Consider the following 144,179-nt stretch of genomic DNA (forward strand, 5'->3'; position numbering starts at 1 on the left):
ATCGTGTCCTAGCTGAGGTGGTGAAATTTAGCAGGTCGGTCTCTGGCACAGTAATTCTGCTTATACACGCTGGGGGGAATGACCTTGGCAAGGTTAAGCTTGCCGAGCTCATCTCGGTTATTAAACAGGACTTTGCTCGTTTTCCTGAATTTTTTCAAAGGGTAGTCATGGTGTGGTCTGAGGTTGTTCCCCGGGTGTGTTGGAGGGGTGCCCGTGTGCCGGCCGCCATTGAGCGGGCTCGGCGTGTTTTGAATGTCCGAGTGTCTAGATTTGTTAGGTCTCTGGGTGGTGTGACTGTTCGTCACACCGAATTGGAGGGAGACAATAGGGACCTTCTGCTTGCTGACGGGGTGCACTTGAATCCCATTGGTCTCGATGTTTTTCTGTCCGGCCTTCATGATGGCCTGGAGAGGGCGTTAGTGTTGGCTGGTGGGGTTGGTCGGGGTCAGGTGTAGGGGTACACTGCCCCCTTCTTGGCGGGGAATGGTCCATGTCCCAGGAAGTCACACAAGGTTATTACATGGCAACGGAAGGTCACCGGTTGTCATAACAACGAAGATATCGGTGGTTCGGGACATGGAGTATTGTTTTTTCCTTAATTTTGTTTACCCCAATAAAGCTGTGGCCAATCCCCACTAACCCAATATGACGGTGTCCGTCCATTTCTTTAAGGTGGGGGGCGGGCTTTTTCCACTGTTTAAATTCATGGTTACGTATCATACAGGTCCCAGCAGTCTGTAGTTACATTATATGGCCACTATGAGATGAATTATACTATGTAAACAGAAAAGCGGTCACGGCACTTACACAAGTACCACAGTTCATCCAAACTGCTGATCCTGGGGGTCCCGGGAATTGGAACTCCACACATTTTTTTTTACCTTTTATTTACCTTTTAACTAGGTAATACCTGGGGCATTATTAATAAGGGGCACTATCAACAAGGTGGACACCAGGAAGTTATTAATTTAAAGATGCACTTGGGGGTATTATTCATTATGGGGGTTATATTACATATTTTATCATTAGGGGTAGCATTAGGATGGCTGTGCAGGTAAGGACAATGCGGGTCAAGTGGCTGGAAAAGTGAGGAGCCTCAAATGTTTGAGCTGCAAACTTTACAGAGACTGGAAGAAGCCATGGCGGTCCAGATGAAAGAGACGGGGAATGTGAATGATTAGTCAGAGACGTCACCTGTAAGTCACTAAATGTAACTGCATGGGAGATGGGTGGTTTGATAGTCCATGCGTCTCATCTTCCTCTTGTTTGGTGACAGCTGGACACGTATTGGGCAGCGATCTCGACATTGTCCTCCTCTTCTCCCAGTAGGATGTAGAGTTTCCTCTTCTCGTCTGCAGATGTGAAGTCTGGGATGTGGGCAGAGAGTCTTTGGTAGTAGACGGCCCTCACAACTGAGTATTTGGTGCAGTGTAGCAGGAAGTGAGTCTCGTCTTCTAGGGCCCCTTGGTCGCAGTGCTGGCACAGTCTGTTCTCCCGTGGCTTGTACGTCTGCCTGTGTCGCCCTGTTTTGATCTCTAGGTTGTGGGCACTCAGTCTGTACCGGCTCAGGGCTTGTCTGTGTTTGGAGTGAGGTATTCTCTCCAGGTAGGTGGTCGTGGTGTAGTCCCTTTGTAGGGATTGGTACACGGTGAGTTTCTTGGAGTTATTTATTTCGTTTCTCCATTCTTCAATGTATTGCTCTCTGTTTGCCTCTGTGGTCGCCTTTATTTGGGCCTTGGTCATCGTCTGTTGGTGTTTTTGGTTGGCAGTCGTTTAGTTGGGGGGTGTCTGTTTTTTTTCTAGTTATGTGACTTAGCCATGCTTGGTGGTGTTAGGAGTCCGGGTTGCTCCCCTGAATGTGCGCCTGGAAAGCTATTGCATTCTTCTTTATGGTGAGCAATAGGGGGAGTCTGCCTAGCTCCTCCCTGCAAGTTATGTTGGAGGTGCTGCGGTGGACATGGAGCAGGTATTTGCAGAACTCCAGTTGGAAGGTCTCTGTTGGGCTGGAGTCCTATTTTGGCTGGTCTGGGTAGGTAGCTGGGCCCAAAACCTCGCTGCCGTAGAGAAGGATTGGAGCGATGACTGCGTCAAATATCTTCAGCCAGACCCTCAGCGGTGGTTTGAGGTGGTATTATTGTCTTCTGATGATTCCGCTCCTCCACCCCCCCCCCCTCCCCCTCCCCCTCCGGAGTAGCAGCATCGGTCCTGCCGCTGCTGACTTCATGCAGGGCAGGAGCGTAGCGATGTTGCAGGCACCTGTGCTGGCGTCTACACTCCCCGGCATCCGCCTCTCTATTACAGCGGATGCCGGGTTTGTATTGGCGGCGCCTTTCCCCCCCAAAGTGTAAACTACCCCCTTCCCTCCAGGCTCCCTCCCGTGCACTTAGCCCCTCCTCCCTCCCCCCTCAGAGCAGCAGATACATCACTTGACTTATGACCAGATAAGTCAAGCGATGTGTCAACAGAGAAATGAATAAAGTAATATAATGGACAAACAAAGCAGTTTTGCTGAAGCAATGTATTTAGGAAAAGTCTTACATTCACATTAACAAGCAGTATAGATAGGATCCTTGTGATGGGACAACCCCTTTAAGGCTATTCCTACATGTTAGGGACAAAAAATGTCATTTTATTGATAGAATCCCTTTAACATTACTTGGTAACTGGTTCCCAAAGCGGTCATACTACACAGCAGCCACTAGATGGAGCCGCTGCCTAATTTAAGGGCCCTTTCACTCCGACACAGAGGAGGCGGATTATGGCACGGACTCCACATCATAATCCACCTCCTGACAATGGTGGTCTATGGAGCCGCTAGCAGAAAAAAGAAGTGAGCTGCCCTGTCTTCAGGGGGATTCAGCGAGCCGCGGCCTCCACCTCGCGGCAGCCACCTCCAGAGTCGGCCCATTCATTTGAGCCTACTCCGGAGGGAAAAGCCACGACTGTCGGAAGCCGCGACAGTTGTGGCAGGCAGATTTTGGCCCGAGAGTGACGCAGCTCACTGCGTCACTCTCGGTTCCAAAATCCTCCCTTCTGCCCCCAGTATGAACAGGGCTTTACTCTCTCCATACCTGGAATAGCAGCTCCGCATCCTTCTGCCTGGATTCTCCTATCAGCGGCCGGGCGCTCGCCTCAGGAGTGTAGGTTCTTCTCCCTGTAGGCGCTCTCCTCCTGAATGTGGCTCCTCCTTGTGTTGGGCGCTCTCCTCCTGAATGTGGCTCCTCCTTGTGTTGGGCGCTCTCCTCCTGAATGTGGCTCCTCCTTCTGTTGGGCGCTCTCCTCCTGAATGTGGCTCCTCCTTCTGTTGGGCGCTCTCCTCCTGAATGTGGCTCCTCCTTCTGTTGGGCGTTCTCCTTTTGGCAGGTACAACTTCTTTAGGGTCTAGACCAGGGGTCGGCAACCCCTGGCACGCGTGCCAAGACTGGCACGCGAGGCATATTTTGCTGGCACGGCAGCCAGCCTGCAACTTTCATACAAATTGAGAGACAGAGAGCGTCCCTTCAGTGCTCTGCTATAGAGCTGAGGACACGCCCCCTTCTCTCACTGCCCACCAATCAGAGGTGAGCCTCTCACTGCACGGGCTAAGGGATCCCTGGACCTGCTGCTACGGTTGCGTCTAGAATGGAGTTGCTCCTGGTAGGTCCTCCCTCCAGCAACTCCAATCTAGTCACCTCACTAGTGAACGGGCTAGAATGGAGTTGCTGTAGGTAGGACCTACCAGGAGCAACTCCAATCTAGACAATTCACTAGTGAGGTGACTAGATTGGAGTTGCTGGAGGCAGGGACCTGCTAGAATCAACTCCAATGTAGACTGTTCAGTACTGAAGTGACTAGAATGGAGTTGCTTAGAGGAGCTGCCGCCAGAAACTCCAATCTAGTCACTTCACTACAGAATTGGCTAGAATGGAGTGTCTATAGGAAGGAGCCATAACTGGCTAAGACAGACATTGTATATGTATATAATATCAATAAGAATATAGGAAATCACATTCCTGGACATATATACATATGACACTCATATGTATATATATATTTATATGTATATATATATATATTTATTTATATGTATATATATATTTATATATATGTATATATATATTTATATATATGTATATATATATATATATATAATTACATATATATAGATAGATATACCTATATATATTACATATATAGTTTACAAATATATATTTGCCATATGGTCTGAACAGGGCGTTGACGCCGCAGCCTTATGAGGTTTTATTATAACTTGCGTCACTTTGTTGTTGTAAGTGATGATGGAAATATATGGCAATTAATAACTGATATAGAGCTAAATTCTGACGTATCGCTGTGCGCCTGATTTATCAGTATATAGTTACTGCAGGTAGGTTCATGATGGTCTCAGTATATTCTCTAGTTGCTATAGGTAGGTCCTCCTTACAGCAACTCCATTCTAGCTGTCTCACTACAGAGCTGACTAGAATGGAGTTGCTGCTGGTAGGTTCATGGTCTCAGTATATTCTGTAGTTGCTATAGGTAGGTCCTCCCTACAGCAACTCCCTTCTAGCTGTCTCACTACAGAACTGACCAGAATGGAGTTGCTGCAGGGAGGTTCATGGTCTCAGTATATTCTGTAGTTGCTATAGGTAGGTCCTCCTTACAGCAACTCCATTCTAGCTGTCTCACTACAGAACTGGCTAGAATGGAGTTGCTGCAGGTAAGTTCATGGTCTCAGGGTATTCTGTAGTTATTATAGGTAGGTCCTCCCTACAGCAACTCCCTTCTAGTTGTCTCACTACAGAACTGACCAGAATGGAGTTGCTGCAGGTAGGTTCATGGTCTGGGTATATTCTGTAGTTGCTTTAGGTAGGTCCTCCTTACAGCAACTCCATTCTAGCTGTCTCCCTACAGAACTGGCTAGAATGGAGTTGCTGCAGGTAGGTTCATGGTCTCAGTATATTCTGTAGTTACTATAGGTAGGTTCATGGTCTCAGGGTATTCTGTAGTCGCTATAGGTAGGTCCATGGTCTGGGTATATTCTGTAGTTGCTATAGGTAGGTCCTCCTTACAGCAACTCCCTTCTAGCTGTCTCACTACAGAACTGACTAGAATGGAGTTGCTGCAGGTAGGTACATGGTCTGGGTATATTCTGTAGTTGCTGCAGGTAGGTTCATGGTCTCAGTATATTCTGTAGTTGCTATAGGTAGGTCCTCCCTACAGCAACTCCCTTCTAGCTGTCTCACTACAGAACTGACCAGAATGGAGTTGCTGCAGGGAGGTTCATGGTCTCAGTATATTCTGTAGTTGCTATAGGTAGGTCCTCCTTACAGCAACTCCATTCTAGCTGTCTCACTACAGAACTGGCTAGAATGGAGTTGCTGCAGGTAAGTTCATGGTCTCAGGGTATTCTGTAGTTATTATAGGTAGGTCCTCCCTACAGCAACTCCCTTCTAGTTGTCTCACTACAGAACTGACCAGAATGGAGTTGCTGCAGGTAGGTTCATGGTCTGGGTATATTCTGTAGTTGCTTTAGGTAGGTCCTCCTTACAGCAACTCCATTCTAGCTGTCTCCCTACAGAACTGGCTAGAATGGAGTTGCTGCAGGTAGGTTCATGGTCTCAGTATATTCTGTAGTTACTATAGGTAGGTTCATGGTCTCAGGGTATTCTGTAGTCGCTATAGGTAGGTCCATGGTCTGGGTATATTCTGTAGTTGCTATAGGTAGGTCCTCCTTACAGCAACTCCCTTCTAGCTGTCTCACTACAGAACTGACTAGAATGGAGTTGCTGCAGGTAGGTACATGGTCTGGGTATATTCTGTAGTTGCTGCAGGTAGGTTCATGGTCTCGGTATATTCTGTAGTTGCTATAGGTAGGTCCTCCTTACAGCAACTCCATTCTAGCGGTCTCACTACAGAATTGGCTAGAATGGAGTTGCTGCCGGTAGGTTCATGGTCTGGGTATATTCTCTATAGGTTAGTCAGTATAGGACCTATATCTTATAAGCTCCACCTACAGTAATATTAATAAAACAAACATACATTTTAAAAAAATATATATTTTATTGAAATAAAACCATCCGCACAATCCTCATCCATTTAAAAAAAACAAACAAACAAACAAAAAGCCACCTCCACTAGTTACCAACGTAGTCTATCAACCTCCCCCCCCTTCCACCCACTTACCTGTCCTGGTCTAGTATTACCTGCTGTCATGGAATAAACTAGCCACTGTCGTCTCATGTGATGGGGTTACTAGAGTATAGACAGGATCACATGTGCGCCAGGCTGTACGTTGTTTAAAGAGGAGCTCTCACCTCCTGGGGCACATGCGGTGTAATACACCACTAGAAAGCCGACAGTGTGCTGAATTTAGCGCTCTATCGGCTTTCCCGTTCTGTGTCACAGGTGAAGAGCTATCAGTGCCGGTACCGTAGCTCTTCACTGTCAGAAGGGAGTTTATGACAGTCAGGAACGCCCTTCCTCCCATCAGCGCCTATAGCACTGGACTGCGAAAGCGAGCAGGAACGCCCCCCCCACTACTAGTCTATGGACGAGTATTATCCCCAGGAACCTTCTCCACCATCACATAGATGACAACCCATCAGGGATCTGACCCCATGCAGACAGGTGGCAGCCTGCCCAGGGACGCCCACAGCCTCCCCTCACATCAGTGCCTATAGTGCTGTACTGTGAGAGCGGGGAGGAACGCCCCCCCCAGTACTAGTCTATGGACGAGTACTATTAGGAGAGGGAGGAGGCGTTCCTTCCCGCTCGCACAGTACAGCGCTATAGACGCTGCTGTGAGGAAGGGCGTTCCTGACAGAGTATCAGAAACGCCCTTCTGACTATGAAGAGCTACGGTACCGGCACTGATAGCTCTTCACCGGGGGCACAGATCGTGAAAGCCGACGGTGCGCTGAATTCAGCACACTGTATAAAACCGCATGTGCCCCAAGTGATGAAAGGTCATCTTTATACCCCGTGGAGAGTGAGCAGTGCAGAATGTTTATGCATACAGCTCACACCCTGGATATAAAGGCTGGGACAGTAGGATGTGGGGGCCATTCTATGTATAATGCAGGAGGAGTGAGAATATATGTAACACAGGGGCACTACTGTATGTGATAACTTCAGCGTCCCTGCGCTATGTAACCAGAGATACGTGATTTACTCTGCTTACACCCAAGCAGCCCCCTTCCCCAACCACCTACTTCACACATGCAGAAACACCCCAGGGACTCCACACACACTAGAAAAGCGGCAATCCCCAGGAACCCCCTCCACCAACACACAGATGACAACCCACCAGGGACCTGACCCCATGCACACAGGTGGCAGCCTGCCCAGGGACACCCACAGCCTCCCCTCACACACAGGCAGCACCCCACACTTACATGAAGATAGCACCCCACACCAGACAGCAACCTCTAAGGAATCCCCCTTCCCAAGGCACAGACGGCAGCCCCTAGGGACTGGAACCCGTATCATACAGGCAGCCCCCCAGGGTCCAGATCACAACAGCTCACAGACAGCAGTCTCCCAAGTACCGGAGATCCTAGCACACAGATGCAGGCCCCCAGCATACAGGTGGCAGCCCCCCAAGGACCGGACCACCTCCCTCCCCCAGCATACAGGTGGCAGCCCCCCAAGGACCGGACCACCACCCTCTCCTAGCATACAGGCAGCAGCCGCCCATGGACCGGACCCTCCCCCCAACACACAAGTGGTAGCCCCCCAGTGCCTGGATCACCCAGCACACAAGCAGCAGCCCCCCAGGGTCCAGATCACAACAGCACACAGGAGGCAGCCCCCAGGTCCTGGATCCCCCTAGCATACAGATGGCAGCCCCTGCGCCCCTCTCAGGATACAGATGGTAGCCCTCCCAGGGACTGAAGCCCCCATCCCCCTCAGCATACAGCAGAAGCACCCTAACACATAGGTGACAGCACCTCAGATGCCGGACCCCTCCAACACACAGGTAGCATCCCCACACGCACACCGGTGGTAGCATCTCAGAGCCCATCAACAACCCCCGCCCACATACAGGCAGCATTGCAGGAATCCCCCATTTACATGAAGGCATCACCCAAGTGACCTAAACACTACAAAGCAGTACCTCGGAACCTCCGCCACATGCCCACAGGTGGAAGTACCCAAGGGGCCACCACCAGCACCCCCTCACACACACAGGTAGCATCCCAGGGACCTCCAAACAAGGACACAGGTGGCAGCACCCTGGGACCACCTCCAGAACTCCCTCTCACACACAAGCAGTGCCCCAGGAACCCAACACACAAATTCAATACCCCTGGGATCCCATACAAACGCATGCAGCAAGTCCCCTGCCCACCATTACATGCAAGCAGCACCCCAGGGATGTTTACTCCCCCTTCAGATGCAAGCCGTACCCCAAAGACCCCCTGTCCCCCTTAGATGCCAGCAGTACCTCAAAGACCCCCTGCCAGGGGCGTAACTATAGTGACCAGCTAGAGATAGCCGGGGTCCAGTACCACTATGACAGCGGTCGAGGAAAGCCTGGTTCCCCGACCACTATATATATTGTAAATGAAAAGGGGCACCGGCATGTTGCCAGGCCCTTTTTCTTTTTTTCTATGTAGATTGTGAGCCCCACATAGAGATATACCCACATAGAGCTCACAATGTACATTTTTTTTGCCTATCAGTATGGCTTTGGAATATGGGAGGAAATCCATGCAAACACGGGGAGAACATACAAACTCCTTGCAGATGTTTTTTTTGCCCTTGGCAGGATTTGAACACCAGGACTCCAGCGCTGCAAGGCTGCAGTGCTAACCACTGAGCCACCGTGTGGCATGTAATACTGTGGGGGTGGGAACTTCGGGGCATATAATACTGTGTGTGTGTGTGGGGGGGGGCGGCACCGCTGGGCATGTAATACTGTTTGGGGGTGGGGGACACTGCTGGACAGTGGCGTAACTAGGAATGGCGGGGCCCCATGGCGAACTTTTGACATGCCCCCCCCTTTCCTGACCGACACCGAAGACCTCCCGCCGCATTCCTGCACGCGCTATTATGCCCCATAGTGGCCCCTGCACACAGTATTATGCCCCATAGCGGCCCCTGCACACAGTATTATGTCCCATAGTGGCCCCTGCACACAGTATTATGTCCCATAGCGGCCCCTGCACACAGTATTATGTCCCATAGCGGCCCCTGCACACAGTATTATGCCCCATAGCGGCCCCTGCACACAGTCTTATGTCCCATAGTGGCCCCTGCACACAGTATTATGTCCCATAGCGGCCCCTGCACACAGTATTATGTCCCATAGCGGCCCCTGCACACAGTATTATGCCCCATAGCGGCCCCTGCACACAGTATTATGCCCCATAGCGGCCCCTGCACACAGTATTATGCCCCATAGCGGCCCCTGCACACAGTATTATGCCCCATAGCGGCCCCTGCACACAGTATTATGTTCCATAGTGGCCCCTGCACACAGTATTATGTCCCATAATGACCACCCATGAACAATTATTATACTCTGGTGTCTTTTCAGACCCCAGAGTATAATAAACGGAGACCAAGGGTGATACAAACATAAAAAACACTGTAACTTACCTATCTCCCGCTCCGCTGCAGTCTTCAGTGGCGTCGGCCACCTTTAATGACGTACGGACGTCACATGACCCGGGCCTAGTTGTGTGATGTTTATTATGTTCTCTTACCTTTCCGGGGCCTCCGATCATTATACTTGGGGCTCTGAAAATAGTATAATAGTAGTATTAAAAAAAAACCTAGTATAATAATAGTGCTTGGGGGCCCCGCGGTGTCACTTACCGATCCCGGCCGCTGCCGGTAACAGCCTATTAAAAAAAGAAAAAAAAGGCAGGGGTAGCTACCCCGGTAGTGACGCCACTGCTGATGGGCATATAATCCTGTTTGGGGGAGAGGACACTGCTGGGCATGTAATACTATAATACTGTGGCGGGGGGGGGCACTGCTGAGCATAGATGCCAGCAGTACCCCCAAAGATCTCCTACGCCCCCTTAAATGCCAGGAACACCCAAAGGACCCTGTCTCCCTCCATGCCAACAGACTCCTATACCACCCTAAACATCAATCCAATCCCCCAGACCCTCCAGGATACAGTCCGATGTAAAACATCACTCTCTTTTCAGCCTCATTCAACGTGCAGTCCCATGTAACTACATCACGCCTTCCCTCAGCTTCACCCAACATGCAGTCCCATGTAACTACATCACTCTCTCCCCTCAGCCAACATACAGTCCCATGTAACTACATCACTCTCTCCCCTCAGCCTCATCCAACATACAGTCCCATGTAACTACATCACTCCTCCCTCAGCCTCATCCAACATACAGTCCCATGTAACTACATCACTCTCTCCCCTCAGCCTCATCCAACATGCAGCCCTATGTAACAACATCACTCGCTCCCCTCAGCCTCATCCAATGTGCAGTCCCATGTAACTACATTACTCCTTCCCTTATCCAACATGCAGTCCCATGTAACTACATTACTCTCTCCCCTCAGCCTCATCCAACATACAGTCCCATGTAACTGCATTACTCTCTCCCCTCAGCCTCATCCAACATGCAGCCCTATGTAACAACATCACTCGCTCCCCTCAGCCTCATCCAACATGCAGTCCCATGTAACTACATCACTCGCTCCCCTCAGCCTCATCCAACATGCAGTCCCATGTAACTACATCACTCGCTCCCCTCAGCCTCATCCAACATGCAGTCCCATGTAACTACATCACTCTCTCCCCTCAGCCTCATCCAACATGCAGCCCTATGTAACAACATCACTCGCTCCCCTCAGCCTCTTCCAATGTGCAGTCCCATGTAACTACATTACTCCTTCCCTCATCCAACATGCAGTCCCATGTAACTACATTACTCTCTCCCCTCAGCCTCATCCAACATACAGTCCCATGTAACTGCATTACTCTCTCCCCTCAGCCTCATCCAACATGCAGCCCTATGTAACAACATCACTCGCTCCCCTCAGCCTCATCCAACATGCAGTCCCATGTAACTACATCACTCGCTCCCCTCAGCCTCATCCAACATGCAGTCCCATGTAACTACATCACTCGCTCCCCTCAGCCTCATCCAACATGCAGTCCCATGTAACTACATCACTCTCTCCCCTCAGCCTCATCCAACATGCAGCCCTATGTAACAACATCACTCGCTCCCCTCAGCCTCATCCAATGTGTAGTCCCATGTAACTACATCACTCTCTCCCCTCAGCCTCATCCAACATGCAGTCCCATGTAACTGCATCACTCTCTCCCCTCAGCCTCACCCAACATGCAGTCCCATGTAACTACATCACTCTCTCCCCTCAGCCTCATTGAACATGCAGGCCTATGTAACTACATCACTCTCTCCCCTCAGCCTCATCCAACATGCAGTCCCATGTAACTGCATCACTCTCTCCCCTCAGCCTCACCCAACATGCAGTCCCATGTAACTACATCACTCTCTCCCCTCAGCCTCATTGAACATGCAGGCCTATGTAACTACATCACTCTCTCCCCTCAGCCTCATCAAACGTGCAGTCCCATGTAACTACATCACTCCTTCCCTCAGCCTCATCCAACATGCAGTCCCATGTAAAACAAACCTCTCTCTCCCCTTCCAGCCTCCATTACCACGCTACAATCCTCTCTGCTTTCTGTTTTCCAGCTCCACGTGCTCGGCTCCGGCTTCCTCTATACAGCACCGAGCAGTGATGGCCGAAACGCCGCCCTCCTCTGAGAGGCCACGCCCCTTCCGGTGACATCATACCTACCAGGAGCAACTCCATTCTAGTCACGACCCTGCTGCTACATGTGAGGAGGAGCTCCTGCCGTCTGAGGAGAGAGAGGAAGCTCCGGGAGCAAAGTGAAAGTAAAAACACCAGGTACGTGTGTTACTAACTATTCTCATTAATGTCAGGCATTTGGGGTTATTACTTTAGTGTTAGTAACCCCATGTGCCTCACATTAATAGCAGTTAACCCCATCATGTCCCTCACATTAACCCTGTGTGGCTCACATAAGGGTTACTGATGTGTGAGACATATGGGGGTACTAATAAAGGACCTATATAATGAAGATATTCACTTATTACCTCCATATGTCTCACATATCAGTGTCCCTTATGTAAAGCACACGGGGTTAATGTGAGGGACATGATGGGGTTAACTGCTATTAATATGAGGCACATTGAGTTAACCTGTAATGCACATGACCAGACTCTACAACTGTGGATAAAAGTACAGACCTATATATTTCAATTGACCCATATATACAGCCATTATTTTTGTGGCTGTGTATCTGGGCCAAATTGAAGAGCTGAAAACTATTGAGCAGGTCCTATATGTGTCCTATACATCCCCTATATGTGTCCTATACATCCCCTATATGTGTCCTATACGTCCCCTATATCTGTCCTATACGTCCCCTATATCTGTCCTATACGTCCCCTATATCTGTCCTATACGTCCCCTATATCTGCCCTATACGTCCCCTATATCTGCCCTATACGTCCCCTATATCTGCCCTATACATCCCCTATATCTGTCCTATACATCCCCTATATCTGTCCTATACGTACCCTATACATGAGTCCCCCTTTGACAACAATAACAAAGGATTAAGTCCCGCCCTTCCTATTTCCGGTCGAAGATCTCTTTCCGGTTTTGAGAGTTTGCCATGTCTAGCAGGGGTATAGGCATACTGTTTCGTGGTTACGACGAGCCTGCTGCAGAACCTCATTTGCTAAATGCTATACAGTATATATATTTATTTGCCGAATGCTATATATATGTATAGCATTCGGCAAATGAACACTGATTCTGCAGCAGGCACGTCCTTGCCACGGGCAGGCAAGAGTTTTTCTCATTGGAATGAATAGTCCGATGTTAGACTCCGCCTCCTCAGACGAGCCTCTGGCAGAACCAGCGTTGATTGGCCAAATCACTGGCAACTGGCCAATCAACGCTGGTCTATTCATTTCAATGAGAAAAAGTCAACTGGTAACAGCATACTTACCTGCTCGTAGCAAGGACGAGCCTGCTACACAATCAGCCTTCATTTGCCGAATGCTATACACTGTATAGCATTCAGAAAATGAGGTTCTGCAGCAGGCTCGTCGTAACCCGAGGACCATACCCTGAAGTACATACCCAGCCCTGGTTAATTCACTAAGGAACAGGAAGTCTTCTTGCCGCCCTTCCATTGCGCATGTGCCAACCGGAAGTTCGCAGGGGGACTCATGTATATCTGTCCTATACATCCCCTATATCTGTCTGCATTTGCAGCCCTGTCAATTCATTTTTAACATATAGGTCAGTGAAAACCACATCCATGCCATTTGTATGCAGGAGGCGTAAGGCTGAGGCCCCACATTGCAGAAATGCAGCATTTTTGTTGCAGATTTTCATGCGGTTTATTTCAACCAAAGCTAAAAATGGCTACAGAAGGAATGGGAAATATATAGGAAGCTTCTTATACGTTTCCCTTCTGCTTAATCTACTCCTGGCTCAGGCTCAGAAAAACGCAGCAAAATATGTAACAAAAAAAGCTGTGTTCCAACAACGCAGGGGCCTTAGGCTAAAGCCCCACGTTGCAGAAACAGCTTTTTTTCGTTGCAGATTTTGCAGGTTTTTTTTTTTTAGCCGAAGCCAGGAGTAGATTGAGCAGGAGGGAGACATATAAGAAGCTTCCTATATATTTCACATTCGTTTTCTAGCCATTCTTGGCTTTGACGTAAAAAAAAAACGCAGCTAAATCTGCAATAAAAAAGCTGCATTTTTGTAATGTGGGGCCTCAGCCTTAGTGGGATTCTATTAGGTGGTGACACTGTAACTAGATGCAATTATAGCCAAATCCAGTTCCTGGGCACCAGTGCGGCCACTTTGTTGAAAGTGTGACACCCATTAATTCCTGGCTGGGGTTTTGCTGTTACTGCACCGCCAGGAACTAAAAGTGACAAATTAATCTGCGTTTCACTTAGGGAGCGTTCACACTACCGTCTGTGTCCGTCAGACAATGTCCGCTGCTAATGTCTGTTCAAAATCTTGTGTGGACATTAGCAGCGGACACTAGCTGTGTCCGTGACATTTTGCATTGATTTAAATGGACATCGGGTGCGTTCGTTTACTGTTCGTGGGTGTCCTTAAGTGTCCGTTCCCAAAGATGTCCGACTTTTCAAGCGGACAGAAAAACCTACATGTAGGTTTTTGCTGTGCGCTTGAAAAGTCGGACATCTTTGAGAACGGACAGTTAAGGACACCCACAGACAGTAAAAGAACGCACCCGATGTCCATTTAAATCAATGCAAAATGTCACGGACACAGCTAGTGTCCGATGCTAATGTCCGTGCAAGATTTTGAACGGACATTAGCAGCGGACACTAGCTGTCGGACACCGACGGTAGTGTGAACGCTCCCTTACAGAAAACTGAAGTTACTAACGGCCAAGGACTGGATGGAGCATACAGGTACATTGTGTGTCAGAGCTTTACAGGTATGACTTACACTGCTCCCAGTCACATACATTACCACTAATTGTGGGTTACGCATGTACTTACATTGCTTCTAAAGGAAAAGCACATGTGTACCCAGGCAAATAGTGGTAAGCGCATGTGGCTGGGAGCGCAGTATGACAGCACCCCTATGTTGTGGTTTGTGCTATATGACTTTAGTGTAGGTGTCGTCAGCTTTACAATTATTGCTCGGCACTCCGAGGACCTCATCTTTGATTTTTTAATTTAAATCGGCACGCCGAACAAAAAAGGTTGCCTACCCCTGGTCTAGACTGTCACCACCTGCACTTTCCATTCTCCGTGTGACTGAATAAAAAGGGGGGAGCCTACAGCATCGGTTGTATATACTGTGCTGATACTGCCATGTGTATGTCCTGTATGCTCATCAGTCAGTGATGTTTACTGCATGGCACTATATGGCAGCATTCACATGGGTTCTGTATAACACTGTGTATATGGGCAGTGTAAGATGTGGCATCTGGACTCTGTATGACATGTCTGACACCAGCTATATGGACATGGTTGAGTCTAAATCCATGTGGGCTAAAGGACCAAGTCCCTCTGCCTACTAGGATTTAGCCTGTGTTATATAAGAAAGCTAAATCCTATTTGGCGAAAGGACATGTAATATGTACAGAAGTGTAATTTTTTTTTTAATTTAAATACAAAAATAGTTTGTTTTCATTTATTTATATTTTTGATTGCGCCAAAGTATTCCAACACGTTTTTCAGTTCTTGGTCCATCTTATTGATGCCTTATCTAATCAATTTAAATTTCATGGGGCTTTGATCAGCAGTTTGAAGCTGCAGTGAGGCTCGCAGAAACCGCTTCCATTTTACTGGTCCTATGACATAAGTCACATGACCTGATCGCAGCTCAGTCCCACTCAAATAAATGAGCTGAACTGTGAAATCAAGCACAGCTCATGTCAACGCGGATTCGCTGTGGACTCCTAGGAATCTGTAATTGCCCACTAGAGATAGCTAGTTTTGAGCAGAACAACCAGGTCTCTCAGCCCACTAGAATATATGCTCTATATAAGAATGCTAAACCTAGTGGGCTAAAGGACCAGGTCCCTCTGTCCTCTTGGATTTAGCCTGCCCTATATAGGTAAGTAGTTAAATCCTACTACTTCAATTTGTCTCATTCTTCCTGCACCGAATCTGCATTTCCTCTCATAATTTGATCCTATTGGCACATTTAGATGTCCATGTACGGTCTAGACAAAATGGCCGATGTCTTGGCCACATTTCCTTGATTGACCATGGGTCAGATGAGGAAAACTGACTTCAATGGGTGCCGGCTTACGCGCACTACACATTGAAATTAATGGGTTGCAAAGCCTCCAATTGATTTCAATGTGTAGTGCGTGTAAGCTGGCACCCATTGAAGTCAATGGGATCTGTTTTGAAGTGCCTTACTCTGACACGTGTTTACGTGTCTAAATGAGAGGAGCGTTACTCCATGAGAGCGGAGTCTAATATTGATCACTATGACACAGTAAGTTTGGTTCAGATGAGGTGCAGTCTGTCAGGCTAATGCGAATGTCACACAGACAGACATAAAATAAGTCTGTTTACGCTGGGTTCACACCAGAGCCTGAACAGAAGACGGAAACCTGTCATGCCGAGTTCGGCCGTGAGCATTTTATGCGCTCCGTGGCGAAACCACTTTTTTTTAAACCGGACACAGAATACTGCATGTCTGACTCTGTGACTCTGTGTCCGGTTTAAAAAAAACGGTTTCACTGCAGAGCGCATAAAACGCTCACCGCCGCCCACGGCTGGAGACTTTTCAAGCCCATTCAAATGAATGGGCTTAAAACATGCCTGCAGGTTTCTGTCTCCTGCCCCTGTTTTGTGCGGGAAACAGAAACCTGCAGAACGGAGTGCGGGCACAGATGTGAACGAGCCCTTAGTTGTGTCTCAAAGTAATACTTTTCATCTCTCCCAGAAATGTCTGGAGACTCCCAGAAGAGCTGGACAATCTTTTGGATGCCCCACATACACCCCAATCCCCTTATTTTGTTGCCATTTGGAATTCATCCTTGGGGGTAGTTGATTGAAACTTTTTGTGGCTAGTTGATAAACCCTGTTCTAGTGCTCAGAAGATGCAGGTCCTTTAACCCCTTCCCGACATCCACCGTATTATTACGGCAGATGCCGGGTGTTTAAACACCCAGCACTAATGCCCTCATTGGTGCCCGCACCAGTTGTGGGCATTAACCCCTCCGGTGCCTCGGTCAAAGCTGACCGAGATGCCATTTTCCCGGCGTCTCCCGTCACCCGTAACTACTCTATGTAGCCTGTAATAGAAGCCCTGGTATTTTGCAATGCATTAGCATTCTAATGCTTTGCATTAGTGATCAGACCCCATGGGGTTCAAGACCCCTAGGGGGTCTAATAAACGTATAAAAAAATATTTAAAAAAAAAGTAAAAAATAATAAAAATTCAAATCACCCCTCCTCCTTTTTCCTAGAACACATATGTACGAGGTATCCCTGTGTCCGAAAACGTCCATTCTACAAATCTATAAAAACATGTTTCCCATATGTTAAACTCAGTAGTGGGAAAAAAAGTCAAAACTGCCAAGCCGCCGTTTTTTCACTGTTTTGCCTCTGATAAAAACTTGAATACAAAGTGATCAAAGTAATAACAATTCCCCAAAATGGTATACCTGAAAAGTACACTCGGCCCCACAAAAAAAGACGCCCTACACATTCCCGTACACCGAAGTATAAAAAAGTTACGGATGTCAGAATATGGCGACTTTTAGAAAAAAAAATCGGCACAGTTTTGGATTTTTGTTAAGGGGTAAATGTAAATAAAACCATATACATTTGGTATCCTCGGAATCGTACCGAAACATAGAATACAGGTGACATGTCATTATGGTAGCACAGTGAATGCAGTAAAAACGAAACCCGGAAGAAAATCGCACAAATGCAGTTTTTCTGCAAATCCCCCCCATTCTGAATTTTTTTTCAGTTTCCTAGTGCATATGGCTCTGAAACCGGAGAGATGAAAAAGTTATGGGGTTTGGAAGGGGGGTAGTCAAAAACGAAAATATCAAAAAATGCCATCGGCGGGAAGGGGTTAACCAACTGGGATCCTTAGGCTGGTCTTACACGACTGTATTGAATGTACGGTCCGCAACATAGGCTCCGCAGATGTCCGCGTCCTGCCGCACTTGCCCATAGAGTTCTATGGGCGAGTCCGTGCAGTGCCGCAATTCACGGCCATTACAGACATGTCCTATAAATTGCGGACCACGGTTGCGGCCCGGCCACACCACGGATAAAATATCCGGTGGTGTAAGAGGCCACATTGAATATAATGTGTCTGCAAATGATCCGCAATTGAAAACCCTCAATTGCAGACCATTTGCAGACTTACATTACGGTCGTGTAAGACCAGCCTTAAGATTGAGGCCCCACGTTGCGGAAACATAACTTTTTTTTTGTTGCATTTTTTTTTAGCCAAGGCCGGGAGTGGATTGAGCAGAAGGAGAAGTATAAGAACTACCTGTATATTTCACATTCCTTCTGTAGCTACTCTTTGCTTTTGCTCAGAAAACCACAGCAAAATCTGCAACAAAAAAAGCTAAATTTCTTCAAGATGGGGCTTCAACCTGGTACTGTGTAGAGCAGGATATATCCTAGTGCACACAGCAGTTGAATCCTTATGTTCAAGATGCACTGTATTCTAGTGGCCAGGTGAACAAATCTTTTAGTCCACTAGATTGTAAATGTAATGTTATTTATACAGTAAGGGTCAGTGCACACAGAGTTTTTGGCGCTGATTTTGACACTGAATCCACCTCAAAATCAGCCTCCAAAAAAAAAGCCTACATTTGTACTACTGCTCCATTCATCTCTATGGGACTAATGAAAAGAAGTAGAGATCAAAATTACAGTCCTATGAAAAAGTTTGGGCACCCCTATTAATCTTAATCATTTTTTGTTCTAAATATTTTGGTGTTTGCAACAGCCATTTCAGTTTGATATATCTAATAACTGATGGACACAGTAATATTTCAGGATTGAAATGAGGTTTATTGTACTAACAGAAAATGTGCAATATGCATTAAACCAAAATTTGACCGGTGCAAAAGTATGGGCACCCTTATCATTTTGTTGATTTGAATTCCCCTAACTACTTTTTACTGACTTACTGAAGCACAAAATTGGTTTTGTAACCTCAGTGAGCTTTGAACTTCATAGCCAGATGTATCCAATCATAAGAAAAGGTATTTAAGGTGGCCAATTGCAAGTTGATCTCCTATTTGAATCTCCTCTGAAGAGTGGCATCATGGGCTACTCAAAACAACTCTCAAATGATCTGAAAACAAAGATTGTTCAACATAGTTGTTCAGGGGAAGGATACAAAAAGTTGTCTCAGAGATTTAACCTGTCAGTTTCCACTGTGAGGAACATAGTAAGGAAATGGAAGACCACAGGGACAGTTCTTGTTAAGCCCAGAAGTGGCAGGCCAAGAAAAACATCAGAAAGGCAGAGAAGAAGAATGGTGAGAACAGTCAAGGACAATCCACAGACCACCTCCAAAGAGCTGCAGCATCATCTTGCTGCAGATGGTGTCACTGTGCATCGGTCAACTATACAGCGCACTTTGCACAAATAGAAGCTGTATGGGAGAGTGATGAGAAAGAAGCCGTTTCTGCACGTACGCCACAAATAGAGTTGCCTGAGGTATGAAAAAGCACATTTGGACAAGGCAGCTTCATTTTGGAAACAAAAATTGAGTTGTTTGGTTATAAAAAAAAAAGGCGTTATGCATGGCGTCCAAAAAGAAACAGCATTCCAAGAAAAACACATGCTACCCACTGTAAAATTTGGTGGAGGTTCCATCATGCTTTGGGGCTGTGTGGCCAATGCCGGCATCGGGAATCTTGTTAAAGTTGAGAGTCGCATGGATTCCACTCAGTATCAGCAGATTCTTGAGAATAATGTTCAAGAATCAGTGACGAAGTTGAAGTTACGCCGGGGATGGATATTTCAGCAAGACAATGATCCAAAACACCGCTCCAAATCCTCAGGCATTCATGCAGAGGAACAATTACAATGTTCTGGAATGGCCATCCCAGTCCCCAGACCTGAATATCATTGAACATCTGTGGGATGATTTGAAGCGGGCTGTCCATGCTCGGCGACCATCTAACTTAACTGAACTTGAATTGTTTGTCCAAAATACCTTTATCCAGGATCCAGGAACTGATTAAAAGCTACAGGAAGCGACTAGAGGCTGTTATCTTTGCAAAAGGAGGATCTACTAAATATTAATGTCACTTTTCTGTTGAGGTGCCCATACTTTTGCACCGGTCAAATTTTGGTTTAATGCATATTGCACATTTTCTGTTAGTACAATAAACCTCATTTCAATCCTGAAATATTACTGTGTCCATCAGTTATTAGATATATCAAACTGAAATGGCTGTTATAAACACCAAAATATTTAGAACTAAAAATGATTAAGATTAATAGGGGTGCCCAAACTTTTTCATAGGACTGTATCTCTGGCAGTCTCAAAGAAATGAACGAATCAGCAGCGCACATTGTGGATCATTCATTGATTGTTTTATTCATATAGGGCAGTGCCTTCCAATAAAGTGTACGCAATTCTGTACGTGAGTCCGACTTCCTTGACCAGAGTCTACTCCACTGATTTCCTGGTATATATCCATTGCATTTCCCGTCCACGTGGTGGTCTCAGTGTCCTCAGTGGGTCTGCTGCCTCCTCCGCCTGTACCATTGCTATATGCTTCTGATGTGGTTGTGACGTATCACAACCCCTCCAGGTGAGAGGCCAACTGGTCTTTGTTTATTTTAATTAATCTTTGATCCTAAAGACACAACTGATCTACACTATTTTTGGTTGCTTGCTGTTTTCTCTTTGATAGGGCAGAAACAGGACATATCAGTGGGGGTCCCAATGGTCAGAACCTCAGTGATCTACTTTTTATTCCTAGAGAGAATAGCTTGTTGCTTCTCGTGCTGGAAGCTGACATCTGTGTACCTGGTATAGTGGCAGTGTCGGAGCACTACAGCTCTGTCCCTAATGACTAGGAACATAGCTGCAGTATTCACCACCGCCTATATACAGTGTACAGAGCTGCAGTATTTACCACCGCCTATATACAGTGAATGCACAAAAAAAACTGGAAACCAGCTTTTGAGATAAGCACACCACTCAAAATGTACAAAAATATAAAATACATTTTTATTACATTAATGTTAAAAAACAGACAAACAAATACAGGAAAAACACACTATCCCGATGGGCCAGGATTGTCATGAAAAGTATATTGAATGTATACAGAAACTATTTCACAAATGGAAAAGCCGAGCATACAAAATAAACCCACATGTAACTCACCAAAACACAATGTAATGGGAATGTACTACATACAGAGCACCACAAGGTGGCAATGTAGATCTATATGTGAACCAGGTGGTAATTTAAATCTCCATGAATTGCACCCAACGTGCAAAAACTGTGCTAGCAAGAGTATGGTGCGAATAGGGACATATAGGAATTGTTATAAAGGCAAAGAAAGTGCTACTGTTGTATACACTCACATCACTGAAATTTCAGAAGACAGCCATATAGTAATGTGGCTATATACACACCCATGCTGTATGAGAGTGTAGGAGAGACAAGTGGGGAAGGCGCCAACCCGGCCACCCGACGCGCATTTCGGCACTAGCCTTCGTCAGGGGTTGGTATCTAGCCATGGGGTATGAGGAATATATAAAGGGAGGTGCTAATAACAAAATAAAATACAGCTGCAGATGTGGGGCCGGACCGGAATGACCGCCCACTCCATACGTATGGCCAATTCCAATAAGTGCATGCAGCATATCACTGCAGGAAAGAGGAGTGACAAGTGACCTATTGAATAAAGCGTGAAGTGTGCGATACATAATAAATGCGCGTATGCGCAGTGTCACTGGATGTCATCAGGACTTACTAACCAGACCGTGCATTGAATGAAAGAAGTTACGCGCATGCAGAGTATATAATAAAAATAGACCAACATGTAATTCACCAGACACAATGTAATTGGAATGTACTACATACAAAACCCCACTAGGTGGCAGTGTAGATCTATATGTGAACTCGGTGGTAATTTGAATCTCCATGAATTGGTCTCAACATACAAAAACTGTGATAGCAAGAGTATCAGTGGCGGATCCAGGGTTTGCGGGCCCCTGGGCAATTGACTTTGGCGGGGCCCTACTTACTGGGGGGTCTCGCACTTCTAACCTTTACTTCCCAACTGTTGAAGACTAGAAAGAGGGAATAAAACGTGCGGCGCCCCGCCCACTTTTATGTTGACTCCACCCATTCTCATTCAATTTTCATGTGATTCCACACAGTATAATCCTCCTACAGTCACCCGTAAATTATATGTCCCCCCATCCATCCCTCCCCCATTTTCATATACACCCTTCATCTACCCCTAGTTTCATGTCCCCCCCTCTATCTCTGTCCCCAGTTTCATGCCATTCTCCCCCTTTATCTGCCCACAGTTTCATTTCCCCCCGTCTCTGCCCCAGTGTCATGCCGTTCTCCCCCCTTCATCTGCCCCAATGTCATGCCATTCTCTCCCCCCTTCATCTGCCCCAATGTCATTGTCACGGGATGGTTAGAGTCTATACTATAGGCCATGTGTAATATATATTTCATGTGGAATGTATTCTCTAACCTGTTGTAAACATCAGTGTGTAGTTGGCTGATTCGGGTCTAGTGTGTTAACACATTGTATGCAAATCCCTCTAACTAGTGAGGACCAGTGAGGACAATGGGTGGAGATAATCTGATCAGTGTCTCCAAGAAGATGTTGGATGGTGCATTGTCCATAGTAGACAGGGAGTCTGCTCTCCTTGGTATAGGTGAGGGGGGAAGGATCTGTGACTCAGCCCTTCCCACCCACAGATATAGGTGTAACAGTTTTAGTATATAGTTGTAGCTGGAGTTAGTATGTGTTAGCCGGCCTGTGCACAGCTCTGCAGAGAGCCAGGATATAGTTACAGGACCAAGGAACCAAAGTTATCATTGGATTGTGACTTCTGTGGACTTATTGTTATTACGGTTGATGTGACCGCCGCCGGCTACTAACTTTGTGGATTACAATAAATTGCTGTTGTCTCCCGACCTCTTGCGTCCGTGTTGATTCAAAAGACCATCCGGAGGAAGACGTATACCTTTGCTCCGTGACAACTGGTTGGCAGCGGTGGGATCAACAGCGGACAGCGAGATGGACTACAGCAGCTCAGCGATTAATGGAGCCACAACCTCAGAATACAGGAACTGGACTATGGCAAGTCTACAAGTAAGGGCCCAGGAACTAAACCTGAGTTACCAGGGAAGAACGAAAGAGCAACTGATCGAGGCACTGGAGGAGATGACCCTGCAAAGCGACCATGAGGAGGGCTGCCCCCAGGAGACTGGAGAGATACGGGAGTGGCAGGTACAGACCCAAAAGAGCAGATGGGTTGTTTTGTATGAGGAGGAATTGGCAGTGCTGGGGCTAGAAGCAACTGCAGAGCAAAGGAGTAGAGCGTTACAGAGGGCTCAGGAAACGGAGAAGGAGGAACAGAGAATGGCGCATGAAAAGGAAAGAATGGCGCATGAAAGGCGAATGGCTGAGATAACTAAGAGGAATTATAATCAAACGCCGACCCCCAGCCCAACAGTGAGAGAACCACCATATGTCTCCCATAAACACTTCAAGACCTTTGATGAAGCGGCTGGGGATGTTGATGGATATTTTCAGGACTTCGAACACCAGTGCCACCTGATGGAAGTCCCAGAGAAGGATTGGGTCCGGTATCTGGTGGGGCACCTACGAGATGGGGCTGCGGAAGCTCTCAGAGCCATGGACCCTAGTGATCAGCGGGACTATGAGGCCATTAAAAGAGCGGTGCAGAAGTATTATGCAGTCACTCCAGAGACCTACCGAGTTCAGTTCCGCTCTTTGTCTTACAATGGGGGAAGCTCCTTCCACATGTTTGCCCACAAGTTGAAGCAAGCATGCAAGCGCTGGCTAGAAGGAGAGGAGGCTGTCACAGTCGATAAGATCCTCCAAGTCATACTTAAGGAACAGTTCTTTTCCCAGTGCCCCGCTGAGATCCGTGAGTGGGTGCTGGAACGGAACCCAGCCACAGTGGAGCAAGCTGCTTCTCTTGCAGATGAGGGCCTGACCATCAAGCCGCAGTGGAAGAGGTTGTTTGCAGAGGAGCGGAAAACTACCACAGTCCGCCAGACACCCTTCAGCCAGCCACCCACCTTTCGTGTCCGGCCTCAGGATTACAATTCCCCCTCTACCCCTGCCCCAGCCCATCGGCCTCCAGCTATGAACAACCCTGTCCCTAGACAACGACCCACTGGAAGAATGCTAGAGCGCAGATGTTTTGGGTGCGGGCGGCCTGGACATTTGCAAGCTAGTTGCCCTGCTAACATGGGGGCACGGGCCACCGTGGCATCCCGGCCTATTCACTACCTGGGAACCACCCCTAGGACAGAAAGTTTGGCCCCATTTCCAGATGACTCCATGAATGACCCATCTGTTCCACCTCCAGGGGTCTATGGGATTCAGCCTTCCGCCACACATCCCGCAAACCTTCAGAGGAAGCACTTGCAGGAGGTCCTACTGGATGGCCGAACAGTTGTTGGATTCCGGGACTCGGGAGCTTTCCTAACGGTAGCGGACCCCCGAGTTGTGCGACCCGAGGCCCTAGAGGAGGGCCCTGGCATTTCTATCAAGTTGGCAGGGGGTACTCAAAGACGTATTCCTAAAGCTACCGTGGAACTCGACTATGGTTATGGACCAAAACGATGCACAATTGGTGTGATGAGCGGGCTGCCGGCCGATGTTCTGTTAGGCAACGATGTTGGAAATCTACAGTGCCACTTTGTGGGAGCAGTGACCCGAAGCCAAGCTCAGAGAGACGCCAACATGGATCGACCGGATTTTCTGCCAGATGCCAGCCCTTCAAACCTACAACTTTACCATTCAGTACCGCCGAGGGAGCCAACACCAGAACGCGGATGGGTTATCCCGGCAGGAGGACATATGAGCTATAGAGACTGATGTGCATTCCCCAATTTACCTGTGTAGGCCAATTGTGTCATGCACATGTTTTGAGAGGGGGAGGGGTTGTCACGGGATGGTTAGAGTCTATACTATAGGCCATGTGTAATATATATTTCATGTGGAATGTATTCTCTAACCTGTTGTAAACATCAGTGTGTAGTTGGCTGATTCGGGTCTAGTGTGTTAACACATTGTATGCAAATCCCTCTAACTAGTGAGGACCAGTGAGGACAATGGGTGGAGATAATCTGATCAGTGTCTCCAAGAAGATGTTGGATGGTGCATTGTCCATAGTAGACAGGGAGTCTGCTCTCCTTGGTATAGGTGAGGGGGGAAGGATCTGTGACTCAGCCCTTCCCACCCACAGATATAGGTGTAACAGTTTTAGTATATAGTTGTAGCTGGAGTTAGTATGTGTTAGCCGGCCTGTGCACAGCTCTGCAGAGAGCCAGGATATAGTTACAGGACCAAGGAACCAAAGTTATCATTGGATTGTGACTTCTGTGGACTTATTGTTATTACGGTTGATGTGACCGCCGCCGGCTACTAACTTTGTGGATTACAATAAATTGCTGTTGTCTCCCGACCTCTTGCGTCCGTGTTGATTCAAAAGACCATCCGGAGGAAGACGTATACCTTTGCTCCGTGACAGTCATGCCATTCTCTCCCCCCTTCATCTGCCCCAGTGTCATGCCATCCCCTCCTTCATCTGCTTCAGTGTCATGCCGTTCTCCCCCCCCTTCATTTTCCCAAGTGTCATACCGTTCTCCCCCCTTCATCTGCCCCAGTGTCATGCCATTCCCCCCCCTTCATCTGCCCCAGTGTCATGCTGTTCTCTCCCCCTTCATTTGCCCCAGTGTCATGCTGTTCTCCCCCCCTTCATCTGCCCCAGTGTCATGCCGTTCTCCCCCCTCCATCTGCCCCAGTGTCATGCTGTTCTCTCCCCCTCTATCTGCCCCAGTGCCATGCCGTTCTCCCCCCCTCCATCTGCCTCAGTGTCATGCTGTTCTCACCCCCTTCATCTGCCCCAGTGTCATGCTGTTCTCTCCCCCTCTATCTGTCCCAGTGCCATGCCGTTCTCCCCCCTCCATCTGCCCCAGTGTCATGCTGTTCTCACCCCCTTCATCTGCCCCAGTGTCATGCTGTTCTCTCCCCCTCTATCTGTCCCAGTGCCATGCCGTTCTCCCCCCCTCCATCTGCCCCAGTGCCATGCCGTTCTCCCCCTCTCCGTCTGCCCCAGTGCCATGCCGTTCTCCCCCTCCATCTGCCCCAGTGTCATGCTGTTCTCCCCCCCTTCATCTGCCCCAGTGCCATGCCGTTCTCCCCCCTCCATCTGCCCCAGTGTCATGCTGTTCTCACGTACACTCACACACACACACACTCGCCATTCCTCGTTCCCCCGCAGCTCTCTCCCTCAAACACATATTGTAGCTGCGATGTGATGACGTCATCACATTGCGGCTACAAATGCCGGAGCTCAGTGTTAAAGCAGGAGCTGAGCTGTGACAGCTCCTGCTTTAAACGCCTATGTATTCAGCGCATCGGCGTCCTACCACCGATGCGCTGAATACATAGGCGTTTAAAGCAGGAGCTGTCAGCTCCTGCTTTAACGCTGAGTTCAGTTGGAATCGGGACATGCCGACCGGGACCATTTTGTTAGGTCCCGGCCGCGCGACGGGGCCCCGGGCGGTTGCCCGGCTCGCCCGGCCCTGGATCCGCCCCTGAAGAGTATGGTGTGAATAGGGACATAGGAATTATTAAAAAGGCAAAGGGAGTGCTACCATTGTATACACTCACATTACTGAAATTTCAGAAACCAATCATGTAATAATATAGCTGTATTCAACTAAAAAATTATGTCCTATATATTATCACCACCCACATATAAACCCTGCACCACAAGTCTCAGCCTAACAACATATGGTATTATAAATCATTTACAGATCACATACATTGGTAGGTCTGTAAATCCCCAGACTGACATCCGTAAAGATATTGCGCGCAATAAACTTTAAAAACTGTGAATAAACTATTTGTGCACACAATAAATGCATACCTGCAAATATACGTATAAAAGTGAATACCGTAATCATAAAACATATAAAAGAGAAATGCAGATAGAAGGAAGTGAAGATAGAAAAAGAGAAAGTGACAGAAGTAAGATACATACATCATTTAGTCAAAAAAACAGGGGTATGTTCATGTGACTGAAAAAAAACGTCAAAGACGAATCTTTGAATGTGAACTGTGTCCATAAAGTGATGATTGTGTTCATTGTTTCTTTTTTTACTTTTTTACTTTTTTCTTTTTCAGGGTCGGCCAAGTACGGGGACAAGGACAATCACATATAGATCTACACTGCCACCTAGTGGGGTTTTGTATGTAGTAAATTCCAATTACATTGTGTATGGTGAATTACATGTTGGTCTATTTTTATTATATACTCTGCATGCGCGTAATTTCTTTCATTCAATGTACGGTCTGGTTAGTAAGTCCTGACGACATCCAGTGACACTGCGCATACATTATGTATCGCACACTTCACGCTTCATGCTTTATTCAATAGGTCTCTTGTCACTCCTCTTTCCTGCAGTGATATGCTGCATGCACTTATTGGGATTGGCCATATGTATGGAGTGGGCGGTCATTCCGGTCCGGCCCCACATCTGCAGCTGTATTTTATTTTGTTATTAGCACCTCCCTTTATATATTCCTCATACCCCATGGCTAGATACCACCCCCTGACGAAGGCTAGTTCCGAAACGCGTGTCGGGTGGCCGGGTTGGCGCCTTCCCCACTTGTCTCTCCTACACTCTCATACAGCATGGGTGTGTATATAGCCACATTACTATATGGCTGTCTTCTGAAATTTCAGTGATGTGAGTGTATACAACAGTAGCACTTTCTTTGCCTTTATAACAATTCCTATATGTCCCTATTCACACCATACTCTTGCTAGCACAGTTTTTGCACGTTGGGTCCAATCAGGGGTGAACCTGCTCCTTTCGCCGCCCGAGCGAAGTACAGAAAGCCGCCCCCCCCCCCCCCCCCCGGGGCCGGGAGGCGGGGGCGGAGCGGGGGTGTGGCTTAGCAGAGGGGCGTGGCACCTCGAAAGGGGGCGGGGCTTAGCACCGTTCACCAGCAGAGAGCAGGCCCGGAGACTGCCTGCGCTCTGCCTGAGCGTGAGGGGAGGCTGCTGGAGCAGCGCTGCTCCAGTGGCCTCCCCAAACCACCGCTCCGTGCTAAGCCAGTCCAGGACAGCTTGTCCTGGACTGGCTTAGGTTAGCAAAAATGCTGCCCTCCCTGAGGCCCTGGCATAGTGCCGCCTGAAGCGCTCGCTTCAGGTCGCCTCATGGGAGGTGCGGCACTGGGTCCAATTCATGGAGATTTAAATTACCACCTGGTTCACATATAGATCTACATTGCCACCTTGTGGTGCTCTGTATGTAGTACATTCCCATTACATTGTGTTTTGGTGAGTTACATGTGGGTTTAATTTGTATACTCGGCTTTTCCATTTGAGAAATAGTTTCTGTACATTCAATATACTCTTCATGCCAATCCTGGCCCATCGGGATAGTGTGTTTTTCCTGTATTTGTTTGTCTGTTTTTTAACATTAATGTAATAAAAATGTATTTTATATTTTTGTACATTTTGAGTGGTGTGCTTATCTCAAAAGCTGGTTTCCAGTTTTTTTTGTGCATTCATAGTTTTGGATATAGCAACATGTTCTTAAGGAGGGCATTATCATGGGTGTTTTCACTTGATTAGCATTTTCCTATAGTCTACCTTCCATAGTGCTATGCTGTTGTTTTTGTACATACGCCTATATACCGTGTACAGAGCTGCAGCATTCACCACCGCCTATATACAGTGTACAGAGTTGCAGTATTCACCACCACCTATATACAGTCAATAGAGCTGCAGTATTCACCACCGCCTATATACAGTGTACAATGCCTTCTGCTTCCTGATCTGTCCCCTGTATAGGTTCTAGCACTGGAGACTGGCGGAAAGCGCTGACTGCTGGCTCCACTGATCTGACACTGGGAGGGCCATCAGTATCAAAAATGCCCTCCAGCCCAGAAAACCTGTTTGATGAAAGTTTTTTATAGACCACAGAGAAAACAAAAATGAAAACAGGACAATAAATATTTTTAGTTAAAAATCTATTTTAATTTTATAATTAGTATCAAAAAGGTTTCAGTTAAAATACATAAAAAACCCTATATAGGTGCAAAATATAGAAAAACCCATGCAGGGGGCATACAAATAAAGGTCACATAAAAAAAAAAAACATAATGTACAGCATAATTTAAAGTAAAAAGAAAAATTAATAACCTATAAAAAGGAGACCGAGGAGGAATTGAAGGCCCAAATAAACAAGGAATTGGAATAGGAAGATAGAGGCGGGGGAAGGGAATCCTAGACCACATCAAGTTAGAAGATTTTATAGTAGATCAGGGGGTCGGCAACCCCCAGCGGCACGTGTAGCATATCTCACTGGCACGGCAGACAGGAGCTGCAGCAGCGGAGCGTCCCTTCAGTGCTCTCAGGACACTTCCCTTTCTCTGGCTGCTCTCTGCCCATCAATGAGAGGAGAAAAGTGAGCTGAGGGGGCGGAGCTCATCACTACGCAACTCCGGGACTCCGTGTATCCTGCACACAAGAAACCTAGAAGAGGAGAGGGAAAGAGAAGATCAAAGTGAAAGTAAAAAAAAAGAAAATGCCAGGTACATGCCTATTAATGTCAGGCATTTGGGGTTATTAATTTAGTTTTAGTAACTCCATGTGCCTCACATTAATAGCAGTTAACCCCATCATGTCCCTCACATTAACCCCTGTATACCTCACATAAGGATTACTAATATGTGAGATATTTGGAGGTAATAATAAAGGACTTCAATGATGAAGATACTTAATTATTACCTCCAGGTCTCTCACATATCAGTAACTCTTATATGAGGCACACAGAGGGTTAAAGTGAGGGACATGATGAGGTTAACTGCTATTAATATGAGGGACATGGAATTACTAAATTATAATACACATGATCATACTTTTTATCTACAATTGTGGATAATATTATGGATTATTATATTTTAATGGTCCTGTACACGTTGTTTTTGCGGCCATGTGTCTGGGCCAAAATTGAAGAGCTGCAAATGATGGTGCAGATCCTATATGTGTCCTATACCTGTCCTATAAGTGTCTGTATTTGCAGCCCTGTCAATTCATTTTTCATTCATAAGTCCGTGAAAGCTACATGCATGCCATTTTTTGTGCGGGAGGCTTAAGGGGTGCAACACATGAACTTCATACTGAGAGTGGGACTCCTGGCAGTATAGTCACCTATGATGCTAGGACTCCCAGCCTCCCAGCAACATACTGCCCCGTATCAATTACAATGCAGGACAGTATGTCACTGGTCGTGTTCTGCTCCCCTAAGGGAGCCTTCACACGGAGTAATGCCGGGCTCAATGTGTGCTTCTTTTTACTGCCGTAGAAATACGAGAGTAGCGTTTAAGTCACGTTTACGCGGGTTTTTTTACTATGAGCGTATACGCAGCGTTTGCGGCCGCGTTTTTGATCACGTAAATGTTTAAAAATCACAGCGCGGACACACTGCAATTTCCAAAACCGTCGCAGTTTTGAAAATCGCAGCATGTCAATTATATCTACGGAAACGCCAACAACTTTCCCATAGATATAATTGTAACAGAAAGTCCATGGAGGAAAACTCTGTGAACTTTCTAACTTTCTGTTCAAAGCGAAGAACTGCAATGCGTTCACGCCGCGGTTGTTCCCGCAACGCTTTAGCGCAGCATTTCCGTCCCGTGGGGCCTTAGCCTTAGGGTATGTTCACATGGTGGAATTTGTATTATGTTTGTGAACAGTTTCGCGTAGCTAGCCGCGAAGGGATGCTGGTGCAGTGCACCGGCATCCAGTCACGGCATTCCCACTCTGGATTAGGGGCCTAAACAGGAGGGAGCATTGCGCCACGTATGCTGCAGCTGAGTCAGCCGCGAAATCCGCGGCAAGATAGGGCAGCTTGCTTCTTTTTTTCCGCTACTAGCTAGCAGAAAAAAGAAGTGAGCAGCTCCCATTGAAGTCAATGGCAGCTGTTTTTGGAGGTGGATTCCACGTCAAAATCCGCTCCAAAAAACTCCGTGTGAACATACCCTAAGAGTAGTGGGGGATATAAAGATTTGATGGAACACAGATCCCCCTTGGTGCTCCATATTACTTATTTGCACATTGCATAAAATTCTTTTATTTCACAAAGTTTTGTGAGAAAAAGAGTTTACCATTAGGCGAATCTAACCTATCTGTGTTGCTGCTTTAATATGCTTCACCCTGAGGATAGACAGTCTTACAGTAAATGGATCAGTGGCCTTATGTGAAGCATCCAGGGGGACTTTTGTCACTTTGTTCTCCTGATCACTGGAAGTCTGTAGAAAAGTGATGACTAGATATGTGGCTAAAGGAGTTGTGCCACCAGTGAGTAATTAATAAATGAAACCTCTCCATTACTTATATCCTGGCTGTATGCACAGTCCTAACTGCTACAAGATACAGTTGTTTTTCGTTTTGTTTTTTTTTAAGAAAATCAAAATGGTTACAAAATAAAACATTTTTTAGTTGACATTCACATTATAAACATTCACTGCTGCCTCCAACTCCTCAGGGCTTGTTCACATCTGCGCCCGACACTCCGTTCTGCAGGTTTCCGTTTCCTGCACAAAACTGGACAGGAAACGGAAAACTGCCGGTGTCTTCCAAACCCATTAATTTGAATGGGTTTGGAAAGCGTCCGGCCGTGAGCGCCGGTGAGTGTTTTATGCTCTCTGCAGCTAAACCGTTTTTTTTAAACCGGACACAGAGTCGGACATGCAGTACTCTGTGTTCAGTTTAAAAGCACCGGCTCAAAACGCTCACCGGCGCTCACGGCCGGACTCGGCATGGCAGGTTTCCGTCTTCTGCATGCAACTCAAACAACTCAATCTTTGTTTCATCAGTCCACAGGACCTTCTTCCAAAATGAAGCTGGCTTGTCCAAAAGTGCTTTTGCATACCTCAGGCGACTCTGTTTGTAGCGTGCTTGCAGAAATGGCTTCTTTCTCATCACTCTCCCATACAGCTTCTCCTTGTGCAAAGTGCGCTGTATAGTTGACCGATGCACAGTGACACCATCTGCAGCAAGATGATGCTGCAGCTCTTTGGAGGTGGTCTGTGGATTGTCCTTGACTGTTCTCACCATTCTTCTTCTCTGCCTTTCTGATATTTTTCTTGGCCTGCCACTTCTGGGCTTAACAAGAACTGTCCCTGTGGTCTTCCATTTCCTTACTATGTTCCTCACAGTGGAAACTGACAGGTTAAATCTCTGAGACAATTTTTTGTATCTTTCACCTGAACAACTATGTTGAACAATCTTTGTTTTCAGATCATTTGAGAGCGGTCTGTCCATGCTCAGCGACCATCAAACTTAACTGAACTTGAATTGTTTTGTAAAGAGGAATGGTCCAAATTACCTTCATCCAGGAACTGATTAAAAGCTACAGGAAGCGACTAGAGGCTGTTATCTTTGCAAAAGGAGAATCTACTAAATATTAATGTCACTTTTCTGTTGAGGTGCCCATACTTTTGCATCGGTCAAATTTTGGTTTAATGCATATTGCGCATTTTCTGTTAGTACAATAAACCTCATTTCAATCCTGAAATATTACTGTGTCCATCAGTTATTAGATATATCAAACGGAAATGGCTGTTGCAAACACCAAAATATTTAGAACTAAAAATGATTAAGATTAATAGGGGTGCCCAAACTTTTTCATAGGTCTGTAATTGTAACAGAAAGTTTGTGGAGGAAAACTCCAAGAACTTTCTGTTTAGAGCGCTGCAGGAAGAACTGCGATGCGTTCCCGCCACGTTTTTTCCCGCAGCACTTTAGCGCTGCGTATCATCCCGTGGGGCCGTAGCCTTAAGGCAGGAGGGTTTTTAAAATTTGAGGCTTCACGTAGAGAGCCACAGCCAAAAATGGCTGTGGAAAAAACTGCAGCAGAAATGCGTCGCATTTTTTTTTGCCGGGCTATTCACAGAAGGTCCGCAGAGTTTTCTGTATTTATTATACCTATTCGGAAAACACTACCGTTTCTGGAGGTATATACAATGGTTTTTAAAACTGCAGCATGTCCACTGTGGATATTTCTCTGCAATGTGTGGATGAGATTAGCCAGAATCACATCCACTTTTCTGGTACTGTAAAACACCGCTTTTTTTCTTTAATCATAGTAGCTACATTGGACCCCGTCTGCTGCATCACAAAACATGTTAGCCGGCCGACTGTTTAAGCCGGCTGACTTCTGACTAAGCGCGATTTCGAGCAGCACCGTTTCCCCCCTCCCCTCACAGCGGCTGATGCTGCGGTGGGCAGTGGAAGGGGCGGAGCCTCAGACGAGGCTATTTGACCCTCGGCGCTGGATTTTCTTTCTTTCCACCCTCCCTTTGTGGGTTATTTATTGTTATTTATTCATTTGTTGGTCCTTTGGACCGTGTTTTTTTTTCCTGGATGTTGCTGTTATACAGCTTTTTGCATGGTTTTTATTTGTCTTTCTTTGTATCCTAGGTGTCACAGCTGGCATGTTGGCAGGACCTTGTCCCCTCCCCTTTGGCATATGGAGAGAAGAGGGAGGTGCGTCACCCGCTGAAACATCTCTTACATGCCCACCGCAAGCGGTGGTGGGGCATGCTGGTGATGCGCCTTACATTTCGTTATGGGATAGCAGGGTTCTGCTAATATGTTTATTTTGTTAATAAAGCTGTGGCCGACACCCACAATTTTACCCAAGCAAGTTGTCTGGTGCCTTTTTTTTGTATATAGTACACCTCAGATGCTGGGAGGGGGAGGTGTTTTGATTAGGCATTGCGCTTAGTCTTATTCATTTTGTTCGATCTTCGAACTTTATAGCTGGAGAGTGCTGTCGACCTTCTTGACAAAGACAGAACAAACAGCTATAAGGGCTAGTTCACACGGGACACGGAATGGTGTATTTTGGTCCCGATTCTCATGCGGGAAGCTTCCTGCTCGGAGTAGGCCCAAATGAATGGGCCTAGTCCGGAGGGTGCTGTCGCGAGGCGGATGCCAGGGCTGAATCAGCCACGGAATCCACCTGAAGAAAGGGCAGCTTGCTACTTTTTTCTGTGAGCCAGAACATACCGCTCACAGAAAAAAGGAAGCTAGCGGTCTACATCGACCTCTATTGTGAGGAGGCAGATTCTGAGGTGGATTCGGCGTCAGAATCCGCCTCCTCTTGCCCCGTGTGAATGAGCCCTAAGGGTCACAGCAATCACCCTTGCAACTGGGTTCATAGGCCAGGGGGTCGCATAGGCTCCCATTGCCACACTACTGTCTCCAGGTGTAGGGAATTGAATACTTACCTCGTCTGCAAAGTGTTGAAGCGGCACTGAGCTGCACTTCATTGCAAGAAGATAAGTATTGAGGAATCAGTATTGACTGCATGTAATATAATTTGATGTGGGGAGAACTATTACCTGTGTCAACATTATCTATGTGGGAGGAAGGGGTGCTGTTACCTAAATAAGGGAATAGTTAGGACAACATCATACCTCCCAACTTTCAAAAAACAGATAGAGGGATGGAATGTGCAGTACGCAGTGCATGCTGTGGCAGATTTAGCCACACCCACTTCTACCCATACATTTCTCTTTGTGCCTACAACACAGAATAATCCCCCAACAATGTCCCTCCTCATCTGTCCCCCCCCCCCCCAGTTTAATGTTCTCCTTCATCCCACAGTTTGTCACCCTCATATGGTCCCCCCGGTTTAATTTCTCCATCATCTGAGCACCCCCCCAGTTTAAATTCAATGGGCATATTCTCATGTAAGGGTGCATGCACACTACGTAACGCCGGGCGTGTATGAGAGCCGTACACGCCGGCGTTACAGCAGGGCTGCCGAGCACTTCCCATTCACTTCAATGGGAGCGCTCGTAAACGCCGCTGTTACGAGCGCTCCCATTGAAGTGAATGGGAAGTGTTCGGCAGTCTGCTGTAATGCCGGCGTGTACGGCTCTCATACACGCCCGGCGTTACGTAGTGTGCATGCACCCTTAGTCTGTGCAGTCTCAGCTAAGTGTGCATGCTATTACAGCTCTCCTCAGACTGCACCCAGAGATGCATATATCAGGTTTTAATAGACTTGCACTAATGGTTGTTCTTCATACAGTCTAATAATACTCTTGTTATGTTAGTATATAATACCACATGTGCTCTAGGACGTGAAAGGTCCTCTTTAAAGGGGCTCTATCAGCAGATTTATGGGTTATGAGCTAAAAATATGTCTGAATAGCCTTTAAAAAGGCTATTCAGGTGCTGCTATTAGTTTGTAAAAAGACCCCCCCGTTTTTATTAATTACCTTGGTAATCGATAGGTAAATGAGCTTGATCGTGCACGGTCGGCATGTCATGCACCCCTTAGCGTCATAGCTTCTGTATGCCCACCGCTGCCTCCAAGCCCCCCCTCGTCCTTATTCACGGAGCTTTCTATTGAAAGCACGCGCATGTGCAGTAGCGTTCCCTCCGGCGTGCTACTGCGCATGCTCTAGCTCGCAATGTTCTCTATGGGAAAATGGCGCTGGAGCGTGCGCAGTAGCACGCCGGAGGGAGCGCTACTGCACATGCTCGTGCTTTCAATGAATAGGAAGGAGGAGGGGAGGCTTGGAGGTAGCGGTGGGCGTGCAGACACTAAGGGGTGCACGACACGCCCACCGTGCACGATCAAGCTAATTTACATAACAATTAGCATGGTAATTAGTAAAAACTGGAGAGGGGGGGCCTTTTTACAAACTAATAGCAGCACCTGAATAGCCTTTTTAAAGGCTATTCAGGAATATTTTTAGCTCATAGCCCATAAATCTGCTGAAAGAGCCTCTTTAAGCCCTATATTAGACTGTATATTGTAGGGTCTGACGTACGGTCTAAGCTTGCTCTAGTTAAACTGTAATAAAAGTATTGTATAACAACTACACAAGAGTGATTATATGCAAGCACAGAGAACTAAAAAAATCTCCTATGATACAAATAAGGAGTAGCTATTTAAGAATTAATATCATATGCCAGGTTGATGATGTTCAGCATAGGACTAGACCTTCAATGCTTTTCCCTCACTCTATTAGAGACATGGGGTTCATCAGGAGGAAAAAAGAGGAGCAATTCAATGAAAAAGGCTGTCCTTCCTAGCAATCGCACTTAGAACTCCATTTCCCGACCCCTGATGGTGGGAGCTGGTATTTGATGTGTATGACCAAGTGAGTAAAGTGCAGTATTTCACAATTTCTGCATTGCAAACATTTCTTTATCTAGTGTTCTAGTGAATTAAGTGAATGTGAGTAATAAAGCCATAGAACTTCATTATCACAGGTTGTACTTTACCTTAAGTCCATAGAAAGAAGGTAATCTTTTTTCTATTGTTACGCATGCTCCTCATGCGGATAAACCTGTTTAGTCTTTGACCCGTTAGAAGTGTCTCTATTGTCTTGTGAGTGGCTCATTGTGCAGCAGCACAGGCACAGATTTTCTACTGTGCAGGAGGAAGCAAGAAGACTTTCACACAAGGATTGACTCTCACTGCCAGCTGTTGTGGAACAGCTTAACTTTTCTTTAATAGAATGGAATCGACGCAAGCTTTAAATATGGAAGAACCTGTTGAGAAAAAGCAAGGAAATAAATATAAGATAATCTCTGCGGTAAGTGCCATAAGTTTTTTTTCGTAATTTTGCACTTTCTTGTTCAGGTGTGTCATATATATATTTCTGTTATTTTTGAAGTCAGAATAATAGATATGAGATAGAAAATAATTACGATTGGTGGGGGTCAGAGAAGGCAGAACTACATTACCAAGCACATGTTCAGATAAAGACAAACCCCGCTGTCTAGAAAGTGAAGGGGCATGATCTGACTCCGATGGTACAAAGGGCTCTGGCTCTCAAGATCCCAGGGATCAAACACTGTAAACATATCCTAAGGTCTGGTTCACATCTGCATTCGGTAATCCATTCAGGGAGTCCACATGGGGACCCCCTGAATGGACTGCTGGACGCATTGACAATCGCGGAGTAGTGAAAACACACGGACCCCAAAGATTAAAATGGAAAGTAGATCGTGAAGTACTTTTCTGCCCACATGTTCCATGCGGACACTGCGCAGAAAGCACACGGACCCCATTATAGTCTATGAGGACATTATAGTCCACTACACGGAGCATAATTAGGAATGGCGGGGCCCCATGGCGAACTTTTGACATGGGCCCCCCACGACCGACGCTGAATACCTTGACCGACCCCCCCCCCCCCCACATGCCCCATAGTGGCACAGTATTATGCCTCATAGTGGCCCCTGCACACAGTATTATGCCTCATAGTGGCCACTGCACACAGTATTATGCCCCATAGTGGCCCCTGCACACAGTATTATACCCCATAGTGGCCCCTGCACACAGTATTATGCCCCACTGTGGACACCCATGAACAATTATTATACTCTGGGGTCTTTTCAGACCCCAGAGTATAATAATCGGAGACCCAAGGAGGGGATACAAACATAAAAAACCACTGTCACTTACCTATCCCCAGCTCTGCTGATGTCCTCGGTTGTGTCGACCATCTTAGATACGTCACACAACTAGGCCCGAAGCCTTCCTGGAGTGCGGAAAGGTAAGTAACATAGTTTTTTATGTTTCCTTACCTCTCCCGGGCCTCCGATCATTATACTCAGGGGTCTGAAAACACCCCCGAGTATAATAATAGTGTTTGTGGGGCCTGCGGCATCACATACTGATCCTGGCCCCTGCCAGGATCGGTAAGCAAATAGGGCCCATTATCGGCTGTAGTAACTCCAGCCGGTAACTGACTATTAAGAAAAAAGAAACGCAATGGTAGCGGCTTTCGCCGAGCCACTAATGTCCCGGGCCCTGTGGCAGCTGCTACCCTGGTAGGTACACCACTGGGTCCGTGTGCTTTTATAAGCTCACCCCTTGCTAATGCGGTGACGCAGATGTGAACCAGGCCTAAAAGAAATAGGCAGCAATGTTTTAGGGTGCTATTACACATAAACATTTTTGTTTGTGTTAAAAAAATATTTTCTTGCTTTACCTGTTGAGTCAGTGATGAAAAACACAAAATGTGTTGATTTGTTTTACATCCATCTTTGTTTATGTAATTTGTGGAATAGCACCCAAGTGTGCATGTGCGGGATCCATGATAAAATGACATGAACGGCGCGTGGATAAGGTCAATGTGCCGCCCCTGCCTCCATGGACCTTCAGTGAGGCCAGGCCACTAAAGATCTTGGATACCTGCCTAAGTAGGGTAATCAATAAAGTGATTAATGAATATCAGGCAATTTACGAAAATTAATTTTAGTCTTGCAGCTCTTGTTTGAATTACCTCACTCAATATGGTGGTATTTTATGTTTGACATGTTAACTATGTTTAGACAAGGTCCAGCTTTCATATTATGGATTAAAATATTGCATTGTCAATGTCAACCATTGGCTTGTGTTGAGAACCTTTAACACACAGCTCTTGCTAGCGTTGCCTATCTGTTGTTCTGGTCCTTTGGAGGACCAGAACAACAGATAGGCGGGGCTGCAAAAAAAAGTGGTTACACACAGAATTCAATGGACCCCATTGTCTACAATGGAGTTCATTGGGTGTCCGTCATTTTAAAAATGAAGCCAGCAGGAAGAAGTCCTCAGTTCATTGAAGACTCCAGAAAGAGATGCAAGTATAGCCTTAGCTTTTTAGAATTAATACCTGAAAATCTCAGAATCTGTGATATAGTTAACCCAATAAGAAATTCTATGGGGTAAATGCATAGGTAGTGACCCTAATGGCTGCCCCTAGTATTAAAAGCATTCTATTGTGTGCAATCTGTAAAGAAAAGCAAATGGATAAATAATGGAGGTCAATATAAAATTAGCTCTATCGCATAACATATTCACATACCAGTAGAACTGGAGCAATATATAAACCTCCTGAATGCTATCTCATATTTCACAGTTAATATAGCCTAGTACATATCTACACGCTAACAGATCTGAAGCATTATGTGAACATTCTGAATCCTAGCACATAAATCACAGTATGAATACATAATACAGCTAGTATAGGTATAAGGCTCTCGATGTCTCACCTATCCTGGTACAGCTGAACTTCCCCACGCGTATGACCACATAATGAACTTCATTTTCCCTGATGAGGATGGGTGAGACATCAAGAGCCTTATATCTATACTAGTTGTATTATATAATTATCTTTACCTTTACTAAGAAGAATAGATTAGTTTGGTTTTTTTTTAATAAAGTTTGGAAACTGTGGCTCTTGCCACAACCCAGATGGAAGGAACCGGAAGATGGGAGTAGTAGTGGCGGATGACTTGCCACCATTTAGGCCAAGCATACTCAACCACTATCCCCAGCTCTGCTCCTAAGTTGGACACCGATGAATGGGGTCCTGCAGCACTTCTTGATGGTGGTGATATTAGTTTCTCCTGGGGCGTTTCCAGTTGGAGAGGGGACCTCTCTACTCTGAGCTGTTGTGATGAAAGGCGGAAGTGCCTTGATGGTAAGGAAGGAACAACCTAGGTAGGCTGTTGAAACAGAGTGTTACTTTTCTCAGCCACTGAACAGTGATACAACAAGGAGCTTCCAAATGGGGGTTGTAGTTCTGCAGTGTCAACTCCCCAGCCTTGGCCTCATGAGGGTGCCTAGGGACAATAAGGCTCCAAGGTTAAACTCCACTCCACCTCCAACTATAACTCTTTCCCACCACCTCTTCAAGCAGCAGATACTGGGGGCTGTAGTTCAGGGTAGTCCTGACAGGGATCTGGTTACCTTAAATAGGGTGCAGGGATAACTCCTCCTGTCAACAAACTCTACTGCTCCTCCTGGCACAAAGTTGAAACTATAGACAACTGGACTACCCAGCTCAATACTGTCTCTAGTAGAACCTTGAGCTAAATCTTCCTCCTTGGAGATGTGTGGAAAGCCGTTGAAACTCAGTTCACAGTGTTGGTTTGCACTGACTCCTCTGCAAACTGCTACTTCCACAACTCACTGACTTGACCACACTGGAACTAGACCGAGTTCCAACGGTTTCTCAAGAGAAAAAGTCACCTCAGACCCTGCCAAGTGGCCTGTGATAGGCCAGGGCTGTACCGAGGGACGAGGTTTGAAACAGAAAGGGAACTACAGGGAACACAATGTGGGGAAAGCTGCAGAACAATATATACAGTTTACACAGAGCATTGAACATAGAAGACAGGACATACAAACACAACCCAGAGGCAGAAAAGACAAACAAGTAAATGTAGGAGCACTAACAATTGTGAACATAACCTAAAACTGTTGTAAGATTCTTGTAACCACCAATCTGTTACCTCAAATCATGAGTAAATGCTTATTCTAATTGTTAGCTGTGTCTGGCTGGATTACTGCATCATCTGCATGGTGCCAGATTCTAGAGAGAGTGACTGACATGGTTGCCTATTTAGAAAATTCTTCCATTCATAAGAGCTGGCATTGCATTAATTGCAACATTCTAATGAACCATGAAGGGTTTTTAAAGCTCCTTACAAGGGCCATTTCACAATATTGAAATTTCTATTTCTATTAGTGCTGTCTCTAAAAAAACTAGACAGCTCATTGGTCCATTTCAGTAAATGGAGCTATATAGACATCCGTTTTTTTCCTGGACTGAGAGATACTGAGAAGAAAACCATGGCCTGCCCGATTATTTTCTCTTTTGTCTACTCATCTCTATGAGTCCATGAAAACAAACAGAATCCACATGGATGACATCTGTGTACTGTCCGTGTTTCATCCTTTTTTCACAATATTCATTGCTACTGTAGGTGGAGCTCAAATATGATAAAGACAGCATCCATTTTTTTGTGTTCATAGGTGTCAGATAGGGTTTGTAGGAGGTGAATGTTGAGATAGTTGATGAATTTTGGGGACCACATGATTGGGAAAGGCGAGCGGAGAGAGGCAAATACAGAGTTTGGCAGGGAGACGCTTAGAGAGGTACTCTTATACATGTTTATTATATAATTATTGAGGAGAGACGTTAGTGGCTATGTAATGAACAAGAGGACATCGTCCATAAATGCCAAAACCTAGGTGTGGGTCTCACACTTTTAGCCTTTTTATGTCTGGGTTACATCTGATGGTAACCAGTAGGTGCTCCACAATAGATGGCAGATGCCATTATAAATAGTGAGAGGAGATGATAGGGAACCATTAAAGGCTTTGAAGAGAATAGGGGTTTATTCTGGTTTGAGGGATATATAAAAACAGGAGGTAAACCCATCATGGCCTGTTGGAAGATCAAGTATCCCCGACTCCAGCTAATCCTGGGCCGAAACATCTGCATCAAGGGAGGATAGGGCTGTGCGGGAGATATATTGCAAGAGAGTAATCAGTCTGGAATTTGAGGTCATGGTGAGGCAAGTCATAGTAATTTCAGAAGGTAGCGGCTGAGTTAGTAGTAAGACGGGATATATGGCCAGATGGCTGCTGGTCATTGACCAGCCTCTAAAGTTACATTACTATGGCAGATCTGGGAGCCTTCATAAGGCTCCTAGTTGTCATAGAAACAAGACAGCTCCCGCGATCTTGCTGTGTGAGAGCCGTCCTTCATCATAAAAGGTACGGCCCCTGGAAACTGCCCTGAGGGGGGTATTTTTACATTTTGAGGGGTCCTGAACTCATTAGTTCTGTATCTCCACTGAGCAGCTAGCAAATTTAAAGACCCAATACTTTCCAGTAAAGTGGATGGCGGGAAGGGGTTAAAGATGTTTTCATTTGGTTTTGGTTTCATTTGGTTTTCTGTACATGTTTATGGGGACTGCTATCTTGCATGCAGCTGTTGCTACCATTTCTCACATCAGCACATGGTCCACAGACGCCTTTATGGTCCATTCACACAAAGTTTTGTGGCGCTGATTTGGCCACAAAACTCGTGTAAAAAAGAAGCGCTGTAAAACTGAAACCCATTGAGTAAAAAAGCCTACCATTGAGTTCAATGGGCAGTGGGCATAAAAAGGAACCCATTGAACTCAATAAGTTTCAGTTTTAGGCCGGGCCCCACGGGACTTTAAACGCCGCGATTTTCCCGCAGTGGAGACGCTGCAGGAAAAATCGCGGTATTTTACAGTGAAGGCAAAGGGGATGGGATTCATGCGAATGCCATGCCCACTTTGTGGAAGAAATCGCAGCGCGGACACGCTACGATTTGCAAAGCCGTTGCAGCTTTGCAAATCGCAGCATGTCAATTATATCTACGGAAACGCCAGCGGCTTTCCCATAGTTATAATGCTAAGAGAAAGTCCGCAGAGGAAAACTCTGTGAACTTTCTCTTAAAAGTGCTGCGGAAAGAACCGCAATTCGTTCACGCAGCAGCTCTTTCTGCAGCACTTTAGCGCTGCAATTACTTCCCGTGGGGCCTTAGCCTTACAGCGCTTCTTTTTTACACGAGTTTTGTGGCCAAATCAGCACCACAAAACTCTGTTTGAATGACCCCTAGTCTGAGATGACTCATTGACTGATGGTGGGCTCCTGTACCTAAATAGCTGATGCTGCATTTTTTATTTATTTATTTTTTTTCTTTGTAGATTGTGAGCCCCACATAGAGCTCACAATGTACATTTTTTTCCCTACCAGTATGTCTTTTTTGGAATATGGGATGGAAATCCATGCAAACATGGGGAGAACATACAAACTCCTTGCAGATGGTTTTTTGCCCTTGGTGGGATTTGAACACCAGGACCCCAGCGCTGCAAGGCTGCAGTGCTAACCACTGAGCCACCATGTGGCCCCTCAGCTGATGCCGCATTTGGCAGGACATGGCTTTAACTAGCCGAGCCTCTGCCAGCTACTCCATTCTATGACGTCATTGTGAGAGCCATTCGGCTTCTGTGCTGACTCCCACAGGTATATGCGTTTTTGGAGATGCAGCAGCTATGGTATGATTATAGATCAAGAAGGTAGATTTACGTAGGTAAATATAAGTATTCAGTATTTCTTATTACAGCTCTTCATGCTATGTAACCCAGCTTTCCCAGAAGTCTGAAAGGAAAATCTGGCAAGCTATGAACCAAGGAGATTTATTTTATATTATATTATGTCATTTATTATTCAGAAATCCTTATTATGGTACTACCTGGTATGCAACCCAACTTTTCCAGGACCTCGAAAAGCAAATCTAATGCTGCCACCATTACTACTTGTAATACTATTTGTATCAATTTCATACTGACCATTTCTTGGGGGAATCCTACCAACAAAATGGCCACACTCATTGTATAGACAAAAAGTGTGCAGCCTAAACCCTGCAAGCAGCGCTTTTCTCTCCACATTTTTCGTCCTTTTTGGGCTGAAACCTGGCAGACTCTATTATAGTCTATGTGTTCTGCGGGTTCCTGCCTGTAACCACATAGTTAAGCAGATTAGGTTTCTGTTCGTGGTATCTCCCAGCGGATTTCCCGTACATAAACCAAAACGCAGGTGTGAAACTAGAATTAGAAATATATTTGTTTGGAAGAAACTGAAGAGATCAACAAATATAAAATGAACATCCTTAAGTTATAGAACAATCACGTATGTAGTAAAATTATTGTTTGACAAAAAAAATTAGATTCATGCATAACCTATTTTCTCCCATATCTAGTGAATTTTACAGTATGAGACATTATAGCAAACAATTGTCAAAAAGAGACCAAAATGAATAGATGTAGGTAGGTCCGCAGTAATCTGAGCTGATAGATGTGCAGCTGTCCTGCTATGTTCCTTTTGTTCTACTTGGGTGTAATATATAGAGACAAGATTATCAGATTATTAGAGCTCCTGTTGTCATCATACAAATGAAAGACTAAAACTTGTTTTTGATGCTTGATGAGGTAAATCAGAAAATCGAAACCTGTTTTTACTACTCATGTGAAGACTAGAATGATTTATCCTCTAAAGTACACTGAAGCCACTTGCAGATGGTCGTGTGAAAGGTCAAAGTACTATCCAGGTTTTTCCTGGATAGCACACTGGCCCATTCATTTTTTCGGGCCCATACACATGATCGTGAATTACATGGACCCATGTGCAGGTCAACTGCAAAGGCAAAATATGGAACAGGTCTTATTCCTGTCTGGTTTTGTGACCTTGATTCCGCGGCTCCTATTTATTGATGATATCAATACAATACAAAGAAGCTTTATTGGCACGTCTGAATAGGTATTTGGCATTGCCAAAGCAAGTAGAGTGCTTGGGGTGGGTATGGGGTTGGGGCAGGTATAGGATATGTCGAAGGGTGAGTGGTATGAGGTATAATAGTCCTTTGGGTCTCGTCGTGCTCCTCGTTTGTTGGAGGCAGACAGTAGACACATGGTGAGTTTGGGTGGGTGATATCTGTGTGTCGCCCATGCGCCAGCAATGCCGTTCATTCACGGCCAGCGGTTAGCACATAGTCGTGTGCAACCTGGTTTAGGCTGTGACCCCCAGGTTGTAGAATCAAAGCTAGTGAAACCCATTGAAATCAATGGGAGGCTTTTATTTCAGCGTGGAAAATTCAGTGCTATTTTCCTCCGTGTGAATGGACCCTAAGGGCCCATTCACACAGAGTATTTTGGCGCTGATTTTGATGCTGAATCCACGTCAGAATCCATGTAGAAAAAAAGCCTCCCATTGACTTCAATGGGAGGCTGTTTTTCCGTGTGGATTCTGAGGCAGATTCAGCATCAAAATCCTCGCCAAAAAACTCCATGTGAATGGACCCTTAGGGAGCGTTCACACAGAGGAATGTGGCACTGATTCTGTCATGATAACTCGTGGCAGAATCAGCGCTGATAAAAAGACTCCCATTGACTTCAATGGGTTCCGTTTAACGTGCGTAAGACATTGAAATCGATGGGTTAAAAAGCCTCCTATTGATTTCAATGTGTTACGCGCGTTAAACGGAACCCATTAAAGTCAATGGGAGTCTTTTTATCAGCGCTGATTCTGCCACGAGTTATCATGACAGAATCAGTGCCACATTACTCCATGTGAATGCCCCCTTAGGGTCCATTCACACAGAGTAAACGCACGCTCATTTTGGCACAATACACATGTAAATAATACACGTGTAAAAATAAGACTCCCATTGACTTCAATGACATTTTTACACGTGTAAAAAAAAAGCGTCTTCTGGCGCGTTTTTTTACACGTGTAAAAAATGGCATTGAAGTCAGTGGGAGTCTTATTTTTACACGTGTATTATTTACTCATGTATTGTGCCAAAATGAGCGCGCGTTTACTCAGTGTGGGCTGTGTTCACACAGTGTCTTTTTGGTCAGGAAACTGACTCAAATTCCTCCTCCTAAAAATGCCTCCCCATAGGACTGTATGGTGAGGTGTTTTTTGAAGGCGGAATTTGAGTCAGTTTCCTGACCAAATTCCTGACCAAAAAACTCTGTGTGAATACTTAGGACATACCCTGAATCAGTCAGAACCTTTATCCTGTTATTGAAACCACATGTGGTGAGTTGACCTTTTTTTTTATCTCCTTTCTGCTAAATCTGCAACAACAAAAAGCTACAAAAACTCAACATGTCTATATCCCCCAAAAAACTACATGTTTTTTATACACAGGTTTCGATAGCATTGCTGAAAAGGTCTCCTGTAAATGTACCCTAGGAACCAAAGAGGCTAGGTCATTAAGGAGTTAATATTACAAGTGTTTATTTGGATCCTCCTTGCTGTTGACACCTCCCTGCATAAAAAACTATTTACATGTTACCTAATCAAAGCATCATTTTAATGGGATGTACAGGAAGCATATGATAGGACTGTGAATGCAGAGGAGACAATGGGTTACAGGAATACTGTGAGTTGGATTTTTATTGTCTTATTGGTAGGTGAATGCTATAGTGATTGTTCTTACAGTAATGATTAAATCTTCTTGGCTTGTAAATTGGTTGAGACTGATCTGATAAGTAATATTTACAAAGCCCTGAAGTCAGGAAGATTTGTCAGCTGCCAGCAGGTTTTGCTTCAATGGCTGCAATAGCATTTATAGCTCATACAATTACATTAGTAGGATGTTTTTGCTACTGAGTTTGTGATTTCACCTGTTTCTCTCTTGCTATATTGCATGATTTTTTTAGGATGTGTTCAGACACATATGCAACACACTGACACAAATCAACTTGAAAACCATGGTGTAGATTTGTTACTCCTGAATAACTGTAATGTTAGCTGCAATAGTAAACCACTTTCGATGGACAGTGCAGAGTTTGTGATATCAATTTGATGTTAAATAGAGATGAGCGAACAGTGTTCTATCGAACACATGTTCGATCGGATATCAGGGTGTTCGCCATGTTCGAATCGAATCGAACACCACGTGGTAAAGTGCGCCAAAATTCGATTCCCCTCCCACCTTCCCTGGCGCCTTTTTTGCACCAATAACAGCGCAGGGGAGGTGGGACAGGAACTACGACACCGGGGGCATTGAAAAAAATTGGAAAAAGTCATTGGCTGCCGAAATCAGGTGACCTCCTTTTTAGACGAATAGTGGATTTCAAATCCGGGTCATATGAGAATGTGAACTTTGTGACTATGAGACAGGGATAGCTGTACAGGCAGGGATAGCTAGGGATAACCTTTATTTAGGGGGGAATGTTATTAAAAATAACTTTTTGGGGCTCTATCGGGTGTGTAATTGTGATTTTTGTGAGATAAACTTTTTCCCATAGGGATGCATTGGCCAGCGCTGATTGGCCGAATTCCGTACTCTGGCCAATCAGTGCTGGCCAATGCATTCTATTAGCTTGATGAAGCAGAGTGTGCACAAGGGTTCAAGCGCACCCTCGACTCTGATGTAGCAGAGCCGAGGCTGCACAAGGGTTCAAGCGCACCCTCGGCTCTGATGTAGGAGAGCCGAGGGTGCACTTGAACCCTTGTGCACCCTCAGCTCTGCTACATCAGAGCCGAGGGTGCGCTTGAACCCTTGTGCACACTCTGCTTCATCAAGCTAATAGAATGCATTGGCCAGCGCTGATTGGCCAATGTATTCTATTAGCCTGATGAAGTAGAGCTGAATGTGTGTGCTAAGCACACACATTCAGCTCTACTTCATCGGGCTAATAGAATGCATTGGCCAGCGCTGATTGGCCAGAGTACGGAACTCGACCAATCAGCGCTGGCTCTGCTGGAGGAGGCGGAGTCTAAGATCGCTCCACACCAGTCTCCATTCAGGTCCGACCTTAGACTCCGCCTCCTCTGGCAGAGCCAGCGCTGATTGGCCGAAGGCTGGCCAATGCATTCCTATGCGAATGCAGACTTAGCAGTGCTGAGTCAGTTTTGCTCAACTACACATCTGATGCACACTCGGCACTGCTACATCAGATGTAGCAATCTGATGTAGCAGAGCCGAGGGTGCACTAGAACCCCTGTGCAAACTCAGTTCACGCTAATAGAATGCATTGGCCAGCGCTGATTGGCCAATGCATTCTATTAGCCCGATGAAGTAGAGCTGAATGTGTGTGCTAAGCACACACATTCAGCACTGCTTCATCACGCCAATACAATGCATTAGCCAGTGCTGATTGGCCAGAGTACGGAATTCGGCCAATCAGCGCTGGCTCTGCTGGAGGAGGCGGAGTCTAAGGTCGGACCTGAATGGAGACTGGTGTGGAGCGATCTTAGACTCCGCCTCCTCCAGCAGAGCCAGCGCTGATTGGTCGAGTTCCGTACTCTGGCCAATCAGCGCTGGCCAATGCATTCTATTAGCCCGATGAAGTAGAGCTGAATGTGTGTGCTTAGCACACACATTCAGCTCTACTTCATCAGGCTAATAGAATACATTGGCCAATCAGCGCTGGCCAATGCATTCTATTAGCTTGATGAAGCAGAGTGTGCACAAGGGTTCAAGCGCACCCTCGGCTCTGATGTAGCAGAGCTGAGGGTGCACAAGGGTTCAAGTGCACCCTCGGCTCTCCTACATCAGAGCCGAGGGTGCGCTTGAACCCTTGTGCAGCCTCAGCTCTGCTACATCAGAGCCGAGGGTGCGCTTGAACCCTTGTGCACACTCTGCTTCATCAAGCTAATAGAATGCATTGGCCAGCGCTGATTGGCCAGAGTACGGAATTCGGCCAATCAGCGCTGGCTCTGCTGGAGGAGGCGGAGTCTAAGATCGCTCCACACCAGTCTCCATTCAGGTCCGACCTTAGACTCCGCCTCCTCCAGCAGAGCCAGCGCTGATTGGCCGAATTCCGTACTCTGGCCAATCAGCACTGGCTAATGCATTGTATTGGCGTGATGAAGCAGTGCTGAATGTGTGTGCTTAGCACACACATTCAGCTCTACTTCATCGGGCTAATAGAATGCATTGGCCAATCAGCGCTGGCCAATGCATTCTATTAGCGTGAACTGAGTTTGCACAGGGGTTCTAGTGCACCCTCGGCTCTGCTACATCAGATTGCTACATCTGATGTAGCAGTGCCGAGTGTGCATCAGATGTGTAGTTGAGCAAAACTGACTCAGCACTGCTAAGTCTGCATTCGCATAGGAATGCATTGGCCAGCCTTCGGCCAATCAGCGCTGGCTCTGCCGGAGGAGGCGGAGTCTAAGGTCGGACCTGAATGGAGACTGGTGTGGAGCGATCTTAGACTCCGCCTCCTCCAACAGAGCCAGCGCTGATTGGCCGAATTCCGTACTCTGGCCAATCAGCACTGGCTAATGCATTGTATTGGCGTGATGAAGCAGTGCTGAATGTGTGTGCTTAGCACACACATTCAGCTCTACTTCATCGGGCTAATAGAATGCATTGGCCAATCAGCGCTGGCCAATGCATTCTATTAGCGTGAACTGAGTTTGCACAGGGGTTCTAGTGCACCCTCGGCTCTGCTACATCAGATTGCTACATCTGATGTAGCAGTGCCGAGTGTGCATCAGATGTGTAGTTGAGCAAAACTGACTCAGCACTGCTAAGTCTGCATTCGCATAGGAATGCATTGGCCAGCCTTCGGCCAATCAGCGCTGGCTCTGCCGGAGGAGGCGGAGTCTAAGGTCGGACCTGAATGGAGACTGGTGTGGAGCTATCTTAGACTCCGCCTCCTCCAGCAGAGCCAGCGCTGATTGGTCGAGTTCCGTACTCTGGCCAATCAGCACTGGCCAATGCATTTCTATGGGGAAAAGTTAGCTTGCGAAAATCGCAAACTGACAGGGATTTCCATGAAATAAAGTGACTTTTATGCCCCCAGACATGCTTCCCCTGCTGTCCCAGTGTCATTCCAGGGTGTTGGTATCATTTCCTGGGGTGTCATAGTGGACTTGGTGACCCTCCAGACACGAATTTGGGTTTCCCCCTTAACGAGTTTATGTTCCCCATAGACTATAATGGGGTTCGAAACCCATTCGAACACTCGAACAGTGAGCGGCTGTTCGAATCGAATTTCGAACCTCGAACATTTTAGTGTTCGCTCATCTCTAATGTTAAACAATATAAATGAGTGACAACTACAATGTACTCTAGGGTAAGTTCACACAGAGATTTTAGGTCTGGATTTTAAGGCCGTATCCGCCTCAAAATCCTGACCAAAAAGACAGTTCCCATTGAAATCAATGGGAACCGCTGAGGAGTTTTTTTTCCGGGAGTCGTTTCTTCCGGCTCCTTGAAAATAGAAGCGAGATGCTCATTGTTCAGGCTGTTTTGCCTTGCGATTCAGCCTGTAGACACTCCCTCCTCCAGACTAGGCCCATTCATTGGACCTAATCCAGAGCGGAGTGCGCGGCTGGGTGCCGGTGCAGCGCACTGGCTTTCAGTCGCGGCTACCCGGCTTTTGGTCCGGAACCTGAGGCGGTCTCCTCTTCAAGTTCCAGATGGAAAAAACTCCGTCTGAACTTACTCTTAGGGCTTATTCACACGTCAATATGTCACACATCCATTTTGAGAGCACATTGAGGGTTATTTATCAAATGTGCCTCTTTGCAGTGAAATTTTGCGCAGTTGCGACTTTTGTGCACCCTTTCAATTTCTGTCGTGATTTATTAATTGGGCACAAGCTGTTGATAAATTTCATGCACATGTCCTTGCAATGTGTCTTGTGCCTTTTTTTTTTTTTTTGCACCTGCATAAGAAATACAATACAGACACAGAACAGAATGGTATTTAAAGACGCAGAAACAAGTGACTTATCTGCATCTGTTTCAAATTCATTCAGCTTGTCCAATGAACTGAGCTCCTCCGATTTTTCTGTCTCAGGGCAAACTTTGCCCTTAAAAGACAAGAAGAAAAAGCAATTCTTAAAAGATAAGTGTGGCTAGGTTCGTTGCACCCCGCTAGCTATGCCTCTGTCCTGCATCGTTCATGCCGCCTGCAGCCATGCCATTATGCACTTCAGGTGGCAATGCAATTTAGGACTTGACACAACTGATTGAATATGATTTATAAAACTGATGTAAATGTTAAGTTGCATAACTTTGCATAGTTTTGAGTGTGTCTTATGCTTGTACAATTATGTTTTGTAAGTGACTATGAGTGTTGTCATTCTGCGCCTTTATATGCAGCTTTTTTAAAAAGGCGCAAATAAATTTTGCAAACACATGTTTGCCCCGAGTGGCCACACCCATTTTTCTCACCAAAATCACAAAGTGGCGGTTAACAAATTCTCACGTAGAAAAAAGGGGCAAACACTTCATAAAGCCGATGTATCGGCAAAAAGGCACTAGAAAGGCGCAGCATACACCGAATTCAGGTGCAAACTCGTTGATAAATGTGCCCCATTGAATCCAATGTGCCTATTGACATATCTATTTTTCATGGTCGTCAGAAAAATTACATGAAGGCACATTGATATTGACACATGACTAGACCCTTTGATATTTATGGGCTCTATAATGGTCATGTCATGGCCACTTGAGAAACAGATATGGCTAGATATGGTCGCATGCTATTATTCACTGTCATGCGAATAAGAGCCATCTGTGCACTTGCAGGTAGAGACACAACCATTTTTCATGGACATTAAGGGCTCGTTCACATGGAGTAAACGCGTGCGTATTTTGGCAAAATACACGTGTAAAAAATACATGTGTAAAAATAAGACTCCCATTTACTTCAATGACATTTTACACATGTATTTTGACTTGTATTTTGACGTGTTTTTTTTACACATGTAAAAAGAATGTCATTGAAGTCAATGGGAGAGAGCCTGTAATATGCGTGTATCACATTGAAAGCAATAGGTAAAAAAGCCTCCCATTGATTTCAATGGGTAACGCACGTATGCCAGCACCCATTCAAGTCAATGGGATCTGTTTTGTACGCCGCTCACTCTGAACGAGTTTTACGTTCAGAATGAGCGAGAGTAAACTCCGTGTGCAGGCTCCCTCCCATTGACTTCAATGACATTTTTTTACACATGTAAAAAAACATGTCATAATACGCGTAAACTCCATGTGCAGGCTTCAGGAGTCTTATTTTTACACGTGTATTTTTTACATGTGTATTTTGCCAAAATACACGCGCATTTACTCCGTGTGAACAGGCCCTAAGTCCATGAAAAACGTCAGGTTAATGTGCATAAGACCGAAGGCTAAACACGTGCACTGCAATCCTTGGGTTAGCCAGTGCAAATTCACCGCAGCACTTTGCATCTTCAACTTGGTGGATTGGATTAAAACAACAACAACAAAAAAATGTGTCGCACAAAGCGACTTGTACTGTGGATTTTAAACCTGCAGTATGTCGATTACTGCTGTGTGTTTCACCCATGGATCTCAATCTTTGCATTTAAAAGGATGAAAGCCATGGGGGAGCTGCAGAGAAATCTTCAGATTTCCGGTTATTGTTACCCTAAGTGTCCTACCATTGGTGGCTGTATCCTAGGGTGGACCTAAACACAGTAGACGTCTTTGTTTAGTGTTTTTTTGTTTTTGTTTTTTTTTTCTACTGTCACGTTCATTTGATTGGTGCTTGCAAAATCCGATGAGCTATATATGTGGATGGCACTAATAGTACAATAATACGAAAAAAAATAGAATGCCTTTGTATACATTGTGAGTTACATAGCGGCACAGTATGCACTGTTATGAAGAATGGCTACCCAAAGCATGGATCTATTATACAGTAGTGTTCATGAGTCCTCAAAATAGCAATGCAGCAGGTATTTCAGAAAAATTGTAGTGGGGCAATTGTGCGTTTTTAGAAAACTTTGAAAAGTCACTTTGAACCGCCGTCTGATATAAATACAGTGTGTATATATGTGCAGGGAAAGTCTCTGAATAAAAAAAATAAATGGGCTTCGTGAACTTTCAAAAGGCTACTAAAAATATATAGCCATGCTACAGAAGATTCTGCACCTGAAAATCTTTTCAGTACATTTTAGTGATGCTTTATATTATCTACTCCATGAGAATAAACCCTAAGGGAGCCTTCACACAGAGTTACGCTCCGCTCATTCTGAACGTAAAACACGTTCAGAATGAGCACGTAAAAACCAGCTCCTATTGATTTCTATGGGAGCCGGCATAGGTGCGCTCTCCATTGAAATCAATGGGAGACTTTTTTAACTATTGCTTTCAATGTGATACGCGCATATAAGATTTCCTCTGTAGACTTTCTGCTTCAATTACGCCTATATGGAAAATGCCAGCGTTTTCATACACATTAATGACATGCTGCGATTTACAAAAACACAACTCTTTTTGAAATCATAGCATGTCCGCAGTGAATAATTTTTTTTTGCAATATGTGGATCGGATTATCCAGAATCCCATCCACTTTGCAGATACTTTAGGGTGCCTTCACACGACGTAGCGCGCCGCTCCTTTAGTCACCTATAAACGTGTCTGAGCGCGGTGCTTCAAAACAGAGCCCATTGATTTCAATGGGTGCCGATATATGCGTACTACCCATTGAAATCAATAGATAAAAAAGCCTCCTATTGATTTCAGTGAGTAGCACGTGTATAATGGCACCCATTGAAACCAAAGGGCTCTGTTTTGAAGCACCATGCTTGGACACATGTTTACGTGTCTAAAGGAGCGGTGCACTACGCCGTGTGAAGGCACCCTTAAAATGCTGCTGGACTTAGGACTTTATAGAATAATGAAATATATATAAATTGTTAGAATATATTGCTTTCATATAATTATATTCATTTTTTTTTCTTTTACAGGTGCTTCTTGTTGCCTTGGTTGCAGTGTCACTTGGATTAGGTTTAGGCCTGGGACTAAAAAAGGAAGAAAAACAACCTGATAGAACATTAGGTATTACCAGTTTTCAGCTTTAATATGGTTAACCAGTTATGTTACATTTTAATCATTTACTATAATTGTTTGCTGTCAGTGAATGCGACAAAGTTGTGCTGTATAAAGTCCAGGAAATTCTCTGTCTGCTAAATAGGCTTGGTGCATTTTACGTACACTTGTATATTGAATAAAACTATCAGGACAGGAGCGGAATATACTGTATTATGTGGGTGACATATTTAACTCACAGAGCATTTGTAGTCTGGTTAGAATTGTATCCACTTGTTGTTTAAGACTAAGTCTTATTGCAGTGAAACGCAGAGTATTTCACTGACTTTTTGTTGTGTTTTCATCTGTTATTTTTATTGTTCCCTTACTTAAATCTATAGGGAAACCACTTGCGATTTTGTAAGCTGTCATTTTCCAAAATGCGTGTATTTTTGAAAATGCAGCTTTTTTTCCCCCCACAATATGTGCTGGAGGTGGAATTATATCTCCATCACTTTGCTGATATTGTAAAGCATAGCTTTTTTCTGTTGTATCTCTGCAGCAGCCAAGAATGCTGCATTTTCACAATATGGAGCCTTAGCCTAATAATATCTATGGAGACTTGCTTTATGTTAGCACACTAAAATGCAGTGCCCCTTCATTGTCAGGACCATGACTTGACATATGGACCCCAACAATCAGAAAATGGTGCCATATACTTATCTAGAATATACCATCACTTCTAAGATAGGAATCCCTTATCTTGTTGCAATGCCAACCTCCGTATCACTTTATAGTTTGCTGCTATGATACATATGCTATCTGTTTAAGTAAATAATTGGGTGAAAAAGGTCTACTGCTAAATCCATTCATTATAAACCAACAAAAGGGAAGAAAAAATATAACTTATTATTAATACTTAAAAATCATTTGGGCTAAAGATCGAATAAGAGCAGTCTGTTTGCGTGATGAGATTTGTAGCCCCATAACAAGGTCACTTGTAGTGAGGCGACATTAGTTTATGTTGCAATTGTACAATAAAATAGTAATAACTCTGTAACTCCACTGGAATAACACTCACTCTATAACAGGGTGTAGTCTATTAGTAATTCAACAACCCATACCAGTAAAACTGGTACAAAAATGTCAGGCATAAAGTATATTTAATGACATAAAGTGGAAATGGTGAAATCCCTTACAGAATGTTTCCTTGTTGGGTAGGGATTAGCAGTAATTCAGCTGTCACAGTTGACACATAGTCAGATCCACTAAGTGGTGCATGTTGTAGTGTGTATGACAATGATACACCACATGTAAGAATGAAGTTCCCAAAGTGGAGAGTGAGTGATTGTAATAAAAACACTTCCAAAGATGTGTCCTTGCTGAACAAGGATAAGCAGTCCCACAGCTGTTTGAAATACAAAGCCAACTCCATAGTATAATACTTGCACATAGTGTGTAAGATACTAACACACCTAATGTCTAAATGAGCTTTCAATGCATTTCCCCATATCAATATAGGGGTCATCAGGAGAGGTGTATACAGTGGCGTAACTAGGAATGGCAGGGTCCCAAGGCGAACATTCCTGCACACAGTATTATGTGCCATAGAGGGCCCTGCACACACTATTATGCGTCATAGTGGCCCCTGCACACAGTATTATGCGCCATAGAGGGCCCTGCACACAGTATTATGGGCCATAGTGGCCCCTGCACACACTATTCTGCCCCATAATGGGCCCTGCACACACTATTATGCCCCATAGTGGCCCCTCCATACAGTATTATGCCTCTTTGTGGACCACCCAAGAACTTTTTTTTTCTGTGAGCACTTTATGTTGTGTTATAAAATCTTAAAATGTAATAAAATTGTCCTTAGCTCTAAAGGCCCCTCCCCCTCCCTCCAATCCTGAAAAGGGAAAACTGGAGGGGAAGGTGCTGGAGGTTCACTGTGTAGTGCCAAAGGGTGAAAGAGCAGTCTGGATTTATTAGTGTTTCATCTACTATAAATGGGAAGTGACTTTTTGTGTAAATATGTAGATTTTGGGGTGCCTTTGGCTGTTTGTCCTCTAGTATAATAAAGGAGTGTGGAATTTGAGTCGTCCTATATAGTCACATACCGTATAGCACACTAGGCCATAAATGCTTGTCTTCAGATCCCTATCATCTTTCAAAATTTGCCCTCAAGAAAGTACCTGATGAAGTTTCTTCTTTAATATGAAACAGCCTAACAGGTGGGCAGCAAAAGCCATATCAATAGCACACTTGGCTACATAAGTATTATATGGTATACAGGGGTGAATCTACCCCTTTCGCCGCCCGAGGCGAACTACAGAAAGCCACCCCCCCCCCCCGGGATGGGGCGGAGTGAAGGGGCGTGGCCGAGCAAAGGGGCGTGATGGAGCGAAGGGGCGGGGCTTAGCGCTGTTCGCAGGCAGAGAGCAGGCACGGAGAAGACCTGCTCTCTGCGTGAGGGGAGGCTGCTGGAGCAGCGCTGCTCCAGCGGTCTCCCCAATCCACCACTCGGTGCTAAGCCAGTCCAGGACAGCTTGTCCTGGACTGGCTTAGGTAATCAAAAATGCCGCCCTCCCTGGGGTCCTGGCATAGCGCCGCCTGAAGCGCTCGCTTCAGGTCGCCTCATGGGAGGTGTGGCGCTGATGGTATAGGAGAATGTGCCACTGAATTCTGGCTTATGAAAACATCCATATTCTAAAGCAGTAACTGGTCTGCCAAGTCTTGTGGTTGTTCTTACAGGGATGAGAAGACTGTTTTGCTAAAAATCTTTAAAACATAGATTATACTGGAATAACCCTATAGTGCAACACATCAGTGATGAGTCCAGGATATATGATCCCAAGACTTAGCAGGCAACAATCTCCAACATCAGTATACGACAGAAAGATAAATGGCTCCAAACAGCCATTCATTATTGGAGATTATCTGTATGTGGTCTACTGATCCTTGGGCCATACAGTAAATCCTAGTTTTAGCATAAGTGGTAAACATTACAGGACATTCCTACTACTGTATAGTCTATGGTCATTGTTTTTTTTACATATATTTAACTAAAAGTTTTAATAGTGAGTCTTCCACCAACACTTTTCTTACATGGTATATGTAAATATATGCTAGCGTGTACGTGGCATAAGGAAGATAAGTGCCTCTAACATGCCTAGAAAGTTACACCCACTAAATACAATAACTCTATAAATCTGTACCAGCACTGAAGTCATGCTGTGGTTAATGGGCATGTACTCCAAGTACTCTTCAGGCTGCGATCTTAATTGTGGTGACATACATGCTTTACAAATGCCAGACAATCCTGGGAAAATAAGCTTTCTGCCAAATGTTAAAACAAGAAATACCAGATTGGAGTGACTGTATATTGCAACACAGTAATGAAGTAATGGGCTTCTTTCTCTATATAAATCATATGCTTGGCAGGAGAAATGATTGAGAGGAAGTACCTATACTGGGCAAAAGCCAGGGAAATTTTAGGTAGAAGATCAAGTCCCGGAATAGGTCCCTTTCTTTGCTGTCTGTCACTGTTGTCCACATATTTATTTATTTATTTTTATGTAGATTGTGAGCCCCACATAGAGCTCACAATGTACATTTTTCTCCTATCAGTATGTCTTTTTGGAATATGGGATGGAAATCCATGCAAACACGGGGAGAACATACAAACTCCTTGCAGATGGTTTTTTGCCCTTGGCGGGATTTGAACACCAGGACCCCAGTGCTGCAGGGCTACAGTGCTAACCACTGAGCTACCGTGTGGCCCCCTTGTTGTCCACATATTTCACTTACATGCCTATGGCTATTCATTTATTTCCCAAATACATCTAAAAACTGACACTGTAATAAGTCTTATTCATTTCAATGGGATTTTGTTTGGTCCAAAATGTAATTCTGCTAGAGATGGGTCTTATTTATTGCCTATGTTTACAGCTAGACTTATCTGTACAGGAAAAAGTTTGTTGTTTCTCTTGGTTATATAGTGGCAACATATTCTGTAGTGCTTTACAGGCATCATCACTCACTGTCCTCAGTAGGGCTCACAACCTAAATTCCCTATTCCCAGCAAGAAGGAAAGCCATGTAAATCCATGTAGATGTTGTATTTATTGGATTTAACTCAGGATCCTTGCACTGCAAGTCTACAATTCTAACCACTGATCATCAATGCTGCTCAGATATTACAAAGACATGCAGCAATTTTGCTCGACTTTAGGATAGGTTAAACAAGTTAAGTTGGTAAGAATCAGACTCCTTCCCTCTTTCATCTGCATTACCAAATGTGGCACTATTCTAATCCATGTGGAATTATCAGTTACTGGACATTATCCTGAGCTCAGCCTCACTTGTGTACTGTGAGACAGACATAAGGATCTGCCTATTGTAATAAAAAGACTGTTAAAGAGAACTTTTCATGTCCTTGGTCACATGCGATTTTATTTACAGCCAGAAAGCTGACAGTGCACTGAGTTCAGTGCACTGAGTTCAGTGCACTGTTGGCTTTCTCCTGTTATGTGCCCCCGTGGAAGAGCTATTGGTGCCATTATCAATAGCTCTTCACTGTCAGAAGGGTGTTCCTGACAGTCTAGCTGGGAACGCCCCTCCGAACAGTACTGTGTGTGATTCTATACTGTGAGGGGGGCGATCCTTACCACCCAGTGATGACGTCAATTATAATTTAGGATTAGTATCAGATTGGTGGTAGTTTGACACCAGGCAGCCCTAATGATCAGTTGTTCTCAGCAATTAATAACAGAAAATAGAGCAGCTCTGCTCTCTGTGTAAAGATTAGATTAAGTTTCTGCATATCAGATCCCTTTCATTTAAATGTAAGACCTAATATTGCATGGATTCCCCATTCACCCATACACATAGAACAGAGCTATCTGCATCCTGCTCCATTCTCTATGAATCAGAAGCTGAAACAATTGATCGAAAGAAGTTTTGGGTGTCAAACCATCACCAATCTGATTTTGATGGCCTATCGATATTTATAGACGGGTAAAAACCTCTGAACAGTTTTAGTCAAATTCATCAACATTGTTTTTTTTGTTTTTTTTTAGTATTTCTTGATTATCCTTTGTTTTTGTTATCACCAAGCTTATATACTACATTATATACTGTGTAATAGTAAAATATGTAAATTAAAGGTGTACCCTATTTTTTTTTTCAAATTCCAACAAAAATATAATGTGTGTAAAATGCATATACTGTATATTGTCACCTGTAATGATGGCACATCATTTGCTGCAGGCAGTAAACTATTGCAAAAACATATTAATAAGACAAGGAAGTACAAACTATTGCCTTATGCAACCTTTACAATGACTGTGTTGTGTGGAATGGGCCATCCTAATCCTATTACGGATGTGCAGCTACTCAGAGTTTACTCACGTACAGTGTTGGCCAAAAGTATTGGCCCCCCTGCAATTCTGTCAGATAATACTCCTTTTCTTCCAGAAAATGATTGCAAGCACAAACTATTTGGTATTAATATCTTCATTTATTTTGCTTGCAATGAAAAAACACAAAAGAGAATGAAAAAAAGTCAAATCATTGATCATTTTACACAAAACTCCAAAAATGGGCCAGACAAAAGTATTGGCACCCTCAGCCTAATACTTGGTAACACAACCTTTAGACAAAATAACAGCGAACAACCACTTCCGGTAACCATCAGTGAGTTTCTTACGATGCTCTGCTGGAATTTTAGACCATTCTTCTTTGGCAAACTGCTCCAGGTCCCTGAGATTTGAAGGCTGCCTTCTCCAAACGCCATTTTGAGATCTCTCCACAGGGGTTCTATGGGATTCAGGTCTGGACTCATTGCTGGTCACTTTACAAGTCTCCAGTGCTTTCTCTTGTAGTGGCAGACCAGCACAGGTGGTCTGTCACACAGGGGATTAGATCACGTGCTGTAGGTGAATGGGGAAATAAAAGAAGCCAACAAGCAGATGCAGCGTTAATCGGCCTTCCCAAAAAGGGGATGGGCTGCCTTGTTTATTTATACCCTTTTTGACAGGGTGTAACCACCAAGAAATACAATTGTATAACATACATTTCATAATTTTGTGTTCTTCACAGCTTATCTAATAACTATGGTTACTTAGCAATTGTTAGCACGCACATGGCTTATCTTATCTAAACCTAAGGCTACTGGGCTAATGTAGGTCCACGAGTCAGCTAGTTCAACGAACAGCTAGGCGCCATTTTATACATCTCAGAAATTAGGAACATATAGTCTTTTAATCCAGGGTCTTGTAAAGCCTTGAACTGGGGGATCCTTCATCACTCTAGTTCTTTTTGAAGTGTGTTTTGGGTCATTGTCCTGCTGGAAGACCCATGAGGGAGACCCAGCTTTCTCACATTGGGCCCTACATTATGCTGCAAAATTTGTTCGTAGTCTTAAGACTTCATAATACCATGCACACGGTCAAGCAGTCCAGTGCCAGAGGCAGCAAAGCAACTCCAAAACATCAGGGAACCTCCGCCATGTTTGACTCTAGGGACTGTGTTCTTTTCTTTCAAGGCCTTTTTTTTTCTTTTTTTTTTTCTGTAAACTCTATGTTGATGCCTTTTCCCAAAAAGCTCTATTGTCTCATCTGACCAGAGAACATTGTTCCAAATGTTTTTGGCTTTCTCAGGTAAGTTTTGGCAAACTCCAGCCTGGCTTTTTATGTCTCTGGGTAAGAAGTGGGGTCTTCCTGGGTATCCTACCATACAGTCCCTTTTCATTCAGACGTCGACGGATAGTACGGGTTAACACTGTTGTATCCTCGGACTGCAGGGCAGCTTGAACTTGTTTGGATGTTAGTCGAGATTCTTTATCCACCATCCGCACAATCTTGCGTTGAAATCTCTCGTCAATCTTTCTTTTCCGTCCACATCTAGGGAGGTTAGCCACAATGCCATGGGCTTTAACCCCTTCCCGCCGATGGCATTTTTTGATTTTCGTTTTTCGTTTTTGACTCCCCTCCTTCTAAACCCCATTACTTTTTTTTTTCTCCGCTCCCAGAGTCATATGAGGTCTTAATTTTTGCGGGACAATTTTTTCTTCATGATGCCACCATTAATTATTCTATATAATGTACTGGGAAGCAGGAAAAAAATTCAGAATGGGGTGGATTTGAAGAAAAAATGCATTTCTGCGACTTTCTTACGGGCTTTGGTTTTACGGCGTTCACTGTGCAGCCAAAATGACATGTCCCCTATATTCTGTGTTTCGGTACGGTTCCAGGGATACCAAACTTATATGGTTTTATTTACATTTTGACCCCTAAAAAAAATTCCAAAACGGTGTTAAAAATTTTTTTTTCTAAAAGTCGCCATATTCCGACGGCCGTAACTTTTTTATACGTGCGTGTACGGGGATGTATAGGGCGTCTTTTTTTGCGGGGCCGGGTGTACTTTGTAGTTCTACCATTTTTGGGAAATGTTATTGCTTTGATCACTTTTTATTCAAATTTTTATCAGAATTAAAACAGTGAAAAAACGGCAGTTTGGCACTTTTGACTATTTTTCCTGCTACGGCGTTTACCGAACAGGAAAAATATTTGTATAGATTTGTAGAGCGGGCCATTTTGGACGTGGGGATACCTAACATGTATATGTTTCACAGTTTTTAACTACTTTTATATCTGTTCTAGGGAAAGGGGGGTGATTTGAACTTTTAATACTTTTTATATTTTTTTATATTTTTTTTTTACTTTTTTTTTTATTTTTTTTTTGCATTTATTAGACCCCCTAGGGGTGTTGAACCCCAGGGGGTCTGATCACTAATGCAATGCATTACAATGCTAATGCATTGCAATGCATTGCAAAAAAGCATCATCTCTTTTGCAGGCTGTATACACCAGCCTGCAAAAGAGAGAATTTGCAGACCGGCTGGGAGCCTTTAACAAGGCTCCCGGCTGTCATGGCAACGGGGGGTTGGCCCTGGAGCATGCTCCAGGAGCCGGCGATCCCTGCCAAAATGGCGGTGCCCATGCGCCGCCGGGAAAATGGCGCCTCCGGCGCCTTTGACAGCAGCGCCGGAGGGGTTAATGCCTCCGATCGGTCCGGGGACCGATCGGAGGCATTAGAACCGGTTGTCTACTGCTTAAAGCAGTAGACACCCGGCGGCTATGACGGCCGCCCGGCTCCCGGGCGGTCGCCATAGTTACAGACCCGACACGCGCCGTACTATTACGGCGCATGTCGGGAAGGGGTTAAACTTCTTGATGACACTGCACACAGTAGACACAGGAACATTCAGGTCTTTGGAGATGGACTTGTAGCCTTGAGATTGCTCATGCTTCCTCACAATTTTACTTCTCAAGTCTACGACTGTTCTTTGGTCTTCTTTCTTTTCTCCATGCTCAATGTGGTACACACAAGGACACAGGACAGAGGTTGAGTCAACTTTAATCCATTTCAACTGGCTGCAAGTGTGATTTAGTTATTGCCACCACCTGTTAGGTGCCTAAGTAAGTAGCAGGTGCTGTTAATTACACAAATTAGAGAAGCATCACATGATTTTTCAAACAGTGCCAATACTTTTGTCCACCCCCTTTTTTATGTTTGCTGTGGAATTATATCCAATTTGGCTTTTTGACAATTCTTTTTGTGGTTTTCCATTGAAGACAAATTAAATGAAGATAATAATACCAAAGAATTTGTGATTGCAATCATTTTCTGGAAGAAAATGAGTATTATCTGACAGAATTGCAGGGGTGCCAATACTTTTGGCCAACACTGTATGTAAAGTTCTATTAAGCTCTATGGAACGTTGGGAGGAGGAAAAGTAACTACAGAATCAGACTATAAAGTGTTTCAGTTGCTGCATCACAAGGGGGCATAGGGAATATTTTGATCAAGACCTACTGTATTGCACAGTTGCTGCTTTTTTTTTTTTTTTCTTTTTTTAGATATATTGTGACCTTAAAGAGGATCGTTCACAACCTCCAAAATGTCCATCTCTTTACATCATTTAATAGCTGATTCTTCACTGATTCTGGCACAGCTGTATTTTTTTTTTTTTCTCTAGCCCAGGGGTCCTCAAACTTTTTAAACAGTGGGCCAGTTCACTGTCCCTCGGACCATTGGAAGGCCGAAATATAGTTTAAAGGCATTCTACCATTAAAATCAAAATTTTTTTTTATCAATAACATGTAGGAATAGCCTTAAGAAAGTCTATTATTCTCCTACCTTTAGATGCCTTTCTTAAAGGGGTATTCCCTCTCATGAAGCCAATCTATACTGCTAGGTTATGTAAATTGAGTGTTTTCCTAAATATATTGCTTTAGCAATGCTGCTTAGTTTTTCTGCTATGTGAAATTATTCCTCCCCATTGTTTAAACAGTGTTTCCATGCAGAGGACAGAGGACATCACTCACTGCTCTCTGGGTCAGGGCTGAGCTCTCACTGTTATCTACAGCTCTGCCAGGAGGACAATCAGTTCAGCTAATTTCAGTTTGCAGATGTCGTGTCTGTTATCTATGTAAACACAGAGATAAAACTGTCTGTTCTCTAGAAGTATGGAAAGTGTTCCATACAAACCTGTGTAATATAATATACATTTGCTGTACCTCTTATTTGATCTGCATTTATATTAGATTTTTAGTAATCATAATAAGTATTGTGCTATGTTATAGTTTCCTGTTTAGCAGGCTAAATACAAGGAATACAGAAAATAAGCACAAGAGACAGCAGGCAAAGCTGTTGAAACAAGGAGATGGGAAACCCCTTTAAGGCTATTCCTATGTGTTATTGAGAAAAAATGGAGATGAATGCAACCGTGGGGTGGAGGGCGACACTCAATTTTCAATCTCAGGGGGATATTCACACTTGTGCTCGGTGTCTGGTGTATGCATTCCGTCGGGTTTACATCTTCAGTCCCAGCGAAACTAGACAGGGGACGGAAACCCGGCAGTCACCTTTAAAACCCATTCAACTTAATGGATTTGTAAAGGTGACCACCAGTATCCGCCTGTGGGCTGTCCACGGGGAAACCATTTTTTTTTTTTTTTTTTTAGCCGGACTCAAAGTCAGATGTGCAGGAATTTGTGAATGTGTGAATTTGTACAAAAACAAGAAACTATTTACAGTAAGTATATCTACTCAGTCTAAACTTTTTGCTTTCCCAGTGTCATGTAGGCAAAGATGCAACAACATAGAAGACATCAGAGAAAATGATTGCCGCTGTGACGCGCAGTGCAGTGAACTTGGCAACTGCTGCTTTGACTATCAGGATCTTTGTGTGAAGCCAAGTAAGTGTGACTTACAATCCCTATCTTCAGCTCTTATGTCAGCAATATCCATAGCGATCTTTTATTAGAACCGTATTTGAGAATTCAGATTTAGCAGTCACATTTCCTTCTACTCTTAATATTTGTGACTCATCATGTCATTCATACTTTAGAACAGTATTTGATAGTGTCTAGATGTGATATAGGTATATAATAATACTGTCCTATGCTTAGGATAGGTCATCAATGTATATTTGGTCGCTGGCAGACTTCGTCCTACTATCCGACACAGTACTACTGTCATTTATGTGGGTATGTCTAGTACTACAAATAACTCCGTCTCATCTGAGAAAAAAAGACCCGCCATATGCACACAGACTATGCTGCCTCGGTTACTGAATTAAAAGGATTTCACCATTACAGCAAGCTTCACTTTAATCTGCTTATTGTGAGAGTCCCTGAAATTCCTAGTCGCGCCATTGTGTCAATAGTAGCAGCGAATTATATACAGTACTGATTGTGTTACATGTATGTTAGGTCCCAAATTTCAGTCTCTGTTTGACCTACATGAAATGTGTCATGTAGAAAAGTACTTCATAAACTTTATAAACTGTACAAGAATACACAATGGCTTCTTATCTTTTACAAATCAAAGCTTGAAAGTGTGAATTCCCATGGCATACATCTACAGGCTAAGGCCCAACATTGCAGAAATGATGCTTTTTGATGAAGATTTTGCTGTGGTTTTCTTTGAGACAAATTTAGGAGTGGTTTGAAAAGGAATGGGAAATATAAAGGAATTTCTTAGACTTTTCCCTTCTGTTTAATCCACTCCTGTCTTTGGTTTAAAAAAAAGTGCAAAATCGGCAACAAAAACACTGCATTTCTGCACTATGTGGCCTTAGCCTTAATCAGGTTTAAGAAACTTCTTAGAGAAAATCGGAAGAGTTTAATAGTGATTGACAATGCTGTTTTATTATTGTATTATATGGCTTATCTGCTGATTTGATACATTACAGAGGAAGAATGGATGTGTAGCAGCTTGCGTTGTGGGGAGGAGCGGATTCCTGGCAGCCATTGTTCTTGCTCAGATGACTGCTTAACAAATGGAGATTGTTGTACAAACTATGGAGTTGTCTGCAAAAGTAAGAAATGATATGTATCATACATGGCCAAATCAACAATACAAATGTTATGTATGTAAAAAATGTTATATAAACATATCTGTCAGAATATTCACCCAGTTATTACTGCTAATGCCTGAGGGTGCTTTTACATGGGCCAATTATTTCTAGAAATGGTTGTCCTGATAACTGGCCTGTGTAACCTTAGCATTTCCATAGTGTAACGGGATTAGCTCCGGGATCGCTGTCTTGAGCACTTTTGGCACACAAATAAAGTCCAAATCCAGCCAAGTGTGGTGCAACTGGCAGCAACCAGTTTTATTAGGAATTTTTCCAGGCAAACCAAAACAAAACAATGCAAAATAAATTCTAGCCGTCCGGCTTCTACCTTCAACAGCAGGTATCCTAACTATGGGAGCTGGGCCTTCTGCACAGCTCACAAAACAGTAGTTTTACTCACAAGTATTTTTCCCAGGAGTAGACAGAGACATATACCTGTGGGCTTTCTGCCTTTTTATACTCAACCTTCAGGAACCCAGAAATTAACCCCACACATACCAAAACCTGGAGTGGCTGAGTGGAGTATAGACACACCCCATACTCCCACTCCAGCAGCCAGACCTTTTCCAGGGATTTGGTAAGACCCACCAGCCAGGAGCACGGCTATGCTCAGCTGCCCCTAGATCGTGTATGACAGGAACCTAGGAGAAATGTACACTCCCTCTATCACTTTTCCCCTGGTCCTGTCACAATAGGTATAATTGGCATGCTGTGATTTGCAAAACCACAACGATTTTGGAAATCTCAGCGTGTTGTGACTGTAAAGTGCCATTGCTTTTTCCGCTGCAGGCAAAACATGCCGTTTATGCCACATGGGTCCTGGCCTAACTGATAAATGGATTTCAACAAAAAAAGGATGCGAAAAGTAGATATGTTTTTGTAGTTTGTGTTCCCGTTTAGTGTTTTTTTTTTTTTTTTTATATAGAACAACATAGATATCTGCACTATTTCATCCAGGTATGGAATGTTTGCAAAATGTCTTATTGGAAACAAGTAAACATATGTCCAATTTTTTTGGATTCTGATGTTATGTTCACTTTAACATCAGGGCCAGAACAATGGACAGATGGACAACTAGAACAGCAGACATATATGGAACCCCGTTGATCAATTTCTGGAGAACACTGTGATGTAGTGTCACTCTGACTGACACTCTAACTGATACTCTAACTGACACTCTAACTGACACTCTGATGTAGATGTGAACATAGTCTGACACACAACAATATTTTGTAAGCTTGATCTTTTGGTCCAGCTGTTTCTTTCTTCTTCTTCTTATTGTTTATTTATATAGCACCATTAATTCCATGGTGCTTTACATTTGGGGGTTACATACAATTCACAAAATATACAGGTACATATCATACTAATAGTGATCGGCTGGCACAGTGGGGTAGAGGGCCCTGCCCGCGAGGGCTTACAATCTATGAGGGAAGGGGGTAGAGACAGAATGAGAGGGGAGACTGTACAGATGGTGATGTGGTGTTAGTGTTATTGGAGGTTGTAGGCCTTCCTGAATAGGTGAGTCTTCAGGGACTTCTTGAATCCTGTGATTGTGGGGGTCAGTCTTATGTGTCGTGGTAAGGAGTTCCAGAGTATGGGGGATGCACGGGAGAAGTCTTGGAGACGGTTGTGTGAGGAGCGGATGAGGGCAGAGCGGAGTAGTTTCTTGACCACAGTCGCTTTGTTTTTCCTTCCTCACTTCCAAATGCCATCAATTTTAAACTTTTCTGATGGCCTAGCCATAAGAAGGTTTGTTTTTGTTGAACAAGTTGAATTTTCAGAGTAATGTTCTATACAATTTTTACACAACTACACTATTTCACCATTGTTACAAGCAAATATTTACATTGCAGCAAAACTTGTATTGTATTGCTAATAAATTCCTACTTATAAAAAATGAAAACATTTTAAGGAAAATAGCTTTGTAGCAATATATTTTGACACCACTAAGCTTTTTAATATTTTTGTCTGTGTAATTTCAGATCCAGATACTGGTTTATTTTAATATGAAACTGAGAATAGTGCTTTGACATTTTGTTTGCCATTATATTGAATAGTTTTGCGTTCCTTTATATTTTTTTAAAAATTACCTTTGTTTGTAGTCCCCCTATGGAACTTTAATATGAAATCACAGATACAATATACTGTAATACTATAGTATTGCAATTGTGGCATGTCTTACTGTAAGATGGCTGCTTTCTCCAAATACCTGTATTTCCCATGTTTTAAGCGTTAAGAGCTAATTGCCTAGTGGAGGAGCAGCACAATAAAGTTTACTGTTACACTGTAATGCTGTATTATGCCCCGGCCTAAGGGTGCATTCACACTACGTAACGCCAGCGTGTATCACAGCCGTACACGCCGGCGTTACAGCAGGGCTGCCGCACACTTCCCATTCATTTCTATGGGAGCCGGCATACGAGCGCTCCCCATAGAAATGAATGGAGCTGCTTTATACGCCGCTTATTTTGAACGTGTTTTACGTTCAGAATAAGCTTCAGTATACGTAGTGTGAATGCCCCCTTAAAGTGGATTTACATGTTTTCACTTTTGTTTTATTTCATGAATCAGTAGTGCAGGTGACACTAGTTATAGTATTTGCACCTCATTCTTTACTTACACCTCATTACTTACACTTACTGCTTGAAAGTTTTAGCAATAGAAGCTTATGCTTATGGACAGATGAGTTGTAGGACTACTTTCGGAGGCAGCGAGATAAGGAGACCAATTTGCGCTATACATTGACTGTTTTATTTTACAACACAACTAGTTTATTATGTGAACTACTATACCGCTCTGTTACACGAGAAATGACTCATTAGATGTTGTAAATGGTCTCTCTTTGGCCTCTGTGTCCTTTGTCCCCTTCTCTATAGATGTAAAGATTTGTCTGTTTACAGACTTCTATATTTATGGTCAGGATCACTGAGTTCAGAGAGTGATAAGAACAGAGACATGAGAATGGAAATTAATTGAAGAAATCGTTATTTTCTTTAATAAAGTATATTTGAGTATAAGTTAAGTTGATTACTTCACCAGCACTATAAATTAATAAAATAAAAGTTTACGTACACTTTAAGTAATTTAAAGAGGACCTTTCACCTCCTGGGGCACATGTGGCGTAATACACCGCTAGAAAGCCAACAGTGCGCTGAATTCAGCGCACTATTGGCTTTCTTGTTCTGTGCCCCCGGTGAAGAAGTATCGGTGCTGCTACCATAGCTCTTTGGTGTAAGAAGAGCGTTTCTGACAGTCAGTCAGGAACACCCCTCATCATAGTAGTGTCTATTGCACTGTACTCTGAGAGGAGGCGTTCCTTACCGCCTAGTGATGGCGGTGAGGAACACTCCCCCCCCCCCCCTCACCAGTACTTGTCCATGAGTACTGTCAGGAGGAGGAGGGGTTCCTTACCGATAGCTCTTCAGTAGGGGCGTAGAATGGGATATTGCGCTGAATTCAGCATCCTATCGGCTTTCTAGCGGTGTATTACATCGCATGTGCCTGAGGATGTGAAAGGTCCTCTTTAAGGTAAGGTTACTCTCCACCTCTTCCTAGTTAGCATGAAGTTTTTATTGAAATTTTGAGCCAAACAGCGGAGTATAGACTACAATCCTAGGCTAAGGCCCCACGTTGCAGAAAAGTTGCTCTTTTTCGTTGCCGATTTTGCTGCGTTTTATTCGAGTCAAAGTCAGGAGACTTAAAAGAGCTTCCTTTATGCTCCCCATTTCCCGTGTAACCACTCCAGACTTTGGGTCAAAAAAACTGCAGCAAAATCTGCAACCAAAAAAGCAGCTTTTCCACTACGTGGAGTCTCAGGCTGAAGCCTCACTTTGCAGAAAAGCAGCTGTTTTTTAGTGGGGTTTTTTCCGCCAAAGCCAGTAGTGGATTGAGCAAAAGGTAGAAGTATAAATACTGCCTATATATTTCCCATTTTTTTTGTAGCCATTCCTGACTTTGGGTCAAAAAAAAAAAATCAAGTGAATCTGCAGCAAAAAAAGCTGCGTTTCCACAATGTGGAGCTTCAGCTTTAGCCTTAGTGTGTTTTTTGTTTTTTTTTAAACTTTACAGAGTGTGTAAAACTGCATGTGTAAATCTGACCTTAATACCGTTTATACTCGAATATAAGCCGAGTTTTTCAGCACAGTTTTTGTGCTGAAAAAGTGCTCCTCGACTTATACTCGTGTCAATACGGTAATTGAAAATGTCACATGACTGGTCCGCAGCGTAAGACATCTGTGGGAGGCCGCTGGAGCAGCGCCTCCGTTCTAGCTACATCACACGCCGGGTGACATGGCCACATTAGCTCAGGCGTGCACCCACCGTGTGTCAATGACGTCTTACTGCGTCTCAGCACATGCGGCGTCATCGCGCCCCCTACGCTGAGACGCAGGAGCAGCCGCGGGAGAAGATGAGCAGTGGCGGCAGAAGACGAGCAGTGGCAGGACCAGCAGCGCAAGGTCGTAAGTATGAGAACATAATGTTTGTTTGTTTTATAATAGGCTGCTACCTGCTGGAGTATTCCCAGTAGGTATCGGCCTACTTACCAACCTCCCCGGACCTGCTCACTGCCGTCCCCGCCTCACCTTATACTATAGGCCGTGGAGGCCGGCAGTGAGTAGGCCCTTGGTTGCGATCCCACTGCCACTATTATTATACTCGGGGCTGGGGGGGGGGGTGGTCTTTTCAGACCCCCGAGCATATAATCAGAGTCCCCAGGTGAGAGAAAAATAATAAACAGCTTTACTCATCTCTCCGGGATCCAATGTTAATCCTAGCCGGCTTCGGGCCTATATGGTAATATCCCAGACATCCAAAGCACAGGCTTTGGACTTGTATGGCAACAGGCTGCTACTGCTACAATTCATCTGGGGCATTATCATACAGGCCCAAAGCCTTATGGTAGAAGTAGCAGCCTGTTGCCATACAGGCCCAAAGCCTGTGCTAGCTGTAACAGGCTATTATGTCTACCACAGGCTTTGGGCCTATATGGTAATATCTAAGACCACGTGACGTCTGGTATATTACCATACAGGCCTGAAGCTGGCTAGGATTAACCTGAGCACAAACAGAATATCATGCATTTTCGCCCCTTAGCTTATACTCGAGTCAATATATTTTCCCCGTTTTTTTTGTGGTAAAATTAGAGGGGTCAGGTTATATTCGAGTTGACTTATACTCGAGTATATACGGTACTTCCTTTTTTTCCTTTTCCTAAGTAATGTAAAAATAAGCAAAAAGTTAATGCACTTACTGTTTTTCCTTAATCCACAATATGCTAATTTATTTTTCTTGCGCCACTCACTAGTCCACATTAAAAGCAATACACAGTACGCTTTATACAAAGTTATAGTGTATGATATAAAAGTTTATTCCTGCCCTGTTTCTATTTCTTTTGTGCTTAAACCATTAGTAAAAATTTCAGAAAGAATAACTGATCTAGAAATGGGGTTTAAAAAACACCCAAACTGGCCAAATGCAAATGCACTTTTTCCCCTCATGTGCTTCTATGATTGGTTTTGTTGAATATGGAGTTCACCAATATGTATTTTTTTTTCTTGCAGAACAAACTGCCTGGGCAGAAGGTGAATGTGATGGCAGTTCTGCTCCACAGTGTCCTGCAGGGTAAGTAACTGTTTAAGGCAGGACTTTTCTCTCAACATTTTCTGGGTGTAAATCAGGCAGAAACCCGAGGGACCACCTTATAGTCTATGGGGTCAGCGGATACATATAGAAAAAAATAATCAATTCCCAGTTCCCAGATTCTTTATCTTTATGGCTTAGTTCAGTGATACAGCCATAAAGATAAAGAATCTGGGAACTGGGAATTGATTATTTGTTTTTATATGTATATAGTAAAAAGCCTCTCCCCCCCTCCCTCCTGAAATCCTATCCCTGTGTCCAGTTATACATAAATATGCAGCCTGCATAAGGTGTTTTTAGATATATTTGAAGAAGTCAGAAGTAGCTTCGAAACGTCATATTCTGTCATCATTATGAGTTAGCCATTAAAAAAGGTATCACCTACTGAAGACTTGCAAGTTTTTTTTTGTTTTTTTTATATTTCATAACTTTTAATTGTCTAAAAATTTTAAATGAGTTATTTTTGGGGGAAATTCTCTTTGAGGATCTTAAATCTGACACTGCCATACTTTCTGTTGTTACTGATGACCAGCAGCACATTTACCTACACTTGATCATCCTGATCAGTAGATTCCTAATTTTCTCTTCATACAGAGTTAGAAAACTCTCCCTCTCTCTCTGTCTCTCTCTATAAATACAGTTAAGAACTTCAGTTTGAACTCAAGCTTGCTATTTACTAAACTAATCGCCAAGCTAAAACTGAGCAGGGTAAACCTCAATACACATGTATTGTATAATATAATTGTATGTATATTGTATAGTATATTGTGTGTGTATATATAATGATACATGACCAAGTGTGCAACCCAAGGAGGTTCTGATTTCTAACAGATGGCACACCAATGATATTAGTGTGCCTTCTTCTTACATTGATTTCAATGGAAGGTTCGGATCAGTTGCTAAACGGGCCTGAGAAGTCTCACAACACTTATGCAAATCAGATAATATGCAGATGCTTGTACTGAATGGACTCAGTGTTATCTGTGTATTTACATAGAGAGATAACAGACCAGCCTTTAACAGCAAACTGCAATTAGCTGAACAATTGTCCTGCAGGCAAGAGCAGTGAGTAAGTGACATCACTTGTCCTATAGGTCCATGGTTATAGTAACACTGCGTATACAATGGGAGGAATAAGGTCACATAGCAGGAGAACAGAGCAGAATTTCTAAAGCAATATATTTCGGAAAAGTCTTCAATTTACATAAGCTACCAGTATAGATAGGATACTTGAGATGAGACAACTCTTTTAACAGAGCATCAGAACCCCCTCAGACTACATACTCAGTCATGTGTATCAACCTTTCCAGCTACCTTCTATTTGTAACATTACATAATTGATGCTAACATTTCACTTTTATTTATTTTGTATTCTCATAGCTTTGATCTCCCACCTGTTATCCTGTTTTCTCTGGATGGATTTCGAGCAGAGTACTTACAGACGTGGGGCGATTTAATGCCAACCATTAACAAACTAAGTAAGTTTTTCTTTATGCTTATAGTTCTGAAGGGTAGCACAATACATAATGACAGTAGTGTGTTGCAGAAAGTCAGCTGAATTTAACCCTTTCCTGCATTTTCATGTACTTGTACGTCAGGGGAATTGAGGTAATTAACGTATCTCCACATACATGTAGAGAGATGGTGATCGCGTGGGCTCAGAAACAAAACCTGTGCTAAAGGGAATCTGTCAGGGCAATTTGGGACACTAAACCATCCACTGGTGTCCCAAATCGGCCTGTAATAAAGCCATTACTTCCCATAATAAAAATAAAAAAGCTTTATACTCACCCTGTCTTCCTTGTGACGGTGCAGTTCTTCACTAAAGCCAATGCACATGAATAGTTTTAAAACAGGCAGATGTGGGACAATAAACCCTCGGTGTATAAGGATGTGTGGGGAGTGTAGTGTTCCAAATTGAGCGTTCCTTTTAAGGACCCTAGAGGGACTTGGGGAAAAAAAAAAAATTAAAGTATTTCAAAAAATGTAAAAAGAAAACACAAAGAAACCCTATTTCCCCATTAAAATGTTATTGTGTGTTTTTTGTTTTTTTTTAATAAAAAATCTTACACACATTTAGTATTGCCATGTCCGTAGCAACCCGATATACAATAATATTTCATATTATATTATTATATAATATTATTACACTGTATCCCACCACTCAAAAAGAGGAATGCAAAGTGATCAAAATGTTGCTGAAATCTCAAAATGACACTAATGAAATATTTACATTACCCTTTTCTGGAAAGGGTTAAAAAAGTTATTTAATTATTAGCATTGTACAAAAGGTGCTGTTACAAAAACACACTGCTCGTCAGCTGTAATGTCCCGGATCTCTTCCACTGAAGTGCTGATAGCTTCAGGGGTCACTGCTTCCCGAATGTATGTATTGCTCCTCTGCTTTTTCTGAGGGTATGATATGGTGTAATAAAATTGCAGCCACGCACATGACAGAGTCTGTGTTGATCAAATTACAAGGGTGTTTGATTGCTAAACCCACTTCTATTAATTACATTCCACCCTGTAGTGCTAGAAAATGGCCACTAGATGGCACCAGATTACAAATTCAGAAAACTCACAATATACAAATCCATAACATATACAGTTAATACAAGATTAAATGTACAGTATGTATGCATATATATCTACACCCAAACATAAAAGTAAGAAAACATAAAATTATATGCACGTGTATACAGTAAGGTCAAAGTTGTTGTAAAATATGATCCACATGGTAAAAGAAATTCAAATGTTGGATCTGGAGCCATCTAATATATCAAAATGTCAAAAAATTTCAATATAGTAAAAAACAAGGACCTAAAACCACAGTAAGAATCATGTAGATGAAAGCAAAGGATAATGAATTAACAGAGACAAAGGAAAGAGGAGAAGGGCAAAACAAAAAAATTCAGAAAAACACACACTGACCAGAACAAATATATTTCGGTTTGTAAACAGAAGGCAAATTCACAAGAAGGAGGCAAAACTGATATTCTCATGTAAGTGTAGGTTCACACCTGCGCTTGGTGTCTGTCCACTTGCAAACCGTTTTTAAGATAAAAACGCTTTGATACAAAAAGGATTCTAATTGGTTACACAGCGGATACCCAAATCTGTTTAAAAAAAAAAAAAACAAAAAAAAAAACTGACCGTTTGTGTCAGCTTGTGTCCATTTTTGACCAATACATTTTTGGATTTTTCCCCCCCCTTCATTATGAGCATTCACAGAGGGAAAAATGGATTGCAAAACAAACACAAACGTATTGCTATCCTTTGTAATTAGTTTATAACCTGCTTTCTATGGACCTCAATATTAAAAAACAAAAAACAAAATGGATTAGTTGCTGTCCGTCTTGGTATCCTTATTTTTTGAACGGAGAAAGACTTGCAAGTCCGACTTTTTGCTCTGTTCAAAAAAGTGGATACCAAATGGAAATGCTCCAAACGCACAATGGATGCTTTTTACAAACCCATTGGAATCAATGGGTTTTAAAATGAACCATTGGAAATCAGCTTTTGAGAATTTTGATGCAGTTTAAAAAAAAAAAAAAGATTTTGTGCAGAGAACCAAAAGCAGATGTGCACCCAGTCTAACCTCATAGGTGTAGCTGTGTCCAGTGTAAATGTCCTTTTAGTATCTCTCTGGCCTAACAGATTTTTCCTCCTACCCCCTACATGGGCCAACTATAATTTAGTCAATTCCATGAATCCAGACCTAGGAAGTGTCACGCTTGTGATGTAATTTAAAATGCTTATCTTCACTCTGGACACGTCCTCTTCATATTTGGCATCTACAATACCAAGACCATGTTCCTCATTTGCCTAATGAAGCTCACGTGATCACGAAGCCCGCATGAATCAAACCACATGGGCAAGTGGAAAAATAAATGTTAACAGTAATTTTGCAAGAGATGGCTTGTATAATGGAATACTCCATTTGTATGCAGAGTCCCACAGTTATAGTCCCTTTCTCTGAATTGTTGACTCAAATCAGCAGCCCGCGATTTAAAAAAATTGATCTGTAGAACAAACCCTACGTACCAGTAAAAAGTGACCAATGAGTATACTGCGCATCACTTCTGTGGATGGTCAGACGGGGCATACAAACACTATATAAATAACCATAGTAAATAAGCATACAAAAAAATGAAAAAAAAAAATGGTATTGTGCTGAACGTTGTTTGAATATGATCACTAGATAGGTTAGGAAGGAGTTTTCCCTTGTTATGGTATCATAGTATATGTTTCACCATCAATTACGTTACAAAAGGTTATGAAATAATAAATCTTTCCACAATTTAATATTAGATTTTTTTTTTTTTTTTTTTTTTTTAAATATCAGAAAAATGTGGAACACATTCAAAGTATATGCGATCTGCATACCCGACAAAGACTTTTCCCAACCATTACACAATGGTCACAGTAAGTAAAAGCTCTACTTAGTTTCTCAAATGCGGAATAGCTTACCTAGGGAGATGGGGGAGGGTGGGATGGTCTAGTTAATGGGCGGTATCACTAGTCAGTGAGAGTGGGAGGGGCTAGGCCTAGTGAGACAGGGAGGGTGAGAGGGGCTATGCTTAGTGTGACGGATGGTTTTGTGTTGGAGTGAGAGAGGAGGAAGAGGGGGCTGAGTGAGAGGGAACTAGTGTAGCAGCTACACAGGAATCTAACACCAAGTAAACAAAGGGATAGAATGCCAACAGCAGCCAGAGACACCCAGAAATAATTCCAAACACTGCTAAAGGTATATGGGTGATATATGGGTGTACTTATTAACCCATTACTATACTGCTTGTTAATGTGGATGTAAGACTTTTCCTAAATACACTGCTTCAGCAAAACTGCTTTGTTTGTCCATTATCTTACTTTATTCAATTCATTGTTGATACAGCCCTTGACTTATCTGCTCAAAAGTCAAGTGATGTATCTGCCTGCTCTCAGGGGGGAGGGAGAGGGGCTAAGTGCATGGGAGCCAGCCTGTGTATCTAGCTATTCCTGTGTCTACACCACGTGACCTAGGTCCTGCACTCAGATAGAGGAGAGGAGCTGCTTTCATTTCTTCTGTTCTCCCAGTTATCAGGTTAGCTAATTCAATTGTGTTCATTATGGCAGAGACAGGCAGTCTCTGTATATAACAGAATGGAGTTGCTGCTGCCTGTACTTCCTAGTCCAATATGGGTGGGCGGAGCTTCACACAATTTTGGGGGTGGGGCTAAACGGCAGGTTGCATGTGAAACCCTGCCCACCAAATTATGCAAGAAACCAGGAAAAAAGAAAATTTAACAGCAGTAAAGACTGGTGAGTATGCGACGTGGGAATACCCCTTTAAGTTACAAATCCCCCCCCCAGTGTAGTTTGATGTTGCAGTTAGTTACTGCACCAATTAATCTGCCCTGTAATCTGATATATTTAGGTTAACAAAAAGATGTAGCATTTTTTTAATGCATTGTAATAACAAAATTGGTTGTAAAAGTCCCCATATATTTTGAACTACACATAGATACTGCATTGCTGACAGCTGAATGTGTTTTTATATATGGATCCGAAAATAATCAAAAAATGAAACTGCAACTATTCCCTGGCCTTTTGATCCATATCCATCCATAAAAATAACAGAATTTGGTTAATTCCATACAATCTTTTACTTATGACTTGAAAGGTCATACTTCTTTGTGCCTTATGAAATCACAAGGGTTCACTTGTACAAATTCTAGTTAACAATTATGCGGTAGAGGCAGAGGGGTTGCTTGAAGCTGCAGGACCCCAATGCAAGATCTGTAATGGGGCTCCTATTTACCTTGTGCCATTTAGTATAGTGTTATGTTTTATGTGTTTTAAGCCCCCCCCCCCCCTTCCCATGCATCTGGAGCCCGGTAGCAATTGCTACTTCTGCACTCCCTACAGTTATGCTCTTAGGAAGTGGAATGCACAGTTTTTGGAATGAAATAAAAGTCCCACATATTGGCACTATCCCCTTTTGTGCAAAAATTTAAAGCTATTTTTTGGCATTCTCTATATTCAAAAAAAGAAGCAGGCAGGGTTAAGTGTGAGGGTGAGGGCTAGTTCACACGTGAACTGCCCGCGCGGGTTTTGACACAGAGAGAGACGCGGCGAGACGCGTCTCTCTCTTGCCAAAACCCGCCCGCCGCAACCATCGTGGTCGCGGCTTTCACCTCCGCTGTCGGCTCAAATGAATGAGCCAACATGGAGGGTGCTGCAGCCGGGCGGAAGCCGTGCGGCGCAGCCCGCGCGGCTTCCGCCTGAAGAAAGAGCATGTCGCTTCTTTTCTCCGCTAGCAGCAGCTCGCCGCTAGCGGAGAACAGAAGCCCGGCGGTCTCCATAGACCACCATTATAAGGGGAGGTTTTGGACGCGAAATCCGCTGTCAAAAACCTCCCCTTATACTCACGTGTGAACTAGCCCTGAGGGGCATCTTCAGACCAGTGAATTCATTAAGTTTTATGCAAACTCATAGCAGGCATCAATTTAATGTACTAATCTCATTTACTAATACAAAAATTATAAATAACCCAAATGAAAAAAATGCTAAAGGCATCAAAACTGTATGCAGAAAAAAAAAAAAAAAAAATTGTCTAGTCCTTAACAAGGGAAAATGGCCCATCCTGACGTGTTCCTTTGGATATTTGTTTCTACTTTGATTTGGGGTAGTATAGCCATGTTTCATAATATATTTCTATACAGGGGCTTTATCCAGAATCCAATGGTATCATCGACAACAATATGTATGATTACAATATGAACAAGGCGTTCTCTCTTTCTGGAAATGAGAAGTTTAACGAAACATGGTGGCAAGGTCAGCCGGTAAGTGTTTAGAAGTATTGTTTGTGCAACTGTAGTAACCAAAACTGTCATATGTCATGCTATCTAGCTGTAGTAATAACACTGACTCCTGACATTTTTCAACATAGTGTTCCTGTTGACTTTGGACATAGTTGTATGTGTTGTGAAACGTGGTGCAGGGATTTCATAACTAAGTTCATTATCCCTTATCCCTTTTTATTTATTTATATTTTTTTTTTGCAGTGTCAGTTTTTAAGCTACTAATTACTGTATATAAAATGTTGGAAAGAGAAAATGCATACTATATATTGTTTTATTTAAAGAATTAGTTTCTTCTGTGACATGATGGTGATGAAGTTTTTAATATGTCTTTCATTACAAAGCTGTGGCTGACCGCTATGTACCAAGGATTAAAGGCTGGTACCTTCTTTTGGCCTGGATCAGATGTTGCAATTAATGGTAGTTACCCTACCTACTATAAGCTGTATAATGGGTGAGTATGCTAATAGATGGATTTTGGGGAGCACTGCTGATATTGGGCTCTTATTGCTTGAGATGCTTTCCAATTTGGGGATGTTTTGGAACTCTCTTAGAGAATCTAGAATCTTCCATGTTGTTTGTAAAAGGTAAAACCCCTTAGAAGATCATAAACTTTATGTGTAAACTGTATTTTATTGAAAATTTTACAAAAGAAAAAATAAAAGGAACAAACAGACAAAACCACAAGGTATAGCAATAATGCAAAATGAGGAAGATTATAAACTTCAAAGAGTACCTGAGTCTTCTTGAAAAGTTGAAAGATGTGCAGGGTCTTCCTGGGCAATCTGTTCTGACTGTATAAGCCTTCATTCGTGGTGTCCTATCCGTTTTTCTCCTGATAGTATCCCCCTTATGGCTGCAGCACATTTTACATTTGTCTCGGAGTCTGTTCATATTTCTTCCCTTCTTCCCATGCATTAGAACTACTACTGATGTATTTACAGTGGGGGAAAAAGTAGTTAGTCAGCCACCAATTGTGTATGTTGTCCCCCTTAAGAAGATGAGAGGCCTGTAATTGACATCGTAGGTAGACCTCAACTATGAGAGACAAAATGAGAAAACAAATCCAGAAAATCACATTGTCTGATTTTGAAAGAATTTTATTTACATATTATGGTGAAAAATAAGTATTTGGTCAATAACAAGAATTCATCTCAATACTTTGTTACATATCTTTTGTTGGCAGTGACAAACGTTTTCTGTAAGTCTTCACAAGGTTGGCACACACTGTTGTTGGTATGTTGGCCCATTCCGCCATGCAGATCTCCTCTAGAGCAGTGATGTTTTGGGGCTGTCGCTTGGCAACACGGACTTTCAACTCCCTCCAAAGGTTTTCTATAGGGTTGAGATCTGGAGACTGGCTAGGCCACTCCAGGACCTTGAAATGCTTCTTACAAAGCCACTCCTTTGTTGCCCTGGTGGTGTGTTTGGGATCATTGTCATGCTAAAAGATCCAGCCACGTTTCATCTTCAATCCCCTTGCTGATGGAAGGAGGTTTGCACTCAAAATCTCACGATACATGGCCCCATTCATTCTTTTATGTACATGGGTCCGTCATCCTAGTCCCTTTGTGAAGAAACAGCTCCAAAAACATGATGTTGCCACCACCATGATTCACAGTAGGTATGGTGTTCTTTGGATGCAACTCAGCATTCTTTCTCCTCCAAACACGATGAGTTGTGTTTCTACCAAACCATTCTACTTTGGTTTTATCTGACCATAGGACATTCATCCAATATTCTTCTGGATCATCCAAATGCTCTCTAGCAAACTTCAGACGGGCCCGGACATGTACTGGCTTAAGCAGTGGGACACGTCTGGCACTGCAGGATCTGAGTCCCTGGCGGCGTAGTGTGTTACTGATGGTAGACTTTGTTACATTGGTCCCAGCTCTCTGCAGTTCATTCACTAGGTCCCCCCGCGTGGTTCTGGGATTTTTGCTCACCGTTATTGTGATCATTTTGACCCCACGGGTGAGATTTTGCATGGAGCCCCAGAGTGAGGGAGATTATCAGTGGTCTTGTATGTCTTCCATTTTCTAATTATTGCTCCCACAGTTGATTTCTTCAATCCAAGCTGGTTGCCTATTGCAGATTCAGTCTTCCCAGCTTGGTGCAGGGCTACAGTTTTCTTTCTGGTGTCTTTTGACAGCTCTCTTCACCATAGTGAAGTTTGGAGTCTGACTGTTTGAGGTTGTGGACAGGTGTCTTTTATACTGATAACAAGTTCATACAGGAGCCATTACTACAGGTAATGAGTGGAGGACAGAGGAATCTCTTGAAGAAGTTGTTACAGGTCTGTGGGAGACAGAAATCTTGCTTGTTTGTAGGTGACCAAATACTTATTTTCCACTATAATTTGCAAATAAATTGTTTCCAAATCAGACCATGTCATGATACAGTTACGTACAATAGCAAACAGCTGAGTAAAGATCAATTCACCACCATATAGGAGATCATTGAACTGGAAATACAGCACAAATACATGCATGATTCTGCTAAAAATGTTATAAGCACAGTCATAGTAATATCCCATCTGTAATTGCACAAGCAGTCAGAATATGATACAAGCGCATAGAAAACTTTTCTTACATTGTAATCTATGAGATATGCAGACTGTTCAGTCTAGTACAAAGGAAAAGCAGTTTGTAGATGTGCTGAGAGAAAAAAACAATCCCTCCCCTCTATTCACTGGTGGAAATTTATCATTTTCTCTATGCCAATTTTCTGGCAAAGATGGATGATATTGAGGTGCATGTTTGGCACAAGGCCCTTTATTGTGCCAAATGAGCACCCCAAGCTCAGTACTGCAGCTTTCCAGCCACAGTCTGCGAATGTGGGTATGGGGGTAGAGATTGGGCTGAGTCAAGGATAGCTGATTCACTAAAACTCACGCCAGTTTCCTGTGTGAGGTAGAATTAGAATCTGCACCAATTCCTACCTTACATAAAGTTCCATTCTGGCGTTGGAACCCGACAGATGTATGAAGAGGTCATAGCCTCTTCATATATTTCTGTTTCTTTGGTAGTTACCAATACACCAGTCTTCATAAATTTACCCCACTCTGTAAGGAGACAAGTCATCCTCATGTAAAAAAACATCCCAATACAAAGAACACCCATAAATAAAATATAAATATCACCAGCATGAATATAAATAGTTGTAGGCACCAATCCAAAGCCACATCCGCAAGCGAACAAATATTTACCCCAGCTGTAATCTACATGGCCCAGGGGCACCAGCATCAGCAGATGCCATCTTGAGCTCCCTGACCATAGGACTTGCCAAACCAGGCTGGATACCAAACCAGCCTCCAAATACCCATACCACACATTGGGTGGAGGTGACCCCTTACACCCCCGTTGATGACAAAGTTTCCATTTATGCCTTCAAAGACCCCTCCTGCTCAGGCCGACATGAGAAGACAAATGAATCTCCTGGCTTGTGATAGCAAAATGTGCCCCCTTCCTACATACTACATTTACATACACTCTAAACCATCTCCTGTCCCCTGCCTGACCTTGTTGCAGTGTTGGTGTGAGAAAATCCTTTAATCCTTATACAAATAATCTTTTATGTGCACCAGGGCTTGGCCATGCCTGATGGAGTTTCTTGTTTAACCTGTGGTGACTGCACATCAGGCCCTGCCAATCTGTATGTTAGGAGGCTGTGATGACTACAGACAAAAAGTAGTGGTCTGAGGGGCACAGTCACACCTCTGGTGCAGTGGGAAGCTCATTGACATATGAATGAAAAGTAGATTATTTTCACATGGGCAGCCCTGCCAAGACTGAACATGTGTGGGGACTGTGGCACAATTTACCGCAAACTTATTACTCCCCACCAAGGTTTTCGCTTGCACTACACAATCCTGTCCATGCCACGTCAGCCACATATTTTGTAATTCTTAACAGCGTCCTTCCTGATAGATACGCGTCTCTTAACAGTTCTGTGGTTGTTCTTATGTATTGATAGAATATAAAAAATGTCTCTATGTTGTTCTTTGTGTATTTGCAGTGCAATATTTTTGCTGCAAACTGTTATTTCTGTAATTGAAACAGTCTATCGCTTATGAACTTTTTTCTGTGCAGCAAGATTGCACTTTGGCCCACAAGGTATATCCACTATAATACTAACTGCCCTTACTACACCATGTAAATGGATTAGAAGGGATTTTTGCTGGTGGTAGACTCCTCTTAGCCAACTCCCAGGCCCTGGCTATGTAATCTTCCGACACCTCTGTATAACTTCAGAAATAAAAGCATTCAACCAATTATAACTCATTGCGACTATTATTTACACTGGATGACTTTTCAGTCTAATGAAATATGATTTGGAAAATGAAATAAATAATTGAATTTCTTATATAAGGTCTGTTGTATATGAAGAGCGAATACACAGCATCCTGAAGTGGCTCGACCTTCCAAAAGATAAAAGGTAAAAGGCTCTCTCTGCTTCTGCTATGGTTGTTGCAATGTGCACCATACTTTCAACTATGTTGTGTTGGAACATCTTCTGTATGTGTTTTATAGACCAGATTTTTACACATTGTACATTGAGGAACCAGACTCCTCAGGACATACCTATGGTCCAGTAAGTGGTGGGGTAAGTTAGTTTCCTTTTTTTTTTTTTTTTTTTTTAATCAAAACATAAATGTATGCATCATGTATCTCCTGTTGTTTATATCACACATAAATTCTGCAGCATATCAGCATTCATATCTGTCCCTGTTGTGGGGAATTTAGTTCGGTAGAAGCAGTGGTGCGGACCCAAACAGTCAAGACTGGAACACAAAATATGCAGCAAACTGGTTTATTTAGGAAAAAAAAAAAAGAAAATAAATAAACCTTGACTTCAGGCTGAAAATGAGCAAAATAAAATACAGCATAATGAACAAAAAAATACACTCCAGCATGCCAAAAAAACTTTTTTTTTTTTTTTTTTTATAATTTAACTTTTACTCATAATAGGCTAAAACATACATGTTTTTTTACACATCTGGATCCATGTTCATGTATGTTTTTTAGCCTATTATGAGTAAAAGTTAAATTATAAAAAAAAAAAGTTTTTTCGGCATGCTGGAGTGTATTTTTTGTTCATTATGCTCATGCTAACCCGTGAAGCAGTCCGGGGTTTTCTCTGTGCAGCCTGTTGCTGTTCATGCAGTATCTATTTGACTTGCTTCTCTATGGTTGAGCTTCACTATCATTTTGTCCTTTTAAAATTAAATACAGCCTTAACTAGACAAAAACAAAATAAAATCCCGCTCGTCTGAGCGACTAACTTTAGTTAGTTAGCTCGTTTAGTTAGCTTGTCTTAACGACTAACCAGTTTATGTGGCTGGCTTACTACCAGCCACACAAACAAAACAAGCACAGCTTTATCTCACCAGACTCAGGGTTACAGGACAGACCCATACAACTCCTTTCACTCCATGGACCTGCATTGCAGTGCAGGATCTGCAGCCTTTTTCTGGCCCAGTAATGAGCCAAGGATATACACTTAGGCTGAGGCCTACTCAAGACTGGACCACACATATGTCAGAAACCTGGGGCTGATAACTCCAGCACTCTACCTGTCATCTTATTACTCTGTGTATTAACCTGTTGGTATGTCTTTAGAGTACAGGAAGAAACCAGAGTGCTTACAATCCACACAAACAGGGAGTCCTCGATTTAACTCCAGGACCTTCTGGCTTTAAAATAACCACCTTTCGCAGAGCAGACTGCTGCGAGACATGCAGGAAGAGAGAGGATGTTGTGGTGATGTTCACTGGGATGTTGAGCCATGCCGACTCCAGTGCTGTGTCCAGTTGCGCTAGGTTACGCGGTTGAGCATACATGGCACGAACAACCCGAATGAGGTGGTCCCACAGGTTCTCAATTGGGTTCGAGTCCGGGGAATTTGCTGGCCAAGGGAGTACAGTAAACTCATCCTGGTGCTCCTCGAACCACGCACGTACACTGCGATCTTTGACACGTCGCATTGTCCTGCTGGTAGATGCCATCATCCTGAGGACAAACAATTCACATGTAGGGGTGAGCCTTGTCCGCAAGGATAGATGCATACTTGTGTTGACCCATCGTGCCTTCCACAATGATGACTGCACCCAGATGGCTGATGACACGTGCCTTCTGCAATTGGTTATTTAACGTTGATGTGAAAAGTAGGTGATGGTCACATTAATATAACTGGACTGTGTATATTGAACCACACAATATACAAATGTCATTAAGGATTATACTGCATAGTATAGACTTCCTGAATATCATCACTCGCCTGCATCTACTCACACACTCCCTTCTGAAGTGAGGACCTGGAAGAAAGACCATAGAGCACCAATGCAAAGCTGTTAGGCCCTACTGATCTGCAAGTTATCGCTTATCCTGTGCTTATGAGAACCCCTTTAATTATCCATAGTCTTAGACCACTGTGGATGTTTTTATTTGCTCGTTCACTGATCTAGTCCACCATATGAATGTTATCATAAACTTCTTCACTTCCTTAGACACAAGGGATGGCACTATCAACCTCTTCATTCAGTAATATTTAATTTCTATTTTAGAGCATTTAATCCAACTTTTAGACCATCCGTTCAATAAATTGTAGCTCTATCCCTTGTTCTGTATCATATCATAGGATGGCCAAGAATATAATTACAATCTGTGTAAGCGCTTTGCATTTTAGTATCAGTTTTATCTTCTCTTTGTTAGGTGATTCGGGCCTTGATACGTGCTGACAAGACCATGGAGATGCTAATGAATGGATTGAAGCAAAGGAACCTTCATAACTGTGTGAACTTGATATTGGTTGCTGACCATGGTATGTACTTCTTCCTTGACATTAGTGATTCCTTTTATGCTTCATTCATGTTTGGTGTCAACTGCTAGAAAATTTTTCCAACTTATATGTTAAACATCCCTTAAGCTACTACTAGGCAAAGGTACATCCAGGGGCGTATCTACCGTAGTAGCAGCAGTGGCTGCCATAGGGCCCAGGACATCAGGGGGCCCAACGCCCACCACTACCACTGTAGATTTTTTCTTTTTTAATAGTCTGTTTCCTGTTGGAGTAACTCTAGCCACTGGGTACATCAAGACTGTTCCTGGTATGCACAGTAAAGGTTATCATTTATTGTCAATACTCTTTTTACTACAACTGCATGCAAATATTTTTATGTCAGTTAAAAGCAGACGTAAATGGGTCTACAGGTAGTCCTCGACTTACGACGTTGATCCTTTCCTACGCGGCGTCATAAACCGGCTTTCGACGTAAGTCGGAAACATACATTTAGTGTGCAGCGGCTCGGAACCGAGGAAAACTGTACCATATATATTACTCTACAGTCTTCCTCGGTTCCGAGCCACTGCACACTAAATCATGTACTGTACAGGGAGAGCTGGCAGCTTGCATTTATGCAGGAGCTGACTTTTTCTCATAGGAATGCTTTGACCAGCATTGAGTGGCCAATGTACAGCATTCAGCCAATCAACGCTGGGGGTCTGTGAGGAGGCAGAGTCTAAGCTCGGACCACAATTGAGACTGCTATGATCCAACCTTAGACTCTGCCTCCTCACAGACGAGCCTCCGGCAGAACCAGCATTGATTGGCCGAATGCTGTACACTGGTCAATACATTCCTATGAGAAAAAGTCAGCTCCCGCATAAATACAAGCTTCCAGCTCTCCTGACTAACAAGGACGAGCCTGCTGCAGAACCAGTGTTGATTTGCGGAATGCTATAGCGTTTGGCAAATCAACACTGGTTCTGAATCGAATCTTTACTGCGAATAGTGATAGTATTTGAAAGAGTACTCGATCAAATACTACTCGCTCATCTCTAGTCGTAACTAGAGATGAGCGAACACTAAAATGTTCGAGGTTCGAAATTCGATTCGAACAGCCGCTCACTGTTCGAGTGTTCGAATGGGTTTCGAACCCCATTATAGTCTATGGGGAACATAAACTCGTTAAGGGGGAAACCCAAATTCGTGTCTGGAGGGTCACCAAGTCCACTATGACACCCCAGGAAATGATACCAACACCCTGGAATGACACTGGGACAGCAGGGGAAGCATGTCTGGGGGCATAAAAGTCACTTTATTTCATGGAAATCCCTGTCAGTTTGCGATTTTCGCAAGCTAACTTTTCCCCATAGAAATGCATTGGCCAGTGCTGATTGGCCAGAGTACGGAACTCGACCAATCAGCGCTGGCTCTGCTGGAGGAGGCGGAGTCTAAGATCGCTCCACACCAGTCTCCATTCAGGTCCGACCTTAGACTCCGCCTCCTCCAGCAGAGCCAGCGCTGATTGGCCGAATTCCGTACTCTGGCCAATCAGCGCTGGCCAATGCATTCTATTAGCCCGATGAAGTAGAGCTGAATGTGTGTGCTAAGCACACACATTCAGCACTGCTTCATCACGCCAATACAATGCATTAGCCAGTGCTGATTGGCCAGAGTACGGAATTCGGCCAATCAGCGCTGGCCAATGCATTCTATTAGCCCGATGAAGTAGAGCTGAATGTGTGTGCTAAGCACACACATTCAGCACTGCTTCATCACGCCAATACAATGCATTAGCCAGTGCTGATTGGCCAGAGTACGGAATTCGGCCAATCAGCGCTGGCTCTGCTGGAGGAGGCGGAGTCTAAGGTCGGACCTGAATGGAGACTGGTGTGGAGCGATCTTAGACTCCGCCTCCTCCAGCAGAGCCAGCGCTGATTGGCCGAATTCCGTACTCTGGCCAATCAGCACTGGCTAATGCATTGTATTGGCGTGATGAAGCAGTGCTGAATGTGTGTGCTTAGCACACACATTCAGCTCTACTTCATCGGGCTAATAGAATGCATTGGCCAGCGCTGATTGGCCGAATTCCGTACTCTGGCCAATCAGCACTGGCTAATGCATTGTATTGGCGTGATGAAGCAGTGCTGAATGTGTGTACTTAGCACACACATTCAGCTCTACTTCATCGGGCTAATAGAATGCATTGGCCAATCAGCGCTGGCCAATGCATTCTATTAGCGTGAACTGAGTTTGCACAGGGGTTCTAGTGCACCCTCGGCTCTGCTACATCAGATTGCTACATCTGATGTAGCAGTGCCGAGTGTGCATCAGATGTGTAGTTGAGCAAAACTGACTCAGCACTGCTAAGTCTCTGCATTCGCATAGGAATGCATTGGCCAGCCTTCGGCCAATCAGCGCTGGCTCTGCCGGAGGAGGCGGAGTCTAAGGTCGGACCTGAATGGAGACTGGTGTGGAGCGATCTTAGACTCCGCCTCCTCCAGCAGAGCCAGCGCTGATTGGTCGAGTTCCGTACTCTGGCCAATCAGCGCTGGCCAATGCATTCTATTAGCCCGATGAAGTAGAGCTGAATGTGTGTGCTTAGCACACACATTCAGCTCTACTTCATCAGGCTAATAGAATACATTGGCCAATCAGCGCTGGCCAATGCATTCTATTAGCTTGATGAAGCAGAGTGTGCACAAGGGTTCAAGCGCACCCTCGGCTCTGATGTAGCAGAGCTGAGGGTGCACAAGGGTTCAAGTGCACCCTCGGCTCTCCTACATCAGAGCCGAGGGTGCGCTTGAACCCTTGTGCAGCCTCGGCTCTGCTACATCAGAGCCGAGGGTGCGCTTGAACCCTTGTGCACACTCTGCTTCATCAAGCTAATAGAATGCATTGGCCAGCGCTGATTGGCCGAATTCCGTACTCTGGCCAAATCAGCGCTGGCCAATGCATCCCTATGGGAAAAAGTTTATCTCACAAAAATCACAATTACACACCCGATAGAGCCCCAAAAAGTTATTTTTAATAACATTCCCCCCTAAATAAAGGTTATCCCTAGCTATCCCTGCCTGTACAGCTATCCCTGTCTCATAGTCACAAAGTTCACATTCTCATATGACCCGGATTTGAAATCCACTATTCGTCTAAAATGGAGGTCACCTGATTTCGGCAGCCAATGACTTTTTCCAATTTTTTTCAATGCCCCCGGTGTCGTAGTTCCTGTCCCACCTCCCCTGCGCTGTTATTGGTGCAAAAAAGGCGCCAGGGAAGGTGGGAGGGGAATTGAATTTTGGCGCACTTTACCACGCGGTGTTCGATTCGAACATGGCGAACACCCTGATATCCGATCGAACATGTGTTCGATAGAACACTGTTCGCTCATCTCTAGTCGTAACCCGAGACCGTCGTAACCCGAGGACTACCTGTATAGGCAAAAAATAGCAATACGAGACAAGTTATGCAAAAATGCAATGCCTGAACATGTTATGAATCTAACTTTTATAAAGCATTATGCCTTATCAAGTTATGTTGCCAATTTTAATGTAGTAGTAAAGCTGCTTACATGTTATAGTCTACAGTCACCGTCATGTATTATTTAAGATATGTATTTATTTAATATGCTTGTTTTCTTTAAGGAATGGAAAAAACCTATTGTGATCAGCTGGAGTTTATGACCAATTACTTCACATCCATTAACTTTTTTTACCTGTACGATGGACCAGCTGCTCGTATTCGTGCAAGGAACGTTCCTGTGGATTATTTAACTTGTAAGATCAATTCATTGCTCGGATATTACTTATAGTAAAAGTAATTGTTTTTTACTATAGATACTTAAATATTTTCTTTTAATCTTTGAAGGACATAGCCTAGTTTGAGAATGTTTTTGTTATAATTTCTTTGTTGATATAGCCATAGGGCTTATTCTTTGTGTGACATGTTCCATATTTAGTAACATTTTGGGGTACGTATAATGTTTTGGTTAGCTTCTATTAATGTTTGGGATTTTGGGTAATGTGTTTGGGTTTTGTTTTTGTTTTTTTTTGGCGTTCGCTGTGCGTTAAAATTTGCAATTTTTTAAGGTGGATCATTATGATTACAGCAATTCCATATTAATAGTGGTTTTATGTTTCACCACTGTTACTGAATAAAACACTATTTTTGAGAATATAAACATTTCGCTTGGAGTCACCATATTCTGACATCCATAACTTTGCAACTTTTTTTTGTTGTTGTTGAAGATGCTATGTAAGGGATCTTGTTTGTTTTTTGATTAATTTTTTTAGTTTATTAAAACTATTTTCTGGTATGTACCACTCTTTGGTACTTTTTATTGTTTTTTTTCGGGGAGGAGACCAGAACACATTTATTTGTACATTGCTATTCTAATTTTTGAGGGTGAGAATTTGGGGACTAGATTTGGGGATTTAGGGTGAGTTAGAGGTCCACATCTGATATTGGTGGATCATTCTCGTGATAAAGCCACATTGATATTTGGGAATAAAATTTGAGGACTCTCCAACTCTTCACACCCGGAATATTTATTTATTTTTTTAAATGTAGATTGTGAGCCCCACATAGGGCTCACAATGTACATTTTTCCCTATCAGTATGTCTTTTTTTTGGAATATGGGATGGAAATCCATGCAAACACAGGGAGAACATACAAACTCCAGATGGTTTTATGCGGGATTTGAACACCAGGACTCCAGCGCTGCAAGGCTGCAGTGCTAACCACTGAGCCACCGTGTGGCCCCTTCACACCCGGAATATGCCAATAAGATTATTCCTTTCTCTTTGTGTTGACACAATTTGGTCATGTCTGGTATCTGGGAGCTATTGATATATCAGTGTTATATTATTTGGTTTGTAATGAGACATCCTGGTAGTTTTACTAGTGACAAATGGATTACTACCAGCAAATGGACGGCTTTTCCGTATAGTATTTGTTTATATGTTGTTTTTGTTTTGAAACCTTCTTTAATTGAATTAATAAAAAATTCCTTTTACTACTCTAGCTATAGAATAGGTATGTGGTGAGTATAGGAAAGCTTTTGTTACAAGGCTCTCATTTCTGTGTACATCTCTGATTACATTATACACTGTGTCAAAATGTTATAAAATATTAACAGTATCAGTAACTCAGTAACATCTTTTTCTTATATTTTAACAGTTGATTCAGAAGGAGTAGTAAAAAACCTGACTGTGAGTATTATTACACTTGCTTTAGTACAAGTTAGCAGAAAATATGGTCAAATGGATATTTCTTGTAGTAACAGTAAGTGCCAGAAGATGTCATAATACTGTAGATAGTGCAAATGGGATTACGAGAGCTGCAATCACATAGCTCCTGCTAATCCACAAACTGAGGAATTCAGTGGAGTAAAATTTCCTTTAGAACTTGGTATGGCAGTATCTGATGGGGATTTTGCTTGTTTGCCTTTTTTTATTGTGTGGAATAGCAGAGCAGATTACATGATTCCATACAAAATAAACTGTGTGGTCACTGTATGGTATCTGACACAGGCATTTGTATAATTTATACTCTCAAGCTTTCCTGCCCAGCACATAAAAGGACACCACAGATGCAGTGGGAACATAGCCCATCACAGTGGATTTAGTGGATCTATCACTTGCAGATCCTACTCCCTAAAACTGAGTTTGTACTTTACCATAGTCATTAGCGGATCTCAGGCCATGCTTCCAGCTGGAGATTTATCATGTGTGACTGATCATAATGGAGCTATGATTCATATGTTTTCAAACAGACCCTCACAAATCCTTGTGATGAAATCTGTCAGGTTTCCATCAAGATTCTGGTAGTTTTGGGAGAAAGATTAACACAAAGAATCTGTGAAAGCAAAAATATGTCTTTATACACTAGATTTAATTAAGACTGGTTTGTCATTATAAACTTAAACAGTCAATGGAAAGGGGGTAAAGAAAAGGGGGGGGGGACACAGGCCACTCATGGTATCCTTCAGAATATGTAAAACATCACCGTCCTTGCAGAGTATGACCATTGCACAGATAATGGAAGCTCCTCAGCTTGGAGGCAGAGCGAAGACAGCAGAAGGAAATCCAGCATCGGCTTACGCCATTAAAATGTAACTTTTAATGTGTCAAATCAACAATTCTTGGCATCATATGGAGGTTCATAGGACCTTGTGTGCTTTCAAAAATTTTATGTAAATATTGACTTGACATATTAAGTTATGTTTTAATGGAGTAACCGGATATTGGATTTCCTTTTGCTATCATTATAAACTCCCAAACTGGCGCAGGAAATGGGGGAGGCTTTGCCTTCTCATAAATCTTTCGGGCATCCCTGCACCGGAATGGAAATCTACACTCGGCAGGAACTAGTCGTTTTCTGACGGAGTTATAATAAATCTTTTGCCCAGATCTGCCCACATTCATTACGATTATTGAGGCTTGTGGCACAGGCTTGGCACAAAAAAGAACTTAGCACTAAATGTGCACCTCAGAATCATCAGTCAACTGGCATAGAGGAGATGATGAACTCCCCACCATTTGTGTGTTGTGTATTTGCTTTCCTTGTTTTCTTTTATTTGTTTTATGCTTCATTAATACATTTTAGGTTTATTTTGCTTATAGTGTCGTAATCCTGATCAACATTTTAAACCTTACATGAAGCAAGACCTACCAAAACGATTTCATTATGCCAACCATATCCGTATTGATAAAGTTCATCTCTATGTGGACCGGCAGTGGCTTGTTGTAAGGTACAGTATGAAGGATAAAAAGAAATCATAATAAGCATTTTACTTTTTAAAGCAAATGTGGACATTTAGCTATATAATATCAAAACATCACAAGATTGTATTGGTGAGCTAATACTCCAATTGATGCAGTATTGATATAGACAAATTTTTTTCATAGGCCCAGTTCTTGCATTGACTCAGTGATATGCCAATACTTAATGCTATCTGACTCTAGGTTCACACCTGTTTCTGGGTTTCTGTTCTTCAGTTCCGCTTGGGGAAACGTAATCCACTTAAAAAGTGGTTACTCATGGAAACCTGTGTACCCCATAGACTATAATGGAGTCTTCCACCCAAAAAATGTGGAAAATGCAGAGAGAAAAGTCCTGCTTGCCACACTTTTCTCTCCACATTTTTTAAGTGGGTTCGGGGACAGAGACCCCAAATGTAATGCAGGCGTAGGTGTGAACCTAGCCTGAGGTGAGTAGTCAAAGAAACTCAGTGTGAGACAATTATTGGAATAAATCAGATACTTACTCTCATCCACTCCTCTACATTGAAATTGCATCACCAAGATTATGGGATTATGGAAATCACTGGATGAATAGACATGTTAGTGATATGCTATTAAAAAAGAAAAAAATGGAAACAAAATATTCAAAATATCTTGTTTTATTCAGTATTGCGTTTGAGTGTCATGTGCAGAAATACAATGCCTTACATGCCCTGGCAGGCTATCATGTGTTTTCTGCCCTAGGCTTGAGGTGTGCCGTTCAGTTTCACTTGCAGGACAGAAAGAATCACTTTACACCATTCTTCCAAATAATCAATGTGTCCATGCAGAGGCCCACCTCTGCACACCCATTGCTGTCATTCCAGTTCATCATTGTTCTCCCATCTACTGGGGCATGAATGTTGATCAGTGTTGGCCTAAGCAGGTAATGATCTTCTAATGTCATACACCAAGGTCTCTCAGTTCAAGGATTCTCTCCCTCTCAGTTTGCAACAAGTAACTGGCAGGTTGACGAACAGGAGGTATCGTACAATCCTACCTCACCACTTCATTCAACTTTTGAGGTTTTCATGTAGCTAAAAGAATGTTACTTTCCATCAGGCTTTTATGCCCTTTCCACATGCCACAGATTAGAACTAGGTGATGGAAACTTTGATCTTAGTGACACTTAGCGTGCATTCACACGGAGTAAAATGGAGTGTAATTTGGAGTGTAATTTTTACACGTGTAAAAAAAGTACACGTGTATTTTGGAGTGTTTTTTTTTACATGTGGCGTTTACGGAACGTTTTTTGGAGCGTTTACGCGTGTAGAAAAACACGCTCCGTAAATGCTCCGTAAACGCCACGTGTAAAAAACGCTCCAAAATACGCGCGTAAATTTTTTACACGTGTAAAAATTACACTCTGAATTAAACTCCATTTTACTCCGTGTGAATGCACCCTTAAGGGTGCATTCACACTGAGTAAACGCTAGCTTATTTTGTAGAGTAAAATTACACTTGTAAATTTTGCTATCCCATTGACTTCAATTATATTTTTTTACAAGTGTAAAAATACGCCTGTAAAAAATACGCCTGTAAAATGTCATTGAAATCAATGGGATAGCAAAATTTACAAGTGTAATTTTACTCTACAAAATAAGCTAGCGTTTACTCAGTGTGAATGCACCCTTAGTGACACATGCTATTTTTCTCAATTTGCATGACCGTACAGCTTGTTCTACGTGGTGTTGCAATGTCAATGTTGAGTACCATGTTTAAGAACAGTCATACAATTTGTGTTCTATCAATGCTGGCTATTGTGAATTGACTTTGTAGCCCAAATAAACCATTATTGCCCCATCTATCTCACTGGCACCCTAATTCCCCATATATTTGTTAGTTATTCAGTCCATGGTAAAACCTTCTTTTGAATCACACTGAAATAGTATCAGTGTAATATACTAAAATAATCAGTATAAAAATATAATGTTAAACAATGCAAATTGAGTTAACTCATTTATAAAGTGAAATCTCCTAGAGATGATCACCAATCTTCTTAAGGGGATGACCAGTGTGCATAATATTTGGTGGAACTGAAAATCTCTTGGAAGAAATTTGGGGAATACAAGTATTTATTAAACAATCACATCACAAGTGCTGACAGATCTTTAAAGGGAAACTGTGATTCTGAAAACATTGTATAACCTGCAGACAGCATGTTATAGACCAGGAGGAGCTGAGGAGATTGATACGTATATATCTTTGTTAGTAAAGTTCCGGTATAATTCATATATTCATTTAACCCTCTGTTTGTGAGTGCCCCAACGTGGTGATTGACAGAACTATATCTGTATGAACACGAATAGAAGATTTTCAATCACTGAGGAGATCCACCCACTTAACTCTTAAAGTGTAACTAAATTTTCAGACAACTTATGATTTTCTGACAGTATTCGAGTAATACATTTTGTAATATACTTTATTAACAAATGTTGTCTCCTTGATGTGAAATTCAGCATGTATTTATTTATTCTTCCTGTTGCTTGTCTATTGAGAGCTGTTCCTGCCTCTCATTGTGGACCATGTACAGACTTGTGTGGAATGAAGAGAAAATGAAGGTAGGGGAAAGTCACTTCACACAGTTATACATTAGGCATCATAAAATGAACAATCTTGCTTATGGTGTCATATGAAATAGGAAATTCACATGTTTAATAGAACACCAAGGTTGCAAGGATCTAAGGTTCTGTCTGAATGATTTCCAGAGATATCAGTAGTTGAAAATCTCCTCTTTCATATGACACCAGAAGTAAGTTTCTGCATTTTAGAATTCCCAAGATATAACTGAAATAACTCTCCCCCATCCTCATTTTCTCTAGATTACACACTAGCCTGTATAACTCTACACAATGAGAGGCAGGAACAGCTTTCAATAGAGAAGACAGGGAAAGAATAAAGAAATGCAGAATTTCGCAGAAAGCCAACATTTGATAATAAAAGATATTACAAAATGTATTAATGATGGTGCCAGAAAATCAACAGTTGTTTGAAAGTTTACTTATAGTTTAAGTCCAGAACAAGCAGAAGGTTAAATGAATCACAAGTTATACTGGAACTTTTCACACACCACTGTATATCAGTCTGCTCAACGCCTTCTGCTCTATAACATGCTGCACTTTCTATGTACCAATCATACCTAAAATGTCTGGCAAGCATAAATGACAGTAACTATTTATTCTTATTGTATATCCTTTAACAGAGACAAGTCCTATACCTTTTGCGGAGGTGGGAACCATGGTTATGATAATGAGTTTAAAAGCATGGAGGTACTGTACAATACCTAATTGTGGAGGAATTATATTCTATATAAATGACTTTATCATTGTTTTGGCCTTATATTGATTGTGTAATAGAGAGGGGCAACCTGACCAAACTTTTTTTTTTTTTTTCAAATCTGTTCACAATAGAAATAGGATAGAAATGATCCTAGGAGACTTGAAAGTGTTCTACACTATGTTTTAAGCCAATTTAAGGTGTGGTTTGTACCGCACTTACCAGCAATAAATCTTGGACCTGAATCACCCAAAATGAAACAAATCCTGAGTGGTTTTCTCATGTCTAGTTGGTAATATCTTAAATTGGTTTTCTGTTTTGTATAAATAGTGATAACTCTGAATATAACTAAAAAGGTGTATGGGTTTCTTATATAGTGCATTTAGTTCCTATTTGCAGGATATTTGTTTGCTATCTAGTACTAGTGATTAGGAGCACTCTGCTTTAAGAAGCAGTCCTGCAGATACACTTTTTCTGTCACTACACCTCTCTGTTACACTTCTGTACTTCTTTATTATGTATGGCACTTACAATCCTGCAGTTCATCATTCTGAAGTTATCTAATTATACATCATCTATAATGTTAGATTGTTCTTCTCCTGTGCTCTGCTATCAACCACATGATGCCTCAGCACATTACATAGGCAGTGTTAGGATAGATGCTGTTCTGGGCCAGTACTAGACACACAGATCAAAATGATAAAAATTGTGCTGAGTCTCCAACAACCCCCGAGCCACACCAACTCCAACCCCACAGAGGTTTTTTTTTTTTTTTTTTTTTTTTTTAATCTAGATTGTGAGCCCCATATAGAGCTCACAATGTACATTTTTCCCTATCAGTATGTCTTTTTGGAATATGGGATGGAAATCCATGCAAACACGGGGAGAACATACAAACTCCTTGCAGATGGTTTTATGCCCTTGGCGGGATTTGAACACCAGGACTCCAGCGCTGCAAGGCTGCAGTGCTAACCACTGAGCCACCGTGTGGCCCCCCTGCAGAGGTATTCACCAGAGCCCCAGATGGTGGGGATGGACTTGGCGGCACTGCCAGGCAGATTGGTATGGGTTGGGAAACACCAGAGACACGGCGCAGAACAAGAAACTGGGAACTCTTACCAGCAGATAAACAGAGTAGCAGTGCAGGTCCAAGAAACCATAAAGCAGTGGAAGGCAGTTGACAGCAGGTGGCAGCAGAGAGCCAAAGAATAGTCGTCCAATCAAAGTCGTCAACATGAGGGCAGCACAGTACAGAGGGTAATTCAAAGGCAAGGTCAGGCAGGCCGTGTCGGTAACAGGAGAGCAGAGCAGCACAAAATTCAGGGAGCAGGAGCAAAGGTCTAAAGGTAATCCGGGGTCATAAACAGGAGCAGGTGCAGTACACAATCAGGAGGCGAGAGGAAAAGTCAGAGGTCAAGGCAAGGGGTCAGAATCAAGGCAATCAAACTGCAGGAGAGAAAATGCTTACTATCAGGAACTTCAGGAGGAACACTGAATAGCCAGTGGCGGTCTGGAGCAAGCGCCCATCTTTAAATAAGCTTCAGCCGACTTCTAGGCCTAAAAAAACGGAAGTCCCTAGTCCAGCTTAAGAGGAGACCAGCCACCCCCACACATTGCTGCGGAGGTTCCAGCCTGCCTCCCGAGACCCGGAAGCAGGGAACTTGGGAGCACAGAGAGGAGAGGGCCGGCAACCTCGTCACATCATTGCGGGGGCTCCGGCTCTATTCCTAACTGGCAGCTAAAGACAGTGCCATCTCTGCAAACTGGTGAAACAGTGTGGCTATCCTTATCCACATTTTATGGAAATATGTATTGAGACACTTAAACTTTACACCTACAGAGGCTTTTGTGACATCCCATTCTAAGTCCATAGGCATTAATATGCAGATGATCTCCTTGCAATTAAAACTGCTTCCACTCTTCTAGGAGGGCTTTCTACAATGAGTGTATCTTTGTAAATTTTACTTATTCATGTGAGGTCAGACACTGATGTTGGATGAGAGGATCTGGCTGGCAGGCTCTGTTTTAGTTCAATTTAGTCTATGAATGCATTGTTCTTCCTTTCGTAGCATGTAGTAATCCCAGGCACCACCCTATACTGGATGTATAATCCATTAAATTGCCTGGAACTGTAAACATCTGCCATCACCTTCATGTTATGAAACTCCCAAATGGTAGCCAAGTCTCTGTCTCAACTGGCAAATGGTTTTCCCCACCAAGTTGCATGGACCTAGGCAAGTGATAAGACAAACCCATAGTTTTCCAATTAAGACATTTAAGGATCTCAATGCGATGACCTGTACTGTCCTGTGCAAAATGTCTTCCCAGCCTTGATAAATGGATATGCTTTGCATTCCCCACTCAGTCATCCATAATACTGTATGGGTACCACGGAAATCAAATATACTATGGAGGAACCACTGGGAAGGATAATACTGGGGGCCACTGAAGAAATATCTGTTGAGCAAATGTCTTTTGATGGATCCTTTACAAACAGTATCCTGTGTTTTAATTTAGTATACCTCTACCATATGCCACAAACATACCCTGGAAAGGAGTACTCAGTCATACATTATTGTTTCAGGCAATCTTTATAGGACATGGTCCAGGATTTAAAAAGGAAGTGGAAGTAGAAGCCTTTGAAAATATAGAACTCTATAACTTAATGTGTGGTAAGTTATGATAGTATTTTCAATTTGAAATTAAACTTTCAGCACTCTGACATATACTACTTTCTATGTAATACTATACTACATAATACATATTACACAAATTATTACATATTAAATGCACATTTCATTTTATAATATGTAATAAATGCCACAAAAAGTTATCACAGGATAGCCATTGGCGCCTTGCATCACTAAAAAGCCATCAGCCTTGGCATCTTCTTTCTGGTTCTGTTATCAGTATATAATGGGTTAACTGCTGTGCCTGCAAACTCACCATGATGTCACTGCATGGACAGGCCATACTATACAGTTATCGCTGACTTCTGCTCCTCATCTCATCACCCTTGGGCTAGTTTCATAGGATGCCAATTAACCTTTACTGCTCTTAAACAGATTTGTTAAAAGTCCATCCAGCTCCAAATAATGGAACCCACGGAAGCCTGAACCATTTACTAAAAGAACCTTTTTATACTCCAACTCATCCTGAAGAGAAAACCAATCCATCAACCTGTGCATTTACAAAGCCATCTTTCAATTTAGACTGTAACTGCTCACATCCGGTAAGTGAACCCTGGCAGATAGTGACAGATAGTAATGACTCAACCTTCATGCACTAATTTAAAAATGTTCTTATTAATTATTTAGACTTTACATATGATTTTGGCATTTTATATGTCCAACTTTTCATTCTGTCACAGTAGCTAGTTAAGGGTAAAGCCACATAGAGAACGATCCTAGCCTTTAGTTCTCCACCAATTCCAAGAACAGGCTCCCAACTCTCGTATGTGAATAGAATGTGAAGGCACACATATTTACTGATCCATTCATTCCTTACCGCACTGGCACAGAAAGAGTGCTGTGCAATCTCTGGGAATTCCATAGAGAATGAATGTGGCAGCAGTATGGGACCTCAGTCTCCAAATTGGTGGGAGTGGTGAAAGGTTCTCTTTAAGACTTATTAAGCTCTATTGACACTTGCATCCTGTGTAGTTGCAAGTGGTGTTTTTTGCCTTGGCCTCATCACAGGTCGTGGACAGGTCCATCGATGTCACCACTATACATTATCATTTATTCCACTTTTGTGAAATAAATATTTGCAAAAAGCTACGCCAGCAAGGATGTATCGTAAATTATCACCTAGGTGCAAGGACTCCCCAAGGCGGTGCCTAAATCACAAAAAGAAGCAGCCTCATGAAGTATTAAGCGAAACCTCAATTTGGCACAGGGGTCATAAAGATCAACATACAGTTTTACACATAGTCTGAGCTTTGAAGGGTTGTGTTTCCTAGGGATAGAGTTGGTGGATGTACAAGTTGCCATTTTGCTATTAGATGATGACCTCCAACTGTTAGAACTTCCAACCATTCATCCATTCTTGAAGTTATGCCTGAAGAGGGGTCATTGACTCCAGGCTTGAAGGATATGTATAGTTGGATATAATCTGCATAGCAGTGATAGGCCAAGCCATGACTCTGGATTAATTTTGAAGTATATAAAGTGCAAAGAGCATTGGGGATAGCACCAAATCCTGTTGGTCTCCATATTTTGAGGGGACTGGTTATGACTATGATAAGCCAAGAGAGACTCTTTGTAGGCTGTCTGTCAGTCAGGAAGGAATTAAACCACAGAAGAAATGTGCCATTATTTGCACATAACTCATTGAGTGTATGTATTAGGAGGTCATGGTCAATGGTATCAAATGCTGTGGAGAGGTCTAAGAAAATTATGATGGTGCATTTGCCTCCGTCCCTGGCCATGACCTGGTCATTGAATACTTGTGTGAGAGCTGAATTAGTGCTATGTTTTGTTTTTTGTTTTTTTCCTGAATCTTGTCTGAAAAGGGTCATAGATGCCATGACAGATAATCTGGCATCCAGTTGGGTAGCATGAGATTTTTTTTATAACTTTCCCTTGGAAGGGTAAGTTAGAAACAGTTATATAGCTACTTAAGGCATCTGGAGGGCTTCTTCAGAAGGGGCATGCTGATGGCTGCCTTCAGTAGATTAGAGAAGATCCCACTATGCATGGAACAGTTAACCATGTTGATGATGGCCAGAATGAGCAGGACAGGACATTCCAGAAGAAGTGATGTGGGGCCTGAGTCTAGTTCACATGTTGTTTTGCGTAGGCTCTGAAGGATGTTTATCATCTTTGTTTCATCTACTCAGTCACTGCTGCCAGTGATTAAAGTATTATTATTGCAGGACTTTGGACTCTTAAGATCAAGTATTGTTGCTTTTTGGACACCATTCCGGATCGCTGAAACTTTGTCCCTGAAATAATAGACACATTTCTCATTGTGATGATTGTTGTGATGATGGGATAGCAGAACAGCTGTCCCGGCTTGTTCCTTACATTTTTTATTTCTTGTGACAGAAAGATGAACTTATTTACGGCTGATTGGTAGTTCTGGAGCTGTAGGGTAAGCTAGATTTTGTCCTTCGGTGACTGTTTTCCCCCACCAATGTTCGAACCTCTTTTTTTTAATGTTTTTTAATGGAGTTGCCAAACCAGGATGCTTAAGGTTTTGGGGTTGAGAATCTAGTGCGCCAGGGAGCATAGGCATCAAAAAGCAGAAGGCACGGATTTATTGTATTGACGAACTATGTGGTTAAGGTTTAAAGATGTGTCTGTCTGTTAGTGGAGTTTGAGGTTGTTACATATTTTTTTGGGGAATATTCCTTTAACCCCTTCCCACCAATGGCACTTTTTTACTTTTTCAAAACTGACGTGTCACTTTATGTGGCAATAACTTTGGAACGCTTTAACTTACCAAAGTGATTTTGAGATTGTTTTTTCATGACACATTGTAATTCATGTTAGTGGTAAATTTTGGTTGATATGTTTTGTGTTTAATTATGAAAAAATAGGAAATTTGGTGGAAATTTTGAAACATATGCATTTTATAAAGTTTGAAATGATGTGCATTGCATACAGATAGTGAGACCACCAAAATTATATCATAAATCTCATGTCCCAGATCTCTGCTTTATGTCCGCATCAAACTTTAGTCACCCTTTTATTTTTTACGGACATTATAAGGTTTACCATTGAAACAACAATATTCAAAATTTTCAAGACATTTCCAAAACCCCTTGTATTAAACCCCCCATAAATCACCCCATTTTCAAAACTGCACCCCTTAAATAAGCCAAAACAACATATACCTAGTATTTCAACCCTATAAGTGCTTAACAGGAATTAAGACAAAATGGAGGTGAAATTTACACATTTGATTTCATTTTACTAATATTTTCGTTTAGCCCTAGAATTTGCAAATTTTGAAAAGGTGCCAACAATTTGGCAGTTTTGTGTGAAATTTTGTTAAATTTGTTTTTTTTCTCTTTTTTTTTTTTTTTTTTTTTGTGCTCCAATGTGTAATTGTAACAATGTTTTGCGAGAAATAACTCATTGTGCCTATATAATAAACAGGGTAGAATATTTAACAAACTACCAAATTTATAATATAAGTATACATTAGGTAACTGAGATAACATATAGACCACTACTCCTGGACTCAATTCCTTACTGTCACTGTATGGCGCCCATCGCCAATCATCTTTCTCACAGAGCTAAGGAGGCCCTAGTCTAAGACATGGAGTAGGTAGCAGGCCACTACTGAAAAAATAGGGAACAAGTAATATCTGCTTTTATCTGTATAGTGGGCCCTCGGCCCCGCAGTCTTGCACTGTTCCTGACCACCTGTCCAGAGAAGTCTCACACAGTCGCACTAGTAATCTGTGAGTCTTCTCTGGAGCTTCCACCAGGACTGTTTGACTTTGGGTGTCTTCCCTGTTCTCTGAGACCCATAGCAACTGCATAGAACTTCATCCTATCTGGTATACAATTCCTTTATCCAAAGAAATGTCAATATTTCATTTTATGATTTCAGGTTGATGAAGCCATTGTCGATGGAAGATTAAACCTTTCTCCAGAAAGCAGTAAGTAAAATAAGAATTGTTTTGCCTTTAAAAATGGAGGTTTCAATGTTCAGACTATAATTGGATCTCTCCTTTGTTCTACAGTAATTCAGTCAGAGGCAAAGAATTTGCCCTATGGAAGACCCAAAAATCTAATTGTTAATAGCACATATTGCGTCCTTCATCATGAAGGCTATGTGAGCGGATATAGTAACCATTTGTTAATGCCTCTCTGGAGCGCCTATACTCTGGAGCCACGGGTGAGTTCTAACATACAGCGTGCATAGAAGAATTGATGGCTCATGTATATGAGCATCTCACTAAAGTGTTAGTAATTTATCATAAAGCATATATATATATATATATATATATATATATATATATATAGTAATATTCATTCAGATTAGTCATGTACAGCATTAGTTTTCAGTTTATTCTTGTTTTAGTGGCCACAAATTCTCTGTTCTCTGCCTGTATAAGCCTGCAAACAGGGTGTCCTCAAGTATGGACCTCAATAAAACTGTATCTACAGTATTTCACATAGCAAATAAGCAAACGGATCTAAAATAGAGATGCCCTTTTGACAAAGACATCTAGCATACAGAAGATTGTAATATCATACCAAGGGGCACATCCTTCTAAATGTCCAAAATATAGTGTGGCGCAGGAGAGAAAGGAATGGCACAGAACAGTTGTAATGTAGCAAGTCAAGTTTACTGAAAGAACGGTAACATATGGCCCAAATGGAAACACTGCAACAGCAATGGGAAACAGGCCATGGCCTCTTTTGGATTGAATAAAGATATTATAGGGGGGGAGGGGGGATACAGTCTTTTCAGAGGTGATGAGCAACACGACAATTGAACATTACTTGTAGCAGTCAGAACTAACAATAGCACTGGTTGTTTTCCCTGTATTTTCACAGTTCAAGTTCAGCGCCATCTTCCTAAGACTGTATGAAAGTGCTGGGTTGCAATGAATTAAACACACTGAATGGGTACCTATGTACCTATGGTATCTGGCAGCAGTTGGACGCTTTTGGCAATAGTCGCTATTCTTTTATACTACCAGCCTCAGCAATCCACATGCTTTAGTTCCCCAACATATAGGACTCGATCGTGAGAGTGACCCCACACTACTTTGGCTGGTCTAATATAGTTTATGATGGCTCTACCTAGCATGAGTAGAGTGCCCTTAAAACTATGACTGGTATGGATCACTACCTACTAATCCTGGTGTCAGAGGCTGTACTGTTATTCTTAGGTTCACACGGAGTAAAGTGTCACGTGATGTGGCACGTATACGCCACGTGAGCTTTTGCGGGCCGTTCAAAATCACGGCCGCAAAATAGCGCCGCGTATATGATTCCGACTCCCATTGAAATCAATGGGAGCGTGAACGGCCCGCAAAAGCTCACGCGGTGTCTACGTGCCACATCACGTGGCACTTTACTCCATGTGAACTCACCCTTAGTGTCACTGTATAAAGGCGCAGCTAAAAAAATCAACACTAAAGCTTTAACCCCTTCCCGCCGATGGAATAATATGAACGTCAAAAGTGAACGTGAATATAAATAAACTGCCTTAGAAATATTATGTATCTCTATCTATCTATATCTTAGCTTGTGGCACACATGAAAAGAAACTATTTCGGTCCCTGTTGAACCCATGAAACAGAGGAAAACATAAAGTACAGTTCACATTTGACAAATAGATACATATTTACCGCGCTGTATACCTGAGGCTGCATTATAATAATAGATATGAATTGTTTAGGTAGCAAACTGTAATACCCTAGCATAGCACATAGTTCTAGCTTAGATACATTGAAGGTACTCCGTATGTATAGCTGCACAGTCTCTAATGGCTGATCTCACCAATCCCTGGAAGCTTGTCATAATCTTGTAAGAACCTTGTAATTGTGCTCTACCTAGTTACATCATTCTGCTGTCTGAGACTGTTTGCCTGATGATGGACGGTTATACGTAGGACTGAGTGACTAAGTTTTACTACAGAACGCTCTTTCATTTATTTTCCGTCTGGCTCAAGGAAGTCAGAAACATTACACTTACCAATATTCCAATAAGAAACAAAACCCTTTTCAATTTCTTATCATTGCATATAAGAATGTCAGAATTAAACAAAACAAGGAAGGAAACTAACATTACTTGATATATTCTGTATATGGATTAAAGACGTCTGTGCTTGTGATTGCCTTGTACCAGGGAGAAGGATCTACTCTTCCTCCTACGTTATCAGACTGTCTGCGGCCAGATGGTAGAGTCCCAGAGGCAAACAGCCAAAAATGCTCAGACTACAAGCCAGAGATGAGTATAACCCACAGCTTCCTCCATCCTCCCAGTAAGTACATTTCTTTAAATAGAGATATATAAAAGCTTTAATCATCTGCATGTGGCTGAGCAATGAGTCTAAACCTATTACAAAACAAGAGTGTTGCCAGTTGTGGGTGCTGATGTGGACTGGCAAGGGAAGCACCCTGCATGGCTCTTGTTAAAAAGACAGACTTCTTATAAGAATACACTTTATACATCAGAGTTGGCTCTACATGAAGTGACCTGTACAAATGGAAATAAAGAATTACCGGAGTTGTTATTTAACTGATTTATTGCATGGCTTTGAAGGTACTTTCCATTTTGAAGTCTACATATTCAGAAATCTCTTTTCACTCTCCTGTTATACAATATTAACAATAGTTTACACTTGGCAGCAAAATTTAATGTGACAAGATAGCAGGGCCAGGTATAAAATACAAGTATAGGAAACAGGTAATCTGATAGGAAAGGATCCTGAAAAACTCATGTCATGATCATTTATTTTATCATAACTATGCACACCTATGACATGGAACATGATTTTTACTTATGTCAGTGGTAGCTAGAGATGAGGGAGCCTTTCAGGGTTCGATTCCAGTTCATCAGTTTAGACTACAAGTTGGATTTGTTTAGAACCCCTTTGTTTTAAACTGGAAGTGCAAATAGGTTGTGTATGCAAAAAAAGTTATGTATGATTGTTCTTAGGACTACAAATATCAAAGTGCCTGCAACAGGTATGGCTACTATAGTTAAACAATGGTAGCTGATGATAAACAACCTGAAATTTTATATTTTTTCTAAACTTTTGTTGGGTTTTGGCAAATAGCCAAATTATGACATGACATTGTCTGTTCTTGGTCTTGGACAAATTGAATTTGAATGTTTTGAATCTGAGAATTGTGATAGAGATTGATATATCTGCTGCAGCACAGTAACTGGCACATCACGTCAAACTCCTATCTGTTTGTCAATTTAATCAAAGTCATCTTCTACAGTCTTAACATTGCACTTCATAAGAACCCACACAGAATATTATCTGTGTATCATTTCTTAGTCCGTTTGAGACCCAATCTTTCTATCCCCTTCCCCCCAAAATGAGCACCTTCTTTCTGCCTGGGTTTTTTATACTGCCTGTGAGTCACCCGTGACTTCTGACACATAGGCCCTAATAATTCTCTGCCCCCTGTGATGAGTACTGCTTGCAAGGTATTATGGGAAATCCTGTCTGACTCCTGAGGTGTTATGTTCTTTCTTCTATGCTTTCACAATGCTGCCACCACTTTAGCTGGTTCATGCGAATTGAACCACAAAAAAAGTTGAGCTTGTTCAAATCAAAAATTTTTGGAAAGTTCATGTTGAGCTTGACTAATTCCAAAGTGATTAGCTGATCTGTAGTGGTAACTTTGAGCTAAAAAAAAAAATCACCCTTCTGCCATTGCCCACAGAGTCTGCCATGAATCCTTTTGTTACTGTATGCAAATGGACAGTCTATGTGATTCCCTTTCCTCCCACTGTGTTTTTCCTCGCTCCACCTATTTAATCTTCTCTGTCCTATGCTCAGTGCCCAAGCAATATTGAATCTTATGCTACAAATTCTGTGAGCGTTTTGGATCACTACACTCGTGTTTCGTGTTTTTGTTTTTGATGTACACCTGTTTATTGACTACTCTATTGACCCTGATTCTATTCTACTTCCTACCCATGTATGAGCTCTGCCTGTCCTCAACCTGCGAACCAGAGCTGACCGACCTGACCCTGTTGCTTGTTTATGACCTTGCTTATCTGCTGCCTGCCACTGACCTTTGGCCTGTACTTGACTACCCTTTGCTACAGTTTGTCTGGTCCCTGGTCTGCAGCCACTTATACTGAGAAAACTCCAAGAATTATAAACCTGGTAGTCGCTATGTGCCATAGTCCACATCCCTGTATGGTGATTACAGGTGTATAAGTACACCCTGTATGCAGGATCGGACTGGGATGTCTAGGGCCCACCAGTGGAATTGTTTCTAGGGGCCCACCATCTAGACCCCTGCTGACCAGCGGTACCGAGACAGGGCAGCTAAAGGTAATAACAGGTCGGGAGCCATGCTGCTCACCCATTATACCATGTGGAACAACGCACTACCTAAACCTACTGCAACACCCTGGATGGCAAGTGAACAGCGTGACTCCTAGAATTGTTACCATTAGCTGTAGCTTCTCTGTCCTGGAAAGCTTATCTGCAGAGGAGCAACCAATGTGGCAGGCATGAGGTGTAAAATAAATAAATAAAAAGCATACTCATCTGTCCCCGGCACACTGTGGTCCACTGCTAATGTCCATTCAGTCTTGTGCCAGCGCCTTCTTGCTGGGAGTCCTGCACCTCATGTAACTGTAAAGACCAATTAGGTACAGGATTTCCAGAAATGAGGCGTCGCCATGAGACTGAACATTAAAATGTGTGATTTGTCCAAATCAATGTCAATCTTTTTTATGTCCTTTGCTCAGTATAGGGCATAAATGCCTGATCAGTAGGGGGCTGACACATGGTCCCATCAGCTGTACGGAGCCACTTCTGGCCCCTGTTCTTTACACAATGCAGGCCTAGAAGCAGAAAACTCCATCCGCTGTTTAGTCACACAGCACCTTCACTGCAGCTCAGCTCCCACTGACTTCAATAAATGCTGAGATGCAGAGAAGGTGCCGGCTGATATACAGTAGACTGAACTTTCTGATTTTGGCCCCATTTTGTGTATAGGACTGGTGCCAGAAGTGGCTCTGTACAGCTTATCAGTCCAAGGGCTGGGTATCGGCCCTGTACAGATCAGGTATCTCTGGCCTATCCTGAGGATAAACCATAACAAATTATGCCTGGACGACCCCTTTAATATACACCAGCTAATGTGTGACACTTTAAAGAGGTAGTCCAGTATATTCTTTTTCTTCTTTTTTTTTTTTTTACAATTAGCCTAAGGGAGGTGAACCCATCAGTTCCCCCAGTTTCATGTACCCCTCCATCTTTCCCCAGTTTCATGTACCCCTCCATCTTTCCCCAGTTTCAGATACCCCTCCATCTCTTTCCCCAGGTTCATATACCCCTCCATCTCTTTCCCCAGTTTCATATACCACTCCATCTTTGCCCCCTTTCATCCGCCGACCTCCATCTCTTCCCCCAGTTTCATGTACCCATCCATCTCTGCTCCCAGTTTCATATACCCCTCCATCTCTGCCCCCTTTCATCCGCCGACCTCCATCTCTTCCCCCAGTTTCATGTACCCCTCCATCTCTTTCCCCAGTTTCATATACTCCTCCATCTCTTTCCCCAGTTTCTTATACCCCTCCATCTCTTCCCCCTTTCATCTGCCAACCTCCATCTCTTCCCCCAGTTTCATGTACCCATCCATCTCTGCCCCCAGTTTCATACCCCCACACCTTCAGTATTATATGCTTCACAGTGCCCCCCCATGCAGTATTAAATAATACATTTTGGGCCCCCACAGAGTATTATATGCACCACAGTAGGGGCCCCCACACACAGTATTGTTTGCCCCACAGTAGGCCCCCCACACCCCAAGTATTAAACTTACCTTAAGTCTCACGTCCCATGAAGAGCAGCCGCGCGTCCTCCTCCATCTTCTGGCTGCAAGTGCTGATGACGTCAGTCATCAGCGTCTGCGTCGGGGCAGAGGTCACTCTGCAGTCAGTGTAGGCTGTGGTCCGCGCGACCGCAGCCCGACTGACATCTTTCAGCGGTAAGTACATTTGTACATACCGCTGAAAGCAGCTATCACTTACTAACAAGGAATCCTGTACTGGATTCCCTGTTAGTGAGTGATGTGTGGGCGCAGGAGGTATGCAGATGCATTGGTCAGGGACCCTGACCAATGTATCTGAAAAAATGCACACCGGGTGTCCTGGCCCACCGGGGGATTCCCCGGTACACCGGCGTGCCAGTCTGACCCTGCCTGTATGTTCTGCTTCTTCTTGGATATTTTTCTTCTTTCCACTCTCTAATCTGCTAATCTAAACCTCCTCATCCTTGTTGCTACTAAAATTGATTAAAGAAATAAAAAAGAGAGCACCGAGTTGTGCATAGCGTGATACCATCCCAATTGAGGTGGCACAAAAAAATAAAATTTAAAAATACTCTCACCTTATACAACAACCTTAAACGTATTGCAGATACCCTAATTCCAGGTACAGGACTTTAGGGCAGCTGGTGTGAAATATGTGACGTCTCCACGACTGTGTATAAAACTGAGAAAGGAATGACTAACAGCACCTTGGGATCCTTGGACAACCAGACGGTGAACCAGGATGGCCTGATGCACAAACACCGCGCTCACCAACAACGTAGTCAAACTTGGAATTTTATTACATTGTGTTTTTTTGGTACCAATTAAGTTCCAAATTTGACTACGTTTTAGTGATCGCGATGTTAGTGCATCAGGTCATCCTGGTTCACCGTATGGGTTCCAAGGTGCTGTTGGTCATTCCGCTCTCAGCTACTAAAATTGAGATACAGAAGAGAGAAAGAGAGCTGAAGCATGCCTGATCTTTGTGTTTTACGTATGTCAGAAGTGGAAGGATATCTAGTTAGTGGCATTACAAAAGTCTACAAACTTTAGACTATTTAGAAAGTTGGTTAATTTTACAGTTAAAAACCAAGTGAAAAAGAAATTGGTGCCAAGGTGTTCATATCCTTTTATATCTGTGCCATCATAAGAACTCACTGCTGCTGCCCCATGGGCCGTATACGCAGCCGTAAAGCGCTGCGCAAACGCATTGCGGTTCTTTCCGCAGCGCTTTTAAGAGAAAGTTCAGAGTTTTCCTCTGCGGACTTTATCTTAACATTATATCTACGGGAAAGCTGCCGGCGTTTCCGTAGATATAATTGACATGCTGCAATTTACAAAGCCGCAATGGCTTTGCAAATCGCAGCGTGTCCGCACTGCGATCTTTTTCACAAAGTGGGGATGGGATTTGCATGAATCCCATCCACTTTGCTAGCACTGTACAATGCCACGATTTTTCCCGCAGCGTCTCCGCTGCGGGCAAATCGTGACGTTTCCGGCCCGTGGGGCCCCAGCCTTAGACTGTGGCCCCACATTGCGAAAGAGCAACGTTTTAGAGGAAATGCTGTGGCAAAAATGCTGCATTTTACAGTACCTGCAAAGTGGAAGGGATTCTGGCTAGTGCCACCCCCTCAATGCAGAAAAAAGACTGTTGCGTTTTTGTAAATCGCAACATGTCAGTTATACCTACAGAAATGCTAATGTTTTCCATATAGTTATTATAAAGGCAGAAAGTCCGCAGAGAAAAACTCTGCAGACTTTCAGGAAAAAAATACTGCAGGAAAAACCACAATGTGTTTCTGCCGTTGTCTTTTCCACAGCGTTTTTGGGCTGCTGCTTGCTACATGGGCCTTTACTATTTACTACTTTTACTATTTTTGTACATCTAGTGACTTTGCCTATGGCTGATTTATACTGTTATAATAGTTGTTTATTGTTTCATATTCACAATGACATTGTTATTCACAAAGCAATCTTTTTTTTATTGCAGATTTTAATAGCAGTGACGTGGAACAGTATGATTCTTTAGTTACAAGTAATCTTGTACCAATGTACAAAGAGTTTTTGAGTAAGTGTACACTTTATTACATTGCATATTATAGGTAGCCTTTTTAGGTGTTGTCAGCAGAACCCATTGTTAACAAAATGAGCATCAGCCTAAAGTATATGGATGTTTGTAGCAATCAATTGTAATTGTAGGCCAAGTAAAATAATGTTATCAATGGGAACTTCTTACAACAAACTTGCATAGTTGAAGAAGAGCGGTATCTTTTGCAGCTCCACTGTGGTCCTTTTACTGTTGTGATGAATGACAAAATTCCTGTATATATTGGCCCATATGTATCAAATGTGGCATTATTTTGCCAATGTCTACGTAGGGTAATGTATTGCCATATGTTCATTACAAACTTATAATTGAAATAATCTAAAACAATTGTGCATCTGGGTCAAACCTTGAAGAACAAAATTATTCCACAAATCAATTTAATACTGTAGTACAGTATCATGGAATAAAACTTAACTTTTACTATAGCAATAGAAAATACAATAAGTGCCCATATAAACATCTCCTAAAACAGATTCCGTTAGTAGATTTTAACTGAATCTGTTTTAGGAGGCGTTTATATGGGCATTTATTGTATTTTATATTGCTATACTAAAAGTTACATTTTATTCCATGGTGCTGTACTGTCAAACTTAAAATTGCATTAATACACTTGCCACAATATATGTACTCACCAGTCAATTTCACACTGGGCAAAATTAAAGGGGTTGTCCCATCTTAAGGAGCCTATCTACGCTGTTAGCTTATGTAAATGGAAGCCTTTTCCTAAATATATTGCTTTAGATATTCTGCTTTGTTCTCCTGCTATGTGACCTTATTCCTGCCATTGTTTACAAAGCGATGCTATAACGAAGGACCTATAGGACAAGTGATGTCACTTACTCAGTGCCAGCAAGACAATCTGTTCAGCTAATTGCAGTTTACTGATAAAGCCCGGTCTGTTATCTCTCTCTATAAACACACAGATAACACTGAGTCCATACTGTACAAGTATCTGCACATTATCTGACTTTCATAAGTGTCCTGTGTCCTGTTCAGCAGGAGGGGGGAGAGAAATACAGGAAGTGAGAAACAGACACTGCAGGCAAAGCTGATAAAACACTGAGATGGGAAAACCCCTTTTTTGCACTCCAGGCCTTCATGTAGTATAGCCACAACTCAAATCTTTGACAAGCAAGAAATCATGTCCACTTTCAATTTATTTTACCAATGGTTGAATGGAAAAAATTCCACTAAATTCTAATCTAAATGGTTGCTAAAACATTATTTTGCACCAAAATAAGGCCGTAATTAGGGTTGAGCGATCGGGATTGGAAAAGATTGGATTCCGATTGGCGATCAAGAAAATTTCGCGATCGGAATTCCGATCCCAATCTTTTCGGGCGGGATCGAGATCGGGGCTTGTTTCTCACAATGCTTGGCTACTGGCCAAGCATTGTAGGAAAAGCTTAGCACCTATAGGAATGAATGGAAGCGGCCGGCCGCTTAACCCCCTGCGTGCTGGCTGCGTCCATTCATTCCTATGGATTTACCACAGCCTGCCACTCTTCTGCTTCGTCCCTGTTTTACCGTATACTCAGCTGAATATACGGTAAAACAGGGATGAAGCAGAAGAGTGGCAGGCTGCGGTAAATCACTGTGTGCTGCGCTGCTGTGAGAACGACTAGGCAAGTTTGCGAGTAGATGGATACTACTGTACATTGACTTGTCTATCTACTAGATCTATCTACTATCTACTCGGGAACTTCGCTTAACTTGCCTGCTCAGAAGTGCTGCGGCTGCCCTCTGCTGGTCTGGTCCTCTTTCCTTCATGTGGCTTCAGAGCGTCCTGCTCCCGGCCTCCCTAGACTAGTATTATAGAGAAGGCGGGGCTTAGGAGAGTGTGGGTGGGTACTGGGAGGGGAGACGTGCTGTGTAGTGAATAGGATTGTTTTTTAAATCTGATCTCCGTTTATTTAAAAAATCCCATTGACTTGCATTGGGATCGGGATCGGGTTCGAATAGAAAATGATCGGAAATCAGATTTTAAAAACGATCCTGAAATTTCAAGATCGGCTCAACCTTAGCCGTAACACATTCATATAAGCGGATCAGCACTGTGAGAAACCGAGGTAACCTGGGGATGGTGCTTGCTGGGAGTTGTAGTAGGACAACAATTTTAGACAATTCTTACAATGAAGAAAAATAACTCTGTGGTCACAAAAGTACATTTCCACTGCCATTAAGGGCCCATGCACGACATTGTTATTGGTCTACGAAGAATTTTGAACATAATAGACTTCCTTTAAACCTGTAATATTCTGTAGTTTGCTGATATCTTCATATTTAAAAGAATTTGTAGTAACTTCATTTTGAGAGTTAATTTGTAACATTGTTTGCTCTGTCTAGGGATATGGAATTACTTGAACGATGTATTACTACTGAGGTATTCTTTAGAACGAAATGGAATCAATGTGGTTACTGGACCCATTTTTGATTACAACTATGATGGACATGTGGATGCACCAGACCAAATCCAAAGGTATATTAAATATTTGGGTAAATGAAGGGAAAAAAAATGTAATATATGATTTGACCTGCTACTTTGAGAACATAAAGACACTTTGTGGAAATGACACTCTGAACTACTACAAAGGTTGCGTTCACATCTGCATCGAGTGTCTTTGGGACGCAGTTCCATCATAAGGGTACTATTGAATTTTGTGTGAACTGACCTAGATTACTAATTTGTCAGAATTCCTTTAACTGTATGTGTGCGTCTACAGTATGTATATAAAATATATATATAGTTTATTTTAACCTTTGCAACTTTCTTGGCCACAGTTATGTTGAAGGCTCGAAGATTCCTATTCCAACACATTACTTTATGGTGTTGACCAGCTGTAAAAATACGTTGCAAACGCCTCTTAACTGCACTGGTGGTCTTCAAGTCTTATCTTTCATCATTCCTCACAGACCAGACAACACTGAAAGCTGCGCAGTGAGTATCTTGTTAAATCATGATGGATATGTGAAAAAAAAGGATTTACATTTACAAGTAAATCTTTTCACCTGTAAACTACAGTAGAATGTTTTAAAATCCTGCCCTGCCCCATGTCCTAGCGCTGACTAATAGCATCTGTTTCTTTAAATATTTTTCTTTTAATTAGAGATGGGCAAACTATTGTGTCATCAACCAGGTTGACTTGAATAATTCAAATTGTTATTTTAATAAAACTGAATAAATGGCGATTTGTTTCAGACAAATTAAAATTCACAAATATTGCACAGAAGAGAGACGTGAGTCACTGTGACGTTCTGGCGCCAACTAAAAGCTTCTCAGCCAATAGTCAGTGTTAGGTGAAACTTTAGAGAGCTTATGTCATATACAGTATGTAAGGTTGTGTGGACTGGAAACCCGACATGTAGGTTTTTTCTGTCCGCTTGAAAAGTCGGACATCTTTGGGAACGGACACTTAAGGACAAACACAGACTGTGAAAGAACACACCCGATGTCCATTTAAATCAATGCAAAATGTCACGGACACAGCTAGTGTCTGCTGCTAATGTCTGCACAAGATTTTGAACGGACATTAGCAGCGGACACTAGCTGTCAGACACCGACAGTAGTGTGAATGCTCCCTTAGTGAAATATTTTTTATGAAGGGGATTTTTTAGCAAGACATTTTTTCGTTAAATACATACAAACTGCACTTCTAACAGTAAAATGCGTATTCTCCCAGTGCTAATCTAAACAAAATCTGTTATATAGTGTTTTTTTTATTTTTTTTTTATTTTGCTTACCCAATAAATAGTTTGAAGGTGTCTGCTAATCTGAAAAATCTCAGTTAAGCAATTTTATTTTTTCTCACCCATAAAATAGTCTCGCAGCCTACATTAGTCTGAATAAACTTACCAAGCTTATATAAATCATAAAGCAAATACCTATTCCCCAAAACCGAGTAATGTTTTAGTGTTTCAAACGATAAAATACGTAAAAGCAAGTGGCAGAGCATGTTATTTTCACTGTGACATAACTTTGGTTATGTTTTCCTTAGAGAGCTAGAAATTGGACAGATACGTTCCTACAAGCCCTGACAGTGTTATACCCTATGTTTTAAGCTAATTTAGGCTGTGATTGTACCAAACTTGAACTGAACCAATTGAACCTGAAACAAATCAAGAGAGTTTCACCCATCTCTGCTTTTAATCTTCTCTTAATGTGAGTCATGGTCTTGAGATAAAATTGACCTTCTGATGGAATTAAAGGTCAACTGCCTACATTACTGGACATAAGATCCGCTCTAGAATATAATGATGCAGATAAATGTGGAGGTGTAGGTAGCAGCATTGGAGCACATATGTAGTAAAACATTTATGCATAACTACATTCCCCTATGCCAGTACTCTGGGTCATCTAGACATATATCCCAGGAAGACCAGTAAAACTGGCCACATTGAGACAACGCGTCCATGGCTGATATGTCTCATCGGATTACTATCTATAAACATCCATGCCAGCTTGGCCAAGCATGCTTGTGTTCTGAATAGGTAGAGGGAAAAAATGTTACCAGACACCTCTGAGAGTGGCTAATATCCTGAGGACAGAAGAAAAGTACATGATAAAAATCCAAGTTCCCAATCCCTTTTCTCCTAAGACCTCTACCATTGATGAAGATCAAGAAGCACGCGTACACAGTAGGTCAGCCACTTCTGCTGAAATCCGTAGGTTTTGCCAACTATATTCTAATGTTCAGTGTTAGTTTACTGTTAGCTGTGTATCAAATTCTAAAAGTGAACATATCCTTTATGTTTGCATTTGTTATGCCTTTATCAAGGGCTTTGAAGTCTAGAGCAGAGTGTTCCCTTGAATAATATGAATACACATGAATACAGATTCAGATCCATGCCAATTATTGCCAGATATAGTTAGCTGCGATAACAAGTCACTTCTTGGGTATAATGACTAAGGCTAAAAGCCATGTTCATCAATAACACACTGTTCTGAATAAATGCGTCAGTGTTGTACTCATAGGGTCTGGCAGTGATTTTTTGGCAATCTCAAACGGAATTTTATTTTTATGGAACTAAACAAAATTGGCTTAACTTTGGCTTGGTAATATCCTCTGACTCAGAACTGTGAGGTCACCTGTATTTCTTAAGACAAGTTACTGAGTGGAATATCCACAATCAGGAAAAACAAGTATTGCTGAAGAACTTTTTGTTGATAGGACTAAAATTGTAAGGAGAAAAGCAACTTTACAGAAAATATATTTCTATACAAGGATTATGATTGTGATTATGATTGTGATAGTATGAAAGGAGCATTGACTACTTGTACTACTTGCCTGGGGGACACTGGGGAGCATTACAACTTGGCTGGGGGCCACTACGGAGCATTATTAGGAGTCTTGGGGCCATTGTGGAACATTTTTTTTTTTAAGTGTCTGGAGCTAATAGGGTGCATTATAAATTGTGGGCCACTGGGGAGTATTATACTGTGTTGGGCCAATGGAAAACCATATATTGTGTGTTGGGCAACTAGGGACCAAGATATTATGTAGAGACCAGTAAGGGGTGGGGAAATATATGATGGAAATATGTTCTGAATGGGAAATATAGGATGGTGTAGATTTAAGGGTGCATTCACCTGGTGCAGTTGTGGTGAGTCACAATAGCATAAAAACTGCTTCAGAAAAAAAAATTCATGCAGTTTTGATGTGTTTTTTTTTGGGAGGTTTTCTAAATTAACAAATAAAACACATGTACAGTATATACTCGAGTATAAGCCAAGTTTTTCAGCTCAGTTTTTGTGCTGAAAGAGCCCCCCTCAGCTTATACTTGAGTCAAGCAAAAAAAAACAAAAAAACATTACTATTGCGGGTGGTCTATGACCAGCGGCAATAGTAATGTATAGAATCTCCCATAAAATAGTGAAAAAAAAAGAAGCTTTAAAAAAATATAATAAATAAAAGTTCTAAATCCCTTCTTTCCCTAGAATACATATAAAAGTAGAAAACTACTATGAAACACAAACACATTAGGTATCCCTGTGTCTGAAAGTGCCTGGTCTACTTTATATAGGGTATCTGCAGTGCTCCTGTTCCATCAGGAAGGGGTTAATAGGAGCACTGCAGATACCCTATATTCAGCCAGGCTGAATTACAAGTGGGGGAAAAAAAAAAAACAGTCCTCAAGCTCAGGGAAAGGGCAGACAGACAACCAAAACACCTCCTCCCCTTCCCCAGTATCCAGTAACTATTGCACCCAAAAACTCTGACCATTTTAATTTTTTTAAATTTTCAATTTTTCAGTTTTTTCGGTAAAATTAGGGGCCTTGGCTTATATTCGGGTCGGCTTATAATCGAGCAGGGGTGAACCTGGGCTTTCTGCCGCCTGAAGCGGCCGTCAGAAAGCCGCCCCCCCCCCCCGAGGAGGGGCGGAGCTGAGGGGGGGGGGGGTCGCAAGAAAGGGGTGGGGCCGAGCGGAAGGGGGCAGGGTCGATTGGAAAGGGGGCATGGTCAAGTGGAGCGAGCAGCGTTCGAAGGCAGAGAGCAGGCAGGGAGAGAACCTGCTCTCTGCCTGAGTGTGAGGGGCGGCCACTGGAGTAGCGCTGCATCCAGCAGGGCCGCCCCAATACACTGCTCGCTTCCCGTTTCGGGCTGCAGACATAATGACGCTAAGCCAGTCCAGGACAGCTTGTCTTGGACTGGCTTAGGTCAGCAAAAATGCCGCCCTCCCGAGGTCCTGGCATAGCGCCGCCTGAAGCAGCCGCTTCAGGTCGCCTCATGGGAGGTGCGGCGCTGTATATATACGGTATATTCCAGCTGTAAATTCAAATACTGTACTGTCCTGCTGTTCTGGTCAGTGGAAGGAATGTCCCGGAGGATGCTGATGAGCTTAATACAATGGTGAAGCATGATCTGTATGCATAATTATACAATTTGCACAATTTTTTGCACTTTTTTTTTTTTTGGCATGCACCTTTTTTTTTTTTTTTTTTTATTTTGTGTGTGTGTGTGTGTGTGTGTGTGTGTGTGTGTGTGTGTGTGTGTGTGTGTGTGTGTGTGTGATTTACTGAACAGGTGCAATTGTCTCATGAATTTTGCAAAAAATTTAAATAATGGAAATTATGTCAGGTATGTCAAGTTTTTTACACTGCCCATGTTCTGGAGTGTAGTATTTTTTTTATTTTGTTTTTTAAAAAGGGGTATGTTATAAAAACCTAGTAAAATGTTATTCTAGATAAACCATGTCCATTTACCCTGACACAAAAGCATAACGACAATTCTTGTGTTAAACCCTGCACAATAGATGCAAACACATGCCAAATTTTGCATACACAAAAAAGATTAGCATAATTTGAAATAGGCACAAGAGGCTTGGTAAAGTCCCCCCAATATCTTGCCTCTGTTTGGACCTATGTCACGTTATATACATATCTGGAGGGAGGATGGTCCTAGTATGGCATGGTGGTATATAACCAGTATCTCTACTTCTGTACTTATTGCCCTATGGATTCTGGAATGTCGAGTGAAGTGTGTGTGGTTTTTTTCTTGTCTGATGCACAATAAATTGTATTTATTTACAAGTCTATGGAAGAGTACAGTCAGGGGGACGATCCTCACAGCCCAGCGATGACACTGTACTGTAAGGCCTGCCCTTTTGACAGTGGGGAGATATGAGAGCCGAAATTAACAGCACCAATATCTCCAGCACCTGGGCTCATACTGGGTAAATCGACAGCGTGCTGAATTCATGTCCTCCTTCTAGCAATATATATAATAATATGTATAATAATTTTATATATATATATATATATATATATATATATATATATCCTATTAATATTATAAATGTGAAATGTTTGTGAGTTTGTGGGTTTGTGACTTTGTATGTTCGGATGTTTGGCGGTCAATCACGCAAAAACCGCTCCACCGATTTGGCTGAAATTTTCCACAAACATAGTCCCTACATTCGATTGCGCAATAGGCTACTTTTCGTCACAATAGCGCACATACGTTTTTCCCAGGACCCCCACGAAACCCAAACTCACATCACTATCTCTGCAATCTCACACACTTTAGACCATAGCAAGCCACAAAATTCATATTACCCCCTACAGCAGAGGTCAGCAACCCCTGGCACACATGCCAAGAGTGGCACTCCTGCCATATTTCACTGGCACGCCAGCAGCACAGGACCTGCAAGAGTTAAATGAAGTCCGAGTCTCTTCAGTGCTGTGCTATAGCTAAGGCATAAGGACACTCCCCTTTGCGAGGGGTGCAGGAAACCCAGGGGGTGGAGCTTAATTGCTCAAGTCTCTGCCTGCTATAGTGATAGCTCCTGCCGAAGCTGCTAGCAAACTGAAAGTAAGAAACACACAGCTCCCTTCCTTTACTTCCTATTCTCATTAATATCAGGCATTTGGGGTTATTAGTTTAGTGTTAGTAACTCCATGTGCCTCAAATTAATAGGAATAACCCCCATCATGTCCCTCATATTAACCCCTGTGTGCCTCACTCTCTCAAATATCAGTAACTAGAGATGAGCGAGTACTGTTGGGATCAGCCGATCCAAACAGCACGCTCCATATAAATGAATGGATGGACCTGGTACTTCCGCTTGGATGTAGCCGGCGCGCTTAACCCCCCGTGTGCCGGCTACGTCCATTCATTTCTATGCGAGCGTGCTGTTTGGATCGGCTGATCCCAACAGTACTCGCTCATCTCTATCAGTAACTCTTACACAGGGGTTAATGTGAGGGACATGATGGGGTTAATTGCTATTAATAAGAGGCGCATGGAGTTACTAAACTGTCATGCACAGGGCCAGACTTTATGTTACTTGCTCAAGAGTATCCTGTGCCCAAAACTTACATGTACTGGCGCAAAATAACAACTCATACAATGTCGTATATCGAAGTATATTAACCTGAAAGACCTCTGTCCCAAAGACACTGTACAGTTTATACCAACACCGTAGCGGCTGAAATACAAATTACATTCAACACAAAAGTCTCATGTGCTCTCAGAATTACAGCAAAAACAAGAAACACAGTTACATTTCATTTCCCATCCCTTATACACAGTACGAAAACCTTACCCGCGCCTGTATATACCCACTTCTACAATCACCGCAGACGAAGTCGCGGGTACCAGCTAGTATATATATATATATTACACATCTATGTGGGCATGAAAAGACTAATTTAAGTGGATGGAAACTTAATATTGTATTAAACAGTATTTGCAAGCTAGGAAAAGTTTGTCTGACCGCCCTCTTCCAGTGACATTGGAATATTATTCAGGATATTTATCTGCATCCTGTTCAATTTCACTGGAAACAAATAGGAAACAGGAGTTGGAAAAATGTGGGATAATGTGTTATATAGTTGTGTGCTGCTAAAAGTAGTAAAGAATTCCAAGCCTATGGTTTTTTTCATTGCTATGACTTGGGAACATGGTGTGCTGATTATAGAGCACAAGCCACCAAACAAAATCCCCATCTAGATCAACAAGTTTACAATCTCTGGGGTATACTTTAAAATAGAGACCGGATAAGATTTGCCAGTATACATAGCGTTTCATACTCTATGCTCGGAAAACAAGGATTATGGGGATACAAGCACAAACTTTGTGGCTTTCCTAGATTTAAAGGATTAGAATTTTATTCTTATGTATGTAGATACGTGTAATGCATAATAAATACGATCTGATTCATTTCCCATATTTAGATGGGCAGTCTAGTAGGGAAGAACGCAGATGTAGTTAGACTCTCTGTAGTAGGAAGCATTTAGCTACAGGAAGCAGTACTAAATACTGTTACCATGTGGTACAAACAATAAAATAGTACAATGGGAAACTCTTATCCGGTTTATCTGCGAGAAGGATAAGGTATTGACAGACACCATAACTTCACCAGGATTTAATTTACTTGTCATGAGCTGAGCACTGTGAGCCAAGATTTCTTGGTATTCATGAGATAAGTACTCCCTATCCCTCTTTCTGGTGACTTACAACCTTTTCCCTATTACTGTGCATTTTGAAACAAACTGTCGTACTAACTGATGCGTACTGTACAACCCTGGACAATCCAGATAGATTAGATAATTGGTGGATAGCCACCATGTCCCAACAAGACTGCAATGCCAATAAGGAGCAGGCGGAGTCACATTTTAAAAAGGTCCAGAATGGGGACAGAGCTGGTAGAGCACTTTAGGGTTCCTGATGGTGTGAATATGACCTCTACATAGTATATAGCGTTTGTGACTGACGCAAGGTACAAAATCTTCTTTTATTCATGACAATACACCATCCCATGCAGCAAAGAAACCCTTTGAGTCATTGACTGCCATGGGCATAAACTCATGGTGTGGCTACCCCTAACCTCAACCATATTGAGAACCTTTGGAGTACCATCAAGCAAAAGATCTATGATGGTGGAAGGCAGTGCACATCAAAACAGCTTCTCTGACATTATTCTAGCACAAACTATCCAAAAACTCACATGCTCAATGGATGCAAGAATTGCGAAGGTGATATCAATGATGGGTCCTATGTTAACAAGTAACTTGGCCTGTTACAATGTTTTGTAATTTGTAATTACATTTTGTAAATGTGACCTCTTAATATTCAAATTCAACAAATGACCATTTTCAGTTCTATAAAACCTATAAATAATATTAGCAATTAATGGGAGCTGAGCTACAATAGCATGACTCTGCCACTATATAATGTATGGAGTCATCTGCTTCTGACTCTGTACACTGTATAGTAATAGGCCCAGCAGCAGACTTGAACACTTGTTTGGTGCGGAGCCAAGTGTCCTAATTATAGACCGTCAAAATAAAATGCTGGAAAACCATAGAAATTATTGGGATTTATATTGTATCAGATTCTCAGTAGCCACCCTTGTAGCATATCAAACCGGTTCATGCACTCTAAGGAGTAACAGCCTGTTCAAATGGAAATGAGTGATAAAATGTATTCTATCACTATGGTCTTTCACAATCAGAAGAGCATTTTGGCAGTGTTACCTCTAGCGACAACTTTTACAAACTGGTACAAGTAAGGGCCATCAATGAGGGCTGTGTAGCAATATGTTAAGAAATATCAATATGCTAACCTCAATTTCTCTTCACTGCTGTCATTTCTTTTTACAGGATTATGCTGCAGTTCCTTTATCTTATTTATCCAATGAGTCTATTACAGATAATTATTACTACCTTCTTATTATACCGTTTCATGATTAGCCCATCCTCTAGCCAAACTAAGTGATGTCTTGAAGTAGCATCTATTTCACTTCTCTGTTTTTGGCTTTCCAGGGTGCTAAACCAGTGGAAGAATGGTTTGAGGAGAGGCTTAAGGCTCACGCCGCTCGTGTGCGAGATGTTGAATTGCTCACAGGACTGGATTTTTACCAAGACAGGAAACAACCAATAACAGAACTTCTAGCGCTAAAGACATACCTTCCAACTTTTGAAACTATTGTAAACTAACTGAAGATTAATTCTATTTTTATGTAAATTGCCTACTTTCCATATTATAAATAATGCTGATGTTGTTTAATTTTAAATTGAATTATCAATGACATATGGCAAAATGATGTATATACAAATACTAAAGTAGTAGAAGAGCTGTTAAGGGTGTTTTCTAGGCTAAAAATATTGATGACCAGGCCTTCATACGACTCCCCCACATATCAGCTGTTCTCAGCAGCTGATACACCGGGAATGAAGCAGGAAGCAGATACCTGTGTTCTCCGTGTAGAGTCCAGACCAGGTAACTGCAGATCAGTTCACTTGAATGGGAGCTAAATTGCAGTGACGCTGGGTTCACACCTGCGTCTGGGGTCTCCGTTCTATGGTTTCCGTCTTCTGCATGCCAGAAGACGGAAACCATAGACCGGGTCCGGCCGTGCGCGGCGGTGAGCGTTTTGCGCTCTCCGCCACGAAACCGGATTTTTTTATCCGGACACAGAGTACTGCATGTCCGACTCTGTGTCCGGATTATAAAACCCAGTTTTGCGTCGGAGAGCGCAAAACGCTCACCGCCGCGCACGGCCGGACAGCTTTCTCACCCATTCAAATGAATGGGTGAGAGTCTCCTGCAGGTTTCTGTATCCTGCCTGTGTTTTAGGCAGGAAACGGAAACCTAAGTACGGAAACCAGGCCGCAGATGTGAATGAGCCCTGACTCAGTTCAACCAGTTCATAGAGAGCAGCGAGTTTCCTCCTTCATTCTCTGTGTATCAGCTGTTAAGGTGATCAAGGGGGAGCGGGTGTCAGGCGTCTGACCTTCATCGATGTGATATATATATATATATATATATATATATATATATATATATATATATATATATATATTTATTTATTTTTTTTTAGCCCGGAAAACCGCTTTAGGCTAAAGCCCCATGTTGCGAAAAAGCAGTGTTTTTGCCACTGTAGAATTGCTGCAGCAAAAAACCCTTGTGTTGTACGGTACCTTCAAAGTAAATGAGATTGTTCTGGCTAATCCCATCCTCACAATGCAGAAAAAATATCCACTGTGGAAACGTTGCCTAAATGTAAAAGCTGAATGAAAAAATTTTAGGCCACTTTCAGAGACAAATATTGTTTGTATAATAAAAAGTTATCCAATTTTCCAATATATTTTCTCTATCAATTCCTCACAGTTTTCTAGATCTCTGCTGTCATTCATTTTGCTTAGCTCTAGTGGGTAAAATTCTTACGCATAATCCTGTGATATACGAACATGTGATGGACACACAGGTGCCGCTCGTTATAATCATAGCACAGTAATCAGACATCTGCCTAGTAACGAGCTGTACACCTCTGTACTCATCACATGACCATGGACTGTAAATCACATGACCACAGTCAGAATTTTATCCTTTAGAAGTAACAGAATGAATGACATCAAGCAGAGATCTAGAAAACTGTAAGGACTTGGTACTAATTGAAACTAATAGCATGTAGGCTATTCATTTCTTACCTTTATCTTGAAGGTCTGCGCCGCCATTTTATAAATTTTTCATCTTTTTTTCTCAGCCCGCACGGGGGGTGGTGGGGGGGTGCCCTCATTCCAGTGCCGCCTTTCTTCTGCTCTGTCCAACATTCTCCTCTTCTTCACTCCTCTTCCTACTGCACATGTCCATTATGCGGTAGTCTCCTAGCACAGAGGGAGCGCCTATTCCTACGTGCTATTAGTTTAAAAACGTTTATTTTTTTTCTAATGACAGAATCCCTTTAAGTGTCTATTAATAATCTTTACGTTTCGTTTTGGCCCCTGATATCAGTAATTAACATTTACAATGAGGAGTTTATTATTTTGCTAAGCACTAAAGTTACAGTAAAATACACCTATTGTAAAATGAAATGCTGTCTTCACTACTTGCATGCATATTATACCATAAACTGATTCAGTATTACATCACATTATAGTGATCTGTACTTTGTTGATTTTAGTTTTTTATATGGGTTTTTTGACGCAAAATTAGCTTTGTGTTTACCATTTTGCTGAGATAAACCGGAGGCATAACTTGAAGCTTCTGGGCCAAAGTGCAAAATTTGTAATGGGGCCTCCAATTACCATGTGCTATCTAGAAAACTATGAGTGAAAGACTTGCAGGTTTGTTTTGGCTAATGGGGGGTCAGGGTGTTGGGAAAGCTGTATCTCCGGAACGGTACGTCCGAGTGAGTTGGATTCTCATAAACCTTCCCGGACACCTTAAGTATCTGTGTGCCAAATTTGGTGAAGATCGGTCCAGTCGTTTGGTCACGCATAGAGAACAGACAGACAAGAATTCATTTTTATAATATAGAGAGATAAATAAAAGGTTGACAAACCCTGAGCCCCAATGAGACCAATCACAGATTTATGGTACTGTATATCCTATAAACCCATTAATGTCTGTACTGAAATAACAGTTAAACAAGTGCCAAAGGACAGTTTCACTTAAAGGGAGTCTGCCATCTCCCCCAAGCATATGTAACTGACACCACCAGCACATTACAACTTATCTTTGTTATATACATCACTTTTGTAAATAGAGAAAAACAAACTTTGCAGTCTTATGTAAATGAAGCAGTTGGTGCACTGGTAGCGGGCCTTCAGCCTTGAGAGCACTGCTCTTGCTGCTTAGATAGGATAAGTGATGGGGGTGGAGGGGAGGATCAATTCCCACTACAAAGGGTTGTGTAGGTAAAAAACCGAGGGTTTTTTTTCAGCATAAAATCTGTGCTGAAAAAGTGAGCTTATACTTGAATATATGCGGTACTACAAATCTAAACGACACAACTGATGTTTATCGTATACAATATGTAGAGAAGAGAGATTTGCTCATCTCTACTAAGCATTTGATAAGATGTGTCTTTATATGCAGTAAAAGTTTTCTTTTTATGTAAAAGACCTTTATTCCAGTATTTTTGGAGACACAGAATAGAGAAGTAAGCCTTGCACATGAAAGCTGACTCTGCTAACCATGCAAGGATCATGCTGAAAACCATTGCAACAGCAAAATATAGAATGTGTCTAGCTGGGCACAAAGGCATTAGGTCTACATTAGAAAAAAAAACATAGATTGTGAAGTCTTATAAAATAGCATACTAATAGGCAGACTTTCTATTAGGACAACATCAAAAAACACACACATACACCTGATAATGGCATATGTACATCCCATACTCTGAGCTATACTATGTTCTCTGAACTCTAAGGCTGGGGCCCCATGGGACGTAAACGCCGCGATTTGCCCGCAATGGCTTTGCAAATCACAGCATGTCAATTATATCTACGGAAACGCCAGCGGCTTTCCCGTAGATATAATGGGAAGAGAGAATCCATGGAGGAAAACTCTGCGAACTTTCTCATCAAAGTACTGCGGAAAGAACCACAATGCATTCATGCAGCGGTTCTTCCCGCATCGCTTTATCACTGAGTTTACGGCCTGTGGGGCCTTAGCCTAAAACTGCGTTCATATGGACAGTGTTTGGTTAGTGATTTTCATCAGTGAGTGTGCCAAAACTAGGAGAGGGTTAAAACACAGAACAGCTACAAATATTTCTATTATACCTGATCTCTGATTAGTCTCCACTACAGTGATTTGCTCACTGAACAAAATCACTGACCAAACACCGCCTTGTGAAAGCAGCCTAAGTCCATAGGTTCATACTTGTTTACTTGGGTTCATACAAAGATTCAAAGCCAGGCCAGCTGCCCAGGAATCCTGACTGAAAGCTGTGGCAGAACCCCTGCAGGATGCGTAGTGTGAGAATCTAAACTGCAGACCTGTCCTGTGTGGCCTTAGAGTCTTCATGTATCCATAATGTCCATGTAAAGCTTTAATAGTATTCACTACCTGTTTTACTAAAGCTACTTTATGACAAATATTCCCTTCACATACTGCAGATCAGAATTTATTTTTTTTTAACAAATTGAATTCTTTGCTGTTGTTCACAATGAGATAAGTATTGCTTTCTAATGTTAATCTATTTTTCCTTAGTCCCAACAGCAGCACAATATGGCATATTTCTGTCCCTATGTATTGGTAACTCAAATTTAATTTTCAAATTAAATCAATTATACCCCTAAGCCTAAAAATAGGGATTAAATCACATCCACTGTATGCTTTTTTTCATGAAGAATAATTCTACCGTTAAAGGGATTCTACCATTAAAAAACGATTTTTTTCAGGTAACACGTCGGAATAGCCTTTAGAAAGACTATTCATCTCCTACCTTTGGAAGTGCTCTCCGCCACGCCGTTCATTCGAAATACCGGTTTGTACCGATATGCTAATTAGTTATCTTGCAGCGATGGGGGCGTCCCCATTGCTGCTCGAAAACCGACTGCAGCGCCGCCTCTATGTTCTTCTGTATCCTTCCCTTCCTTCTTCAGCTTGTTGTCGAACGCCTGCACAGTACGCTCTGTTCGGCGAAGACTTCGAGGAACGTACGCAAAGTTCGCCGAACAGAGCGTACTGCGCAGGTGTCCGACATCAAGCTGAAGAAGGAAGGGGAGGATACAGAAGAACATAGATGCGGCGCTGCAGTTGGTTTTCGAGCAGAAATGGGGACATCCCCATCGCATCTCCTGCGCTGGGGGACGCCCCCATCGCTGCGAGAGAACTAATTAGCATACTGGTACAAACCGGTATTTTGAACGAACGGCGCGGCGGAGAGCACTTCCAAAGGTGGGAGATGAATAGCCTTTCTAAAGGCTATTCCGACGTGTTACCTTGAAAAAAATCGTTTTTTAATGGTAGAATCCCTTTAAGGAAGGGGAGACTTGTGCTGCTGTCAGAACTAAAGAAAAACAGAGTAACATTAGAAATCAATGCTTCCCTTCCATCCTACAAGCAGCACAATATGGGAAACTAGCAAAAAGTAACCCTATTGAGAGGGTCCTCTTGAGATACAGAATTCATGACTCACCACCCAAATGCAGTGGCTTCCATAAAATGAAAATTCACACAAGCGTCTGGACTCCGTTATCAGGTTTTCGTCTTCTGCATGCAGAATAGAGAGGCGGCTGTAATAGAGAGGCGGATGCCGGGGAGTGTAGACGCCGGCACAGGTGCCTGCAACATCGCTATGCTCCTGCCCTGCATGAAGCCAGCAGCAGCAGCAAAGACCCGGCATCCGCTGTAATAGAGAGGCGGATGCCGGGTCTTTGTTCACATTGTGAAGGTTAGACTTGTCTCTCCATCTATGAGCGTGCACACAGGGCCAGCGGTGTCTCGCCGCTGGCTTTGCATATGTAACCCCACCCACCAATGACGCAACAAAGCAGGAAGACAGAAGATTTTAGAGCAACGAAGGCTGGTGAGTATGCGACGTGGGAATACCCCTTTAAGCTCTCTAATGTCAGAAGGGCAGTGTCAGCAGCAGGTATGATTCAGAACTCTACTCAAATATAGCCAGTGTCAGAGCTTAGGCTCACACCCCTTGTTGGCTCCCACCTGACACCGCTCTCTTAGCATTACAGAGACAAAATACCATGCTAGAGTAAAATTTCCAGCTTTTTCGGAATCGGTGCCTATTAAATAATGTAAAGAGCTGGACTGGTTGGAGGTCATGAAAGTTGATCTTTAACCCTTTAAATCGTATCTGACTCTAGGTTCACACCTGTGCTCGGGTTTCTGTTCTTCAGAACTATAATGGGGTCCATCAAGTTTCTGCCCAGTTTCCCGCCCCAAGCGGAGTGCTTGAAGGACTTTTCTCCACATTTTTCAAGCAGATTTGGGGATGGAATACCCAAACGCAGAGTGAGCGCTGGTGTGAATCCAGCCTGACAGTGTTTTTTCTTTATTAGAAATGTTACTATAAGGTATCTCTAATTGCCAGATTTGGTGCACAAATGATACCTAAAGACAAACATTGAGCTAGAAAGAAATAATGTTGAAATGCAGGCTTATCTATGTTAATATACACTGATAACATATATGAGCAACAATAGTATAGGAAACTGTTCATGTAATCTCTTGCAACACTACAGGATATGCTTCATTTATGGGGAGGCATATGTGTGGTCATAAATTAACGGGGTTGTCCAGGATAAAAAGACATTTTAACATTAAACAACCCTCCACCCATATACTTTATAAATCAATTTTATTATCAAAAGTGAATACCATAATCACTGGGGCGGTCACATGACCACCCCAGGCACATCTTCATAGTATCCTGTGACTTTCTCTAAACGCTTATAGATGCCCCCTCTATCTCCTCCCCTCTCCTCCCGTCCCTTCCCCTCAGTACACTCCTCCCATCCCTCATTTCCGCTCTCCCCTCCCCTCGATTATGGACTGTCAGTCCACACATGTGACCCCGATAGCACACTGACTATTCATACGGTCAAGGGGGCTAACTGATACTGGATGATAAATCTAGTACATTGTTAGTTTGTCTAGTCTAAAATTCCCACAACAAAAAATTGTAATCATAATGAATGCATTTTTGGCACATGGTTTATGTCTTAACCACAGTTCGTTTCTTTGTATCCTGCCCACGTCATACAAGGTGCAGGTAACGTCAGAAAGTTTATAAAATGACTAATAAATATGGTGTATAACATGGACGACCGTTTTATTGGCAACGTTTTCAATACTAAATTTGCTGAAAATTAAAACTGCTTTAAAAAATAGAAATGTTATTAGTTTGCATAATATTAACAAAATTAAAGTAACTGAACAAGAGAGAAATATTAAACAAATCAATATTTAGTGTGATAACTATTTATTTTATTTTTTTAACCACTGAGCCACCTTGTTGCCCCTTGTGTGATAACTATTTGGAAGAGTTCATATGACCCTCACAGAGCCTTAGGGAGCCTTCACACTGAGTTACGGTGCGCTCATTCTGATCATAAAAACACGTTCAGAATGAGCGCGTAAAAAGCAGCTCCCATTGACTTGAATGGGAGCCGGCATACGTGTGCTCCCCATTGAAATCAATGGGAGACTTTTTTCCCTATTGCTTTCAATGCATTACGCGTGTATCACATTGAAAGCAATAGGGAAAAAAGCCTCCCATTGATTTCAATGGGGAGCGCACGTATGCCGGCTCCCATTCAACTCAATGGGAGCTGCTTTTTACGTGCTCATTCTGAACGTGTTTTTACAATCAGAATGAGCGCAGCATAACTCTGTGTGAAGGCTCCCTTAATCTTAACATAATTCAGTCTGTCTGGGATTAAATGAAGAGACAGAAGGATTAGAAAAAGTCCACACTTAAAAAAAGATCTGTAGTTAGTTCTCCAAGAAGTTTAGAACAATCATCCAGATTCTTCAAAAACGGTGTATAATGTACCTAGAAGAACTTATGCTATTTTCAAGGCAAAGTGTGATCACACCAAATACGGATCTGTATGACTGTATATCTGAACATAATATGACTTGTATGTGGCATTTTTCACCAGTTTTCCTTTCTGCAGGCTATATTAGTAACTTCCAGTTTTACCATTGAAAAGAGATGGCAGACCCCCACATCCCCATGCCAAAGTCCTTATCTCTTATAGAGACTCTGTGCTTCTGTCTGACGCTAGGTTCACACTAGCGCCCGGAGTCTGTTCTGAGCTTTCCGTCTTCTGCATGCAGAAGATGGAAAGCTGTCAGACCGGGTCCGGCCGTGAGCGCCGGTGAGTGTTTTATGCTCTCCTCTGCGAAACTGTTTTTTTTTTTTTTTTTTTAAAACCGGACACAGAGTACTGCATGTCTGACTCTGTGTCCGATTTAAAAAAAACGGCCGGACACCTTTCAAACCCATTCAAATGAATGGATTTGAAAGAGTCCTGCAGCTTTCAGTCTCCTGCTCTGTTTTGTGCAGGAAACAGAAACCTGCAGAATGGAGACCAGGCGCAGATGTGAACGAGCCCTGATGTGTAGAGTGTTTCATCCTTTTTGACTTGATATTGTTTTGTACTCTTGGAAGTCATCGTCGTCATCATCATCACTATTTTGTAGAGTATATTATTTTAGTATATTATTATTTTGTAGATTATACTGATGATTAGGATTTTTCTGTCTTCTATTTACCTGTGTTTTCTGTGTCTCTGGGGTTTACTTCAGGCCATCAACACATCATTCCATTTGTTAAATTATTATTTTTCTTAGAAGACAAATGTTTATTAGAGATGAGCGAACAGTGTTCTATCGAACACATGTTCGATCGGATATCAGGGTGTTCGCCATGTTCGAATCGAATACCGCGTGGTAAAGTGCGCCAAAATTCGATTCCCCTCCCACCTTCCCTGGCGCCTTTTTTGCACCAATAACAGCGCAGGGGAGGTGGGACAGGAACTACGACACCGGGGGCATTGAAAAAAATTGGAAAAAGTCATTGGCTGCCGAAATCAGGTGACCTCCATTTTAGACGAATAGTGGATTTCAAATCCGGGTCATATGAGAATGTGAACTTTGTGACTAAGAGACAGGGATAGCTGTACAGGCAGGGATAGCTAGGGATAACCTTTATTTAGGGGGGAATGTTATTAAAAATAACTTTTTGGGGCTCTATCGGGTGTGTAATTGTGATTTTTGTGAGATAAACTTTTTCCCATAGGGATGCATTGGCCAGCGCTGATTGGCCAGAGTACGGAACTCGACCAATCAGCGCTGGCTCTGCTGGAGGAGGCGGAGTCTAAGATCGCTCCACACCAGTCTCCATTCAGGTCCGACCTTAGACTCCGCCTCCTCCAGCAGAGCCAGCGCTGATTGGCCGAATTCCGTACTCTGGCCAATCAGCACTGGCTAATGCATTGTATTGGCGTGATGAAGCAGTGCTGAATGTGTGTGCTTAGCACACACATTCAGCTCTACTTCATCGGGCTAATAGAATGCATTGGCCAATCAGCGCTGGCCAATGCATTCTATTAGCTTGATGAAGCAGAGTGTGCACAAGGGTTCAAGCGCACCCTCGGCTCTGATGTAGCAGAGCCGAGGGTGCACTTGAACCCTTGTGCACCCTCGGCTCTGCTACATCAGAGCCGAGGGTGCGCTTGAACCCTTGTGCACACTCTGCTTCATCAAGCTAATAGAATGCATTGGCCAGCGCTGATTGGCCAATGCATTCTATTAGCCCGATGAAGTAGAGCTGAATGTGTGTGCTTAGCACACACATTCAGCACTGCTTCATCACGCCAATACAATGCATTAGCCAGTGCTGATTGGCCAGAGTACGGAATTCGGCCAATCAGCGCTGGCTCTGCTGGAGGAGGCGGAGTCTAAGGTCGGACCTGAATGGAGACTGGTGTGGAGCGATCTTAGACTCCGCCTCCTCCAGCAGAGCCAGCACTGATTGGTCGAGTTCCGTACTCTGGCCAATCAGCGCTGGCCAATGCATTCTATTAGCGTGAACTGAGTTTGCACAGGGGTTCTAGTGCACCCTCGGCTCTGCTACATCAGATTGCTACATCTGATGTAGCAGTGCCGAGTGTGCATCAGATGTGTAGTTGAGCAAAACTGACTCAGCACTGCTAAGTCTCTGCATTCGCATAGGAATGCATTGGCCAGCCTTCGGCCAATCAGCGCTGGCTCTGCCGGAGGAGGCGGAGTCTAAGGTCGGACCTGAATGGAGACTGGTGTGGAGCGATCTTAGACTCCGCCTCCTCCAGCAGAGCCAGCGCTGATTGGTCGAGTTCCGTACTCTGGCCAATCAGCACTGGCCAATGCATTTCTATGGGGAAAAGTTAGCTTGCGAAAATCGCAAACTGACAGGGATTTCCATGAAATAAAGTGACTTTTATGCCCCCAGACATGCTTCCCCTGCTGTCCCAGTGTCATTCCAGGGTGTTGGTATCATTTCCTGGGGTGTCATAGTGGACTTGGTGACCCTCCAGACACGAATTTGGGTTTCCCCCTTAACGAGTTTATGTTCCCCATAGACTATAATGGGGTTTGAAACCCATTCGAACACTCGAACAGTGAGCGGCTGTTCGAATCGAATTTCGAACCTCGAACATTTTAGTGTTCGCTCATCTCTAATGTTTATAACAGGCTTTATAAATTTTTTTCATTTTCTGCCATTAGCTTTTACTTTTCAAGCATTAGCTGGTATAAATATTTCCCTTCCTTATGAAACTCTTGTTACATTGTTTACAGAGGAAGAGCACGTTTCATGCACAAGAATGTTGACTATTTTAAATAAAGGCTTATAAAAGCTCTTACATTTAGTAAAATTTAGCTCATTTTTATGATTTAAAATTTTTTTTATTTCCAAATTGTTTAAAAAAAATCATCAAACAAGTCTCAAGAGGATTGGCAGAAATGTTCTTTTAGGAAAAACATCCAAGCTGCTCTTACTACTTTAAAAGATTGCTGTAAGGATTGGAGTCAGGGTCAGGCAGTGCAAAGTGACACAGCTGGGAAAGCAACACTGTGCAACTAATGACAAAAGGGGTCGTAGGCCCTGCGGCTATGTCTATGCTGTAGTATCTGAGATGAGGCAGACCAATGTACTTCCTAATTGAAGTGCGCCTACCACGACTCCTTACGCTTCTATCCCGGCGGCTAGGATTAGGGAAGAGGAGGCCCTGAAAGTCCTAGGGACTGGAGTCATGGGGTCACACCTTAAACAGAAAGCACAGTGTAAATACAATGCAACACAAAAGACTAAACAGCATGGAACCAGGGAGGAACCACAAGTCCCAGCAAGACACAGAAGAGAAGGCGAGGTCAGACGAGCAAGAAGTCGAGCCAGGAGATATAATAAAGGTACCGAAGCAAAAGACAAGGGAGAGTCAAAAATACAAGCCGGGTCTAAAAACCAAGATACACATGGAATACAAACAGACAGGGAATCAGACTGAGCAGGGGGACCAGGAAACACAAAGTGAATGGCTGGCAAGGGATCCATGCCTGGGTGGGGTTTAAATAGCAGCAGAGAACACACCTGATGGCTAATGACATGGAGACTGAAGGCAAGGAAAATATTAACCCTTAATGACCTAAGCACACCCAATAGAACTCCTAACACGTCTCCCAGGGAGACGCCGCGCAGCAAGGAGACCGCGGCGCAGTGGCGTAACTACCACCATCGCAGCGGTAGCAGCTGCCACAGGGCCCGGGACATTAGGGGCCCGGTGACAGCTGCTACCGCTGCTATCATTATTCTCGGAGGTCTTTTCGGACCCCCGAGTATAATGATCGGGGCCCCCTGTTGGTGGAATGCTTTCCACCAACAGGGGGCCCCGAAGCTGCAGCAACGGCTGAGACACAGGAGCTGCAGCTCTGGCTCCTGTCAGCGCTGCAGGACGTTCCCCCTCTCTCCCCCCTCCCTTTCTCTGCTGTCCTCTGCCCACCAATGAGAGGAGGAGGCGGGGCTTATCCCTGCCGTCCAGCACAGAAGAGAAGAGGAAGAAGCTGCTCTAGGAAAATGAAACTGAAGATACACAGGTACGTACTGGGGTTACTTATTACTATCAGGCATTTGGGGGGATTACTTGTGTTTTAGTAACTCCATGTGCCTCATAGTAATAGCAGTTAACCCCATCATCTCCCTCACATTAACCCCTGTTTGTCTCACCATAAGAGTTACTGATATGTGAGACATATGGGGGTAATAATAATGAAGATACTTTATTATTACCTCCATGTCTCTCACATATCAGTAACTCTTATGTGAGGTACACAAGGCTTAATGTGAGGGACATGATAGGGTTAACTGCTATTAATATGAGGCACATGGAGTTACTAAATTGTAATGCACAGGACCAGATTTTTTTTATCCACAATTTGTCCTGGTATAGCGGTCAGCGGTGACAGTATTTAGTCCTGTAGGGGCCACTAAGGGACATAATACTGTGTGCAGGGGGCCACTAAGGGACATAATACTGTGTGCAGGGGCCACTATGGGACATAATACTGTGTGCAGGAATGCGTAGGAGGGACTCAGTCGAGATCTTTGGTGTCGGGGGGGCCCCATGTCAAAAGTTCGCCACGGGGCCCCGCCATTCCTAGTTACGCCACTGCCGCGGCGACTCCGTATCCTGACAGTACCCCCCTTTGAGGAGGGGCCTCCGGACCCTCAAGAGGACCCCCTGGCTTAGTAGGGTAAGAACGGTAAAACTTCTCCACCAATCTAGGAGCGTGAAGGTCTCTGGCTGCCACCCAAACACGCTCCTTTGGTCCATACCCCTTCCAATGTATGAGGAACTGAAGGGAATTCCGCACTCTGCGTGAATCAATGACCCGTTCCACCTCATACTTTAGTTCCCCCTGAACAATCACTGGTTCGGGTGGGGAACGAGTGACCATTGCCGGAACATACTTTTTGAGTAGGGACTTATGAAAAACTGGGTGAATATGGAGGGACCTAGGAAGTGATAATTTGAATGACACAGGGTTGATTATTTCAGAAATGGGATATGGACCAATAAAACGCGGGGCAAATTTAGTAGATGGAACACGAAGTTGGAGATTTTTAGTGGATAACCAGACCTTGTCACCCACCACAAAGTCAGGTCCAGGGCGGCGCTTTCTGTTGGCGAAATTTACTTGATTAGCCTGGGCTTTTCTCAGTGATGCCAGGCTTTCAGCCCATACAGTACAGAGAGATTTAGCAACGTCCTCTACTGAGGAAAAGGCGAATTCATTGCCTGTTCCTGAGGAGAATCTGGGGTGAAAACCATAGTTAATGTGGAAAGGAGACGACCGAGTCGAGGAGTTGACATGATTATTTAGTGCAAATTCAGCCATGGGCAAATATTCACTCCATTTATCTTGGCAATCAGACACAAAGCACCTCGAATACTGTTCCAAGGATTGATTCAGTCTCTCTGTTTGACCGTTAGTCTCTGGGTGAAAGGCTGAGGAAAAAGAAAGCGAGACTCCCAACCTGTTACAAAAGGCTTTCCAAAACCTGGACACAAACTGTACGCCCCTGTCCGACACCACATTCGAAGGAAGGAATTCATGGGGCACCTTAGATCTGGCACAGGTCTCGCAAGAATGAACAAAATTTTTAACATCTCGTTGCCAAGATGGCCACCAATACGTTCGTGATAACAGATTCCCAGTACCAGCAATGCCTGGATGACCTGCCAGAACAGAGGAGTGGATCTCCTCTAAGAGCTCCAAGCGGAAGTGGCTAGGAACAAACAATTTACCTGGCGATAGCGCACTAGGGGCAGCATCCTGAGTGTTGAGAATACGGGTTTCAAGATCCGAGGTCAAAACTGCCACTACCACCCCAGGAGCAAGTATATTTTCAGGTTCCCCATCAGAACTACCACTAAGACCAAAACTTCTAGACAAGGCATCTGCTTTAGTATTCTTTGAGCCGGGACGATAGGTAATTACAAAGTGGAACCTAGTGAAAAATAGAGCCCACCTGGCTTGACGGGGATTTAACCTTTTTGCCTTGTCTAAATATAATAAGTTTTTGTGGTCAGTTAGTACAGTAATTTTATGTCTGGCCCCCTCCAGGAAGTGTCTCCACTCTTCAAAGGCCCACTTAATCGCCAGAAGCTCTCTATTCCCAACATCATAATTGGCCTCGGTAGTGGAGAACCTCCTGGAAAAGTAGGCGATAGGTTGGAGGTTGGTAAACGGTTCAGTACCCTGAGACAGGACGGCTCCTACACCTACTTCTGAAGCGTCAACCTCTACAATAAAGGGTAATTCAGGATCAGGATGGACCAGGACAGGGGCAGAAGTAAAGAGTTGTTTTAATGTGGCGAACGCCACCTCCGTCTCTGGTGTCCAGGAGGCAGGATCCGCCCCCTTTTTGGTCAAATCGGTGAGAGGTTTAACAGTGGAAGAAAAATTTCGGATAAATTTTCGGTAATAGTTGGCGAAACCTCTGAACTTCTTTTAAGGTAGTAGGTTTCTCCCATTCAAGTACTGCAGATACCTTTCTGGGATCCATACCAATGGTACCAGAAGTAAGGATGTATCCCAAAAAACCTATCTCCTGGACTCCAAATTGACACTTGGATAACTTAGCACAGAGGTGGTTTTGACGTAGCCTAAGAAGGACCTCTTTTACATGTTGCTGATGTGACTCCCAGTCCAGTGAGAATATGAGGATGTCATCTAAATAAATTACTAGATATCTACCTAACAGATCCATAAAAATGTCATTCACAAAATGTTGAAATACCGCCGGAGCATTGCTCAAACCAAAAGGCATAACTAGGTATTCAAAATGACCTTCCGGGGTATTAAATGCGGTTTTCCACTCATCCCCGTCTCTTATCCGAATCAAGTTGTAAGCTCCACGGAGGTCAATTTTAGAAAACCACCGAGCCCCCACCACCTGGTTAAAAAGATCGGGGATGAGTGGCAGAGGATGTTGGTCTTTGACCGTAATTTTATTCAATTCCCTGTAGTCAATACAAGGTCGGAGGCCACCATCTTTTTTTTCAACGAAGAAAAACCCCGCCCCCCACAGGAGAAACTGAAGGTCGGATATGTCCTTTAGATAGGCTCTCTTTAATGTACTGGCGCATGGACTCGCGCTCTGGAGCTGAAAGGTTAAAAATGCGACCTTTGGGTAGTTTAGCTCCAGGAACCAAATCAATTGCGCAGTCATAAGGTCGATGTGGAGGCAAGGCCTCCGCACTGAGCTCGTCAAAGACGTCTTTGAACTCGGTAATAAATTCCGGAATTTTGATATCATTTTTGATAGTACAAATAGTATTGATATGAGAAGTACAGGAATCTCCCCATCTAACCAACTCCAAAGTTTCCCAATTAAAGACTGGATTATGTACACGCAACCAGGGTAAACCAAGAATAACATCTGCAGCCAGTTTTTTCATAACAAAAAATGACACTTTTTCAACATGCAAACTGCCGACAAAAAACTGCACCTCAGCAGTACGGGCTAAGATTTTTCATTCAGACAAAGGGGTTAGATCTGCTCCAGATACCTGAAATGGGTATTGCAAGGGAATTAATTCAATTCCTAGAGCTTGCGCCACCACTTCATGGATGAAGTTCATGGCGGCACCTGAATCCACCATCGCCTGACATGCAAAAGTTTTATTACCATTAACAAGAATAGCAGGGAGTAAACATTTCTCAATATTATTAGGAGGTACCTGTGTGCCTGAGTGACCCTCCCGGAAATCACTCAGGCATTGGCGTTTCCCGGCGGTGGTTTAGGTCTGGTTGGACAGTTTCTCAGGATATGTCCAGGCTTGCCGCAATACAGACACAGAGCGTTTTCTAGGCGATACTTTCTCCTGGAGGCGGTTGTGGACCCCAATATCATCGGTTCTTCTTCAGGAATATAACAAGAGGTAGGAACAGCAGAAGGAGGGATAGGTTCCGAAAGGACAGACCAGGATTTAGCTGAGGACCCAGGTTTGCTTAATTTCTCTCTACGCCTTTCCCTAAGCCTCCTATCAATAGAAATAGCCAAGGACATAAAGTCTCCTAGATTTTCAGGGACTGGATAACTTACTAGAGCATCTTTTACAGAATCAGATAAGCCTTGTCTGAAAAGGGTTAACAAAGGTCTGTCTGTCCACCCTGACTGAGAGCTCCACTGACGAAACTCCGTACAATAGTCCTCGGCAGTTCTAACTCCCTGCTGAATAGACAACAGATGGGACTCAGCCAAGGCAACTCTATTAGGGTCATCATAAATCTGACCTAATGTTTCAAAAAACTTATTTAATGAATTCAATTCAGGAGCTCCAGCAGGTAGAGCCAAGGCCCAGTCTTGTGGTGACCCTCGTAGAAGGGATACCACCAGCGCCACCTGCTCTGCTTCAGAAGAAAGGAAATTAAAACGAAAAAATAAATGGCAAGATTCCCGAAATGTTCGGAATCTGTCTGGTTTACCGTCAAAACGGTCAGGCAAGAGCATTTTAGGATCCTGACGGGTATTCAATATGGGAAAAACTGGTGTTTGAATAGAAGAACCTGCAGCGGCTGATGCTGGATCAGGCAAAGCATCCAGACGCTGCGAGACTTGGTTAATTAACCCAGCCATGCCCTGTACCTGCCTTGACAGTTCGTCCAGTCGGTCAGTTACGGAGTGTTCGGCATCCACACTAAACCGCTGGGCGGTCTGTCTAGGGTAAGGGCCAGCCATTATGTAAGGATTGGAGTCAGGGTCAGGCAGTGCAAAGTGACACAGCTGGGAAAGCAACACTGTGCAACTAATGACAAAAGGGGTCGTAGGCCCTGCGGCTATGTCTATGCTGTAGTATCTGAGATGAGGCAGACCAATGTACTTCCTAATTGAAGTGCGCCTACCACGACTCCTTACGCTTCTATCCCGGCGGCTAGGATTAGGGAAGAGGAGGCCCTGAAAGTCCTAGGGACTGGAGTCACGGGGTCACACCTAAACAGAAAGCACAGTGTAAATACAATGCAACACAAAAGACTAAACAGCATGGAACCAGGGAGGAACCACAAGTCTCAGCAAGACACAGAAGAGAAGGCGAGGTCAGACGAGCAAGAGGTCGAGCCAGGAGATATAATAAAGGTACCGAATCAAAAGACAAGGGATAGTCAAAAATACAAGCCGGGTATAAAAACCAAGAAACATATAGAATACAAACAGACAGGGAATCAGACTGAGCAGGGGTTCCAGGAAACACAAAGTGAATGGCTGCCAAGGATCCATGCCTGGGTGGGGTTTAAATAGCAGCAGAGAACACACCTGATGGCTAATGGCATGGAGACTGAGAGCAAGGAAAAGATTAACCCTTAATGACCTAAGCACACCCAATACAACTCCTAACACGTCTCCCAGGGAGACGCCGCGCAGCAAGGAGACCGCGGCGACTCCGTATCCTGACAATTGTCTTGAAAGGAGTGCAGGAACTCATGCATTAAGTCAAAGATAAAAAAAAGGACCCCTGTTGTCAAAAGGTTGTTCATTACATCATTTTTTTGCTCTATCTATCTATCTATCTATCTATCTATCTATCTATCTATCTATCTATAGACACATAGCTGCATTTGTCACCCGATGAATGCAATCAACAAATGATAGCTGCTTTTGGCAGAACCCTTTGCCTACTTATAGAGTCTCCTACTTATAGATTCTGTTGTGTTCCATTGTGGTGTCCATTGTTTTGATGTGTAAATGGAACTGTCCAAACAGTCAAAGTTGCAGTACCTTGTAAAAAAAACAGTTCTACCTTAGCTAAGGGGGACCTTGAGAGGAAGGTTATCCTATATGACAATACTTTATTTCTAATAAGTCATACTTTATTTCTAATCTTCAAATTAGAAATATGATTATAAAATAAAGCATTGTAGAGATTTTTTTTTAAGAATTAAAGAATCACTCCAGTGAAAACCCTTTTTTTCCTATCCCTTGAACCATCACCAAGGTGTCTATCAGATACCATCGCATATGTTCTAACCCTGCAGATAGAGAAGAACACCTCGGAGGCCTCAAAGACACATTCTTGAGGCAGGGGTACCATCCAAGAACAATTGATAACCAAATCACCAGAGCCACCAGGATACCAAGATCGAAGTTATTAAGATACAATACCAAAAAGGACAACAATCGAGTGCCCCTGGTTGTCACATATAACCCCCACCTGGAGACGCTGAGAGGTATCACACGCAAATTACATCCACTACTGCAAAAAGACAACCGTCTAACATCCATATTTCCGGACTCCCCTCTCCTATGCTACAGACAGCCACCAAACCTCAGGAATATGGTGGTCAGTAGCTCTCTATCACCCCCAACTAACACAGGAACATTTCGATGTGGAAATAAGAGGTGCAAAACCTGCCCGCACATACTGACCACTGACAGGATAGAGATACCAAACTCTAACAGGGAATATAAAATTCCAGGTAACTTCACCTGCAGCACATCCAATGTAGTGTATTTAATTATGTGTACCAAATGTTCCACTGATAATCTGTATGTTGGAGAGACCGGACAGCAACTTAGAACGCGTATGAACTCACATCGCCATACAATTAAAGAACAGAGAATGGACCTTCCCGTGTCAAAGCATTTTTGCAGTGGGGACCAAAACATCACAGATCACATGAAGATATTGATTTTGAGAGGGAATTTCAGATCAAAGAGAGAAAGGCGCATAAATGAGTACAAATTCATGACACTGCTTCAGACACTAGAGTGTGGACTTAATGCATCACAGGGTTTCATGTCTTTTTACAGTAACGTGTGAACTGATAAGGACCTGTAAGTGTTTACATTGTCTCTACCAATTACTAACAACCCCCCCTCCTCCTGAATTCTAACACCCTTTGTGCCTGTTCTGTATATACAGTACATGGCCAATACACCATGTCCTAGGGAGAATATGCCAGGAAGAAAGGATCAGCTTTGTCCAGAAATGGGAAACCCCTCTTAACCACTTCAGTACCGGGCCAATTTGTGGTCCAGGACCAGACACATTTTAGCTTTATTTTCTATGTGCGGTTTTGAGGTCTGTAAAATTTTTCTCGTATGTCTTAGTCAACTAATTTTTGCGTCTTTTTTCGGGGACACATAGGGCTTTATTTTTATGTTATTTTTATTTTCAAATGTGTTTTAATTTTTTTTATATCCAGGAAAATATAAACAAAATAAGAGGGAAATTGTGTCTGGTTTTCAATTTATAATTTTTTTTTTATTTAATAACACAAAGTGTCACTGAAAAACTTTATAATATAGTTTTTCCTCTCCGTTACGGTAATTTTTATTTTGTATGGTGTCGTCGGGGGTGGGGCTATAACCTTTAATAACGGCGTTTTATTAGTGTATTATTTATTTATTTTTTATTATTATTTTATTTACATTTTTTTAAAACTCTTTTATTATATTTTTATTTTATTTTTTTCCCAGATTGTGTCCCCATAAGGTGATAAGAGACCTTTGGGGACATCTGATCACTTTTGTTTTTGTACTTGAGGCTGATTTCTCCTATAACTGAGGCTGCTACATTTAATCTCAGTTACAGGAGGAATACAACCTCCTGCACACTGCTATACACAGTATGCAGAGCTGATCTGAGTCCTGTAGGACCCAGAAGCTCTGGCAGGATACTGCTCCGGCAGATCACGTGTCTGCCGGGTCAGAGGGCAGCTGATTTATGGCTGCGTCCATAGCTGTGTATACAGCGCTCATTGAGCGCTGTATACACAGCGATCGAGATAGCAGAGCAGGTAATAAACCTTCCCTGTTATCTCTCTGGGAGCTTCGGCTGAAGTTACAGCCGGCTCCTAGTGAAAGCAGCTGAACGATCTTGTGCAGCTGCTGTGTTCTGGCTTGGACGTACAGGTACGTCCTGGCAGAACTAGACAACCACTATCCGGACGTATATACGTCTATGGGTGGTCCGGAAGTGGTTAATCGTGTTTAGGAAACAGATGTACGCTGCTCACAATGAGCTGGAAAGCTTTGAAAATCTGCTTAGAGACTTCTCAGAAACTTTGAATTGTTGCCAGCTGTTGTAGAAGCTTATCTTACATGACCATGATCTATTTCTCACACTCAGTCACGTGTAACAGCCAATTCTTATGTTACTTTATGTAAAAGAACTGTGTTTTATAAGCTATATCTGTAGGCAGGCCTAGCGCCATCTCAGGGTTCATTTGGGCTCTTGTGTGGGGCCTACAAGTAACTTTCCTTTGTATTATACCCCTCTCTATTTATTATAATTAATTTATATAAAGCCAACATATTTCATCAACATACAGTCACCATATAATATCACTATATAAGGCGTATATATAATCACCATACATATTACCATCATACTATTATTACATATAAGGGCCAAATAATACCAACTATGAGTCATCACATAGTGACTTAATATCACCACCATATTGAATAAAACACTTAAAGGGTCAATGGTGAGGAAAATGGTGAGGAATTTGGTGTGGAATTTCAGCGCCGAAAAAAAAGCCTCCCATTGACTTCAATGGGTTCCTTTTTCTGCTAGCAGATGTCAGGATCTGTGTTATTTATAAAATAGTTATGTTTTTTGGGTGGTGGTCGTCTGGGGATTTGAGCCGGTGTCCTGTGGTTCTTTGTTCGACTCTCTTTGCCACTGGGCTTTTGGGACAGTCTCAGCCTCAGTGTCTACTTGAGCTTGCTTTGTGTCCCGGTGGATGTGAGCTCAGGTGTGTGTTAGTGTCATCAACCTATCAAGTATTTCCGGGATCTGTATTAGGCTGACTGCTGGCTTCATTCCTCGCCAGTTTTTGTGGTTTTCAGCTAGGATTCTTGGCCCAGTCTAGAAGGAGAGTTTAGTTGGAGTTGTACTGTTTCTGGAGCTGAATTGGTAGTGGTGTGAGTTGTGTTCTGTGTGAGAGTCTTCTTTCCCTCAAACTTTCCACTCAACCCCTGTCCTGCATTTCTTGCTGCCTGTCACTGTTTGGTATTTGTGAGTTTCTGTTTTTGGTTCCAGTTTTTTTTTGCCCCTGTCCTGTGATACCATTCCTCACTACACCACACTTCCTCTCCTCAAATTCTTGTTGTGTATTTAGTGGTTGTGCTGCACCTGTTAGTTCTCCTGAACGTCCCATCCTAGTTTGTATTGTTTGCTACTGCACTAATCCTTTTGCTAGGAGGAGAGCGCCTTTAGTTTCCCAGTCCTTAGCCTCTTTCAGCTCTCATCATACCAGTCTGTAGGTCTTCGCGTTTAGAGAGCCAGTAGTTGTCGGGGCCGAGCTTAGCTCAGGAACAGCTGACCAACCCCCTTAGGCAGGGCCTAGTCAGCCGTCGTAGCGCTAGGGACAACTTACCTACTCCGTTTCCTTAGCAGTGCAAGAACTATTCAGTACCACGGATGTCGGGCATCGATCTAACCCTAACAGCAGAAAAAGGAACCCATTGAAGTCAATGGGAGGCGCTTTTTTCAGCGCTGAAATTCCACACCAAATTCCTCACGATTTTCCTCCGTTTGAATAGACGCTCAGACCAATATCACCAGCACAATGACCACATGGTGGTAAATACCAGTTCTACACAGTTAGGGTGCATTCACACTACGCTGACTGATTCTGAACGTTAAAACGAAATGAAATGAAATGAATGGCTGCTTTTTTCTCTATGGGCCCCTTCACACGGCGTAAGCGCTCGGCTCATTCCGAGCCGTACATGTGAGCGCTTATAAACACTCCCATTCACTTCAATGGGAGCGCTCGTAGAGAAAAAAAGCAGCCCATTAATTTCAATGGGGAGCGCTCGTGTGCCGACTCCCATTGAAATGAATGGGATCTGCTTTATACGCGCTGATTCTGAACGTGTTTTAACGTTCAGAATCAGTCAGCGTATCCGTAGTGTGAATGCACCCTTAGCCTGCAAACCATTTATTGATTACAGCACCATCAACCCCTTCCCAACAAGAGAACAAAAATCAAAAGAATCAAAGCGACGATTTATCGCAGTTTCTCTTTTCTTAAAAATTTGAACAAAAAGCAATTAAAGCAATAGATCCAAAATAGTGTAACTAAAAAGTCCATCTGGCCCTGCAAAAAAACATCTTATTGCTTATAGGGCCCATTCATACGATCTAACGTGGCGTCGATTCTGACACGTAAACTCATGTCAGAATCAGCTCTGCAAAACAGAATCCCATTGACTTCAATGGGTTCCGTTTAGCGCATGTAACATGTTGAAATCAATGGGAGGCTTTTTAACCCGTTGATTTCAATGTGTTACACGTGCTAAACAGAACCCATTGAAGTCAATGTGATTCTGTTTTTCGGCGCTGATTCTGACACAAGTTTACGTGTCAGAATCAACGCCGTTTTACATCGTGTGAATGGACCCATATAGTGATTCTTGGCGACTTTTTAGCAAAGCTTTGGATTTTTTTGAAGGGGTTAAAACATAAACAATACAATATAAATTTGGTGTCTCTGGAATCATACTGATCCATAGAAAAAGCTGTAAAAACAAAGCATGTAAGAAAGTTACACAAACTCAGTTTTTCTCCAATTCTATTCTGAATTTTTTTCCAGCTTCCCAGTACATCATATGGAATAATAAATGGTGTAAGCCGATGGCTGCTCAGATAATGGAGGGGGTGTACATCTCACTAAGACTACTAAGGTAGGTGAGATGAGAAAACTCCAGAAAGAATGTTTGTCAGCAGTTAACTATTGTCTGCTGAGGGTTATTTCAGAGTTCCAGATACTGGGCTGGATTTTTTAGTAATGGCAGGTAGGTTGGTAGTGGGACCTGTCATTCCACCCCCCTCCAGTCCACACTTTGGGGATGTTCCAGCAGCGGCAGAGAGTCTGCTCATCAAGGAAGCATAAGAAGTCAGCTCCAGCAGCTGACTTTGGGCAGAGCTTGGCTGGAGAGCCAAGTGAGAGGTCATATTTTTGGATCTGTGTCATGAATGATTCTACTGGCTTTTGATTTCTGCTATTATAGGTGAGGTAACCTATTCTATGTTCAGTTAGAGCCTAGACGGGCAGGTATTTATTTTTTGTATTGTTTCCTTTTGTTGCTGCACTACCTTTTTGAGTGAAAATAAACTCTATCATTGTTTTGGACCAAAGAAACTGGACTTTTGTGTCTATGCCACCCCACCTAGCAACCCCAGACCCTGACAATGTTATCATAAATTAAATACAATATGTCCTGCAAAAAATAAGCCTTCATATCGCTCTGTGAATCTAAAAATAACAAAGGTATGTGATTTGGAAGGCGAGGTTTTAAAAATTTAAAATAGGTACTTCAGGAAGGGATTATAAAGCCTCCTTTGTGCACTACTTAGGCCCGATTCACATTTGCATTCGGTAGAAGCACCTTTCTCTCCGCATGTTTCGTGTGGAAACCAAGCAGAACCCACACGGACCCCATTATAGTCTATGGGCCAATATTCACAATCACTATAGGGTTAGGATTAACAGGTCATTTGAAATTGAAATTACAGTCAGGTGCTTGATGATGATGATCGATTGTGAGTGGGGTTGTACAGGCCTTCAAAAACATGACTTCTTTCTTCATCTCAGGAAATGACATCATGTCCGTTGGTCACATGGCTATACTGCAGCTAATTCTCTTTACTTTCAGGGGGAGGAAAATATGGCATTGCCATGTGACTAATGGACGTGGAGTCCTACATGACGCCTGGATCTATGAAAGATTGATCTTCACAACACATGTTTGTGGAAGTATATAATGGCATGAATAAAGTTTTGAAGAGTTTTGAAAAGGTTACACAGCCATCTCTACATAGATCTACTCTATCAATCCACAGACAGCCTGTGTATAAAGGAAGGAAATTCCAGAACATTATTACCCTCCCTGGAGGTGGTCAACTGTTGATTTGCCAGCGGTTTCCATACAGGGAAAAGCTCTGCAGGAAAAACCACCATGATTTGCCTCCACGTTTTTTCCTGCAGCGTTTTTTTGCTGCTGGATGCTACTTATGGCCTTAACCTTAGGGTCCATTCTCACGGAGGAAAATGGCGCTTTATTTGGCGCTGAATTTTCTACGCTGAAAAAAAAGCCTCCCATTGACTTCAACGGGTGCCGCTAGCTTTTTTTTTTTTCTGAAAATTCCGCTAGTAGTAAAAAGCTAGCAGCACCCATTGAAATCAATGGGAGGCTTTTTTTCAGCATGGAAAATTACGTTAGTGGAAAATTCCACAAGTAGAAAAAAAAAGCTAACAGCACCCATTGAAATCAATGGGAGGCTTTTTTTTTCAGTGTAGAAAATTCAGCGTCAAATAAAGCGCCATTTTCCTCCATGTGAATGGACCCTTATACGGTCTTCTGCTAATTAAAAACGCCTAGCAAGAATGCTGGTACAAAAATCCCTCCAAAAACAAGACATAATAGTGTGCAAAGTCACAGGAAACCACAGTAACCACTAAGCAATTATAGATATTAGTACACTTTCACATTAGCTAATATTAACATTCATAAGTCTGAGGACACTGAACAACAATGGTGTGCATGTAGGAACAAAACAAAAAGAAAATAGGGGGACAAAAATGTCAGTACACCAATATTTTAGAAAAAAAAAAGACATGAACTGCACACCCCAATATTTATTCATTGATTTAATTATTGGTTGTCAGCCAAATTTACAAAAAACAAAATGAGGTTCTTTAGCATACATTTTGATCAGGACATATAAGCCCACTAGGCACTTCATAGCAACCTCTGCATAGTGGATCTACCCTACTGAGTCCACGGTGACCACCACTTCAACTTAATGGCACCTCTGCTACCAGGCTACGCCCCAGGCTGTGGGCTACATTACCCCACAAACACATCATCACAGCAATTACAGCCACCATGTAGCACCACACGATATGACCAGATCTTAAAAACTGTGGCCTCAGCAGAGGAGTCTGCTTCATAGGGGTTCAGCAATGGGGGAAGGACAAACATGTCCAAATTAGCCACAACTCATGTATACTGATATCACTATTTAGAGAATCCTAGATATTTGGCGCTTTGTGCACTCTCATCGCTGGCCGTAAGTCAAGATATGATGCACATCTCTCCTTTATAGGGATAAATCATGACAGAAACATCACTGTCATCAATACTGGTA

General features: G+C 42.9%; 1 protein-coding gene across 1 annotated transcript; it reads left to right on the forward strand.

Annotated features, from left to right (window-relative positions):
* The first annotated feature begins 36,232 nt into the window (after window positions 1–36,232).
* ENPP3 (ectonucleotide pyrophosphatase/phosphodiesterase 3) lies at window positions 36,233–120,062 on the forward strand. The gene is made up of 25 exons (XM_075267961.1): window positions 36,233–36,415; window positions 52,881–52,971; window positions 63,083–63,205; window positions 64,204–64,329; window positions 69,933–69,993; window positions 71,392–71,489; window positions 74,357–74,436; window positions 76,716–76,835; window positions 77,198–77,307; window positions 81,225–81,290; window positions 81,386–81,458; window positions 83,567–83,675; window positions 87,278–87,409; window positions 88,813–88,844; window positions 90,258–90,385; window positions 93,619–93,685; window positions 96,277–96,364; window positions 96,758–96,924; window positions 100,257–100,305; window positions 100,390–100,544; window positions 102,509–102,644; window positions 108,161–108,238; window positions 110,624–110,756; window positions 111,059–111,215; window positions 119,541–120,062. The coding sequence occupies exons 1-25, from the start codon at window positions 36,338–36,340 to the stop codon at window positions 119,712–119,714; spliced, it is 2,631 nt and encodes an 876-aa protein (XP_075124062.1). The 5' UTR covers window positions 36,233–36,337; the 3' UTR covers window positions 119,715–120,062.
* The last annotated feature ends 24,117 nt before the right edge of the window (window positions 120,063–144,179 follow it).

The sequence above is a fragment of the Leptodactylus fuscus genome, chromosome 3 (assembly GCF_031893055.1).
Source record: "Leptodactylus fuscus isolate aLepFus1 chromosome 3, aLepFus1.hap2, whole genome shotgun sequence".
Classification (NCBI taxonomy): Eukaryota; Metazoa; Chordata; class Amphibia; order Anura; family Leptodactylidae; genus Leptodactylus; species Leptodactylus fuscus.

What these genes read in the sequence shown, in the direction of transcription:
- ENPP3 (XM_075267961.1), top strand. Translation starts at nt 36,338, where the DNA reads ATGGAATCGACGCAAGCTTTAAATATGGAAGAACCTGTTGAGAAAAAG. An exon ending in GCTCCACAGTGTCCTGCAGG is followed by an intron (nt 69,994 to 71,391) that starts GTAAGTAACTGT and finishes GTATTCTCATAG; the next exon opens with CTTTGATCTCCCACCTGTTA. An exon ending in ACAACACTGAAAGCTGCGCA is followed by an intron (nt 111,216 to 119,540) that starts GTGAGTATCTTG and finishes TTGGCTTTCCAG; the next exon opens with GGTGCTAAACCAGTGGAAGA.